Here is a 144,179-nt window from a genome sequence, read left to right on the forward strand (position 1 = left end):
CAGGAGAAAGGAGGGGATTGAACGTTCAAACCTCCTACACTGTGTGTCGCCATTTTTTGAGCTAACACACAGTGTAGGACAGGGGTCTCAAGCACGCGGCCCGTGGGCCGCATGCAGCCCCTGGGGCTGTCATCTGCGGCCCGCGGGACACAGAGCCGCTAGTATCGGCTCTGCTCCGAGACTCTGGAATTCCCTGACATCGCTGTCCACATATGAACAGCGATGTCTGGTGCTTCCCCAGAGCCGGAGTCCCGGGCAGAGCGCTAGTACAGGCTCTGCTCCGGGACTCTGTGGAATTCCCTGACATCGCTGCCCATATATGGACAGTGTGTCAGGGTCTTGCCCAGAGAGGAGCAGAGCGCTGGTGTCGGCTCTGCTCCTGGTCTCTGTGGAATTCTCTGACATCACTGTCCACATATGAACAGCGATGTCTGGGGCTCCCCAGAGCCGGAGTCCCGAGCAGAGCGCTGGTGTCGGCTCTGCTCCGGGACTCTGTGGAATTCCCTGACATCGCTGTCCACATATGAACAGCGATGTCTGGGGCTTCCCCAGAGCCGGAGTCCCGGGCAGAGCGCTAATACAGGCTCTGCTCCGGGACTCTGTGGAATTCCCTGACATTGCTGTCCACATATGAACAGCGATGTCTGGGGCTTCCCCAGAGCCGGAGTCCCGAGCAGAGCGCTGGTGTCGGCTCTGCTCCGGGACTCTGTGGAATTCCCTGACATCGCTGCCCATATATGGACAGTGTGTCAGGGTCTTGCCCAGAGCGGAGCAGAGCGCTGGTGTCGGCTCTGCTCCGGGACTCTGTGGAATTCCCTGACATCGCTGCCCATATGTGGACAGTGTGTCAGGGTCTTCCCCTTAGCGGAGTCCCGGGCAGAGCGCTAGTATAGGCTCTGCTCCGGGACGCTGCGGAATTACCTGACATATCTGCCCATACATGGACAGTGTGTCAGGGTCTTCCCCAGAGCGGAGTCACGGGCAGAGCGCTAGTATCGGCTCTGCTCCGGGACTCTGTGGAATTCCCTGACATCGCTGCCCATATATGGACAGTGTGTCAGGGTATTCCCCAGAGCGGAGTCCCGGGCAGAGCGCTATTATCGGCTCTGCTCCGGGACTCTGTGGAATTTCCTGACATCGCTGCCCATATATAGACAGTGTGTCAGGGGCTTCCCCAGAGCAGGAGTCCCAGTGATGTCAGGAGCACAGCTGGAGTCCCAGGAAGAGCCTACTAGTGCTCTGCCTGGGACTCCAGCTCTGGGGTTGCCCCTGACATCTCTGTCCATATATGGACAGTGATGTCAGGAGCAGAGCTGGAATCCCAGGCAGAGTGCCAGAAGCGGCTCTGCTCCGGGACTCCAGCTCTGGGCAAGCCCCTGACATCACTGTGGCAGCATCTGCAGAGGGCACTGTGGCAGCCTCTACAGAGGGCACTGGGGCAGCCTCTACAGAGGGCACTGTGGCAGCCTCTACAGAGAGCACTGTGGCAGCCTCTACAGAGGGCACTGTGGCAACCTCTACAGAGGGCACTGTGGCATTATCTACAAGTGGGTGTGTGGCAGTATCTAAAGAGGACACTGGCATTATCTAGGGATGTGTTGCATTATCTACAGAGGGCACTGTGGCCTTATCTACAGAGGGCACTGTGGCCTTATCTACAGAGGGCACTGTGGCCTTATCTACAGAGGGCACTGTGGCCTTATCTACAGAGGGCACTGTGGCCTTATCTAGGGGTGTGTTGCATTATCTACAGAGGGCAGTGTGGCAGCATCCACAGAGGGCACTGCGGCACTATCTAAAAAGGGGCTGCCCAATCTTGACATGTGTGCTAACTGAGCCGCCGGACTGCATTTAGCGACACTTAAACTGGAAAGCTGGATTGTTGAAATAAGCACGTGGAGAAATATCTCAAATTTTAAACCTAGTGGTATTATTATAGTAATGTAGTATTATTATTATAGTAATATAGTGTTATAGTAGTTCAAATAACTAATTGATTAACAATAGTTTCGGATTGTATCAAATTTGAAAGTAATGCGGCCCGTCAACTTCCCATTTTTTCTATATGCGGCCCACTTACCCGGCCGAGTTTGAGACCCCTGGTGTAGGAGGTTTACATACAGTGGTAATCACACACTAAAACACGTACATACACAGAAATAACTTACCTGCTCCTGCCGCCGCCGCTCCCTCCGGTCCGTCCGCTCCGTCTGCTCCCTCCGCTCCTCGTGTTTGCTTCAGAACACAGTCCGGAAGCCGCGACCGGAAGTAGTAATCTTACTGTCCGGCCGCGGCTTCCGGTCCACAAGAAAACGGCCGAAGACCTTCAATTTGGACTGTGTGGGAGCGGCGCATGCGCCGTTCCCACATAGACGGCGTACAGCGTAGTGGATGGAACGGGTCCCGTTTGCATTCACTATGGGGCTGTATGTGCCGTATTCCATGTCTGTATGTGTCGTTAATCGACACATACAGAGATGGAAAAAAAATGGCAGCCCCCATAGACAAGAAAAAGTAAAAAAATAAAAAAAAGTAAAACACAAACACACAAATAAATAAAACATTTTTTAATAAAATACTAAAAGCAAATTGATATAAAAACATTTTTTTTCGCGACACTCTTCCTTTAAGCTGGTTCACAAAAAAAAATAATTACAAATTCTACTGGACCAACTGCCTATTTAGAGACGGGCAGCAGCTCCAGGAGCGACATCATAAGGGTAGGAACACACTAGGCGGATATGCTGAGTAAAACTACACATCCGCTCCGGTAGCCGCAGGGAATTCCGGCAGCAAAACCGCACCAAATAGGGGCGCAGGTTTCGTGAGGCATGTCCGCTGCGGGAATCCTGCAGGGAAAAAAAAGTTTAGACTTGCCCCGGCCATAGTTTAGGTGACGCGTCTCTCTCTTCTGAATGTAGGTCCGCCTCCTGGGATGACGCTGTAGACCAGATGACCACTGCAGCAGTCACATAGGATGAAACGTCATGACAGGATGCCGGGGTGCGCTAAGAATAGAGGGTCGCGTCACCAGGACTACGGCCGGGGTATGTCTAAACTTTTTATACATTTTAAAGAATACCTTTTTTTTTTCTCATTTGTGATTTTTGCAGCAGAACCGCAGCATTTCCGCAACAGAGGAGCAGTGATTCTGCAGCATAAATTGACATGCTGCGGCTTAAATAACCACACTGCAAGTCAATTTTTTTTGCAGCGTTTGGATGAGATTTGTTCAAATCTCATCCACTCGGCTGTGACTGTAATACGCTGCGGATTTTCCGCAATGAAATGTATTGCATAAAATCTGCCTTGTTCATGCCTAGTGTGTTCCTACCCTAACAATAAGGCCCAGTTCACAGAGTTTTTGGGCCTTGATATTGACTCAGACACTGCGTCAGAATCAGCACCAAAAAACTTCCAAAACCGCCTCCCATTGATTTAATCTGAAATCAATGGGAGCCAGTCGCGGAAAAAATAAAAAGCAGCACGTCCATTCTTGCCGCGGTTCCGCCTCTGACCTCCCATCGAAATCAATGGGAGTCAGAAAATGCATTTTTCGCTGCGTTTTTTGTCTGCTGTCCTCAATCGCCGCGGGCAAAAAACGCAGCAAAAAACGCGGCAAGATAGTGTGGGCAGGTCAAAATCTGCCTCAAAATTCTTTAAGGAATTTTGAGGCAGATTTTTTCGGCCTGCAAAATACTCTGTGTGAACAGGGCCATCCTTAAACAGCACTTTGAGACACTTTACTCACTGTCAGAAGAGCTGCTGGCTCCCACTCCAGTCCTCGTCAGGCGATGTCTTCGGTCCAGACGTCCAGTCCTTCACCTCCAGGCTCGAGCGCGCGCAAGCGGGCGGTGTTTCACGGCGGTGTTTGACGAGAGGGGGGCCCACAGCTCACGACATTGTTTTGGTGAAAAGAACATTGCAGGGGCCTGTTTTTTTCTACCAAAGGCAAGTCGCGGCAGTTGCCGGGCCCCCCTTTCAATTAAGTTTGGCCGGGCCCCCTACAGTAGTACCCCTAATACCCCCCTGATGGCGGCCCTGTACACAAGCCAGTATAAAGAGAGATAGGACACATCCCTTTTATACTTACATGAATGGTTTGTGTTGAGCAAAGTATAATGTAGTGCTTTGGTTTGTAGAGAAATAAACCAGTCCAACAGATAGATGAAAACCGTTTGAACACTTTATTCAATTAACAAATGTTGTTGCAGACAGTAATTAGGCTAATATATAAAAAAAAAAAGGGCCATTAGCGATAGGAGGACAATAGAGAAGGAGGAGGGAGCATGGAGGACAAGATAAAAGGAGGAGGGGGCGTGTTAGGGAAGAGACAAGACGGCCAGGCAGTGCGGCGGGAACTACGGGTGTGAAGAGGGCTGAGGAGGCGTGGACGACAAGATAGAAGGAGGAGGCGTGTACTGAGATTGATGACGCTCCGTGTCTTTGCTCAGCCAGCACTTCCTGCTGTGTAGAGACACGTCGCGTCATCAATTACATCTACAGGCGGCGGGACCAGAGGAGGCGGAGCTCTGAAGAGCTCATGAAACATCCGCCCGGCCTACTGCCTGTAAATGTAGTTGATGACGCGCCGTGCCTTTCTCAGCCAGAAGTGCTGGCTGAGCAAAGACACGGTACCTCACAGGAAATAAAAAATTTACCCTGGGTGCGGTCACGTGACGGCAGGTCGGAACACAGTAACGCTGGCACAGGTAAGCAGACACTATATTAGAAATGTTATTAAATATGACTAATTAAGTTAAAACTGAAATAAAATTTATTCCCGGACAACCCCTTTAAGGGAATTTTTTTTCTAGAATTCTTTTACTTATTCAAAATTATATATTGAAACATAGGACCACATTTCTTAGAGTATTTGCTCCTTTTTGACGCATTTTACTCCAAAATACTGTCTAATCGTCTACGCAAGATATTTGTTCAACTTTTGCACCAAAATTTAAAGCCATTTGTGTCTGTTTGCAAAATAGTAGTGAAAAGTGGGCATGGCTTACTACTTAGCCAGGATTTAGATACATTTATGAATTGCAATTTTTTTAAAAAGTCATTACAGAAAGTCGCAAATGAGGAAAAAATGTTCATCTCTGCTTACGGCTGGGCGATTATGACAAAACAAACTTACGATTAATTGAACATGTAACCTTGATTATGATTACTGAAGGATTGTGTAGGCCACACCCCTTTCTGCATGCCATGCATCATTCCATTAAATTAATATTTATCCTCTGAGCCTGCTGTATACTGCTGTATATAATATACCTCCTGACACAGTATAATGCCCCCATAGTGCTCCCCACACAGTATAATGCCCCATAGCTGCCCACACATATCATACTGCCCCCACACATCATAATGCCCCTATAACTGCCCTCCACACAGTATAAAGCCCCTATAGCTGCCCTCCATTTGTGGGCTGTACTCATACAAAATTATCTTATCATTTATAGAATTATTAATTATTATAACTTATATGGTAGAAAGTTGTGGGCATGCTCGGTGACATGTTCAGATATCAATATGTAGGGAGGAGGAGGTGAGTTGTCCCTACCACCTATATTTAACTCCTTAAGGACATGGACAATTTTGGCCTTGAGGACAGAACATTTTTTTTATTTTATCGACGTTGCATCCTGGTGCTCATAACTTTTTTTTTGTTCGACGTAGCTGTATGAGACTTGCGGGTTGTACTCTTTGTAGGTGACATTTTTTGGTATATTTCCATTATCGTTTAATTTATATAAACTTTTATTTTGGCAAGCATACAGTCCGCTGCAGTTTTCATTTATTTATGATTTCACAGAATACACCAATCATCATAAATGACACGATAAATTTATTGTGCAGGTTGTTATGATCGTGAAAATACTAAACATGTATTTATTATTTTATGTTTTAACCCTTTCACGACTAAGGACGAAAATACACGTCCTGTCGGCCGCACCATGACGTTCATTTTCGTCCGCATTTCAAACTGTCACTCTGTGTAAACACACAGTGACAGACCCGCGCTGACAGCTGTCCTAGACAGCTGAGACATCAGTCTCGCCGGACAGCGGACCATCGCCGCTGCTTTCGGCAGTCGCCGCATTTAAATGGTTTGAAGCACATCGGCAGCCCCCACGAAGTGATCGTGGGGGCTACCGATGCTTGTCACAGCAATCGGAGGTCAGATAATGACCTCCGGGTTGCCATGTACGGAAGCCTCGGAGGAATAGCCTCCGGCCGTTCCTCCTCTGCTAGCTGTCAGTGTGACAGTCACGTCACAATGACAGTTAGAGTACATTACACTACGTGTGTAGTGTAATGTGCTCTAGCAGCGATCAAAGCTTCAAGACTAAGTGTCCCCTAGTGGGACAAGTAAAAAAAGTAAAAAAAAGTAATAAAAATGTTTCAAAAAAAGTGTAAAAATAAGTTCTAAGTTCTATAAACACTAAATGCTTTTTTTCCCTATAATAAGACTTTCATTATAGAAAAAAATTAACCCGTTAAAAAAGTACACATATTTAGTATCACCGCGTTCGTAACGACCCCAACTATAAAACTATAATGTTATTTTTCCCGCACGATGAACACCCCAAAAAAAATCAATAAAAAACTACGACAGAATCACAATTTTTTTGGTCACCACCGCTCCCTAAATAAAGAATAAAAAGGGATCAAAAAGTCGCATGTACCCGAAAATAGTACCAATAAAAACTTCTATCCGTCCCGCAAAAAACAAGCCCTTACACAGCTTTTTTGACTAAAAAATTAAAAAATTATGGCTCTCAGAATATGGTGACACAGATTTTTTTTTTTTATAAATAAGTCATTTTATTGTGCAAACGCAAAAAAAAAGGACCAAACCTATATACATTTGGTATCGCCGTAATCGTACCGACCCGCAGAATAAAGTAAAAATGTCATTTATAGCGTATGGTGAGCGCCGCAAAAAGAAAACCTAAAAAACTGTGTCAGCATTCCTGTTTTTTGCTCAGGATTGCAAAAAGTGATCAAAAAAAAATCGCATGTACCCCAAAATGGTACCAATGAAAACTAAAGATTGTCCCGCAACAAATAAGCCCTCACAGGGCTCCGGTGGTGAAAAAATAAAAAAGTTCTGGCTTTCAGAATATAGCGATGCAAAATGTGCAGAGTGTCCAAAAGTGGATAAGATTGGGCGCCATTTATCAGTGCGACACCGGCCACATATCTATGAAATATTATTTATTTACCCCATTATCATACCCTCTTATTATGCCCTGATGTTCTCCGCACAGATTACAGATGCCCCCACATTATAAACTGAAATACCAGCGAAACCCAAAACAGAAACCTACCAAGCAAAATCTGCGCTCCAAAAGCAAAATGGCGCTCCCTCCCTTCTGAGGTCTGCAGCGTGCCCAAGCAGCAGTTTGCGCCCACACATATGGCGTCGCCATACCCGAGAGAACCCGCTTAACGTTTTATGAGGTATTTGTCTTCTGTGGCACAAACTGGGCACAACATATTATGCACTAAAATGGCGTATCAGTGGAAAATTGCAATTTTCACTTTGAACCATCCGCTGCGCATTAACCCGTTTGCGCACTATGACTTAATTGCCCGTCATGATGCGGCGGTTGATGTATGGAGCCGGCTCAGGTGCTGAGCCCGCTCCATACGCTGCGGGTGTCGGCTGTGTATTACAGCAGGCCCCCTCGGTACTAACGGACAGGTACAGCGATTGCTCTGTTACAGAAGCCTGTAAGAATAACAATATACTGCAATACATTAGTATTGCAGTATATTGTACCAGTGATCCAATGATCGCTGGATCAAGTCCCCTAAGGGGATTGATTAATAAAATGTGTAGAATAATTATAGTTATTAGTAGTGAGAATTATTTTTTTTAAAGTTAAAAAAACAAAACACCTTTTCGCATTAAAGTAATGAAAAAAAATGAACAAAATTGGTATCGCTACGTCCGTAAAAGTCCGAACTATTACAATATACCATTATTTAATTTGCACAGTGCACACCTTAAAAAAAAATAATAATTGAAACCGCCAAAATCGCTGTTTTTTTTTTCACCTTCGCTCTAAAAAATAAAATGTAATACAACTTTTGAATCACTTTTTATGTACCAAAAAATGGTACCAATAAAACCTGCAGCTCCTCCCGCAAGAAATAAGCCCTCCCACCGCTCTATTGATGGAAAAATAAAAAAGTTATGGCTCTTGGAAAGCGGGGAGTGAAAATCTAAAATATGAAAGCAAAAAATGGATCAGTCCTGAAAGGGTTAATTCATTTCTAATGAAAAAAACTTTTGACCACATGTGGGGTATTTCCGTACTCGGGAGAAATTGCTTTATAAAAAATGGTTGTTTTTTTCCTCCTTTATCCCTTGTGAAAATGAGAAAATGCAACATTTTAGTGGAAAAAATTTTGATAGTAATTTTCGCGCCCCAATTCTAATAAACTCTGCAAAAGACCCGTGGGGTGTAAATGCTCACTATACCCCTAGAAAAACTCCTTGAAGGTTTTTCCAAAATGGGGTCACTTTTGGGGTGTTTCCACTGTTTTGGTCCCTCCAGTGCATTGCAAATGCAACATGGCACCGAAAACCATTCCAGCAAAATCATAAATCCAAATGGCGCTCCTTCCCTTCTGAGCCCTGCTGTGGGTCCAAACAGCAGTTTATTACCACATATGGGGTATTGTCGTAATCGGGAGACATTGCTTTACAAATGTTGGGGTGCATTTTCTTAGTTATTCCTTGTAAATAATACAAATTTCTATGTTGTTTCAGAAAAAAAGTACATTTTAATTTTTACAGCCTAATTCCAATATATTTAGCGAAAAACCTGTGTGGTCAAAATGCTAACTATACCCCTAGATAAATACCTTAAGGGGTCTAGTTTTCGAAATGGGGTCGTTTATGGGGAGTTTCTATCGTTCTGGCAGCTCAAAGCCTCTCCAAATGTATAGTGGGGCCTAAACATTTTCAAGCAAAATATGAGTCCTGAAAGCCTCTGGGTGTTCCCTTTCTTTTGGGTCCTGCCGTGTGTCCAGGCAGCGCATTAGGGCCACAATGTGGGTATTTTTGAAAACAGGAGAAAGAGGGTGATAGATTTTGTGGTGTGTTTCTTCATTCTCATGGTCGCTTTACAAAGAAATTGGTCTTCAAACAAATACTTTTATGAAAAAAGTGAAATTATTATTTTTTTCACCTGATATGCATTAAATTTAGCAAAGAACTGTGGGGTCAAAATAATTACTATACAATTAAATAATTACGTTATGGGGTCTAGTTTTCGAAATGGGGTCGTTTATGGGGAGTTTCTATCGTTCTGGCAGCTCAAAGCCTCTCCAAATGTACAGTGGGGCCTAAAACATTTTCAAACAAAATATGAGTCCTGAAAGTCTCCGGGTGCTCCCTTCCTTTCGGGCCCTGCCGTGTGTCCAGGCAACGCATTAGGGCCACAATGTGGGTATTTTTGAAAACAGGAGAAACAGGGTGATAGATTTTGTGGTGTGTTTCTTCATTCTCATGGTCGCTTTACAAAGAAATTGGTCTTCAAACTGATACTTTTATGAAAAAAAGTGATTTTTTTTTTTTTCACCTGCTATGTATTAAATTTAGCAAAAAACTGTGGGGTCAAAATACTTACTATACCCCTAGGTAAATACCTTAAGGGGTCTAGTTTTCTAAATGGGGTCATTTGTGGGGGTTTCCATCACTCTGAGACCTATGAGCCTCTGAAAACCTGGCTTGGTGCAGGAAAACAAAATGTACTTCAAAATTTATAAAATTATTATTCAATTTGTAAGTCCTCTAAATTGCTGAAAATTTATTTTATTTTTTCAAAAGTGCTGCCAAAATAGAGTAAAGAGATAGAAATATATATTTAATTAAAAAAATTGTACAGTATGTGTGTACATATGTGACATATTGCAGTTAAAAATAGGGGAAAATGGTAATTTTTACAACATTTCTTCCATTTTTCTATTTTTTAATTAATTTCCGCAAATCGTATCAGTCTACTTTTACCACTAAAATAAAGTACAACATGTGACGAAAAAACAATGTCAGAATTACTTGGATATTCAAAACTTTCACATAGTTATTCTCTGATAAAGTCAGACATACCAGATTTGACAAATCTGGCTTGGTCATTAAGGTACAAACATGCCCGGTCATTAAGGGGTTAAGACTTATATTTAATAGTTTATTTATTGTAAAAATGTGTATTTGGGTGTATTTTTTGTGTGTGTTTTTTTTTTATTTTTAATTTAACATTCCTTTTATTTTTTACATAAAAAAAAACTTTATTTTACAAACTCGAGCGCGATCCTGCTCCTTACTGTAACATACAGCCGACACCGGCATCGTATGGAGCGGGTTCACTCCGTGAGCCCGTTTCATACTTTCCCTACCCGACTTTGGCGTATGGATATGTCAAATGGCGGGAAGGGGTTAAGCAATATGTAATTTTATGATGATAGAGTCCCTTTAATAAATGCCCTGAATTTCCTAGATTAGAAAAAAAGGTTACTGTTTTTTCCCTCAGTGACAGCACCATATCTGTAATTGGTTTGTGTCTAGAATTGCAACTAGGGTTGCACAATGCATCGAAATATTGATACGGTTTTGATGCCATGCACCCTCAAACGGTTCATTAAGCAGAGCTTAGTATTGTAACACATAAATTAGTATTGTAATACATGAATTTAGTCACTGACATGATGTGATACAGTCGGAGCTGCACTAAAGAGCGGCGGCGCCGGCCCTGAATACAGAGAACATGGCGGGCGCACTGCAAAGTGACCCCATGTTCTCTGTCTTCAGTGCCTGGCGCTCATTAGTGCAGTGCCGACCGCATAACATCATGCTGATCGCGGGGCCACAGCAAGTGATCATGAGCAGGGCAATGGCTGCAATATACAGTCACAGCCCCACTGTAATGGCGGAGATCATACAAACCTCTTATCTCCACCGCTATCCCCTTGAATGCAGCGATCAAACTGACCACAGTATTCAAGGGTAAAATAAGAAAGGGCAACCCTCCCTTGATCATATCACAGGGAATACATATATGGACAGACAGCCCAGGGTCCATTGAAGGACCCCAGGGCTGTCTGACCAGAGGTCCCATTAGCAACTGCCTGTGTACTCTGTTTTGGCTTTCTAAACAAGCGGTTTGTATATCAAGTGGAGTTACAAAACGGGATTGACTTGCTGTGTTCTTGTGTGGCATACAGTGTGGGATATTGTGTGTGGTATATGAATTGCGTGCTTGCTAAAATAAGTTTGCAAAACTCACACAATTTAAAACCCTTTTTTCCTTCTTAGATTCTGTCCTGCTGTGCAGTTGACTAGGGGGAGGGGTTAATTGCTCCCAGGTGGTATAAATTAGCCCTCAGGCCTCTGTAGAGCCTGATCTGTTTTGGTTTGCTAAACAAGTGGTTTGTATATCAAGTGGAGTTATAAAACCGGAGTTAAAAAGAGGAGTTAAAGCCCCTGTAAGTACTCTTCTTTTCTTTTACTTTAACAATTGTTCACTGTTTTTTTGTAACTGGGATAATGGATAGCAAGATTGGAGGTTTTCTTCAGTGCACAATCTGCCATATGTATGCACGACTGGAGCCGGAGTTCCAGGGTGAATACCTCTGTGGCAGATGTGAGCATGTTGTTCGCCTTGAAGCTTGCATTAGAGATCTGGAGGAGCAAAATGCAACACTGAGGGCGATAGACAATCTTGAGCGAAGCATGCTGCTGACTGCGCAAGCAGTTAGTGGGGTAGAACTGGAGGGTGAAGACATGGGTCAGCAGGATCAGGCAAGTAGCTGGGCTAATGTAGAAAGGGGTCAAAGAAAAGGAAGGACAATCCTGTTTCTGATATTCTAACTAAAATTGACAAGTTGGGTGATGATGTAAGGGTGTCAGTCTCAGAAATGGCAGCCCTAGTGGATACTGATCTCCCTAACAGCACAGCTAGTAGTCAGCGGAATGGAAATGCAGGTAAGGCAAGACAATTGGTAGTTGTAGGGAATTCTATAATCAGGAAGACGGATAAAATTATTTGTCGCCAAGACCACCTCAACCGAATGGTTTGCTGTCTCCCTGTTGCCAGGGTTCGGCATGTGGTGGAATGGGTGGATAAATTACTGGGAGGGGCTGGTGATGATCCAGCTGTGGTGGTCCATGTGGGTACCAACGACAGAATAAATGGTAGGTGGAGGAGCCTTAAGAATAATTTTAAAGAACTAGGCTACAAGCTGAAGGGAGTTAAATGCATGGTTTAAGTCTTGGTGTAGAGGAGAAGGATTTGGGATCCTAGAGCACTGGGCTGACTCTTCATTGGGGTACAAACTGTATTCTGCAGATGATTTACACCTAAATGGAAGGGGGCCCGCTGTGCTAGGGGAGATAATTCTATCTGGGGTGGTGGAGTATTTAAACTAGGGCTGAGGAGGGAAGTCAATGTAGAAAATAAAGGGGTAGTCAGGTTAGAGAGGGGTCAGGCTATATTGGTGGGGGAGAAACAGACTGTGGGGAGAGGACTAGACCACAGGAAAGGGAGATCCTTTTGTTACAAAACAACACTGAAAATGAAAATAAAAATGCCCAAATAATGTCAAATAATCACATTTCTGATACTGAAAGTGAAAACTGAAAGGCAAGTCAAAGTGTATGTTCACAAATGCCAGTCTAGCAAGAAAAATGGAGGAGCTGGAGGCCTTGAATTTGGAAGAAAATAATCTATAGAACATATAGATATATACAATAGACTTGGCTGTAAATCTACAGGGTTTTACACTTTTTTGGAAAGACAGGACAAATAGGAAAGGCGGTGGTGTATGTCTGTATGTGAGAAGTGATACGAAGGCAGTGTTGTATGTCTGTATGTGAGAAATGATATGTAGGCAAGTGTGAAAGAGACATTAGAGGGTGAATATTGTGAGGAGGTTGAAACCTTGTGGGTGGAACTAGAAAGGGAGGTAAACACTACTTTTGGCATAATCTATAGACCTCCCAATATAGCTGAGGAGATGGAAGGTCAGCTATATAAACAGATGAAGCGGGCAGCACAGGGGGGTACTGTAGTGATAATGGGAGATTTTAATTATCGGGGTATTAATTGGTGTCATGGTTCGGCTTCAACTGCAAAGGGGAGACATTTCCTCAAACTGTTGCAGGAAAATTTTATGGGCCAGTTTGTGGAAGAGCCGACTAGACGTGAAGCTCTGTTGGATCTGGTCATTTCTAATAATGCTCATCTTGTTGGGAATGTCAATGTTCGTGAAAACCTCGGTAACAGTGATCATAATATAGTTACATTTTACCTATACTGTAAAAAACAGACACAGCCGGCCGGCCCGCAGATGTCGGGACTTCATCCTCCTGCAGCGCTGTCTCCATGGCCTGCAGGCCCTCTGCCTCCTGGTCAGGACTGTGGGCGGCTACTGAATGCACTGAAGCCCCCTGGAATGGGAGACACCGCGGACAACCCTACTGCGGCTAACCAGATGGAGGACCCCCTGGGAGGCACAGTGAGTACCAGGGCCCTGAGCCACATACCGCCCGATCCACTGCTCAGCCCGCGGGGCTGATACACCCAGATCTCCCCCTCCCTCCCAGGGGCCCTGAGCTTGTAGGGGCCTCCCCCTCTTGGTTCTCTGGCTCCTCATGGAGCAGTCCCCCAACATATCATTGCCTACCACCCAGTCCCTGCATATGGGGGTCTATCCCGCATCCCGGGATTTTGCCTGCGCTGCAGACGCACGGCCAGGGTCCTCCATTCCACCCACTCCCTTCTCCTTGCCTGAAAAATGCCCATACACCGGCAGGCTTGGGATTACATCTTCCAGACCCGTCGTCTGGGTTTGTGTGTGAAAATAGGCCGGCAACCCTCTCAGACATCCGCCAGCTTGTTCAATTGATGCCCACTAGGGCAGATATGACTTCCTTTGCTAGACAGATTGTGGAAGAATGTAAGCTGGAGTTTACCCAGTTCCGTGCTGAACTTTCCTCACTTACTGCGAGAGTGGACACCCTCACTCAGGACCGGGTGGCTGATAATGCTACTATTGCAAATATCCAAACAACTAATCCAGCAGCACTCAGCCCAACTGTTCACTTTACAGCAACATCTGGATGACATTGAAAACCGTAACCGGAGGAACAACCTACGTGTTCGGGGGTTGCCAGAATCCATTCCTGCGTCTGATCTGTTTTCAACCCTGTCTACCATCTTCAACAATTTATCAATTTATTGGGCCGTCCGCCAAACACTTATATAGAGATCGACCGGGTACATAGAGCTCTCCGCCCGGTGAGTGTTGATGATCCGCGTCCGAGGGATGTCATTTGCCGAATCCACTTTTACGGCATCAAGGACTCTATCCTACAAAAAATTCGACGTCAGCCTATCATTCTTCACCAAGGCACGCAATTATGTATTTTGCCGGACCTGTCACGGCATACGCTGGCGCAAAGAGCTGCTCTCAAACCCCTCTTGGAGGTACTCCGGAGCCGTGACATCCTCTACAGGTGGGGCTTTCCCTTTGCCCTGATGGTTCGACAAGATGGTCGTACCCACACTGTACGATCCCCGGCTGACTTGCCTGGATTCTTACGAGACTTGAACCTCCCTCGGGTTTCGCTACCGGAGTGGCCCTCGTTGTTATCCTCTGCTGGCGGGGGATCGCGGTCGGGACGCCCGCTCTCTGGGCCTCTACATGCGGCGGTGGGTCGCCCCCCTCGCGGACCCCGCAGAAGGTCTGGTTGCCGGCAAGAACGTGACCCTACTCCGCCTATGGAGACTGCCCGTTCGGCGTGATGATCTAGATTGCCTTCTCCTGTCATGAGGACTTATCCTTATCTGCTGTGTGATATCGAGACTGCCTGTTGCATTGAGTATTTCCCTCAGATGCCTTACTACCTTTTTATTTACATTGAGTCTTAGATGTTAAGCTGTTCATACTTCTATTATGGTGCGCTGGGGAGTGCGGATAACTCTCATGCGTAGTTGTCACCTTCCCCCTGTAGGTATTGGACCAAATTTTTGGTCTTTCGCATTTGTGCGTTTAGCTTGTGCGGCAGTTGTTTTCTTACTGCCTTTTTTGTTGAATATTTGTATGTGTTTTTTTTTCTAATGCTCTGTTTTTTACTTCTAGCTTGTCTCCTTCCCCTTCCTTCCTCCTGGCGATCCTGGACTCCTACCCTTCGTGGGTTTTCCGGCACACATCATCAAGCCGTTTAGTCTACATCCATGGCTGACCTTAATATTGCCTCATTCAATGTGAAGGGGCTGAATGTTCCTGAAAAGCGGGCGCAAATCCTACACCATCTACACAAGCGTAAGGTACACATGCATGCATGCTTCCAGGAAACACACTTGAAGGAAGGACATACCCCTACCATTAAGCATACATTTTACACTACATGGCACTTCAATAATAATCCCCTTTCCAGATCATGTGGAGTGGCCATAGCTCTCCACAAGTCCCTCCCTCATCAGGTTGTCAATTCGGTCGTGGACCCCAACCCTAGATATATCATCTTAGTGCTCAATATCAATGGGAGGGAGTTCACGGTGATTAATGCTTATGCTCCCAACCAGGGTCAGGTGCCTTTCATTCTCAAACTTATAGATACCGCCCTTCCGGTGGTCCGGGGGACTGTGATGCTGTGCGGAGACTTCAACCTTACTTTGGATCCGACAGTGGATAACTCCACTGGTCGCTCGAGTGTTGCATATGGTGCTATTAGGCGGGTGAGACGTGCTCTCTTGCAGCTTCAACTCTGTGATGCGTGGCGCCTTCAACATCCCGCTGATAAGGATTATAGTTTTTACTCCCATCTGCATGGCACGTACAGTCGCCTGGACTAAATTTTTCTTCAGCAACATGCTCTCCCCTGGGTCACCGCCACGTCCATTGGCAGTATCCTATGGTCTGACCATGCCCCGGTGTATTGCACCTTGCATCTCCCCTTCCTCACTAAGGGCCCTTGGACTTGGAAACTTAACGAGTCCCTCCTCCTGGATGGGGTGTGCCATGCTGATTTGCTTCAAACGGTGGAGCATTTCACACTTGATCATGCCCAGGATGACACGTCCCCCTTGGTACGTTGGGAAGCCCTTAAATATGTCCTCAGGGGGGTCCTTATAAAACATGGGGCGCACCTTAAAAGAGAAAGGGCTTACTCCCTTAAAACTGCGCTCCAAAAAATTAGCTCCCTTGAACTGGCTCACAAGCATGCGCTTTCTCTTCCGATTTTACGGGAATTACACGTTGCCCGACAGGATGCCAGACGGCTGCTGGACTCGGCCCAGCAGCGTGCTCTTCAAGTCTGTCATAGTAAGTTCTATGAGTTTGGCAATAAGAGCGGACGCATGTTGGCCAGAGCTTTAAAGACTAGGATTGCTCAGTCACACATACCAAACACTAAATCTCCTTCTGGCCAGGTTGTTCACACGACCCCAGAGATAGCGGATTGCTTCCATAGCTTTTTCTCTGACCTCTACAACCTTGACCCTCCCACCCCCGCCCCCTCCCATCCGCCGGACCGGGATTCTTTCCCCTCTCCCTTCACACCATTGTCTAGGGAGATGGCCGAGGAACTTGATATGGACTTCACCTCCCCGGAGCTCCTTGCGGTTATAACCGATCTTCCTGGAGGGAAGAGTCCTGGCCCGGACGGCTATACTGCCAAGTTTTACAAATCGTTGGCTGATCATTTGATACCGCTTCTACTTCCAGCTTTCAATTCTATCTCCCCGGAGGTCATGTTTCCTCCTAGCTCCACTTTGGCCCATGTCACAGTTATCACTAAACCGGGTAAAGATCCTCAACTCTGCTCAAGTTATCGTCCCATCTCCTTACTCAATGTAGACTTAAAAATATACGCCAAATTGCTCGCCAATAGATTGAATAAATACCTGCCTAGTCTAGTTCATCCGGACCAGGTGGGGTTTGTGCATGGTCGGGAGGCCCGGGACAATACCCTTAAAACTTTTGATATCATCCATCACGCCCAGACTAACCACATCCCGCTCATGAGCCTATCCCTAGATGCCGAAAAGGCGTTTGATAGAATATCATGGCCTGCCCTTCGCCAAACCCTTCAACATGTAGGCATAGGACCCTCTCTCCTGGCAAAAATTATGGCACTATATCGCACGCCTTCGGCCCAAATAAAAATAAATGGATCCCTCTCGGCACCTTTCCCGATTCATAATGGCACAAGACAGGGCTGCCCCCTGTCCCCCCTGTTGTATGTCCTAGTCATGGAGCATCTCATGGCCTCCATTCGGAACAATACGGATGTTAAAGGTATTACCATTGGAGGGATGGAATATAAGTGCTCTGCATTTGCTGATGACCTATTGGTCTATCTCACAAACCCTCATGTCTCTCTCCCTTCATTGATGTCCGAGTTGTCCCGTTTTGGAACATAGTCTAATTTCAAGATCAACCTCTCTAAATCTGAAGCGTTGAATGTTTCTCTCCCGGTCCCGTTAATGTCGCTTCTCCAAAGTAACTTCCCTTTCTCGTGGCCCTCCAGAGGCATTACATATTTGGGTGCCCGTATAAGTAGAGACCTCACACAACTGTTTACAAATAATTTCATCCTCCTGCTGGCCAAGTTTCGTACTGATCTTAATTCCTGGCATAAGACTGAATTTTCCTGTTTTGGCCGTATTAATATTATTAAAATGTCTCTCCTTCCCCGATTACTTTATCTCCTGCAGACGATCCCCATCTCTATCCCATCTTCTTATTGGTTGCGGCATCAGCAGTGCTTTGGCTCCTTCATTTGGCCGACTGGTCGTCCGCGTTTGAGCCGAGCTCTTCTGACTCGTTCCAGGGAGGCGGGTGGGGTTGGTCTGCCGGATTGTCGGCTCTATTATCTAGCATCAACTCATGCGCGTGTTTTAGATTTTTTTCATAATCACGAATCAAAACTGTGGGTCCGTTTGGCTCAACAACTATGTCCCAGTACTCTATCTACCCTGCCGTGGACCCTGCCTGGGAATAGACCGACCCAAGCCTCCCTTGTTGCTCACCATACCCTCTTGGCGTTGCGGTCCTCGGGGCCTGGAAGTACGCTGGTAGACCCCCTGGGTCCTTTAACTCCTATTACGGATAATCCAGCCTTTCCGGCTGGTAAGGCTGGTCGCTCCTTCCTAGGTAGGTCATCCACCGACCCCATGTATTTTGCCCAGGTCCTCTCTGCTTTCTCTCTTCTCACGTTAACCTCCATCTGCCCCGATGATGTGCCCTCTACCCGCCGTATGTATGAATACGCCCAGTTAAAGCATTTTTATGGAGCCGTTAATCGACGCGCACATCTCCCCCGGTTGTTAACTGACTTTGAACGCCTATGTGTCTCCACCCAGCCCCCTACCCATGCCATCTCCACATTATATAAACTACTCCTTAGACAGCGATCCCACCGACTCCCCTCCTTCTGCGGGGCCTGGGAGAGAGAATTACATACTACATTTACGGATGCACAATGGAAGCAGTGTCTCTTCATTTCTCAAAAAGCCTCTATAGCCAGCAGGACCCAGGAAACTAGTTACAAAATTATCTCTAGATGGTACCGGGTCCCAGCTGCTCTTCATAAATGGTATCCGTCTGTGCCTGACAATTGTTGGCGTTATGGTGCTGTGGGAGGTTCCATGTCTCATGTTTGGTGGAGTTGCCTCTCGTTGAGGAGTTTCTGGGATAAAGTACTTAAATTAATATTGGAGGTTACTGGAGTCTCTGTTCCCAATTCTCCGGAAGCAGCTCTTTTATTTATGTTCCTGATGCCAATACACGTTTATAAAAGTACCCTAACTAGACATCTCCTTCAGGCGGCAAAATCAGTGATCCCGCGTAGGTGGAAAACGGCAATACCCCCAACATTAGATGAGTGGTTTCGGGAGGTTGCCGTGCTACAGCGAATGGAACACCTGGTGGCTCATTCCCCGGCAGCTGTGGTAAAATACACGTCTACATGGTCTCCATGGATAGTGTTCCTTTCTTCCTCTTCTTACCTCACGGCGGTAACCTGAGTCGGCCTATGCCCCTGTGAAGTGTACTGTGGTGCTTGCTCACTGCTGTTTTCACTCATAATACCCCGGAACAGGAGTCCAGGATCCCCATGTCCTCTCCCCTCCATCCTACTCCTCCCTCTTTTGGGGCCATTTTCTATTCTTTCTCTTCCCCTGTCTAGGGTAATGTGCCTCTCCTTCTCCGCTTGAATTCAGTGGCCTCAATGTATGTTCTGATGTTTTGCTTCTTGGCTCATTCATGCTGCTGACATATACTGAACAATGTCCTTCATATGGAGTTGTGATGCACATTTTTGATTTTTGTTTTTGTTGTTTTTGCTTTGGTCCTTGACCTTGTTTGTTATTCGTCCGTTTATTGTGTGGAGGCCTTCCCTCCACTATGTGTTGTAACTTTGTGTATTGAAACTCAATAAAAACTTTGAATAAGGAAAAAAAACAGACACAGGCTGGGAGGGCTAAAACACTTCATTTTAAGAAGGCCAATTTGGGTAATTATAGTGCAAAATTTATTCCTATAGGTAACAAGTATAAACGACTAAAATTAAACACCACATGGCTTACACCTTCTGTAAAAAGGGCAATACACGACAAATAAAGGGCATTTGAAAAATACAAATCTGAGGGTAAATCTGTAGCCTTTGTAAATTATAAAGAGCGTAATAAAATCTGTAAAAATGTAATAAAATTAGCAAAAATATAAAATGTAAGGCAGGTGGCCAAGGATAGTAAAACAAATCCCCAAAAATTCTTCAAGTATATAAATGCAAAAAAGCCAAGGTCTGAACATGTAGGACCCTTAGGTAGTGGTAATGGGGAGTTGGTCACAGGGGATCAAATGAGAGTTACTAAATGGGTTCTTTAGCTCTGTATATACAACAGAAGAAAGAGCAGCTGATATAGCCGATGCCAGTGCTGTTAATATATCAGTTGATATACTGAATTGGATGAATGTAGATATGGTCCAAGCTTAATTCAATAAAATAAATGTACACAAGGCCCGGGATCAGATGGGTTACATCCGAGAGTTCTTAAAGAGCTTAGTTCAGTTATTTCAGTCCCCCTCATCATAATATTTAGAGATTCTCTAGTGACTGTTAGGCTATGTTCACACGGAGTATTTTGGGGGAGGAATATCTGCCTCAAAATTCCATTTGGAACTTTGAGGCAGATATTCCTCTCCCTGCACGCCGATTTTCGCTGCAATTATGACCATTGAGCGCCGCGGGCATAAAACAGCGAGAAATACGCTTTCTCCTGCCTCCCATTGAAGTCAATGGGAGGTCGGAGGCGGAAGCGCCCGAAGATAGGGCATGTCGCTTCTTTTTCCCGCGAGACAATTTTACTGCTCGCGGGAAAAAGACGCCGACGCCTCCCATTGAAATCAATGGGAGGCGTTCTCGGGCCGTTTCTGCCGAGTTTTGTGACGCGGTTTCCGCGTCAAAAAACTCGGCAAAATACCCCGTGTGAACATAGCCTTATAGTGCCAAGGGACAAATGTGGTGCCTATTTTATAAAAGGTCTCTAGGTCTTCCCTGGGTAATTATAGACCAGTAAGCTTAACATCCATCGTGGGGAAAATGTTTGAGGGGCTATTTAGGGACTATATACAGAATTACGTGACAAAAATAGTATTATAAGTGACAGCCAGCACGGTTTTACTAAGGATAGAAGTTGTCAAACCAACCTGATATGTTTTTATGAAGAGGTGAACAGAAGCCTAGACAGAGGGGCCGCTGTGGATATAGTGTTTTTGGACTTTGCAAAGGGATTTGACATTGTCCCTCATAGACGTCTAATGGGTAAATTAAGGACTATAGGTTTAGATATAGTATAGTTTGTAATTGGATTGAGAATTGTCTCAAGGACCGTATCCAGAGAGTTGTGGTCAATGATTCCTACTCTGAATGGTCCCCCGTTATAAGTGGTGTACCCCAGGGTTCAGTGCTGGGACTACTATTATTCAACTAATTTATTAATGATATAGAGGATGGGATTAATAGCACTATTTCTATTTTTACAGATGACACCAAGCTATGTAATATAGTTCAGTATATGGAAGATGTTCATGAATTGCAAGCGGATTTAAACAATCTAAGTGTTTGGGCATCCAGTTGGCAAATGAAGTTTAATATAGATAAATGTAAAGTTATGCATCTGGGTACCAACAACCTGCAGGCATCATATGTCCTAGGGGGAGCTACACTGGGGGAGTCACTTGTTGAGAAGGATCTGGGTGTACTTGTAAATCATAAACAAAATAACAGCATGCAGTGTCAATCAGCTGCTTCAAAGGCCAGCAAGATATTGTCGTGTATTAAAAGATGCATGGACTCGCGGAACAGGGATATAATATTAGTCAGGACCCACTATGCTTGCTGTCAGTGAGTAGCTGACAGTTCTAATACACTGCACTACGCATGTAGTGCAGTGTATTAGAATAGCGATCAGGGCCTCCTGCCCTCAAGTCCCCTAGTGGGACAAAGTAATAAAGTAAAAAAAAAGTAAAAAAAAGATGTGTACAAATAAGAAAATAAAAGTTTTAAAAGTATTAAAAGTAAAAATCCCCCTTTTTACCTTATCAGTCCTTTATTATTAATAAAAATAGATAAATAAACTATACATAATTGGTATCGCCGTGTCCGTAACGGCCTGAACTACAAAATTATTTAATTATTTATCCCGCACAGTGAACGCCGTAAAAGAAAATAATAATAAACCGTACCACAATCACAATTTTTTGGTCACTTCACCTCCCAAAAAATGGAATAAAAAGAGATCAAAAAGTCGCATGTACCTAAAAATGGTACTGATCGAAACTACAGTTTGTTACGCAAAAAATAAGTCCTCGCACGGCTTTATTGATGGAAAAATAAAAAAGTTCTGGCTCTTAGAATAAGGTAACACAAAAAGTGAATGATTTTTTACAAAACGTATTTTATTGTGCAAACGCCATAAGACATAAAAAAACTATAAACATCTGGTATCGCCGTAATCGTATCGCCCCGCAGAATAAAGTGAAAATCTCATTTATAGCGCACCGTGAACGCTGTAAAAAAATAGAATAAAAAAACAATAGTAGAATTGCTGTTTTTTAGTCACCACGCCACCTAAAAATAGAATAAAAACTGATCAAAAAGCCGCATGCACCCCAAGAAAATTACAGTGAATTCCTCAAGGGGTCTAGTTTCCAAAATGGGGTCACTTTTGGGGGGTTTCTACTGTTTTGGCACCACAAGACCTCTTCAAACCGGACATAGTGCCTAATAAAAAAGAGGCCTCAAAATCCACTAGGTCCTCCTTTGCTTCTGAGGCCGGTGCTTCAGTCCATTACCGCACTAGGGCCACATGTGGGATATTTCTCAAAACTGCAGAATCTGGGCAATAAGTATTCAGTTGTGTTTCTCTGGTAAAACCTTTTGTGTTATAGAAAAAAATGGTATAAAAAGGATTTTCTGACAAAAATAAATATGTAAATTTCACCTCTACTTTGCTCTAAATTCCCATGAAACACCTAAAGGGTTCATAAACTTTCTAAATGCTGTTGTGAATACTTTGAGGGGTCTAGTTTCTAAAATGGGGTGTTTCATAGGGGGTTTCTAATATATGGGCCCCTCAAAGCAACTTCAGAACTGAACTGGAGCCTACGCCAAGATGACCCCAGTTTTGACCATTTGTATAAACGGAGACCCCTATTAGACCGTTTCAGTGCCCGGTTTTCCCAAGCATACACCCCCGAGAAGTGTATTTCTATTGATGAGTCCTTGGTACATTTTAAAGGGAAGCTTCAATTCCGCCAGTACCTGCCGGGTAGGAGGGCAAGGTATGGTGTGAAGATGTATAAGCTGTGCGAGAGTGCATCAGGATATACCTACAAATTTAGGATATATGAAGGGAAGGACACCAGTGCTCAGCCCCCAGAATGCCACCCCTTACTGGGAGTTAATGCAAAAATTGTGTGGGATTTGGTGCACCCACTGCTGGACCAGGGTTACCACCTCTACCTGGATCATTTTTATACCAGCGTCCCACTCTTCAAGTGCCTCGCTTCCAGAAGTCCTGCGGCATGCTGCACTGCTAGAAGGAATCTGAGAGGCCTCCCTAAGACTCTGCTTGGGCAAACACTCAGAAGGGGTGAGCAGGGCACATTCTAGCAGCAACATATTGTGTGTCAAGTACAAGACAAGAGAGATGCCACACCAGTACCCATGTACCTGTACGAGGTGCCAGTACAGAGACCCCCAAAACAGACTGCATCCTGGACTACAATAGGTACATGGTAGGGGTGGACTTGTCAGATCAAGCCCTGAAGCCCTACAGCGCCATGCGGTGTGGTATAAGAAGCTGGCCGTGCACATCATACAGATGGCATTGTACAATGTGTACGTGCTAAGTCGATGTACAGGCCAGACGGGAACTTTCCTGGAATTTCAAGACGTGGTTATCCAGAAACAAATTTTTAGGGACCAAGAAGGGGGGCACCCAGTACTTCTGGAAGCAAGGCTACACGCATCGTACCATGGCAACACTTTCCAGGAGAAGTTCCCCAAACTGGCAAGAAAGGAAAAAGTCAAAAGAGGTACAAAGTCTGCTATAAGAGGGGGATAAGGGAGGACACAATATATCAATGTGACACGTGTCCCGAAAAACGAAGGCTCCGTATGAAAGTGTGCTTCAAAATGTATCATACATCCCTTGATTTTTAATCTACCCCAGTTTTACTTACCCTGATGGACAATGGCGGATTATAATATGGGCGGTTCGGGCGGCCGCCCGGGGCCCGAGGCTCCCAGGGGGCCCGAACCGCACACAATCTTAAAAAACTATGCAGCGCTGCTAGCTGCCGTGCTGTCCCGCTTCCAACTGAATCTGCGTCCAGCATTCACTCTGCTGTGAGCGGCTCGGTGCAGGCAGGCGCGATGTAGTGACGTTATCGCGCCTGACAGTGCAGAGGAGGAGAAGCATCCCCCACAGTCGTGGGAACCGTGATAGGTAAGTAGTTATGTTTTTTTATTTATTAGGTACGTACATATGGAGGCATTATACTGTGTCACTACTATGGGGCATTATACTGTGTAGCAGCTATGGAGGCATTATACTGTGTCGCAGCTAGGGGGGCATTATACTGTGTCACAGCTATGGAGGCATTATACTGTGTCACAGCTATGGAGGCATTATACTGTGTCACAGCTATGGAGGCATTATACTGTGTCACAGCTATGGGGGCATTATACTGTGTTGTAGCTATGGAGGCATTATACTGTGTCGCAGCTATGGAGGCATTATACTGTGTCGCAGCTATGGGGACATTATACTGTGTCACAGCTATGGGGCATTATACTGTGTTGCAGTTATGGAGGCATTATACTGTGTTGCAGCTATGGAGGCATTATACTGTGTTGCAGCTATGGGGGCATTATACTGTGTCGCAGTTATGGGGGCATTATACTGTGTCACAGCTATGGGGACATTATACTGTGTTGCAGCTATGGGGACATTATACTGTGTCACAGCTATGGGGGCATTATACTGTGTAGCAGCTATGGAGGCATTATACTGTGTCGCAGCTATGGGGGCATTATACTGTGTCACAGCTATGGGGGCATTATACTGTGTTGCAGCTATGGGGGCATTATACTGTGTCGCAGCTATGGGGGCATTATACTGTGTCACAGCTATGGGGACATTATACTGTGTCGCAGCTATGGGGACATTATACTGTGTCGCAGCCATGGGGGCATTATACTGTGTAGCAGCTATGGGGACATTATACTGTGTCGTAGCTATGGGGGCATTATACTGTGTCACAGCTATGGGGGAATTATACTGTGTCGCAGCTATGGGGGCATTATACTGTGTCACAGCTATGGAGGCATTATACTGTGTCACAGCTATGGAGGCATTATATTGTGTCACAGCTATGGGGGCATTATTCCTTGTCGCAGCTATGGGGGCATTATACTGTGTAGGGTCAGCTAAGGGGAAAATTATACTGTGTAGAGGCAGCTATGAAGGGCATTATACTGTGGGGGCAGCTATGGGGGAGTGCTATGTGATGCTATTTACAGAGGGGGAGGACTGTGTAGCGCTATTTACAGGGGGCTGTGTGTGGTGCTATCTACATTGTTTGAAACAATTATATTCAGGGGCGCAGTCTATGGTGCTATAATATTTAGGGGCACAGTGTTTGTACTATTTTATTCAGGGGTGCAGTGTTTGGTGCCCTTATAATATTATCTTTGTTTATAGGTGTGGAAATGTTGGAAAAGTGAGGCGCCAAAGACATCTGAGTGTCAAATTCTGCAGAAATGGGTCATGAAGGGAAAAGTCGTCATGAAGTCTGGACTGGATGGAGAAGAAAAGAGGAAAAAAAACTATGTCGTCACCTGTGAGTCACTAGATTTATAGACAATCTGTCATCTCTACTGACATGTTTATTATAGGAAATCCTTGTATTTCACAAAGTCTTTGTGCAGTCCAGGACTGATAGACAAATAAGTGTTACTATTCCCCTTGTCAGGAGAATGTGTCCCTACACGGTGCGACACTGTCAGTGATGGTTGGAGACTGTCAGTATGTGGGGACACCGCCTTTTGACAAGGGGAGTAGTATTAACCATTTGTTAATGTCTGGACAAAAAGGAAGTGTTAACAATAGTTACAGTGCGGCGGTGGAGAAGGGGGGCCCAAGTTTGGATAACAGCCCAGGGCCTATGGTCTACTTAATCTGCCACTGCTGATGGACTCTGCACTTCTTATCCCCCTCATCTTTCCCTTCTGAGCCCTGCCGTGTGCCCAGGCAGCTGATAACAGCCACATTGAGGGTATTCCCGTACCCGTGAGAACCCACATTACAGTTTATGGGGTGTATGTCTCTGGTAAAAATGCTCACTACACCTCTAGATAAATGCCTTAAGGGGTGTAGTTTTTAAAATGGGGTCACTTCTTGGGGGTTTCAACTGTACTGGTACCTCAGGGTCTTCTGCATACATGACTTCGCACCAGAAAATCCCCAGTAGGCCAAATGGTGGACCTTTCCTTCTGAGCCCTCCCATGGGCCCAAACGTCAGTTTATCACCACAAATTGGGCATTGCCGCACTCAGTACAAATTGGGCAACAAAATAGGGTATTTTATTTCTTGTGAAAATAAGACATTTTCAGCCAAAACTACATATTATTGGAAAAAAATAATTTTGTTTGAATTCCCAGCCCAATTCAAATAAGTTATGTGAAAAGACTATGGGGTTAAAATGGTCACAACACCAATAAATGCAATAAATTAATTCCTTGAGGGGGTGTAGTTTCCAAAATGGGGTCTTTTCTGGTGGGTTTCAATTGCTTTGATACCTCTGGGGATCTGCAAATGCGACCTGGCACCCGAAAACCAATCCAGCAAAATCTGGACTCCAAAGAACAAATAGCGCTCCTTTCTTTCTGAGCCCTCCCATGGGCCCAAACTGCAGTTTATCACCACAAATGGGGTATTGCTGCACTCAGGACAAATTGGGCAACAAAATTGAGTATTTTATTTCTTATGAAAATAAGAAATTTTGAGCTAAAACGACATATTATTGGAAAAGTTTTTTTTTTTTTAAATTCCCAGCCCAATTCAAATAAGTCCTGTGAAGAAACTATGGGATCTAAATGGTCACATTACCCATCAATTATTTCCTTGAGGGGCGTAGTTTCCAAAATGGGGTCACTTCAGGTGGATTTTCATTGCTTTGATACCTCTGGGGCTCTGCAAATGTGACATGGCACCCAAAAAACAATCCAGCAAAATCTGCACTCCAAAGAACACACAGCGCTCCTTCCCTTCTGAGGCCACCCATGGGCCAAAACAGCAGTTTATCGCCACAAATAGGGTATTGCTGCACTCAGGAGAAATTGGGCAACAAAATGGGGTATTTTGTTCCCTGTGTTTACTGTGAGAACTGTGAATCTATGTAATAGTCACCGCAGGAGCCGTCACAGCAGGGACAGTAGATGGCTTTAAAAAAGGCTTAGATAATTTCCTAGAACAAAAAAATATTAGCTCCTATGTGTATATATTTTTCCCTTCCCTTGGTAGAACTTGATGGACATGTGTCTTTTTTCAACTGTACTAACTATGTAACTCTGTAACTATCAATATATGCCATTAAATTATAGTTACAAAATAAAAAAGTAAAATTAATAAAAACGAAAGTTGTATTAAATAAAAAAATTCTGTAAAAAAAAATACACACATTCATATTTTTTACAATAAATAAACATTATTAAAATAAAAGTTTCAATACATAAAATAATACATACATATTCAATATCGTTGCGACCGTAATAACCTACATAACAAATCTATAGCGTACTTTAAGATGTGAACTCTTTAAAAAAAAAAAGAAAAACTTCTTTCTTTCACTTATTAATGTGAGGCACGGGGGGTTATGAATTTTGAACCTCCATGTGCCTCACTTTAATAGTAATTAACCCCTTCATGTACCTCACACATTATCCCAATGTTGCCCATTATGACTGAGGTACATGATGGGGTTAATTACTATTAATGTGAGGCCCATGGAGGTTCAAAACGTGCCTCACATGAGAGAATGGGAGGACTTATTTTTATTTATTTTTTATTGTTGGCAGACTATCGTTTTGGTATCGAGAATCGCAATACTACTCAAAGTTTCGGTATTGAAGTCCAAATTCTGGTATCGTGACAATCATAATTGCAACTCATTCAAGTGAATGGTGCTGAACAACAATACCAGATGCAGACTATGGACAGATGAGTCACTGTTCCTGCAAAAATAAGGGGTTTACCTGATGGCATCTGATACAAGTCACACTGCTGCTCATTTTTGGCAGTATTCAATACAATATATTTCAGTAGTGCAGGCTTCCTGAGCAATTTGCTATTATTTGTGATATAAATAGAATAAAAAGGAAATATTTCAAGTTACTTCTTCACATTTAGAGTTAAAATCAAGGTAATCATTTAGTATGCATGCTGAGCCTCTAGCATTGTGTAAAACATTTATGCAGCTGATCCTTGTTATGGCAGAATATATTTCAACCCAATTCTCTCATAACTGTATTTACAGAGACAATTTTCGGAGAAAATGAGTTCTATAAAATTAGGGGTAATCATGGACAGGTGTACACAGTAAAACGTCCTTTTCTCAAACTGGTTGTTTGTCATGTGCAATAAAAGAAACTTTATTAAAGACAGCTTGAGAACTGTTATTTTACGTTGGCTTTGCTTTTTACGTTGCGTTGGCTTTGCACAATGCAGCTAAATGGGATCATGTGATTTGGAAAGCATTGTCTAAAGCCTCATGCACATATGCAGAGCCGTGTACATGTAGCTCCATATTGTGGATCCATGGCACATTTTATGGTGCCGTATTACTGAGATTTTTTCCCCTAGAGGAAAAGTTTCTAGTGGAGAATAAATCCATTATACAGTACATGGTGGAACATGGCATTATTTTTTTTACTCTCTGATCCCATATGAAATTGGAGGCATACAGATGTACAGTATGGCCCTCTACACTCTACTGAGCCTTAAAGGGGTATTCCACAAGATATGCCATAAATATCTGATTGGTACGGATCCCAGGCAGTCTCCGGCCACCGCACCTAGGGAATGCAGTAGTGGCCACACATAGGCACAGATCTCTCCATTTCATAGCCCGCTCGGCTGTCTCCGTACCTCCCATAAAAGTGAATGGACAGAGCCGGTAAAATGCGCAGCCGGCTCTCTGTGTACGCTCTTAGTCTGAATGCTGCGGCTGGTGGCTTCCTCAACAGGCTGTACAGAGGTCAGGAAACCCCTATACTCCAGATAGGTGCAGGTCCCAGAGCTGGGACCTACACCAATTAGACAATTTTAGCATATCCTGTGGATATGCCATAAGTGTCTAAAACTGGAATACCCTTTTAATACTATAGTGTGTACAGGGACTATAGAGGGGCAGAAAGAGCCGTCACACCCAGGCCCTGGTGTCTGAGAGGTCCCAGAGGTTCCTCTGCCACATGTGAAGACACCAGTATTATAAATGGTCCATAGTAGGTTGGGGCCCTGTTATAAATTTAGCATTAGGGCCCAGGATCTTTAACATACACCCCTAAGTGTCCATGAGTCTTAAATGCTACGTTGGGCCGTTGAAAAGAATAAAAAACTGATATGATCTAATATTTGATGAAAAGAGATTAATGATGCATCTAATATTCCTTACAGGCAGACATTCCTATCATGTCATATCAAAGTCTCGCAAAACGTTAAAAGTTGGAAATGTTATCAAGCATTAACAGGCATTTATAGAGCGTCTCGTGAATATTTCCAGCATAAAACCCTATTTCATGTGATGTAAATGAATGGTAATTTTCTGACTTTAAAAGAGAGAGCGATGCCAATGTATTACAGTGCCCTGGACCCGACACTTTCAATGTGCTCAGGCTGCCTCCTTCCTTTAGATGGCTGCGATTGCTGCCGAGAAATTAATCCATTTACAAATCTACAGCTTAAACTTAAGAAATTCCAGTCTCCCCTACATACTCTCTCTCTCCTCTCTTTTTCAGTTTTGTTTTTTTTTTAGAATATCAATAAGTTCCAATTGAAGAGTGGATTCTTTTGCAATTCAGGCATGTGCCGGCGATAACGGGCGAGTTGGCATGAAGAGAGGCAGAGATGGATTAATTATGCAGAGAACATGGAAATTCTGCTTATCATCGGCTAGCAAAGGAGCCCAGCTCACATAATCAGCAAACGAAGGGAGAGAAAAAATAACAATGCAATGGCACCTTCCAGCCCATCATCACATTTTTTTTACCCCCTTGTAATTAAAAAATAACATACAATTATAGGCCTATCTGCTGTGCAGGCAAGGAGTGGGTGTCCACAATATAATTGCGATGGGATAATAAAGCAAGGATTGTCCGTTTCTGCATTGCTTCATGTCGTCGTCTATGTTTTTCTCTTATTTTGCCTTCCTTGGCCTCCACGCTTTGTTATTTTGGCTGCAGTCAGTACCAGATTAATATCTCAGGTGACATTCTATATTAGTGTCTATAAACACAACATCTTGGCCTTATCGCTTAGGAAACAAACATATGACAACGATGAGCTTTTCTCATACATAGCTCACCACCTGTGGTCAAATAGAATCACTACCTTCACGTGTAGCAATCTAGGACTAACTTACGATATTTTGTGATTATGGACTCATCTTAACCCCTTAGTGACCAGGGTGCCCCCTAATGGCTAGACATAGTTCAGTATTTTTTAGTTGTTTTTTTTTTATGTGGAATTGGCTGATATACTATTTTTAATACAAAGCTGAAATTATAGAAATGACAATTTATCACATTCACAGTTCCTAAAATAAAATAATAAAATGTGCCTGATCATTTAGACTTATTTTATTGGAAAAAAAATATTTTTAAAGATATTGGAGTTTTATTATAATAATAAAAAAAATGTTTTTTAATTTTAAATATCTATTCATTGTTTTGCTCAATTTTATGGGTTGTTGTTTTTTTTAACCAAATTTTTCCTTTGTTTTTCTTTATCTTGAAGTGCAAGTCTTGTAAATATATGTCTTAAATCCTTCAATGTAGTTTAATGGGCAGGATATTGTGTCTATTGACCAGACAGTCTATTTCTTTCTGTTGACCAAGTAATTTTGTATCCTTTTTTATGACAATGATAATTATGTTTTGTATTATTATTATTATTATTATTATTATTAGAATTTTTTTGCTGTACATAAGTCAGTGTTTATTCATTGCATTTTTAGTCCAGTTTTCGCATGCATTTATTTATTTATTTTAAACCTCCTTCACACACTTGTTTCAGCGTTTTGAAATGCATGTAAAAAATTCCATGTGTTTTAACCTTTTTTTAATGGTAATTTATAATGCTTTTTTGTTGCTGTTTTTTTGTGATATTTTATACATGTTATTTTCCTGACTTATTTTAAGTACTATTAAGAAGCCTATGGGAAAAAAAGCCAGAAAATAACACCAAACCTAAAATGTGCTGCATTTTGAAAAAAAACCAAACGCTACTGACACACAAAACACTCCAAAAAATGCCACAAAACAAAACATTATATAAGTAGGCTTTCTTATATTTTACATTAGATTTTAAAGTAATATCTGGCCACAGCATTTTTGTGGGGGGAAAAACTAGCAAAAAAAAAACTCATCAAAAAATACCACCCAAGTAAACGCTGTGAGTATCAAGCCTTTAGACAAAATGGGGACCGGATTATAAAAGACTTTGTTAAAAGTGTTGTTCTCACAGGATAGATTTGCATTCATTTTATTTTAGTAAAAACCCAGGAGTGAATCCTAAACAGTATAAGCAGAAAAAAAAGTATACTTCTCTTTATTGTATAAATTCCAACTTTTGGTAAAAAATAAATGCATGGATAAACTGCACTTTGTGTTACTAGACCCTGAGCTTTGCCATCATAATTCTCTTTTGCTCCGGATACATTCACACAAGAGAATGTTATTGTAGGGTTCTGCACCATTACCGCACCATGTCAAAACCATATGGAAAATACATACTTTTTTGTTGCAGTTTTAGGGCATGCCCCCACGTGGCGGATTTCCTCCGCAACTGTCCGCATCAATGCCGCACAGAATCTGCGTTGCAGATTCTGCTGCGGATCTGCCCAAAATGTGCAGTAAATTGATGCGGACTAGCTGCTGCGGACTGCGGTAAAAGTACTTCCCTTCTCCCTATCAGTGCAGGATAGAGAGAAGGGACAGCACTTTCCCTTGTGAAAGTCAAAGAAATTCATACTTACCGGCCGTTGTCTTGGTGACGCGTCCCTCCTTCGGCATCCAGCCCGACCTCCCTGGATGACGCGGCAGTCCATGTGACCGCTGCAGCCTGTTATTGGCCTGTGATTGGCTGCAGCCGTCACTTAGACTGAAACGTCATCCTGGGAGGCCGGACTGGAGACAGAAGCAGGGAGTTCTCGGTAAGTATGAACTTCAATTTTTTATACAGGTAGCTGTATATTGGGATCGGTAGTCACTGTCCCGGGTGCAGAAACAGTTACTGCCGATCGCTTAACTCTTTCAGCACCCTGGACAGTGACTATTTACTGACATCTCCTAGCAACGCTCCCGTCATTACGGGAGCCCCATTGACTTCCTCAGTCTGGCTGTAGACCTAGAAATACATAGGTCCAGCCAGAATGAAGAAATGTCAAGTTAAAAAAGCAAAACGCATCCGCAGCACACATAACATGTGCATGACAGCTGCGGACTTCATTGCGGAAATTAGAATCTCCATTGAAGTCAATGGAGAAATTCCGCCATGAGTCCGCAACCAGTCCGCCACTGCTCCGCAACAGACAGAGCATGCTGTTACAGTAACTGTGGTAATGGTTTAAAAAATAGCAATCACTGTAAGCCCAGGATCACACACGCGGTCTTGATGCAGTTTTTCACTGTTTTTTTTTAGCCAAACACAGGAGTGTACACAAGAGACAGGAAATACATCCCGTGCTGTAAAAAAGCATATTCCCCTTACCCGAATTCTTCTATTTTTGCTAATTTCTCACATTTAATTGTTTCAGATCATCCAACTAATTATCAGATCATTCCATTTATTGAAGATAAAGATTTATTCAAAACCTATATCACTCATGTGAAAAGTAATTGTCCCCTAAACCTAATAACTGATTGTGCCACCTTTAACAACAACAACTGCAATTTAAACGTTTGCGTTAACATATGATGAGTTTTTATTCTGCTACATTGGAGGGTTTTCGAGCATGAACTGCCCGTTTAAAGGCTATGTACAGATTTGAAATAGTTTTTTTTTTTTGTTTTTTTTTTAAATGTCTATCAGGGTGTTTTGTGCAACTTTCTAAATACTTTTTATTAAAAATTATTTTTACTTTTTGAGATACAGCTGCTTTGTATCCTGTATACAGAACAGTTGTATCTTGCGCTGAGACCTGAATCCGTAAGATCAGCGGGACTGATGGGTTCAGTGACAGCGGGTCCTGCATGTTATCAATCACATCTGAGTTATGAACTTAGATGTGATCAGTAACAGCTCGATCCGGTGTGTCAGAGACACGCAGGACCCGTTTTATTGAAATAGTCAGTGCCGCTGACCTGACGGATACAGGATACAAAGCAGCAGTATCTTAAAAAGTTAAAATAATTTTTAATAGAAAGTTGCCACAAAACAAAATGATACACATTTTTATAAAAAAAAAAAAATGATTTCAAAAGGTTTAAATAGCCTCTAGGCCCAGTTCATACAGAGTTTTTTTAGCACTGATTTTGACGCAGAAACCGCTTCGGAATCAGCACCAAAAAACGGCTTAATCCGATTTCAATGGAAGGGAGGGTTGTTTTCTTCCCCCCGAGCGGCTTTTAGCTGCTCACAGGAAAAAAAAAGCGGCACGTTCTTTCTTTCCGCCATTCTGCCTTTGACATCCCATTGACATCAATGGGAGGCAGAAAAAGCTTTTTTTGCTGCGCTTTTTGCCTGCGGTCCTCAATGGCCGCAGCAAAAGAACGCAGCGAAAACCGCAGAAAGAAAGTGCTTTTTTCTGCCTACAAAATACTCCGTATGGACAGGGACTTAAGGTCTTGCCACAGCATCACAATGGGATTCAAGTCAGGAATTTGACCCAGCTACTCAAAAACCTAAATTTTGATTATTTTGAGCCATTCAGAGGTGGACTACCTTGTGTGCTTCGGAACATTGTCCTGCTGCATAACCCAACAGTGCTTGGGCTTAAGGTCATAAATAGGGATGAGCGAATTGATTCTACATGAATCGAATTCATTTCCCAAAAGTTTTGGATTATACCAGGATCATTTTCCATTTCCCTCCCCTTCCCAGTAGTACCATCATTTTTTATTTCCCTACCCTTCCCACTTATACCAACCTGTATAGCAAATGAAAAATTATCACTTGGGAAAGCTGGAAGAGCGAAACCGGTCAGCACATACTGGGCCATGCTGTGGGATGATGTTTTTACCTGTTGGTTTTAAAATGAAATGATTTTTGCCCTATCTCTTGGGCTATGCTGTCCTTTGAGTATTTCAGCAAAGGTGCGGGGAGTGAATTTTTCCTGGAGGTTCTGTGCAGTGTTTTTCTCACTGACACCGGTATACTGGCTAGTTACACTGGGTGGTCCATAGGACGTTTGTTTTGGAGGCGTGTATGGAGGAGGAGAGGTGGGGAGCCTGTTTGCATCCTCATCACATCATTTACAAATCTTCTTCTACAATATTAATCCTGGGGCTGGTAGCGTGCCACAGCCTTCTGAAAAAGATGTCACGGACGCGACATCACTCAATGTTTTGCATACATCTGATAGGGCCACCAAAAATTCTCGTATTCTTCTGCGTCAAGCATTTATACAGTTCCGTTATACTTTAGTCTTTATTTAAGTGACAATTATTTTTAAAATAAATAGATTTTCATTTGAATTTAAACCCTGATACTGATAGCATTCTCTGCTGATACAGATGTCACAGACGTGATGTCACTCATTGTTTTGCACATATCTAATTGTTAATAATAGTGCCACCAAAAATTGGTGTATTATTCTGCGTCAAGCAGTTATACAGCGCCGTTATACATCAGTCTGTGTCCCACCATTTTTTTTTAAATAGAGTCAGCCATTGTTTTAACTCTTTTTCAGGATGATCAGGCACAACTGCCACTGGCACTGGACAATATATATATTTTCTTTAAAATAACTCCAAACCTGTCGCTACTACCCAAAAAGAGATCACTTTTGGACAGCTTGTTAAAAAGCCATTGATTCTTCCAATACTACCATGTGTATAAACACCGGCAGGCATCTGACCCCAAAATGGAATAATTTTTGGACTGTCTGTTAAAAAGCTATTGAGTCTTCCAATACCACCGTGTGTATAAACACTGGCAGGCATATGCCCCCAAAAAAAGAGATCATTTTTGGACTATTTTAAAAAGCATAAAAAATTTGACAGTGCAGTGTGTTTTTAAACAGACTGTTTACTACCACCAGCGACCATCTGTTTATCCATAGCCATACATATCGCCGTCACATTGACATGACTAATACTGTCTTGGCGTTAAATAGCTTAAAAGGGGTTGGTTACAGCCCTAGAAGAACTCAGAGAGTCATACACAACTTTTCAGGGCAATTGAGGCACTTTCATTTTGCGGAGAATTTATTCGAATCACAACGAATCTGAAGGCGATTCGACCGAATCAAACCCGAAATTCGTTTTAGAAATTCGCTCATCTCCAGTCACAAACTGCAGGCCGGATATTCACTTTCAGAGCAAATTCGTGGTTCCAGCAATTAAGACATGTCACCCAGACCACCATGTTTGAATGTTGGTACATGCTGTTCCGTGGTGGAATGCGGTACTAGCTTTTTGCAAATGTAACGAGAACCATGTCCTCCAAAATGTTCCACCTTTAACTCATCAGTCCACAGAATATTATCCCAAAAGACTTGGGGGTCATCTAGAAGATACTTGGCAAATGTGAAACGAGCAAATGCGAGACAAGACAAATATGCAAAAATAGAAGAAAATGGGAAACGAGCAAATACTTTTTCACATTACTGTGAGTCTTTTCTTTATATCTTTCCTTCTTTTTGCACCTACTTCTAGCTTTGGCTCAAAAAACTGAACCAAAAACTGTACCACAAATTCCATCAAAACTTTGTGTGTAATCCTGGCCATACAGTGCAGTTTGCTGAGATTATTCATGCCTCTTCTAAAACCAGAAGGATAGTATAAAGAAATATAAAGGAAAGCTTATAAAGTTTATAACTCCTAAAATTAGTTCATCAGCATTTTGTATTATTAATTGTAGATTTTTAATTTTACGTTTTTATTTAGTTATATACCGTACATTTTAAATTTTTGTTTTACAGTGTCCTGTATATAGATAGAAAATGATCTATACTATAGATCTTCTGGTGGCCAATCTTTTAAGGTATGTGGCTGACATTTGTTTCATATATTTAAATGAAGTTATTTCTGCAGTTTGGTATTTTTAAAATCTCCATGTAGATGTATGGGACGGATTTGTGGCACAGAAATTTTCTACAATTGAAATCTTCCACAAATGAACATTTTAAGGGCTCATGCACACGGGTACGCAGACCTCTGTGCACTGCCATACTGGCGCTGTCGAATGTACATAGATATCTCCCCAAGAAGCAATATTTTTAGAAGAGAATACATTTTTTTTGTCGGATTTCTTATGTTAAAACCTCTCTATGCCTCCATATGAAATCGGATTCATACAGAGGCACACTACAGGCCCCATGTGCCTCTATGGAAGCCCTATTACGGCAGAGGTTTGGGGAGGTTGTATAGAGGCACACTGATTTCCCGTGGTACTGTACTCCTGAGCTGTAGAGTCTCAGTGTGTCACAATATGATGCTCCATATGGCACCATATTTACAATGCTTCTAGCGAAGAATAACTTCGCAATACAAGGTAATACACGTAAGACACTATTTTTGTTCTCAAATTCCTATGGAATCAGATAGAAGTCTCCGTATAAAATCGAGGGCCAATAGAGCTACAGTAGGACCGCATGGAAATCGTTGATCGCCATATTATGGTTGTACGTAGCTGTAATATGCTCAGGTGCATGAGGCCTTATGCTCTATAGCTTGAGCTGACACAACAGGGGACAACTACTGCTGTACTTTTCTGTCTTAAGTCCTAGACTGGATTCATACGTTACAGTACTGTTCCGCTTGGCTGATAACCATGCAGCAAAACTGCATTTTACTGCGAATTGCAGTGGTTTTGTAATGTGTTTTTATTGGTCATCTGGTTTTTACAGATGGAACACAACAAATCTACGTTTAGGGCCTGTTCACATCAGCATTAGTTTCCGCTGAGGGGTCTCATCGGAGGTCTGCGTCGGGTTAACCCCTCAGCGGAAAGTCAAATGGAAACCTCAGCTTCCGTTTCCCTCACCATTGAACTCATTGGTGATGGAAACCTAGCTAATGGTTTCCGTCTGTCAACGTTGTGACAGGGTTCCGTAGTTTTGGATGGAATCAATAATGCTATTGATTCCGTCAAAACAGCCTTACTTGTAAAAACCATGCGCCCAATAATTGATCAGGGATGAATGGGCTTGTTAGATGTAGCAGTGGTCATGGGTTCACTAGGATATAACAAGTATTTCGACATTTTTACAATAAGTACTCCCTCCATTGACATATGGACCAAGCCCTTCAGCTGCTGTGAAACCACCATCATATGTGTTGTACAAAGATTGTACATGGGATTTAAAGGATTCTACAATCACCATACATTTATCCCATACTACTATAAATATGTTACATTTATAGATGTATGTGTTGCTTTAAAGAAACATAGCAAGCAATTACGGCAGGATTAGAAAGAGACATTATTTCATTGATGTCTTTGTTGTTTAATATTAGTTTAATACATCCAGCTTGGTTACTTCTTAAGAAAAAATGTCATAATGAATGCTTTTTAAATTACAGATGATCAAACATTGCCTTTGACCTAATTTACAAATGTGCTTTAAAAAAATTTGTTAACGAGAGAAAACGAAAGTTACAATGTACAAATCACTTTCTGCTCCAGTTATTTAGACAAAAGTTGTGTGCGCTTATCATTTTTCCCCAAAATTAGTAATTGCTACATTTTCAAATGTGACAATTTATATGTAAAATGTGATGGAATATTTTAAACTGATGCTTTTTCATCTCTATGAATTCTAATCAATTGTGAAGAAGCTTCTCGTTGCATAAAACTTATATATATGTATAATATTTTATATATATATATATATATATATATATATATATATATATATATATATATATATATGTGTATATATATATATATATATATATATACACACACACACACACACACACATATACAGATGTAGGCAAGTTTATCTTGACTCTCCTAACTTGCTGCAGCGTGATATAACACAACAAAAGCCATTGAAGTGTCATTGAAAAAGTTAAGTTAAAGTTTCTTGCCACTGTGTTTAATGCTTTAAGAGTCAAGATGAAGATGGCTACATCTGTAGCCACACACACAGAGCAGTGAGCCATAACATTAAAACCACTGACAGGTGAAGTGAATAACATTGATTATCTTATTAAAATAGCAGCTGTCAGGGGTTTGGATATAGTAGGCAGCAAGTGAACAGTCAATTCTTAAAGTTGATTTGTTGGAATCAGGAAAAATAGGCAAGTGTAAGAAACTGAGCGACTTTGACAAGGACTAAATTGTGATGGCTAGATGACAGGTTCAGAGCATCTCCAAAACAACAGGTCTTGTGGAGTGTTCCCAGTATGCAGTGGTTAGTATCTACCAAAAGTGGTCCATTGAAGGACAATTGGTGAATCAGCAACAGGATTATATGCTTAAAGGCAACGTATATCATTGAATTAATTTTTTTTAAATTATTGTTAATTTGCTTTCTAAATGCAAATTCAAGCGACTTTCAAAATAGTCTTCATTAAAAAATGTCTAGCATTAAACTGATGGATTTGAGCTAGAATTTGAAGGAGAACAGCTATTTACAGGAGTTACATAGAAGCTACAGCAGCCAAATGGTAGGAAATTTGTAATGAAGACTATTTAGAAAGTTGCTTAATTTTACATTAAGGAAGCAAATGAACAATAAAAAAAATTCACTTCAAAGATGTACATAGACTTTAAAGCTTATTGATGTGCGTGAGGAGTGAATACCAGCCCATCTGGTAGAAAAGCTACTGTACTACAAATTGCTCAAAAGTTAATGCTGGCTATAATAGAAAGGGGGCAGAATACACGGTGCATCATGTTTAGGGCTGTGTAGCCACAGAGTGCCAATGCTGACCCCTGATATATATATGTTTATTTTAAATTGCATTATTGTTATATTTACTATACTTATAAATGTGTGGTTGCTCATTTTGATCAACTTTTGAGAGCCTATCTGCCACAACAAGGCAACCTTATACAGATGCAATTTAAAATAATCCATCTATTCAAAGTGTGCATCTTTGCTCTTGCTTGCTATTGCATTGCAGTTACAGCAGATTAGCTCCTGCCCATTTCTTTCACTTTATTAGGAGGTGCTGACCAACTCTGTCTTTTGCATTGTACTTTTGGGGGTGGTGTAAAGGGGTCTAAAAAACTATGGTGAACCAGAGAATACGCACCGTGATATGCACGCATCATTACATTAGGCATGGAATCCACAAGACCTCTGAAGTTGTCCTGTTGTATTTGGCACCAAGATTTTAGCAGCAGATCCTTTAAGTCCTAATAGGTGCGAGGTGGGGCTACCATGGATCAGTCTTGTTTTTACAGAACTTCCCATGCTCGATTGGATTGGATTTTACGTCAACACCTAGAACTTCTTTTTATATTTCTCAAACCATTCCTGAAAAGTTTTCCAGTGTGGTAGGCAGTAACGGATTATAATATGGGTGGTTTGGGCGGTCACTCTGGAGGCTCCCGGATGACCAACGTCCAAACGGCACATCATCTTAAGAAAAGATGATTATTGATAGCAGTGGCTGCCATGGGAGTGTGGCTGCGGCAGGCCACTGCTGCAGCATTTACAGTTGGGATGCCGGGGTTGGACAGTCGTCCAATTCGAGCAGTCTTGGACAGGCAGACTCCCAGCAGGGTACCGTGCAACGTGCTGCATTTGCATATCACTGACTTTTCTTTGCTGGCTGACTTCCCACATCCGGCTGACTGCAGTTAAAGCAGAGCGGCAGGGAGCAGAAAGAGAAGAGGTACAGCTGACAGATACTGTACCCCAACAAACATTGGCTGGGGCGTGGCTTGGTTGTGGTTCAGAGCAGCTGCAAACAGCTAAAGAACCATTACATTGCGGTCCCACGACGCCTCATTGGAGGGTATACAGATGGAAATCTTGGCCATAACCGAGCCCTAGCAGCTTACTTTCACCCATGATGATGAGGCGCAAGAAAAAAGGGGAGCTTCCTACAAAACTAACCTCCTTTTTCAGCATAGCTCCCTACCAAGATGGCATTGGCAAGCGTAGCGGGACAAGCTTCCTTCAATGTGCAGAGCCTACCACAAGTGCATCTGCACAATTTATGCAAGGCACTACTCATAGGGAGAAAGACACTTTCAACACCTCTTCAGACAAGCATCCAGAGACAGTAAGCCAATAATCTACTAACATCCCCAAAAAGTAACCTTTCTAATAAAACCTCATACATCCCAGCAACTACTGTTATAATGTCTGCTATGATAGCCCTAATCAAAGACCTAAAAAACTCTATACATCAAAAGTTTCAATCTGCAGTGTCTTCCCTCCATTTTGAGATAGTAGCACTTGGGGAGCGCATGTCCAATTTGAAGGACAAAATGGAAGAATTTACTGTTACCCTTAATAGTTTGGTAGCTGTCCACAATGAGGTAGAAGAGGATATTATCTCCATTAAACTCAAGTTGGCAGACCTTGAAGATCGCTCCATGCGTAATAACATAATAATTTCTCACATTCCAAAATTCATCTCTTATGCATAGTTGCAAGATTTTCTCATTGATTTATTAACTGCATTAATGCCACAAGAATATGAAAAATACTTATTGATTAATAGAGCCCACAGGGTTCCCAAACCCATATCTCTCGCTCCAACAACTTCTAGAAATATTCTGGTTCAACTACACTTCTCCCATTTTAAGGATGTCTTAATAAAAGCTGCAAATCCTAACAAAGATCTCCCTGACTGCATTTGGCAGGTCTCCTCATATGCTTATTTATGTCCAAGCAACATTAGCTTGCTGAATAGAATTTGACAAATACAAGAACACAAGTTCTTAGAGCGCAAGGAATTGCCTATAAATGGGGCTTACCAGATAAACTTCTTATATTTAAAAATGGTACAAATTACTTTGTCTCTTCTCCCAGAGGAGCAGCTTCGCTCCTCTCAAAATGGTCTTTGAATCCACCGCTAGATGGTACCAACTCACCGCCCAAGTAGAAATCAGCAACACTCAACCAGGCATGGACCAAAGTGGGATCGCCAAAACCTTCTCCAAAAAATCCAACCTAAGTTTGAGATAAAGGTACTGTACACTACATGACAAGGGCTGCAGCCTACACTCCAATATTATCTAATACCAATAGGACCACATTGTCAGGTTACGCCTTCCTCAAACTCACAATAATTGCATGTTAAAGATCTGGAACGGATCTTTGGCCTTTGTTATACCCTTACCAAAAGACTTTACGACCGCTATACACGGATGATATTTCCTGTTATCAAACCAATGTCACTAGGCATTTTTGAAAAAGCCTGACGGGCTCACTTAGAACCAAGACTGTGGTATATTTGAATTTTCTCAGTTATGCTTGCTTTATTATTTCTAAGTGCTTTCACTATTATTCTTGTACTTTAATGTAACAGTGTCAGATATGTGAAGTTATTCGACTTATGGATATGTCCCGCAGGAAATACCTTACTTATGCTTCTGTTATTTATATCTTTTAATAGGATCACTGTAATCAGTGTATATATACTTTATTGTAATGGTATTTATATTGGCCACTCTAAACGTTAAAGGGCTCAACAGCCCTGTTAAAAAGATCTTTATTTTGAAAATAGCGATATTATCTGCTCTCAGGAAACACATCTCAATGAATCAGATAGCTGTAGAATCAGTAAAAAGAAATTCCCTCATATCTTTTTTGTACAAGCAACTAATTAGAAAAGGGAGGTGTTTATTGCCTTTAAAGATACTATTGACTTTCAGCTTGTTTCTATACTCCGATGATGAAGGAAGATACATAATACTTGTTTGTACTATTAACAATGCCCCCTTTACCATTGTCGCTTTATACTCTGCTAACTTCCACTGCATAAAATTTTTTAAAGGTCTTAGAAAAAACTCTTACCCTTAAAAAAGGATCCCTAATTCTTTGTGGAGACTTAAACTAAGTGATTGACTTCAAGCCGGATAAAAGCCCACGCAATTATAAAGATAATAATCACGATTTCAATGATCTCCTCCATAAAGGAGAACTATATGATGCAGGGTGAGTTATACATGCCTCTAAATACAACTACTCCTTTTTTTCTACTCCCCATAATACTTCTTCACAAATCGACATTATACTAGTTGATAAATAGCTCCGTCAAGAAAATTAACAAAACCTTTATAGATATTATTACCTGGTCAGATCATGGGCCAGTATGTACGAGAAACTTTTAATCCCCACACCCCCTACATCTCTATGTTGGCTACCTATTAACCCCTTTATGCTGTCAATCTATAGATTCACGTCCTAGCCGCATATGCCCTGTGTAGCCAGGACGTGAATCTACAGTCCTCTGCTTCTGCCGGCATAGCGCTGAGAAAATCTCTCTGACGCCGGCGATGTTAGTATCCCTGGCTCCCCAGCAACCTGCTCTCTGACAGTCGAACCAATTGGCTACTGAGCTTGTGATCACCATGATTAACCCCTTCACGACATACGGCTATATACATTCTAATAGCCGATGCCCCGTGTAGTTAACACGTGTATAGATGTTGACAGCCTGGAACTGGTTTAATGAGTGCAGTGCTGCTTCAATGAGAGCAGTGCTGCAATCTCATGTCGGCCGGGGCTTTGGGAGCCCCGGAATACTACTCCCACTGTAGATAGTGCCATCCACAACCCCCTGTAGGTAGGGCAAAACCCTCTGTACATAGAGCCACCTAAGCTACCTCCAGCATCGGAATCCCCAGCCAGCGCTCTGGCCGAGGATTCCCCTCCTAGAGGGAGCCCCCGCCGTCTCTCCATCCTTGTTATAGATAGTGCCAGCCCCCCTGCAGATAGCAACCCCCCCGCTCTAGATAGCATCGCACCTTCCACCTGAACTGACTCTAGGGGCGGAATCCCCGGTGTCAGATTACACTAGCCGGGGATTCCGCTTCCAGAGAGAGCCCATGAAATCACTGTCCATTTGGACAATGACGTCAGCGGCTCCCTCTAGGAGTGGAATCCCCAGTGTCAAATCACTCTGTGCCGGGGATTCCGCTACTGGATGAGCCCCTGTTGTCACTATTCATATATGTACAATGACATCAGCGGCTCTCTCTAGGAGCGGAATCCCCAGTGTCAGATCGCTCTGTGACGGGGATTCCGGTACTCAAGAAGCCCCTGGTGTCACTATCCCTACATTACGGGCCATATATCAAACATCAGGGGCTTCCTGTAGGTGCGGAATCTTCGGCCAGAGGGATTCCACTCCTACAGGGAGCTACAGTGGTGCTACTTACAGGAAGGGTGTGCCATTTACGGGGGGCTGTGTGGCACTATCTGCAGGGGGGATGTTGCTAAATGCAAGGGGGTGGCGATATGTATAGGGGGTGGGGATATTAGCAGGGGGTGGCACTATATACAGGGTGTTCGGTGCTATCTACAGGGGTTGCTACATACAGGGGGTGTGGCACTATCTACATGGGCACTGTGGCATTATATTGGCACTACCTACAGGGGACACTGTGGCGCTATCTGCACTGTGTGTGGCACAATCTGGGCATTATCTACAGGGAGAACTGTGGCACTATGCGGGCACTGTAGCACTATTTACAGTGGGCACTATCTATGTGGGCACTGGCACTATCTATGTGGGCAATGTGGCACTATATACAGTGGTATTGCATTACTATCTACATGAGCCCTATGGTGTTTTCAGGGGGTTGCGACAAAAAAAACCCTAATGATTAAAATTCATCTATTTCTGTAACATGAAAAACGGGTGGCAAATGGCGGTTAAAAACAGTCAGACAGCCGGGAAATAGATTCAATTTATGAGACACATTGATGCAAAACAGCCATGAAAAACTGACAGTTGATCTTTTTTTCACGGTCGTGTGTATATAGCCCTCTTCACTCTCCCCTCACAGCGATCTAGGGTGACGGAGAGAGAAGAGGACTAATTGTTACAGAGCTCTGCAGTGTATACATACATACATATATATATAGTGATAGATAGACAGATAGATAGATAGATAGATAGATAGATAGATAGATAGATAGATAGATAGATAGATAGATAGATAGATAGATAGCTAGATAGATAGATAGATAGATAGATAGATAGATAGATAGATAGATAGATAGATAGATAGATAGATAGATAGATAGACAGATAAAAAAAAATACAAAAAAGTGTTTTTTTCATATTTTTGGTGATTTGTCTGCTCATAATAAAAATTTAAAACACTGAATTAACCCCTTAATGACCAGGCCATTTTGCACGTTAATAACCAAGGATTATTTTTTGTTTTTTCACGGTCGCATTCCAAGAGTCGTAACTTTTTTTTTATTACGTCGACATAGCCGTATAAGGGCTTGTTTTTTGCGGGACGAGTTGTATTTTGTAATTGCACCATTTTTAGATGCTTATAATATATTGATTAACTTTTATTAACTTTATTTTAGGAGAGAATTGAAAATAAGCAGCTATTCCAGCATTAATTTTCACGTTATAAATTTACGCCGTTTACTATGCAGCGTAAATAACATGTTAACTTTATTCTATGGGTCGGCACGATTACGGGGATAGCAAATATGTACAGGTATTATATGTTTTCCTACGTTTGCACAATAAAAACCCTTTTAGAAAAAAATTACTTGTTTTTGCATCGCCGCGTTCCAAGAGCCGTAATTTTTTTATTTTTCCGTCGATGTGGCCGTATGTGGGCTTGATTTTTGCGGGCCAATGTGTAGTTTTCATTAGTACTATTTTGGGGTACATAGGACTTATAGATTAACTTTTATTTTATTTTTTAGGGGGGGGAATGGGAGAAAAGAGAGAATTTTGCCGTTGTTTTTTCCGTTTTTTTGGACGCCGTTTATCCGGCGGTTTAATTAATGTGTTCATTTTATTGGTCAAGTTGTTACGATCGCGGGGATACCATATATGTGTATGTGTTATTTGTTTTGACACTTTTACTGAATAAAACCACTTTTTGGGCAAAAAAAGTTGTTTTATTTGATTTTGACTGTAATTATTTTTTTTTTTTTCAACAAACTTTATTTAACTGATTGCCATTTTTTTTTTAAGTCCCACCAGGGGACTTCACTATGCGATGTGCCGATCGCATATATAATGCTTTGGTATACCTCGTATACCAAAGCATTATTGCCTGTCAGTGTAAAACTGACAGGCAACCTGTTAGGTCATGCCTCCGGCAGTTGCGGAAGACAGACCTGGGGGTCTTTGTTAGACCCCCGGCTGTCATGGAAACCCGACGGCGACCCGCGATTTGTTTGCGGGGGCGCCGATCGGGTGACAGAGGGAGCTCCCTCCCTCTGTCAAACACATTAGATGCCGCTGTCACTATTGACAGCGGCATTTAATGGGTTAAACTGCCGGAATCGGAGCGCGCTTTGATTCCGGCAGTTGCAGCAGGAGCCAGGCTGTGTATAACAGCCGTGCTCCTGCCGCTGATCGCGTGGGTACACTGGCAGTACCCGCGCCATCACAGGACGGATATATCCGTCCTCCTGCGCGAACTAGCAGCTGCTGAGGACGGATATATCCGTCCTTCGGAGTTAAGGAGTTAAACTAATCTAGAAAATGAAAGCCTCATAAGTCTTGTAAAAAAAAAACAAAGTAAGATTAATTGGGATATTCAAAGCGGTTCCAAAGATATTATCGTTTAAAGAAGTGCATATCAAAATGGAAAATTTGAGCTAGACACAGGGGCATCAATGACACTTGGTCATGAAAGAGTTAACCAATCATGGTGATCTCTAAAAAGTTTGTTTGTAAACAACATTTTCCCGCTTGTCCTCTCCTCTCAGCCTCCTTCACTCTGTCACAGTGTTTCAGAGAGGAGACCGATCGAGAGAAGACAGAAGAAAAGTGAAGAAAAGCATACAAATTACATACAATTGTATATATATATATATAGATATATATATATCTATATATATATATATATATATATATATATATATATAGATCTATCTATCTATCTATCTATCTATCTATCTATCTATCTATCTATCTATCTATCTATCTATCTATCTATCTATCTATCTATCTATCTATCTATCTATCTATCCATATATATATATATATATATAAATAGATAGATAGATATATATGCATATATATATACATATATATTTAGACATTTAAAAAGTATATAGAAAGTATATACTTTGTATTCCGTGTGCCCCTTAGTGTTACAATAGGCAGGCAGGAATAGTAGGTTAGTTGGCTTAATAATAAATAGTTAGTTAGTTAGTTAGTTAGTTAGTTAGTTAGTTAGTTAGTTAGTTAGTTAGTTAGTTAGTTAGTTAGTTAGTTAGTCAGTCAGTCAGTCAGTCAGTCAGTCAGTTAATACATTAACAATTTAGTGTAATTGAATAATTTTTTTCACAATAAATGTATTTTTTATTTGTTCTAAGGAGTGATCTGTAGTGCGGTTTTGTGAGTAAATTGAAATTGATTATACGTGAATAGTTAAAAAAAAGAGGTGTTGTATGTTTTTGCAATTAGTAGCATAAACTTAAAAAGTACAAAAAAGTTGCACAAATAAAAAGAATATTTTTTTTCCACTTTTTTGATCAATTGTTTGTTTGTAATATAAATGTGTTGCATATGTAGTAAAAATATATTTTTTTTTTAAAGTGTGATTTGTTCTAAAAATAACCCTAAAAAATGGTTAAGTTATCTGAAGTAGTTCAAAAATTATAACAGTTTAAAATAATGTATGGCAAACATTTTAATTTAGGCCTGGTCATTGAGGCATCAATGACCCTTGGTCCTGAAAGCGTTAACAACATCAACCATAGCTCTCTTATTCATGAGTCCTTACAATAATATTTCAAATTTAACTCAAACTAGGACACATCTAAGGCATCACACACACGGCCGTTTCTGTGTGTGCCGTCCATCATTACGGGCACTGACGGCCACTGACGGCCGCGGAATGTCACCCGCATTTGTGGGCCGTGCTCCCATTATAAAGTATAGGAGCACGGTCCGCAAATTCAAAAAATAGGACATGTCCTATTTTTTTCGCGTCCTTTCTACAGCCTGGACACTTACCCGTAAATATATGGGAAGGTGTCTGTGGGCCATAGAAATGAATGTATCCGTATTTTTATCCGCAATTACAGATCTGTAACTGCGGATAAAAATTATGGTCGTGTGCAAGGAGCCTGACACTACTGTTTGGGGTGCCTACAAGGCTGTAATAAGAGGCCAATTTCTTAAACTTTTAGCCTTGGAAAAAAAGAGTTGGAAAGACTAACCAAATTAGATTAATTTTTTCATAAAATTAAAACTATAGAGATCAGAATAAAACCCTTCCAGTCATCTCTCATATCAACACCCTTAAACACTTAAAATTAAAGCGGACAAATCTAGAATCCTCTTTAGATACAACGCAAAAAAGCAAAAAAAAAAATTGATTCCTTAATGATTGATAATGAATTTGACAACTACTATACTTTATTTTATAACTTAAAGGAATAGTGTCGCCAAAAAATTTATTTTTATATCAGTTTGATGTTAGTGTTTTATAAAAAACTTTTGTATTTATTTGTGTGTTTGTGTGTTCCTTTTTTTTATTTTTTCACTTTTTCTTCCCTATGGGGGCTGTCATTTCTTACTCCATTTCTGTATGTGTCGATTAACGACACATACAGACATGGAATACGGCAGCTACAGTCCCATAGTGAATGCGAGCGGGGCCCGTTCCATCCACTATGGTGTACGCCGTCTGTGTGGGAACGGCGCATGCGCCGCTCCCACACAGTCCAAGTTGAACTGAGCACCATCCGGCGCCATTTTCCTGTAGACCGGAAGTCGCGGCCGGACAGTAAGATTACTACTTACGGTCGCGGCTTCCGGACTTGTGCACTTGGAGCAGCGGCAGCAGACGGAGCGGACGGAACGGAGGGAGCGGCGGCAACAGGAGCAGGTAAGTGATTTCTATGTATGTTCGTGTTTCAGTGTGTTTACTACTGTATGTTAACCTTCTACACTGTGTGTTAGCTCAAAAAATGGCGACACACAGTGTAGGAGGTTAGACCGTTCAATCCCCTCGTTTCTCCCGGCACTAGCCAGGATAAAGGAGGGGGGGATTCTGAGAGCTCACTAGAGCGAGGGATTTTTTCCCAATTTTGCAGCATAAAGCAATGTGGTTGCTTTACCACATGCAATGCTGCAATTTTGGGAATTGCTCCATCTAGTGACCAGTGCTGGGAAATATTATAAATTAGAATCTAATTTATAATATTTCCTGACTCGTGAAAAAAAATAAAAAAAATTAGAACAATGTTTAATCACCTACACACTAATTGTTTAACTAAAAAAAAAAATACATTTTTTGCTAACAACACATTCCCTTTAAAAAATGACCCTTCCACCTGTTAGCTCACTCAGGATAAAATTAAGGATTTCTTGAATGGGATATATTTACCCTTGTTATCTTATACCCATTTGAATTCCCTCAGCAAAGAAATTTTGTCACTAGAAATATTGAACATAATTTAATCATTGAAGATAAACAAATCATCAGGAACCAATAACCTCACCCAATGAATATTATAAAAAATGTTCTCTCATCCTAGATCATCAGTTCTAACATTTTTTTAAAGAGGCTCTGTCACCAGATTATAAGAGCCCTATCTCCTACATAATCTGATCGGCACTGTAATGTAGATAACAACAGTGGTTTTTATTTTGAAAAACGATCATTTTTGAGCAAGTTATGAGCAACTTTCGATTTAGGCTAATTAGTTTCTTAATAGACAACTGGGCGTGTTTTTACTTTTTACCAACTGGGCGTTGTACAGAGGAGTGTATGACACTGACCAATCAGTGACCAATCAGCGTCATACACTTCTCATTGTTCCAGCCCAGCTTCTTTCACTGCACAATCACACTGTAACAATGGGCTGGAACAATGAGAAGTGTATGACGCTGATTGTTCACTGATTGGTCAGCGTCATACACTTCTCTTTACAACGCCCAGTTGGTAAAATGTAAAAACACGCCCAGTTGTCTATTAAGAAACGAATTAGCATAAATCTAAAATTGCTCATAACTTGTTAAAAAATGATCGTTTTTCAAAATAAAAACCACTGTTGTTATCTACATTACAGCGCCGATCAGATTATGTAGGAGATAGGGCACTTGTAATCTGGTGACAGAGCCTTTTTAACCAAATTGTGCATTTCAGTTGTATTCCAAGAGATCTTACAGGCAATAGTGGTTACACTGCCGAAACTGGGGTTCTTGACTTAAAACATGTTTCCAGTATTTTGGGCCTAACTAGCAGGCCATTAGCCCATCTAATTCTCTCAGCCCATTCATCCTAATTATCACCCGAACTTCAGCGTTCATTGTACTTTCTACCACCACAACTTCCTTCTTGCTTAGCTCCCGGCCCCAAATGTAGATGTCCGCTTGTATTATTCCCACAACTGGCATAGATGAGCTGTTTGCTGCTTTAAGACGCACACATGTTGCACTTCTTTCACACAAAAAGGAAGGTGAAATCGGTGTCAAACACTGATTTGTTCATGGCGGTCACTTGGGATCTAGTACATACAAGAAAGTTGGATTACATTGAACTGGGCAACCACCACCGTGCATTCTGCAACCACATCTTGGGCTTCTGACAGGGAGCATAGTCCAGCCTCTCCACCTGTGGTTTGCCCCTCAACCGCAAGTCAATGTAGTTTATATTGCTGTTGTTGAATCTTTCGTAGTGAAGTGGGCAATTCCGGCAATATGACCTTCCTGGCCACATTCTCAGCAGATCCTAGTAGGTAGAAAGTAGGACAGCACACAATTCATTGAATGCCAATATTTGTGTAGATTTATTTAGCTCCAGAATACTGATGGTCCTTTATAAAGCAGTGATATGTAGTTACAAGACACGCAGTCGTCAAGGGAGCCTGGATATCTGGGGGATCTCTTCCTCCCATCCCCACTTCACTTCTTTTGTTAGTCAGCACTTTTTCAGTTCTTTCACTACCCCCCCTAGAGACTTCATCTGGGTCTTTATCTTTTTTCTATATACACAAAAGGAGCTGCCTGCAACAGCCAAACCCAATTTCCCAGCCACCACTAATAATGAGAATAATAAACTTTAATAGCTACGTATAGCTGGACAAACCACAGTTATGATTTAAAAATATCACCAGCCTAGATCGGACGTGCAAGTATGTAACCTGATTAAACAGGCATGTATGTGTGTAACGTAGGAGTGTGTCGTCCCTAACCAGTTAAATTGTTTAGCAACTAGTAGGTAGCAGTAGGTCCGATCAACGGCAGTGTCTAAAACATTAGCAGCCCCCCCGACATGTTTCGCTACCAAGTAGCGTCTTCAGGGGTACACAGTGCCGTCACAGTGCCGTATGCACGTATACAGCGACTCAACGTCTGCCGTGACCAGGAGCATATCAGGTTCAAGTTGTATCCCGTCCAACCGCCCCAGGACTTCCGTCGTGTCCCTAACATATGAGGGCAGTACGGTAACCAATGGTTTGAGGTAGTGATCTACAAATTTACAGATCGGGTCACACAGACCACCCATACCTGACACGATGGGACGTCCTGGGGGGTCCGTTAGACACTTGTGCACCTTGGGTAAAAGATAGAACGTAGGAATCCTAGGTTCAACAGTCAAGAGTCCTTCGTACACCTTTTTAGGGATCAGTCCTTTCTCTAAAGCCTTATCAAGGATTTTAGCTAGTTCTGTGGAGAAAGTAAATAGTGGACTATGTGTTAATTTCACATATGTCAATTTGTCACGCAGCTGTTTCAGGGCCTCCTTTTCATATTTAACGGTGGGCCAGATCACGATATTCCCCCCCTTGTCTGCTGGCTTAATCACAATATCATCTAATAGTTGTAATTCACTTAGAGCTTTCCTCTGAATCAAGGTCAGATTATCCTTACTCTTCAAGGTGGATAATTTCTTAAACTCATCTATGACCAATCTAGTGAATATTTCCACCTGTGGGCACAGAGACAAAGGGGGGAACCTCGTAGATCTGGGTAGCACAGAAGTGGGGAAAGAGCCAATTACCTCCGCTGTTTGTTCACGTAAAAGATCCTCGAGAGACTGCAGTGCCTGTCTCTCCATTTCACTGGTGATCACAAAATTATCAGAGCTCCTGTTATGGAGTTTTTTCAAAACCAGTTTACGCGAAAATAAATGCAAATCCTTTAACGCTGTAAAAAAATCAAACGGATTGGTGGGTGAAAAGGTCAAACCTCTGCCAAGAACCTCACATTGGGCATCAGAGAGGGCGTGAGAAGAGAGATTAATTACCTCCAGTGTGTCAGTTGCTTTCTTGTCCTGTGGATAATTGCGCCGATTCTTATGCTTTGCATATCTGTCGTAGTATCGTCTGGGGATCGAGGGTCCCTGATTATTTCCGCTAGCACCAATACTCGGTGTATCTCTCATTCTATTGCTATCCTCACCGGACATATGCGAAGACAGTGACGAGGATCTAGAGTGGGAGATCGATCTCGATCTCGATCTCGAACGACCACGCCTCATACGCCACTTGTATACTTGATTTGATTGATAATCAGAAAGGTCCCTCTGAAACTTACTGGACTTAGTGGTACAGATATTCTTCTCCCACTTAGAATATTCTTTGTCTACCTCTTCTTGTATCAGGCTAAGGTTCTCATTAGAGTAGTCCTTCTTCAGGGTGCCCTGAATAACATCTATCTCCTTGTCTAGCTCTATCAAGGTATTGATATTAGATTGGACCAAAAGATCCATAAAACCCTTAGAGCATGTATCCGCCAGAGACTCCCATTTATGTTTAAAATCCTCATTGGCGATCTCAAAGGATGGGAACACTAGATGATATTGTGATTAAGCCAGCAGACAAGGGGGGGAATATCGTGATCTGGCCCACCGTTAAATATGAAAAGGAGGCCCTGAAACAGCTGCGTGACAAATTGACATATGTGAAATTAACACATAGTCCACTATTTACTTTCTCCACAGAACTAGCTAAAATCCTTGATAAGGCTTTAGAGAAAGGACTGATCCCTAAAAAGGTGTACGAAGGACTCTTGACTGTTGAACCTAGGATTCCTACGTTCTATCTTTTACCCAAGGTGCACAAGTGTCTAACGGACCCCCCAGGACGTCCCATCGTGTCAGGTATGGGTGGTCTGTGTGACCCGATCTGTAAATTTGTAGATCACTACCTCAAACCATTGGTTACCGTACTGCCCTCATATGTTAGGGACACGACGGAAGTCCTGGGGCGGTTGGACGGGATACAACTTGAACCTGATATGCTCCTGGTCACGGCAGACGTTGAGTCGCTGTATACGTGCATACGGCACTGTGATGGTCTGGAGGCGGTCCGCTTCTTCTTGGGGACTGGCAACCTGGATGGTGATATGTGTGATTTTATCCTGGAACTGCTACAATATATCTTGACACACAACTTTTTTGTGTTTAAGGACAACTTTTATTTACAGATCAGGGGCACTGCCATGGGGGCGGCCTGCGCGCCATCCTATGCAAACCTGTTCCTCGGACTCTGGGAGAGGCAGGTTTTCCTTGGGGATGGCGCTCGGGCCGCTGAACATGTGCAGTGCTGGCTTCGATATATTGATGATATTTTGTTCATTTGGCAGGGGACTGAGTGTGAGTTGGAGGTATTCATGCGGCAGTTGAACTCTAATCCTTTTAATATCAAACTGACCCATAAGGTACATAAGTCATCGATAGAGTTTTTGGATATACTAATTTTTGCTGACCCAGATGGATTTCTCCAGACAGATCTTTTCCGTAAATCCACGTCAGTCAACTCACTGCTACACGCAGAGTCCTTCCACACTCGGCCCACTGTCAAAGCCATCCCGGTTGGACAGTTCCTACGAATGAAGCGGATCTGCTCCACTGATAGGCTGTTCGAAAGGCAGTCTGATCAACTTAAATCCAGATTCTCCGATAGGGGGTATAGCGCACGGCTGATTAAGTCAGGATACAATAGGGCCAGAAGAACCCCACGTGGCGACCTCCTACGGACCAAAACCCATCCAAAGGTGGATAATAATATTCGCTTTATTACCACCTATAACAACCAGTGGGATAAAATTAGACAAATTCTTGGATCACATTGGTCTATTCTTCGATCCGAACCGTCGTTAGCACAATGTCTACCTATGAGACCTATGATGACAGCTAAAAGGAGTAGGAACCTAAAAGACATACTTACCAAAAGCCACTACGTACCCAAATACGTTAACCCCTTCAGTACAAGAGAGCCAAGAGTTGGCTGCTATCCATGCGGTGACTGCAGTGCCTGCCCGAATATCAGCAGAGCTGGTGATTTTTCAACAGTTGATGGAACGCGGACCTTTAAAATCAGAGATTACATTTCCTGCAGTACCACGCATGTAATCTACTATGCACTCTGTGGCTGCCCTAAAGTGTATGTGGGATTGACCTCTAGGCAATTGAGAATACGCACTAGAGAGCATGCCCGTGACATCACGAGAGCTAATATAATTAGTGATCTCACATTACTGAAAACTCTGCCAAGACACTTTAAACAGTATCATGGATGCAATCCAAATTCCCTGAAAATTCGTGGAATAGAGCGCATCCATTGTGGCATCAGAGGGGGCGATTTGAAGAAGATCCTGGCGCAGAGGGAGTGTATGTGGATAGTTAAATTGGGATCCATGACCCCCAATGGCCTAAATGAGCAATTAAATTTTGCTCCCTTCCTCTAAGATCCTCATTATGTACTCCCTACTTTTTCTACCTCACATGTTTTTATCTTTCTTTTAATGTTGTGTCTTTTATTTATGATACATAGGTGTTTGATTCATCATTCCCTTCATTGGAACAGATATATGAAAAGTTAAAATGGAACAACGTCGGAAAAATGAAAGAAGATGCTTAAATAGATACACACGATAGCCTCATATATATATATACCTTTTGAGCTGTAATTGTCCTCTTTATAAATTTCTATAAATTATGTTTTTACCATTGTCCTGTTTTGAGTATGTCCTCTGTATAACCTCTGTTTTAGAATTACACGTATAATTTATGATCACGTACCTCACTCAGCGGGATACCTTTAGTGGTAACTGCCCCCTCTATTTAATAAAGGAAAAGAAGAGTTTATTGGGAGTTTATATTTCTCTCCCCTTATCTAATTTTGTGTCTGAACACCGTCACCACATATACCTCAAGGTGCTTTGTTGACTAGTTTTCATTCATGTTTTTATTTATTTTTCTCTTTTACTAATGATTATATTTATATATTTATTTATTATTTTTATCCTTTTGTATTCACTCACACATACAATACTCACACTTTTTCTGGTCATCTTTACACATTACTACATTAGTTTTTCACTTATATTGACCCTTATTACCAGTTCACTTTTGCACAGATGACACCAATAATTGGCAGTATCATTATTGATATTATCTAACTATTTGACTGTCGGTTTTTAATGTATGGACATACAGTGTATATTAGAGTTGGGTGCTGCATTTTTTGTAAACATGTGTTTAAATACCGATCTTCTTGTTTACGTTTGTTCCTTGTCCAATGGGTGCGCGCCTCCTCTGTGTGTCACCGATCTGTGTCTAGCCCGGTCCGCGCCCCCTTTGCGCACTGCGCATGCCCGGGATCTCTGTACGCGTCGGAGATCCTGGGTATGCGCTATGGCGCTGGGGGCAGGAAGTGGGGCATGCCGCACTTCCGGTGTAGACGGAGGATGCGCGCCAACGTACGCTGGACACTCAGCAAACATCTACATCAGCTGCTGTCACATGTATTTAAGACAGCAACTTACTGGACACACTAAACCCCTTGAGGAAGCAAAGTGCGAAACGCGCGTTGGGGTCCAGTGCACACTGTCAGACTGCATCTACAGCCGTTTATGGGTAAGAGATTTGTCTTTAGCTATATTTCTTATACAGCCTTTTAGAGTTTACTCTCTGAGCATAGTCCTGTAAGCCACTCTATGGCTATTATGTCTTACTACTAGCTAATCTGTGCACACTGTTTTGCCCTTGATTCTCATTGCTAGAGTTGAATACTAGTGCCATGCATATTATCATATGGCTGTAATTCCATTTTTCAGCATGGACTTTCCTTGCTCTTCGGCATGAGCGTTACACAGTCTGTACTAATGTGTCTTTTTGTTACTGTTATTGGAACAGTGTCCTTTAGTCCATTGTGTGTATCTGTTTTATACAATTTTAATATATCATATGTTTATGTTAATAAAGTTACGTTTTACATATAGGCGCGCATTCTCCTTTTCTTTTCTGTGTGCATAAATGTTTATATAGGAGTGCCTATCTTGTTACCTGGGGAGCATGCTCTACCGTATAGCAGCTAGCCCCTTCTACTTTCATTGCTGTTGGACTTTTTCTGTTTCTATACTATTCTTGTAATTTACCTAAACAGTGGAAACTACCTATACTCCTGTTTGGGAACCAAGCAGGGCTCAGAAGAGAAGGAGCGCCATTTGGCTTTTGGAGCACAAATTTTTCTGGATTGGTTTCTTGGCACCATGTCGCATTTGAAAAGCCCCTGTGGGACCAAAACAATGAAAACTACCTAAAAGTGACTCCATTTGGGATACTACACCCCTTGAGGAATTAATCTAGGGGTGTAGTGAGCATTTTGACCTCACAGGTGTTTCATAGATTTTATTAGAATTGGACAGTGAAAATAAATATGAATTTTTTTTTCAATAAATGGCAGCTTTAGCACAAAATTTTTCATTTTCTCAACAAATAAAAGGAGAAAAAGCATCCAAACATTTGTAAAGCTATTTCTCCCAAGCACGGTAATACTCCATATGTGATCATAAACTGCTGTTTGGGCACACGACAGGGCTCAGAAGAGAAGGAGCGCCATTTGGCTTTTGGAGCACAGATTTTGCTGGATTGGTTTCTTGGCACTGTAACGTCTATGGCCACGGCCCGTCGATCGGTCGTTAACCCCGACGGCCGTGGCCATGGACAGCTTACCTGCCTGCAGCGTCGTCCCCCAGTCAGGCGCCGGCACTCTCTTCCGGATTCCGAGTGTCTCCGGCGGGTGCACGCGCCCGCGCGTGCACGGCCTTAAAGGGCCAGTGCGCGCGTTTTTGCAAAAACTGCAATCTGGCCCAGGATGCCCTGGGCTATAAAAAGGGCTCTGCCCTCTTGCCCTTTGCCAAAGCGTTGTTAGTTTTCCCGTTGTCCGTCTTGCTTATGGTCTCCCAGTGTCTTCCAGCCTCCCAGTGTACCCTGCTCCTGTATTCCGTATCCCGTATCCTGTTTCCGTGCTACCTAGTGCTATTGCCGTGCTGTGCTACCTACCGTGCTGTCCTACAGTCTACGCTGCCCTGCTACGCCTCACCGAACAACTTCCCACCGCCTGGTTCTGGACGTGTCCGCCTCGCTACTGCCTACGATTGCCTCAGGTACTCTCGCTGAACCATTGAACAGTGTACTTTCCGGTTTGGCCAGCTGCCATCCCCGCTACGCGGTACGGCCCAGTGGGTCCACACCCCGCATCGTGACAGGCACCATGTCACTTTTGCAAAGCCCCTGTGGGACCAAAACAGTGGAAACCCCCCAGAAGTGATCCCATTTGGGATACTACACCCCTTGAGGAATTAATCTAGAGGTAGCATTAGCTCAAAAGTTTTCATTTTCTCAACAAGTAAAAGGAGAAAAAGCACCCTGATATTTGTAAAGCAATTTCTCCCGAGTAGGGCAATACCACATATGTGGTCATAAACTGCTGTTTGGGCACACGGTAGGGCTCAGAAGGGAAGGAGCGGCATTTGGCTTTTCGAGCGCAGATTTTGCTGCTCGAAAGACCCATAACCACCCTGGGAACTCCAAGTCGACTGGGAACCTCCTCTGAGATGCCAACAATGACGTCTCCGAGAGAAAATTCCACAACTGGAGAATCTAGTACAGAAACCATTGAACGAAGAAAAAACAGTCGACTCCGATGAGGACAGGACATAATGGAAATGCAGCCTCTTGAGAAGGCCCCTGTGCCTAATGCAACTAGCCTTATGTTTGTGGCTCCGCCCATTACCATGGCTTCCGCGGGAGGAGGTTGGGTTAGAGGGGGAGATACAAGCACCCAAGGGGCAGTGGGCTGCAAAAACCACCCAGTAGCTGCTAAGGCAGGGTCTATGTGGGGTTTCTGCACCACCTTGTGAGATTGGGGGAAGGGAAAATGCGGTATGCAGAGGGAGACAAGATGGTGCATGAGTGGCAGCAGGGCTGGCTGGGACTTGTGGTCCTGCAGATATCACGATCAGAGTCACGGGTGGCGTGGCTAACCCCTGTGTCTCTACCTCTGAACCCAAACAGCTTTTGTCAAGGTGCAAGTCTGCAGTAAAGAGACACCAGCGTGTCTGTCTCACCTAATGGCTGAGCTAGCACAGCTCTCCCTCAAAACTGGTTTCTCCTGGTTCTGCCCTCTGGGGAGAGAGGGTGGAATTTCTAACTCCTCCCACAGAGCTAGCTGATTGGCTTCAAGTAGAAGCCTGAGGAGTAGCATGTGACCATGTATTTTACTCCTTTACAAAGTGAGAATATTTTAACCCTTGCACAACATCACATTTAGAGTATACATGAGATTTGCAGCAGATAAAAGGAAATGCATATTATTACACACTTGGAACTCACGGTACCCAGCAAATACACAGGGATTACATAGAGAGAACTCCTCAGCCACCGACTAGTTACATACAACAGCTGGGATACGGTACCGGGACACTGCAAAAACATGACAGAGGCCTTTAGAAACATCAAAAAAGGGGAGCTCCTGATCACTATTCCCCCTCATATCTCCAAGTGCTCCCAGCAGCAGGGGAGGCTGTGGCCACCTCCTGCTGCAGATAAAGGACCAGGTAGGTCTCAGACGCCGGCACTACGTGACGCACCTGGAGCCTGATGGACCAGTCATCTTGTCCGTAACAAAGGAGGAATAGGAAGGAATGGGGAGATAGCAGGAGCGGCACTGCTCGGCAGCCGCTCGGGGACCAGTTCAACCTTCCCCTCTGATAGGAAGAGTGACGCGGAGAAGAAGATGGGTATAAGTGGGCAGGCATGCGGTCCCTGCGACCAGACAGCAGGGGAACCAGGAGGCATGATCCTCCTGCACTACATGAGTAGGGATACCGGCAATAAGGTCAGAAAGCCTGTCAGTTCTTTCAGCCAGGCCTTGATGGACTTAGCCATGGTAGCAGGGTCTGTCATACTTGCAGGTAAGCCCCCTGACAAAGAGGATGGGCCCTCTGCAGCCTGGCTTCTATTAGGTCCATACCCCTCTCCTACCTGGGAAAAATAAGTGTCCATTCTTTTTTTTTTTAAGTGACCCTCTTTAATAGTGCCCATGCTTTATTTTTGTCATCTAATTTGAGCCATCAGCAGTCCCTGGCCATTTGGCTATTTGGCCTACAAGCACTGGTGTGGTCGCTGTCTGAATAAATGTCTACCTCTTATGCAGTTTCAATATCACTTCCAAGACTGTCAGAGCATAACATGACGTAGATTTACTTTGAACAGAACGTTCTATAAGTCATTTTATTATTACAATTTGTTTTTTTCTAACAATAGCATAAAAGACCCAACTACAGCTATCTGTACAAATCAGCAACCATAGGATTGCCCTAACATTACTAAATTCTTATTTTAGTTTTTATAAGAAACGATAATAAAGAAAAATACGGCAAACCATAGGTAATAAACTGGAGTAACTCTCGTGGGGTATGTGGACCCACTGGGTCGCTCCGCCGTAGCGAAGTAACAGCTGGCCAAACTATAGTCAAAGAAAGTCTTTAGGATGAGAGTACCTGGATAAGAGGCGTGGCAGATAATTGGCGTGGCAGACCCTTGGCACAGATGACACCTGGCACAGACGACCATTGGCACAGATGACGTGTAGAGGTCCGGGGCCCACCGGCCAAAACGTGCACAGATTGTGAATTCCACTCAGCAACTAGACTTTACTCTGGAACAAACACAATTACTGATTTGAGAGTGTTCGGACCGCACTAGTTTTTCGTGTGGGTGCATGCGTAGGGGCCCAACCCGATATGATGAAAGAAGGTACTATGCACACCAGTAGGAGTGATTATCAAAGGTAATTTTAATTGTTTAGCCAGTACCAGTGCAACGTTTCGGTCATATCTTTGACCATCCTCAGGCACTGTAGTATGCTGGATCCTGCGAAATGGCGCTTTTAGAATTGCGGCTGGCAGCTTGTGGAGGCACAGTTACTGGATACAGGATACAGGAAACAGGATATGGAGACAGGGTACAGGATACAACTAAGAAACCATTTGCTAAATGAACATGGGTAGATACAACATTGCTCAGGCACATGAAGGTGGACAGGACGGGTGTAGGCAGGGGTGCACAGAGACAGGCTAGGGAAGGTTTTAGTGGTGCGCACTGGCCCTTTAAGAGGTTACCAGGGCAAGTGCGCACCCTACTGGAGCGAACAGCAGGAGGGAGCCGTACATGCCGGCTTTCCTGGGGAGGAAGAGGGAGACGCCGGCACGGAAGAAGCAGACGCTGGCAGCCACCATGGGAAGCAGGGGAAGGGTTATCAGTGGCCGCTAGCATAACAACAAGCACTTCATGCTGACGTAAAATGTGAAGAGGGGTGTGTTTCACTCTGGGATGGGGGTGATCTGGAGTTCACGGGGTGATCAGAAAATCACAGGGCACTGACTGTAATGTGATGCTGTTTCACTCTTTGATCTGCTCTTTGAAAGAGATGCTTCTATTAGGACGGGACGGACTGACCAAGTGCAGATAACAGATCAAGCTAAGCCTACCCCTGAACTAGGCATCTGGTGATATCTGGTTAGACCAATGTAATGATCTTCAGAGTAGATGAGGCAAAGGCAAACCCTAATGGGGACTCTTCAGAGACTTTAGGAGATACTGAATGGTAAAGGAGGTATCAGTACAATTATGCCTGATCAGTATCAATCAAAAGAGTAGTGATGTTAAACGTCACATGCAGCCCTGTCCTCACTAACTTAATAAAATGACTGGTCAAGTCGCTGCCTCACAAAAGATCAGCACACTCCTCTCCTGCTACTGCCATGTTATTGGCACCAAGCAGGTTCTCTATAGATATTATGCAGATTTGACTCAAAATAGCCAAAAAGAAACAAAAACAACAAAAAAATATAGAATATTGCAGATAATTTATGTAAATGGCAATAGTTGTGTTACTTTATATAAAGGCTGCCATGATTATCAGCAACGACGGTGAATTTGTGCATCAGGTAAGACAGTATCGTTGGATGGTGTGTTTTCTTGGTCTGGTTCATCAGCGGCAAGTTATTTTAAACTCTTTGATGAAACAAGTCTACAGAATAACACACAGCGGTAAGTGATTATATCTCACGTGAGATAATATCGTCTGTTTGATGAATATACCTTATGGTTCTTTTCAAAGATTCTGCTTGTTTATATCTTATTGCTAAGCGAGGAAATATGATGCATAATTTATTATGTGCATATTCTTACATTTTCTTTTAAAGACTTTCCCTATAAGAATGCGATGTTGAAATTCTTATCTTTTTTTTAAACAAATTGTGTTCTCTCGCTCAGTTCATAAATAAAACAAAAGAATGAAAAAGACCATTGTAAACTCGTATAACCATCATCATCAAGAGCTAAACATTCGCTATACTCACTGACACTGCAATTCAGGAAACACCAGTCTCTAAATTTGTTGCGAAGACTGAATTAATATAGTATAAGGCCTTATGCCTATGAATGTATTACGGATTCATACAACCTACCATAATACAGCACCAATAACACTACTATTGAGCATTACTGTACCCCCGTATTTCTCTGACTTCATACAGAGGCAAATAGATGCCATGCTCAATCGGATGTCGTAATACGGTACTGTATGGTGCACCATACAGCAACACAAGCCTGTGGCTCTGTATTACGTAGTTGTTCAGTACAGGCTCCGTGCACTTGGCTCTACTATGTACATGAAACCTTATATTGGCACAAAATTGTTTTTTAGCCCCCTGCAATCAATTAGATATTTGTGTTTTCTTTTTAAAGGGTATGTTTACACTCTGCAAATTTGATTCAGATACGTCTGCTACTTCATCAGAATGTGGCTTTCAGAAATCCATGCACCTGCTGCAGAAACAAACCCATTCATGGGATGGATGGAACTGATTTCCAGTCGCAGAAATTTCTGCAACAAGTTTGCCGTGTGAAATTGCAACCAGATCAGTGCTCTTAAAGGAAACCTCCTGAAACCAAGTTGACTGGGATTCACTTGCTTTAAACAAATAAGCCCAGACAACCCTTTTAAGAAAAATAAGCCTCTTTGTGAAGTGATCTGGGGGCCTGGGGATTAAAAAGATCGCTCAATCATGTGCAGCCAGTTTACCAGGGACCTGGGCAACCCTAAGACTACACAATTTTATTTTAATCTGACATAGTATGTTTTGCATGTGTCACAGATGAAAAACTGGACTGCTCTATGTAAAGAGGTATGAAAAGTTTATAAACTTTTACATCTTTGTCCCATAATAATATTAATTGCCAGCAATGACTTACTAACAGCAATACTGAAGGTTTTTTTTTTAGACTTCAATGAGCAAACAATTTGTAGTGAATTTTTTTTATACCTGCTGGTTAAATGGCTTTACATTAATATGCTATGCTGGCCATACGCGTTAGATGTATGTTGGTCAAACTTGCAGATATCAGCGGGTCCGGCCGACCATCTAATGTGTATGGTGGTGTTCTGACTATCCCCCACCGGCAGATGTCAGGGGAGTGAAGGGTTGGAAATGTTGAATTTCAACATGCCCGATCCTTTTTTTTGTTAGCAGATAAGCCGTTGCTAGAGCAGTCTGGCAGCAGTTTTCTCCCTTCTTCCTAGTAAAAAAAAAAACAAGTGTATGGGCGAGTCAGGAGGAATAGCTGTCTAAAGTTTATGGCCAGCCTCAGTCATTTTGTTTCTGATTTTGTTAAAGAGAACCTGTTACCCGCCCAAAAAACTGCAGCTGACACACATTTGGACATAACTGTACATCCATTTTAGCGGTGCTTTCCCGCAAATGGGCGTACAATTAAGACGTTCCAGCCGTTTAAACCCTTAGATGCTTCTGTCAATAGTGGACTTGGCATCTAGGTGGTTAGACAGAGGCATAAGTTATATGTACCCTAAATGATTCCATTGAAAAATACCACTTATTTAATAAAAAATAAAGAAAAATCACTCAGACAGCTACGTGACTGAAAATCAAATAGGTTGATGCACTCAGACTGCAGCAACACAAAAACGAAAAAAATAAATAAAAAAAATACAGTCCTGAAGGCTAAAGTAGACTTGGCCCTAAAGGAGTTAAGGAGGCATTCCCAACTTTAACACCCTTTTGCAACATGTCGTAAAATGAGCAGTTATACTAATGCTCATTTTCGATCATTGGCCCAGGAAATATGGCAACGTTCAGACAGGGAATGAGTAAATGCTTGTTCAACGTCTGATGCATCTTTTTGGTGGCCATAAAAATGGTTGTTTGTCGGCAGCACATCTCTTTGTGTTAACAGGGCATGTTCTGAAAACTAGATGCAAGCTGTATAGGGACGAACAATCGTATTAACTCATTTGTCCTTACACTCCGGATCATTGCTCCATGTAAAAGGAGGTAATGATGAAACTGATCAATATACTTCTATTGTCGATTTATTTTACATTACTGAGCAGAAAATCTGCCTGTGTAAAACTACTCTTAGACATTTATGGCATATCCACAGAACATGCAATAAATGACTGATAGATAAGGGTTGCAGCTCTGGTACCCACACCTATCTCCAGTACGTGGGTCATCTGGCTCCCAACCTGCCAAATCCAAGTGGAGAATGAATGGAGAGGTAGTCACACATGTCTGCGGTTCTCTCCATTCTGTTATATTGGACTTACGGAAAGAGCTGTACAAGCGACCAGCTCTCCTTTCATTATCCACCTGGATGAGTGAGGTACCAGGCATGTTGTGTGTTGGGTAATCCCAATTCTGGGGTTAGGTGCAGGTCCCAGAGCTGGGACAAACATCTATTAGAGATTTCTGCCATATAACGTGGATGTGCTATAAATGTCTGAGCTTGGAATAATCCTTTGATTTTTGTTATACAAACATAAATTAAGGGATTATAGGGGTTACCCGGTCTTAATAAAAATCCAGGCAACTGTTTCTGGCATAAGGTAACAATAAGTTACCTACTTCCCCTGCCAACGCTGATGGTCCCCTTGTCCACTGCTGGCTCAATTTACATTGCTGCACCGATGAGATGCAATACCAACATGTGACTACTGCTGCCAATCCCTGCCTGCATTAGCTAAGTGACTTAAATATGGACATCACCTAATAATATTACAAGTTACAGTTACTAGATTAATGGAGACATTGATCCAGGCATTTAATGTGGCTGCCAGGTTTGGAGTCGGGATGTCATTTTTTCCCTAAATAAAAGTGGTGTATGGGTTTGAACTCAGAACCAACTGTGTCCCAAACAGCAACTTTTCTCCCGGAACTAACTGAGTGCCATCAGTGCTGAATCTATTGTCTAGTTTTTCTTGATTTTTCCCTCCCTAGCTTCCTTGCCTTGATTGCCTGACCCTTTTGGCTTACTATAAAAATATGGTCATTGCAGTTTGCGATTTCCAGACTATTGAGCTTCTAGCCGGTAGTCTACTTCCTTTCTGCCTCTCTACAAACTTTTGCTGGTCATCTGTGTACCGAACTTGGATTGTTTCCTGACCACTTTTTGCCTCACGCTACAACCTGTTGCCACTTATCTGTGTACTGAACCTAGACTATTACTTGACTACTCTTGCTATTATCACCATCCTGCCAGATTGTTTCCGTCACTGGAATCCGAATCTGCTTCCAGACCTTGACAATCACATTGGGGAGGTTTGAACTCCAGAACAGTAAAGATGGGACATTGTGGCATGGGGCACTGGTTGACAAGAAGTGGGGGGGGGGGGGGGGAACGGCAGATTAATAGTTTTTTGTGGGATGAATTGTAGTGTATGAGAACAGCTTATCTGTGAACCAAACCTGAACTGTTACTTGACTAAAATTACCCCCCTGCCAGATCATTTTAGCCACTGGACCCCAATCTGCTACAGACCTTGTCAATTGTCATGGTTTGTTTTGTTTTTTGCCTTCCTGTGGATCAATATTGCAGGAGAATAGGCTGGACTGGATGGACTTTTTTTCAGCCTTACATACTGTGTTACTATGATTGGCTGCTGGATCGGCGGAGGATTTTAAAAGGCGAGTAGGTGATTTTTGTTTTTGTTATGCCATAAGCAGCAGATAGATTTTTCTTTCTAAGCCTAGAAAACCCCTTATAACTTAAGTCTCATTTCTACTTTTACTATAAAAGCATATACTGTCATGGGGAAGGGATATTTTTATGGATTTTGCATCTTCCATGCAGTTAATGTAAAAGGTACGGGAAACACTAATGCAGTATTATCAGCGATGCATGTCTGTATGTATGCTATACTACTGTCAATGTGACTGAGGTCTTATGATGGGATTTCCTCACTCAGATGATCCTATACACTGTAAACAACGCACCGTTAGAAGAGTCAGGTTGCCAGGCGGACCCTCAGGTAAATGAAACTGAACATAAAGAGTATTTTCATTTCTAAGGCAGCAGACATTGTCTTTTAGGGTCTGACTATAGTGACAGATATCAGCAGAGCATCTCTAACAAGGCACTTAAGTTCCTTTCCACAAAGCAAAGTGTGCTAACACCAGACCTTTTGTAAGACAAATTAAAGGTCATGAAATGCCAGTATGTAAATTGTTCAGTGGGCTTCCAGAATGCTGACTGTATTTGACGTCATTGTCAGTTCCCATCAAGAGTGCCGAGCTCCGCTATGTAAATCAGCGATACATTCTGTACATCTTAATGTGAGCAGACAAGAATGTCAGGTGCAGTCAATACTGTATGAAGATTGGGAAGTTAAAAGGAAGAATAGTACATTTTTCTTGTTCTGCTGATACAAAGTGACAGTGACGTCAGGTTTAGTCAGAGCTCCTTCCTTCACACGGTCCAATTTTTTTTTTCTAAGTATTATTTCTGCACTGATAGATCTAGACCTGAATACATGGACTACAGAAAAGCGCAGCTTCCTATTCATTGCGATACGATTTTATGAAAGTGGACTTTTTATAAGACACAGAATAATCAGGAAAGGTGATGGCCATATACTGAATACTTCTATATTACCTTCTACTACCAGGGACTGTATAAAATATCTTATAAATTGAGACAAAGACACAAGAGTTTGGGCACATTCTGTTATACGGACAGGTATAACGAATTCTGAGATTAGTATATTCATCTGTAACCACATACACTAAAGTGCTGTATTACTGGAAATGCCAGATTACCAAAAGACACTTTCCCCCTACCCCAACAATCATCCTCATGCGTCGTAGGCCTGTAAAATTAGGAAGATTGTCACCTGCTTGCCACAACTGATGTCCGGCCCTGCCCGCCACCATACTCTTCTATACACACGAAGAAGGCCGTCCCCGTGAAGGTCCAGCATGCGCCAAATTGAAATAATGCCCAGCCTGTGGCTAAGCACATCAGGATATTTAAAGGGATTGTCGGGTCTCAGGAAATTAATGAAATTATTTGTTTTATAATTAAATCTTATACAATTTTCCTGTATACTTTCTGGATTAATTTTTTTATAGTTTTCAAGATCTGTGTTTGTTGTTATTTAGTAGGAACCTTCATTGTTTATTTCCAGTGAACAAAAATCTGTCCATTGTCATGTGATGAACACACACGTACTGGGATTATTAGAAGACACAGCTCTGATACACATACTGTAATTGTAACGAGCCGTGCACCTGTGTGATCATCACATGACCATGGACAGAATTCTATTCACTGGCAGTAAACAATGAATATTATTGCTAAATAACAACAAGCAGAGATCTTGAAAACTATCAGAAATGAGTATAGAACGTATATTTTAATTATAAAAAAAAATAAACAAACATTAATTTGCTGATACACCTCTTTTTACTTGACGCCTGATTAAGCTACCTGCCTGCCCTGACCCTGTGCCTGGTTACATGTGTTGCAAGAATTTCCATTTGTCTTGACCTCGGCTTTATCATAACTACACGCGTGTCTGTTGTTCTGATACTGCCCTTCCAAACTCCTGCCTGCCTGCTCAGTCACCTGTAACTAATGGAGATTTATCTTAGATAGTAACCCGGGGATTTCCTTCTGGAATGTCCTTACCCGTGAAGGGGTTCATAGTGAAAAATGTATAATCCCTTAGCATCTGATTCCTGGTCTAGCCCTACCCCAAATGTGTAAACACCCCAGTAGGTCCGCTATCTGTCTGTTGGCCACTATGATAAATGTGATAATTGAGTATCTCCTGCCACACTGTAAGTGCCCACCAGACACTGCCCACACACTCCTCTAGACACACCTATGTGACTCTGTGCCAATGCGGTCTTACCAAGGACACTCTAAGACCTATATCAAAGAAGAGGATATTAGGCAAAATCCTACTAATGTGGCATTGGGATTTTAACCCATTTGGACCTTCTGGTGCCTTATTAATAACATTTTACTATAAATGTTGAGATATTTTGATAGAATGAAAACTTCATGAGGACCATCCTGATGTAACATAGGCATTGCCCTCAATTGAAGATAGTAAATACCAAACATAGAGCGACAAATAATTATTTTTAAGCAGTACATGCACAGTTTATTAAAGAGCTTGTCTGTTTTGTACAATCCAGAAGGTATCCCAGCGATCAGATGTAATTTTAAGGGGGAACCCTGTCACAGGTGTTCATTTTCTCTACAGCGCCACCACAGGAGAAATGAAGCATGACGTAGATGTCTGAAATCAATGGGCTGTCTGTGTAATGCAAGGGCATGCTGGTTATTTGTAGGCACCCTCTGCTCTAGCTAATAAATGAGGGTCCTGAATGTGGGTCTCTACACTATCAACTCAGAGTTCCGTAAAAGCCAGGCTGGCCTTGGGTTGGATGGCTCCCTGTGCGGTACTCGCTATTGCTGCCCACCACAAACCAAAAATGTATTTATATTTTGTACAATTCAAAAGTTATAGATAAACTTGCACGGCGGGCAGTCAGCCAGCATGTCATCACTGCAGGACAGCTAACAATTATCGGTAGGAGGACTACCATAGCGGCAACGCTGGAGCAGCGAGGGATATACAACGTGACTAATGTTTGTTTTGTTTTTTTATGACATTCCTTATCTATAGCCAATTTTTCTTGGGACTCGGAAAAACGCTTTAATTCCGTTTGAATCGTATGATACATTTAGATTGTAAGCCCATGTGGACAGGGTTATTTATCTTTTTGCCATGCTTGTATGTATGTCGCTATGTCAGGCACTTCTGTGATGGGGGAGCAGTGCCCCAGTGAGTGTCAATGCCCCTTTATTTGCTGATCAGTGGGGGTCCCAGGGGATGAATTTTTATGACGTCGAATCATTCGAGAACGTGTATTACTTATAATGCAGCATGAACAATATACAGTAGTTCATGAAAGAAAGTAGATAGTATAATTCTCCTAGACTATAACTACTGTATAAAAGGCTTTGTAATCTACTTATGATGATTGAAAAATATTTATCCACCCAATAAAATTCTCATTATTTCTTCCATCTTTGCCTTTATCAACTCAACGGTGAGCCTATGATAGATATTAAAGACACAAAAACTTCATCTTATAGTAATTACATTTAGGCTGGATAAGCGATCCTTACATGTCTCAGAACAGGACCTGATTATTTGGAAACAATTACCTTCTGATGTCAATAAAGACGCACAACGCTCTCCGCTTCCCGGTGAAATTAGCAGGGGTCAACAAGTTGGACTTGCAGATGAAATACATAATTATTTTTATGTTTTTAATGTATCTAACGCAGGGCGGCAGCAGCATGACTTACGTCTTTTCAATTAAACGTGATTTTAGACACCTGTGTAATATATAATGTGTTATAAAGACATCTAAAGAACATGGTTATGTAAGTTACCAATACTAAACACATCACCAGTTGTATTATACAGATGGCTTTACATGTACAGTTTAAGGTTGAAATGCAGATATTTGGCCTCCATAATCTCCTTTGTGAATAACTAATGTTCCATATTATTATTATTATTTATTTAATTTTTTTCATAAATCTTTATTAGTTTTCACAAATTTTTTTTACAATATTAAAACAATCATTATTATATTATTATTATTATTATTATTATTATTATTATCATTGTAATTATTATATTAATTCATATATATAATTATATCTATTATTATTATTATTAATCTACAATTTTGTTTTTAGCATCCACGCAAGTTTCCATCAGTTATACATTTTTTCTTTTATTCTTAAGGCTTTGTAGCTATTTGAAGCCTTGTTGTAGATTTGTATGCTTCATTTTCGATACATTTATGGTATCATTTAATTTATATATTTTTTTATAGTAGAATGCATAAAAATAGCAATTCCACCATTGTTTTTGTTTTGTTTTACGGCATTCTTTGTTCACTTAACCCCTTAATACCGAAGGTATTTTAAACTTTAATGACCAAGCTATTTTTTACGTTTTTCAATCGTCGCATTCAAATAACTTTTTTCATTTTCCGTCGACATAGCTGTATAAGAACTTTTTTTTGTGGGAAAAGTTGTATTTTTTAATAGCACCATTTTGGGGTACATAGAATTTATTGATTACCTTTTTATTTATTAACTTTTTTTGGTGGTGTAGTGAAAAAAACCCTGAAATTTCACCATTCTTCATTGCATCTTAAATTTACACCGTTTATCGTGTGGTATAAATAACATAATCACTTTATTCAGTGGGTTGTTACGATTGCGGCTATACCATATTAATATAGGTTTTTTATGTTTTACTACTTTTAGGGCATGACCAGACGTGGCGTATTTCTTCCGCCACTGTCCGCATCAATGCCGCACATAATCTGCGTTGCAGATTCTGTTGCGGCTCTGCCTAAAATGGGCATTAAATTGATGCGGACTAGCTGTTGCGTATTGAGGTGAAAGTACTTCCCTTCTCTCTATCAGTGCAGGATAGAGAGAAGGGACAGCCCTTTCCCTAGTAAAAGAAATTCATACTTACCCGGCCGTTGTCTTCGTGACGCTTCCCTCTCTTGACATCCAGCCAGACCTCCCTGGATGACGCGGCAGTCCATGTGACCGCTGCAGCCTGTGATTGGCCTGTGATTGGCTGCAGCCGTCACTTGGACTGAAACGTCATCCCGGAGGCCGGACTGGAGGAAGAAGCAGGGAGTTCTCGGTAAGTATGAACTTCTATTTTTTTCACAGGTTGATGTATATTGTGATCAGAAGTCACTGTCCAGGGTGCTGAAACAGTTAATGCCGATCGCTTAACTCTTTCAGCACCCTGGACAGTGACTATTTACTGACGTCGCCTAGCAACGCTCCCATAATTACTGGTGCACACACGTAGTCACCCGTAATCACGGGAGCCCCATTGACTTCTATGGGCCTGCCCGTGCCGTAATAACGGCCCGTGATTACGGGCATTTTTACGTTAGTGTGCATGGAGCTTCAGTCTGGCTGTAGACCTAGAAATACATAGGTCCAGCCAGAATGAAGAAATGTCATGTTCGTAAAACAAATACGCTACGCAGCACACATAACATTGCGGAATTGTGACTCTCCATTGAAGTCAATGGAGAAATTCGGCAATGAGTCCGCAACAAGTCCGCTACACGTCCGCAACAACCAGTGTATGCTGCGGACACCAAATTCCGCACCGCAGCCTATGGCCCGCAGCAGAGTTTTCCGCAACGTGTAAACGAACCTCACTAAAAAGTTCTGGAAAGCAATGGGGAAACATGTACGCTGCGGATTTTCAAATTGTTTATTTTTGTGTCGCTATATTTTAGGAGTCATAACTTTTTTATTTTTCCGCCATTGCAGCTGTATGAGGGCTTTTTTTTTGCGGGAAAACTTGTAGTTTTTATTTGTACCATTTTGGAGCACATACAACTTTTTCATCGCTTTTTATCAAATTTTTTTTGAAGGCAGGATGAACAGAAAATAGCAATTCTGAAATTGTTTTTTATTTAATTTTTTTACGACGTTCACCGTGCGGGTTAAATAATGTAATTATTTTATAGTTGGGGTCACTATGGATGCAGTGATATCAAATACTTTTTACTTATTTTCATAATAAAGTTTTTTGTAAGGGGAAAAAGTGGGTTTTTATTTTTTTTTTACATAGGACTTTTATTTATTTATTTAAAACTTTATTAAACTTTTTAAACTTTTTTTTTAGTCCCACTAGGGGACTTTACTGTGCGATCTTTTGAACACTTTTATAATACACTGCAATACTCCTGTATTGCATTGTATTATTGCCTGTCATTGTAAAACTGACAGGCATCTGTTAGTCCATGCCTCTGGCATGGCCTAACAGGCAATCACTAGAGGCAGACCTGGGGGCTTTTGTTAGGCCGCCGGCTGCCATAGAAACCATTGATACCCTGCAATTGCATTGCGGGATGTGAGTGAGGTGGGAGAGGGTGCCCCCTCCTTTTAAAACCACTCAGATGTGGCGCTCATTATTAAGCGCGCATCTGAGCACACTCTTTCACCTCACTGACATCTCGCAATGTAGACATCCCGCAGGGTAGAAGAACTACCCTGAACAGCCGCCGTAAAAAGGCTGTACACCGGTCGTTAATGGGGTTAATAGATGCTACATTTTATTGTATGAGTTGTTATGAGTGTATTGGAAGAAAATATATTAATTAATAACAATTCTGTTTTTAACTTGTTTTTCTTTTTTTATGCTCCACTCGTGGATTTTTAAAAACGATGATGTACTGTCATATTTGTATGGGGCATTACATTACTACCTTTGCATGTATAATGCACATTCATCTGTTAGGGTATATCTTGGGTTAACAACCCCAGGCTGCCAATGTAAAACACTTGTAAAAGGGAGACTCTACCCTTCCACAGCACTTTAATCAGTACTGATCACAGTGATCAAGAGTGATCAGAGGTTTTTTTACTATCTCATTAGTGCAACCCTCAAAGGCTGGATTCACACGAGCACATTACGTCCGTAATGGATGGAACGTATTTCAGCCGCAAGTCCCGGACCGAACACACTGCAGGGAGCCGGGCTCCTAGCATCATAGTTATGTACGATGCTAGGAGTCCCTGCCTCGCTGCTGGACAACTGTTCCGTACTGTAATCATGTTTTCAGTACGGGACAGTAGTTCCATGGAGAGGCAGGGACTCCTAGCATCATACATAACTATGATGCTAGGAGCCCGGCTCCCTGCAGTGTGTTCGGTCCGGGACTTGCGGCCGAAATACGTTCCGTCCTTTACGGACGTAACATGGTCGTATGAATGCAGCCTAACTGTGCCCAGACAGAATTATGTAAAGCTGATCTCAGAAAAAAAAATGTTAGACTTCCTTCACATCTGCATCAGGGTCCCGTTCTGACGTTCTGTTGGATCTTCCCAACAGAACGGGAATCTGACTGAAACAAACTGAAACCATAGGTTTCCATTTGCATCACCATTGATTTCAATGGTGACAGATCCGGTGCCAATGGTTTCCGTTTGTCTCAGCTGTGCAAGGGTTCCTTCATTTTGATGGAATGAATGGCGTAGTCGACTACGGTATTGATTAAGTCAAAACTATGTAACCCCTGCACAACTGAGACAAACGGAAACCATTGGCACCGGATCTGTCACCATTGAAATCAATGGTGATGCCAACCTTTGTTTCAGTCAGGTTCCAGTTCTGATAGGATGCTCCGACAGAACACCAGAACGGGACCCTTATGCAGATGTGAACAAAGCCTTAGCCACAAACTGCGCAGACTAGTGTCTTTTCTTTTCTATCCCAGGAAGAGAAAGTTACACGCAAGTTTTCTCTTATAGGCTTCTCATATGTAATTTCCTGACACTCATTGGAGAAGGAGAGCAGTATAGGAGCATGGAACAGGTGGTATAATGTAACTGGTACTATTATATTGACTGGTGCTATTTGCAGGGCACTATGGTTGGGGTTATTACTGTATTTAAATTATTTGTCTTGCGTCTTTGGCAATATTATATAAGAACTGTTGCTGGTTGTACATTAGCATAGACATTATAATATGAGTCCTCTGACCAGGCACTATTATCTGTACACTATGGATAATATTACTGCAGTATATGGGTATTATCAGTACTTATTATAGAAGTTTATGGCTGGTACTATATAACTATGGCTTGTAACATCATATGATCACATTGGTTAACCTTACAATATTGAAACTGTGGCTTGCACTTTTATATGACCTATTATTTGGGCACTGTTTCTCACAGTGGATAAAGCTACCGTATGAGCACTACCAGGACTTGTACTATGGGCACTACATGGGAAAGTGGCATGGCATTATTTTGCTGTACTGTATGTGTGCTTGATGTCATTTTTAATAGACAATTTCCTCCTGCTTTGTAACTAAAATCTTATCTTACCCTTGCTAAAACATAAGGGGTTTTCTCAGCAGACAGCCTTTTTCCATGTGTCCTGTTGGGGCATATAGACCCCATAGATGGGTTCCACCACACAGAACTCATCTCTGCGGGCTACATCAAAGAACCACTAACAAATAATGGCACTTGCTCTAATGGAGATGTCCCGTTCATTTATTACATGGTTAGCCATCTCTTCCCCCAGTGATAACAGTTGATTTCAGGTTTCAGTGTAAAAAGAGATTGTCATGAGAGGTTGTGTAAGATTAGAAAAAAAGGTCTTCTTTTACAGCGCCACACTTGCTTATAGGTTGTGTCTAGTATTGCAGCTCAACCTCACTAAATTTCACTAGATTGTTAAAGATCCATATTTGCTTTGAGATTAAAAGATGTTTTAAATACTTCTTTGCTGATCTAACATGGATTAAATAGCTCTTTACATTTCCTAGGAATCGCTCAATATATTCTGCATAAATGTAAGGCAAAGGCAGCATCCTTGCCTGAGTGTCTTGCATAATACTTAGGATGTTTATCATTGAGTCTTAGGAACTGATCCATTTAAAGAACGAATCAGGTGAGCAGAAATTAGACATTATCTAGAAGAACCACACTATTTGCGCGTATAAATAAAAGCAATGTCTTTATCTTACACTTTCATTCTTTCATATTTTAGAAAGTTGTTTAAAGGAAAATCACATTGTATGGGAATGTAATTCAAATACATTCTGATGTATTCAAATATATGAGCAACTTATTTGCATATGTAAATACATTTGAATACATTTGGCCTCTTATTTTTTTTATCAATCATAACAAAATATGAAAATAAACTACTCTCAGAGCTGATGTTTGTGCACAAGTTGGTTATTATCACAGTGCATAATATCAACAGTAAATTGTAATTCTATAAATGTTAAGAAAGAAACAAAATAAATATATATATATATATATATATATATATATACATATATATATATATATGTATATATATATATATATATATATATATATATATATATATATAGCACACAAGAACATGGAGACAGCACACTGAGAACACCAATGTCACCTAAGCCACTAAATATAAATATGCATATTTATTTATATCTAGTGGCTTAGGTGACATTGGTGTTCGCAGTGTGCTGTCGCCATTTTCTTGTGTGCTGTATAAATTTGCAGTCACAGGCGTTCTTGCACCTGTATACACGTTTTGTTTCATTTTGTTGGAATGTGCTGTTCAAACTTTTGTGTTGTTTATGTGATATATATATATATATATATATATATATATATATATATGCGTGCTGGGCTTGTGCTTATATAGAGCAGCCCATCTGAACACACTGAGCTTCAGTGTAAAGCATAAGTGAGGGACTGAGGAGCAGTCTGAGTCTCTGATTAGACAGGTGGTATATTTCAGACTACCTCACAAACCTTTGCAGCTTAAGCTGGCCATAAAATTGCAATAAAAATAGCACAAAATAGCTGATTTTGGCCAATTCGACTGGCCATCATATACAAAATTAACACGAATAATGTCTCGTGATTGCCAATGACAGACTTCTGTCTGCTGTAAATGCTATCAACCAGGTTGGAAAATTCCAGTTGTGGTCGGCTGAAACGACATGTGTATGGCATGATTGAGCGATCATTTGCCACTTTACACCTGCCCCAGGGAGTTAGTGTTTTTTTAAAAACTGACTCCCTAATTGGCCAGTTTACGCTTTATTGTTGCCTGTGGGATCGTTCACATTGTGGTCGATCATTGTCTTATGTATATGACCGACTTTAGACTACCATGCAGTTACATGCCAAAACTGATTATAGCTGTGCCCTAATGGAGCAAAGATGCCAACACTGAATAAATTAATTATAAAGTAAGCAACAATCATGAGGAAGTGGCTTCAAGGGCTTTTCCTAGAGTATATAGTGATGGCCTATCAGAATCGATCGGTAGTATGAAGGGCCCACAGAGCTCCCTTGAAGTAGCTTGATTGGTACTGCAGTGCTATACCGGACATATCCACACGTACAGACAAGCTGCTATGCCTGGAAAAACAATGAAGCTGTGGATCCCCATAATCACACAATGATGGCCTACGCTAAGTAAAGTATATATAGAAACAGCAGCACATTTACAGCGTAAGTTATGGAATATATGAGTCGGTGCACAGTAGCCAATAGGTCCAGGTCCACAAACCTCCATAGACCTAAACAAGAGAAGACCGGAGCATTCCAAAAGTAAAGTTAAATCTGATTTTTTTTTTACCCCACAGCATGTATAGAACGTTTCAACCCCAAAGGGTATTTGTCAAGCCCCTTTGGGGTTTCAAATATTGCATACATGCTGGAGGGTGAAAAAAAACTCACATTCAACTAAACTTTTGGAGTGCTGCAGTCTTCTCTTGTTTATTTATCTATCCTAAGGAGAGGCCATTGTTGTAGGCATAGCTAGGGGTTTAGCACAGGGGGGTGGGGGGCAAAACATATCTGAGTGGGCCAAACCCAGGGGGCCCCCCTAACGCATGTTTACAACTGAAGAGGCAAATTCTAATTATATAAAAGCCATCATCCCTGTATATAACCCCCATCATCCCTGTATATTGCCCCATCATGACCCCCATCACCCCTGTGTATACCAGCCATCATGCCTGTATATAACCCCAATCATTTCTGTATATACCAGCCATCATCCCATTTATAACCCCCATCATCTCTGTATATAACCCTCATCATCCCTGTATATACCAGCCATCATACCTGTATATAACCCATATGATCTCTGTATATAGCAGCCTGACTAGTTTACAGGTAAGATGGGGGTTATAAACAGGGATGATGGCTGGTAAATACAGGGATGATGGGGGTTATATACAGGGATGATGGCTGGTATACACAGGGATGATGGGGGTAAATGCAGAGATGATGGCTGGACTACCCATCATCCCTGTATATAACCATCTTCCCTGTATATAACAGCAATAATCACTGTATATACCAACTATCATTCCTGTATATAAACACCATCATCCCTGTATATACCAGCCAGGCTGGTATTTACAGCGATGATGGAGGTTATAAACAAGGATGATGGCTGGTACATACAGGGCTGATGGGGGTTATATATGGGGATGATGACTGGTATAAGCACGGATGATGATGGTTATATACAGTGATCATGTCTGGATCCATGTGTATAACCTCCATCATCCCTGTACATAACCCAAACATCTCTATATATACCAGCCATCATCCCTGTATATACCAGCCTTCATTCCTGTATATACCAGCCATCATTCCTGTATAGAACCCCCATTACCCCTATAAATACCAGACAGGCTGGTATATACAGGGATGTCGGGGTTTATATACAGGAATGATGGCTGGTATGTACAGTGATGATGGCAGTTATATACGGGGATGATGGGGGTTATATGCAGGGATGATGGGTGGTACAGTCATCATCCCTGCATTAACCCCTATCATCCCTGTATATATCAGCCATTATCCCTGTTAGGGATGTCACGATACCAGAATTTGGACTTCGATACCGATACTTTGTTTAGTATTGCGATTTCGATACCAATTCGATACTTTGCCAACAATAATAATAATACAAAAAATTCTTCCGTTTTCTGATGTGAGGCACGAGGTGTGATGAATTTTGAATGTTTCTCATAACGGGTTAATGTGTGAGGTACATGATGGGGTTAATTACTATTAATGTGAGGCACATGGAGGTTAAATTCATCACACCTTGTGCGCAAAAATAAGTGATAGAAAGCCGTTTTTATTTTATTTTTTTACAGCGCACACATCATAAGTGATTCAAAAAAATTGTTGTGAAGGTTATTACGGCCGTGCCAATACCCAATATGTGTGGATGTTTTATGTATTGAGACTTATTTTAATGTTTATTGTAAAAAAGGTGTATGTGTATTTTTTTTAATTTTATATTATTTTATGTTTTACTTTATTTTTAAACTTTAATGTACTGGCATATATCTATATGCCAGTACATTAGCCTGTGTACTGATAGTACACAGGCATTTGTTAGGCCATATCTAAGTATGCCCTAACAACAGGAAATATGGTAAGACAGCCCTGGGGTCCTTCAATGTTTTGTCTTCAGTGCTGCCACTCAATAGTGCAGCGCCAGCCGCATCGCATCATCCTGACAGCGCGCACTTGTCAGGACACTGGAGCAGGACAATGACTGTATTACACAGCCGCAGCCCCGCTCTCATACATTCATGTGTTACTATACTTAGCAGTGCGGCCGCACAGCAAAGTATCGAAATACATGAAATAACGGTATCGAACCGTTTGGGGATGCAGAGTATCGAAACAGTATGGAAGTTTCGATGCATCGTGCATCCTTAATCCCTGTATACAAACCCCATCATCCCTGTATCCATTCATTATTGGGAGCGGTGCTCACCATCTCTTCTACCAGAAGCGAAAATTGAAATGGCACATCACAGATTTTGATTCACATCCCCATGGCGTGCCCAGGGTGCGTGCCCAAGTAGTACAAGGCAACGGCTCATCTGAGAAAGTTGGAGGAGACTGGTAGTGATGTATAACAGCCAGGGAATGTCAATCAAGCATGGATAGGTGGGTTTGGAGGCAGGACTATGTGACTCTTCAGGATAGCGGCACTGCCCCATGATCCTTTATAGAGTAATTAGCATATAGTGTGCGCTGTTTTAAAAGTTGGTTTTATAGATTTTACTTCATCTAAAAAAAATATACAGGGGAATGTTTGGAAATATTGTCAGGTCATGTATTACTGCATGGTGGTGGTTCAAGGGGTTAAAACTACCTGACAGGTTCCCATTAAATATAAAATGAATTGAAAAAAATTCCATCTGCCCTGCAATTTTGTTATTATAAATATATCCTACATAATTACAGCATCAGAACCAAGCTCTGACATATATACAATACTAGAAACAAGCTCATACATATATACATCTCCAGAACCAATATTAATACATATAAACAGCACCAGAACTAAGCTCAACACATATATACAGAACCAGAACCAAGCTCGGTACATAAATACAACACCAGAACCAAGCCCAGTACATAAATACAGCTACAGAACCAAGCTCAATACATATATACAACACCAGAACGAAGCTTAATACATATATACAACACCAGAACAAAGCTCAGTATATAAATACAGCACCAGAACCAAGCTCAGTACATTTATACAGCACCAGAACAAACTCAATACATAAATACAGCACCAAAACCAAGCTCATACATATATACAACACAAGAACCAAGCTCAGTACATATATGCAACCCCAGAACCAAGCTCAGCACATAAATACAGCACCAGCACAAATACAGCTCAATTTAGTGCAACCCCTGCCGTATAGGTTTGTACGGCGTAAAACTACAGCTCTCAGCATAACCCAAACAATGGTAAGTATATGCTGGGAGTTGCCACCCATGATCTTGCTGCAGGTCATACAGTGACTACATTACTGATTAAAGGCAGAATAAACATTAACATTAAGTGACTCACCGGTAACATCTCAGATTCTAGTTCTTTTACTCTTTTCTTCTCCATCCGGTCCAGACCTCTTTGATGAATTCACCCGGCCACAGCCCATTTCTGCAGTTTGCCGCTCAGATGTCTTGAGCTTCTCACTTTTCAAGCATTTCTGCACCTATAAACGAAGATAAAATTCTCATGGTGCCACACACTATGCCCTTAAATATAATAGCACCATACACTATCCCTGATTATAATAGCACCATGCACTGTGTCCCGTCCCGTCCCCCCCCCACACACACACACACACAGTGCTCCCTGTAGATAGTGCCCACATAGAGCCCCCTGTAGATAATGTGCCCCCCATAGAGCCCCCTGTAGATGGTGCCCCCATAGAGCCCCCTGTAAATAGTGCCCCACATAGATCCCACATACAGCCCCCTGTATATAGTGTCCCACATATAGCCCCCTGTAGATTGTGCCCCACATATAGCTCCCCCCGTAGATAATGCCACTCACACTTTTAAGTGACAAAACAACAACTTTATATACTCACCTTGATCCCGTCCCCGCTCCGTCCTGTGTCAATGCAGGCCTGCTCTCTTCTGAGCAGGTCTGCTGGGGCTGAACGAAGCAAGCAGAGCGATCACATCATCGCGCCGCTTGCGTCATTGAAAGGCGCTGATTGGCAGGGCAGAATGACTTGCCCCGCCAATCAGCGCCTTTCAACAACGGAAGCGCTAGCTCGTTGAGAGGCGCTGATTGGCGGGGGTAATCATTCTGACCCGCCAATAAGCACTTTTCAACAACGGAAGTGCTAGCTTCGTTGAAAGGCGCTGATTGGTGGGGCAAGTCATTCTGCCCTGCCAATCAGCGTTATTGTAAGGCGCTGAATGGTCGGGCATGGAACGTGATCGTACAAGGCACAATTCAATAGACTAATATTAACCTAAAAATAAGACAGGGAAAACAGATATGTGGATAAAAAAGGCCACAATGTTTTCATTAAGTGTTACCAAAGATAATCAATAATAATAATAAAAACGTTAAAACCAAAATATTAAAACCATTATAATAAAAACCACATATAATAAATAAACCAGTCCACTGATTTTTCTTGGGAGACATAAAACCCCTCTAATAAAAATTGCGACATATAGGTGTCCTGATGCGGGGTGTGGACCCACTGGAGCGTACCGCGTAGTGGGATGGCAGCTGGCCAAACAGGTATGATACAGAGTCAATAGTCCAGAAAGGTTACCTGAGGCAATGTTGACAATGGCAAGGCAGGTGCAGCTGGGACCAGGCGGCAGGCAGACGTCAGGCGTGGAGTAGCAGAGCAGGCGAGGAAATGCAGCACAGCACGGCAACAGTTCAGCACGGCAGTAGATCAGGATAGCACTGGATAGTACGGGAAACAGGATACAGGTACGGGGAACATTGGGAAGCTGGAAGACACTCAGGAGACCATTTTCAAAACAGACTTTGGGAAACAACAACAATGTTCAGGCGAGGATCGGAAGGGCGGGGGACTTCTTATAGTCCAGGAAGTCATGTGAGTTGATGAGAGCGGGCACGAGCGCGCGCACACCCTCTGGGAGACAGACTCGATACTTTGAAGTGAGTGCCAGTGCCTCACAGGGGGACGACGCAGCACAGCAGCAGGATGTCCATGGCCGCGGTTGTCGAGGGGTAAGTTAGAACGACGGACTGCGGCCAAAGACGTTACAATAGGGAGAAATAACATTTTTTGGGAGGGCGGGTGGGCGTTGGTCACTGGAACGCTAGAACTGGCACCGGACCTCCGGAAGCCAGGGGTTTATAAAGGATTATCTTCCCGCCGAATAATCTGAACTGCCAAACAAATTCAAATCCTGGTGTCAGGCAGATCATCAAACTTCATCATCTTCCCGCCGTTTTCTACAGCTACCAAACAGGTACCGACTCCTGGTGATTGGCAGATTATCAGAAACTTCCAGAAGCCAAAAGTTAAGTACCAACTGAAATAAAAAAGGGGGGGGGGGCCAGAACAAACGACCTAAAAAAGAATTAAATTAAATTAAAACTACATAGGAAATATGACAATAAAATAAATTAAATATGCCTGTACCATCATGTGTGCTCTGGGGGGTCCAATACTGCTCTGGGGGGTCCTGCCATTCTTGCAGTATAGACAAGTTCTGATTCTTTTACAGTAGCCTAAACCATGCTCATGGTTGTCGTTAGTCTCTCGTCATGGTTGTTGTGGGTTATAATTATGATTAGTCGTGTCCATCATTGTATTACACTTGTTTACAGGCACATACAACTCAGTGTTTTGTCTATGCTGTATATGACAGACTAATATGGCCATATGCATGAGCCCTAATTTTATCTACCACACCATCTAAATCAGCCTTTTACTATATGTTTTACCTACTTAAAGCAGAGGGGGAGGAGTATTAGTTATATCAACTCTGAGTCCCGAGTGAAGCGTGCCGCTGACATCCATGCGTGCACGCTTCCGTGTTGTACAGCAGAATATCTGCTAATGAATCAATATCGCTGGCATCCTAGCCAGAATGACCAAGTTATAGACCCCTGATGAAATGTATAGAAACGCGTAGGGTCAGGTTAGTGAGGGATCATAGCGTAGGGGACAGTGGCACTGTTGTGTACCTTAGCACCAGGAGATTTAGGAGCGGTAACTGCAGGCTCCGGTGTGTTTTAGGGTACACCAATGTTGAAACGTTGATCCCATATTTGCATCTTTCAAGTATACCCAGTCAGAGAGGGTTCACAAACGAGCCAGGACTTGGAGTATGTGTTTAATACGTTTTTAATGCACACGGTGGGGCTTTTCACAGTGGTGACTATACCCCTGTTTTTAGAGAGTTATGAAATAAAATGTATACGTTTTACTCATATATCACTTCAGTGAATTACTACTTAAAGCAGACCTATCACTTGTCAATTGTATAACTGGAAATATTAGTGTTGGCGATTCACATAGACCTTATACAGGACAACATTTTAGTCTATAAGCCATATCAGCAGGGCTGCACCGTCCATGAGGCGAGGGGTGGCTCTCGCCTTAGGCGGTGGCCTGCTGCATCTCTAAGGGGGCAGCGGTGCCACTGAAACCAACTGCAGCCACCCCCTCCTGCACTAAAATTCTACTTGCATCTACAGGACGCAGATACAATTAAACGGATCACTAGCGCTGGCAGGGCATTACCCTGCCATTCAGCACCTTTCAATGATGCAAGCGGCACGACGATGTCATCGCGTCACTTTCATCATTCAACACCAGCAGACCTGCTCAGAAGAGAGCAGGCCTTTGTTGCTAGAGGAAGGCACAAGAATGGGATCAGGTGAGTATGTAAACTTTTGAGTTAACAGTGTGAGTGGCATTATCTACAGGGGACTCTATCTGGGGCACTATCTACAGTGGACTGTTTGTGGGGCTCTATCTGCAGGGGGCCCTATATACAGGGGACTCTGGGGGGCAGTATCTACAGGAGGCTCTATGGGGGGCAATTTCTACAGGGACTGTTTGTGGGGCACTATCTACAGGGGGCTTTATGTGCAGCACTATCTACAGGGGATCTAGGAAGGCCACTATCTACAGGGGGATCTATGTAGTGCACAATCTCCAGGGGGACCCTTTAGGGGACACTAATTACAGGGGGCTCTATGGGAGGCACTATCTACATGGAGCTCTATGGGAGCAGTATCTACAGGAGGCTCTGTGGGTGCAATGTCTACATGGGGCAGTATTTATGGGGGCACTATCCACAGGGGGCTCTATGGGGGGCACTATGTACAGGGGGCTCTATGGCGGCACAATCAACATGGGTCACGGTGTGTGTGTGTGTGTGTGTGTGTGTGTGTGTGTGTGTGTGTGTGTGTGTGTGCGTGTGTGCGTGTGTGTGTGTGTGATAGTATATGGTACTATTATAATCATGGACACTGTGTATGGTGCTAGTATATTCAGAGGCGCAGTGTATGGTGCTATTATATTTAGGGATGTGGTGTGTGTGGCGCCATGAGAATTTTATCTTCATTTATAGGTGTGGAAAGTGAGAAGCTGAAGACTGCAAAAATGGGGCCATGGCCGGGAGAAGTCGTCATAGCGGTCTGGACCGGATGGAGGAGAAAACGTGCAGCTAGAATCTGAGAAGATGTCACCTGTGAGCCACTAAATGTAAATGTTTATTCTGCCTTTAATCAGTACTGTAGTCACTGTATGATCTGCATCAAGATGATGGGGGTTATGATTTTTTTTGTGAAACAGCAACTCCCAGCATATCCTTATCATTGTTTGGGCCATGCTGGGAGGTGCAGTTTTACGCATTACACACCTATACGGCAGGGTTTACACTGAATTTGCAAATGATCTCTGCACTGACTTGTATCTGTGCTGGTACTGCATTTATGTGCTGAGCTTTGTTCTGGTGCTTTATTTATTTACTGAGCTTTGTTCTGGTGCTGTATTTATGTACCAAGCTCTGTTCTGGGGCTGTATTTATGTAGTGGGCTTGGTTCTGCTGCTGTATTTATGTACTGGGCTTGGTTCTGCTGCTATATTTATGTACTGAGCTCGGTTCTGGTGCTGTAATTATGTACTGAGCTTGGTTTTGGTATTGTATTTATGTACTGAGTTTTGTCTGGTACTATATATATATATATATATATATATATATATGTACTGAGCTGGGTTCTTGTGCTGTATATACGTACAGAGTTGTGTTCTGGTGCCGTATTTATGTACTGGGCTTTGTTCTAGTGTTGTAATTATGTACTGAGCTTGGCTCTGGTGCTGTATATATGTGCTGAGCTCGGTTCTGGTGCTGTAATTATGTACTGAGCTTGGTTTTGGTATTGTATTTATGTACTGAGTTTTGTCTGGTACTATATATATATATATATATATATATATATATATATATGTACTGAGCTGGGTTCTTGTGCTGTATATATGTACAGAGTTGTGTTCTGGTGCCGTATTTATGTACTGGGCTTTGTTCTAGTGTTGTAATTATGTACTGAGCTTGGCTCTGGTGCTGTATATATGTACTGAGCTTGGTTCTGGAGCCGTATATGTCAGAGCTTTGTTCTGATGCTGTAATTATATAGGATATATTTATAATAACAAAATTGCAGGGCAGATGGAATTGTTACGATTCATTGTATATTTAATGGGAACCTGTCTGGTAGTTTTAACCCCATGAACCGCCACCCGTGAACCGCCACCATGCGGTAATACTTGACCTGACAATATTTCCAAACATTCCCCTGTATGTTTTTTTCAGATGCAGCAAAATCTATAAAATCAACTTTTAAAACACGCTGTTTGCTAATTACTCTATAAAGGGTCATGGGGCGGTGCCACTATTCTGAAAAGTCCCACAGTCCTGACTCCAAGGCCACCTTTCCATGCTTGATTGACATACCCTGGCTGTTCTATATCCCTACCAGTCTCCTCCAACTTTATCGGATGCGCCATTGCCTTGTACTGACTGGGCACGCACCGTGCAGTGAGGTGTACTCTGCCCAGCTTTATTGCTGCACCGCACACGCCAGGGGAGTACAAGGCAACGTCGCACCCGCAAGAGTTGGAGCAGCCTGGTAGTAATGTAGAACAGCCAGTAGGATGTCAATCAAGATCTGGGGGGCGCCATTTAAATTTTTGCCTCAGGCAGCAGAAAAGCTAGAATTGGCCCTGATGACTTGCATTTCTAAACAAATTAGGCTACTGATGTGTCCAGTCTTAGGCCTCATTTTACGGCCCGTAATATGGCAGTAATGCCCAGACACCCACTGTTCTACTGAACCAAAGTTACATTAGTAGGGCTTCTATAAAGATCTCAGCACAGTTCAACAAAACCGCGATGGGGTCCAGGTATTGCTCCCATAATATGGATCCATTCCTTCCTCAACTTGACTATCTTTTACCCATCACTACAAATAAAGGAAACCTTTATTCCTCTCTCTTTTCTGGGATATTTTCCTGCTTTCAAAAAACAATAAATTGCTACGACAAGCATAAGAAGTACAAGAGGATAACGGATAAGGAGAGCTCTCCTATAATATGTGCATAGAGATCCCATCCTTACCTACTATTGCCTTTTGTAAATATTTTGGACCCGCCGCTGTCATACTGGAATTAATTTCCCTTTTTTATGTCCATGTCGAAATCTTCTAAATAAACAGAAATATTTGTAGCATCTCACCTACGGCTTTCCAAGGCAATAATGCCAACGACAATACAATGTAACAAATCCCTTAATGTGCATCTGAAGGGACACTGCTATACCAGATATTCAGTTTCTTAAAATTTTTGCACATCAAAACATTCTTTTAAATTTCGCTTCATTTGCAGATTTCAGCAGGCTTGTAAAAGCACACCTGTTGTGCTGTCTGCCTTCCCTTTTCTGATCATAGGCTTCTAATAAAGAGGGAGGGAAGACAGATTTTATCAAGCACTCTTCACCGGACAATGCATTTTCTTCACCATTTGAATGTATCTGTGGAATGCCTGAGTGATTCATTACAGCAGATTCTCAAGTATGACAATGGGCCACAGAAATGACTGATGCTATCTTTTTCCTGATTTCATTTCCCTGATCCTCTTCATCCCTTGCCCTGTGTACCTCGATTAATTAGAAACCAGGGATTTTCACTCATCAGCTGATGGGTTTCATGCTCAACTGTGTCACAAATCTTCTGCCTGTACTATCTCTTTTACAGCTGGTGTCTGCTTTAAAAAAAAAAAACGAAAAAAAACTTGTGCTTTTTTGTAGACTCCGCTTTGTGACTTCAGGTTTAGGCTTTTTTAAGATTCAGGCATTTTGATTTTTTTTGAAGAGATTAAAAATTAAAGTAAAGAAGATTCAAAATCTCTGATTAAGTTAATCCCTATCCAAAAGATACTTGTCCAAAAATGAACTTTTGAAGAGATAATGATGTAAATGTTTCATAGCTCTCAGCTTTCTGCTTTCCCTTCTTTTCTGTGAAATATAATAACTGAAGTACTGCGCACGTGGATGAAAGTGAAGCTAATTCCGTGTTATTTTTTTCATTTTTCTCTCCTAAAAAAATAAAGGTCATTTACACAGAACGTAATATTCAGGGTTGTAATATATTTTCTATCTGCATAAACGTGACCACAAGTCAGGGCGGTTACAAACAATAGGGGGCATCTGTGCAAAAAAAGTATAAGAACCCCTTGTTTTCCAACTGTTAATCATTGTATTCCTTCTTAATAGCTTCTACCAGTGTGCCAGTCCACCAGTGATTGAGAGCCAGGAAATCAATGTCTCAAGCCCTTGTGTGCAATCTAATAGATAGTACGGAGTGGGACCCCTTGCCCCCTGTCATTACTGAGGGGGGCAAAAAATGGGTAGAAACAAGGCAAAATACCATGCGTGCATATTTCGGCCAATTTCACATGAGCCTGTGTATCGGTGTCACATCCTTATTTGAATCCGTTTTGCTATAGATAGTGGTGAAAATACAGATGTATCCGTTTGTCACACATCAATAAACATCTGTTCTTAGCATTAGAAAGTATTAAAGAAGAATGGAAATGCACACAAAATTCGAATGTGAATAAAGATAAAATACATGAGCAAAAAACAATTGTGACATGTTCTATTGCATGCCGAATTATGCAATCCAGATGAAGACATAGAAGAGGGACTATGTGCACGAATGATATTGTGGGCCCCTTACTGCACAGCTAATGCAAGATGGTTGTCTTTTATCTCCTGTCTCATAACAATATTAGAAACTCCTGGCACCAGTGTGGCATTTTTTCAGACAGGAGATTCATTAAGGCAGTATCTTACATGTAATCTAGTAGACCGTATGTAGAGCGGTTGTCCTTTTTTTTTACCATGCTTTATACTGCAGCTCTGCCTATATATAAGAATAGTGCAGTGTGTGTGATTTAGCAAAAGGAGTCGTGACTTGCCACGGCCCGACAAATTAACTATCATTTACGCCACAAACTACTGTAAATTACTGCAGAAAGCCCATAGCTGACGAAGGTTTCCCCTTCAGGTTCACAGACAGCCAGAGATGTGCCTAATTTTAGAAGGGGTGTGCGCCGCTTCATAAATTAGGCGCATCTTAATACATCTACATTTATAATAAGAGTGGCGTATGAAATTCCTGTCTTAATAAATCTCCAATATTTTATAGGTCGGGATCTAAACAAATCTCTGTAAAATAATATCAAATCCTTACTCTACTGATAATCCCAAGAAAAAGCCAGGAGATCATGTGAGATCACACAAATCCCACAACAGTATGTCCACCTTTGGGGTGGCCTGTGAGACAACCCTAGCTTCAGACACATGTCTTTTACTTATTGGATTCATTGGGAGAGATTTATTATTCCATTTGCTCGAGTATGTTGGAGAAAAAAGGTTGCAACTGTTTGCGCACATCTGTTTTGCACTTAAATCTGCGACTTTTAAGCCACTCTCATCAATAATTTTTTCAAATTGGGCAGGCTCAGTGGTAGAGGCATCCCCACACATTTGCTATAAGTTACGTCAAAACTTAAGCGGAAATTATAGCGGAAATCTAAGCCAGCTTGTAGCTTTCCTGGATTTCAGTGTGTGGTGCCCGGACAGCACAAGAAGCAACAATTTTTTTGTTATAGGCATGCAACAAACTTATTAGGGTATGTGCACACGATAGCAGGCATTTACGTGTGAAAAGACAGACTGTTTTCAAGAGAAAACAGCTGCCTTGTTTCACACGTAAATGCTCCTCCTCATAATATACGAGGCGTCTGTGACGCTCGTAAATCTTGAGCTGCTCTTCATTGAGTTCAATGAAGAATGGCTCAAATTACGTTGCAAAGAAGTGCCCTGCACTTCTTTGCCGAGGCAGTCAATTTACGCGTCGTCGTTTGACAGCTGTCAAACGACGACGCGTAAATTACAGGTCGTCTGCACAGTACGTCGGCAAACCCATTCAAATGAATGGGCAGATGTTTGCCGACGTATTGTAGCCCTATTTTCAGACGTAAAACGAGGCATAATACGCCTCGTTTACGTCTGAAAATAGGTCGTGTGAACCCAGCCTTAAGAGGTGTGCGCCTCTTAATAAATCTGTTGCATCTTATTTCAGTCGGCTACTGTCTAAGAATGGTGGATGAAACGCCAGTCTTAGTAAATCTGGGCCGTTGTCTTCAGCAATAAATACAGAGATTTGTGACAAGTTCTTACATCATCTAATACATTATAGTGGAACATAGCGTTTTGTAAGGAAGCCATTTCTAATGTAACATATACATTTTATACAACGTAACCAATAATACTTGTAAGGTTCACCATGGTAACACAAGAGCCACCCAACATTCAACCACACAAATCCTAACTTAAATAAATAAAAACCAAGAGACTAGTTATTCGGTGAAAATATATTGGCCGCTGTATTCATTAAGGGGTTACACAATAAAAAGAAAAAGAAATATATAAATATTAAACTTGAATAAATACCAAATAATTTAGATATTAAAACCAATAAATAATATACCAAGAATTCATCGTTGCCTGACCTTGTCCACACATAAACTGGTCGACTAAAACCCCACTAACTAATACCGCAAAACGATAAGGGAGGGTGTGGCAATGTTGATGCTCTTTTTTTCCGCTCCAGGCAGGCACCAGCCTGCAGAACACCAGGTAATATATAGACTGGATTCCCGCAGTTTTACCTCTATTAACCAATGGGAATACAGAATTTTCCTGCCACAAGATACATTTTCTAGAACCAAAAGAGGGGGATGAGAAGCACCGCTGACCTGACTATGACATTAAACAGGTAAGTACCATAAAAAGAGGAAAAGGGGGAGTTAAACCTTTGTTGAAAACAATAGAACCTATAGGAGAAAAAAACGGGGCACTGTGTTACAATGGGGGCCATACTGTATTCATGCTAGTGGCCCGAATTCATTTTATCCCGCACCCAACGATCATCCCACCTAGAAGATGCCCTCACTTGGTTGTTTAATTAGCGCATGCATGCTTGACTGGTGCTCCATACAAACTCCTCCTTACCGAGAACATGCTGGTAAGGACAATTGAGAGACTCAGTAGTCTTTAACTGGGCTGCCTGTCTGCCCCCCTCCTCCCATCCTTGAACTCGTCTTCACAGCACAGCACAGTTGCTTTTTTAGCTGTCTTTCAGAATTTTTGCCCAGACATCCTCTTCTCCCCATTGATCAAGGGCAGGATAAAGTCTGTGTTGACGGAGCAACTCCACACTCTCAATGAGCACTGGCCGCAGGTGTTACAATTAACAGTGGCACTAGTGCTAATCAATTATTTATGTTATCTCTGTGTTTGGGCATTGCTAGACAATGCCTTTGGTCTGAGTCTGGATTTGGTCATCATTTAGCTAAACCTTATAATTGGGGTGGAGTACTTTTCTTGGGCTTATATATACTTCAGGCCTGGATTACTCAGTTTCTGGTTATACTGTTTCTGGCATGTGCTAAACCCTTTCCAGATTCTACTTGGTTCTTGTCTAGGTGTTTGTTTGTACTGTGGGAACTGTTGGTCCTCTGAGAGATCTAGTTTTTGTGTAGTGGTTTATGTGTTTTCTGGGATGAGTAGTTCCACTGGGTTGTTTGTCTTTCCTGTGCGTTTGGTCTGCTGCCAAGTTGTTGTCCTGCTCTGCTGAGGGATGGTATTCAGATAGGGTCAGTGGGTGCTGTTGATTCTTGTCCACTGTTTATTCATCTGTTAACTACTTGCTTGCTTGCTGTTCGTCTTCCATCCACTCCATTTGTGCATCATCTCCATCTTTTCCTGAATTCAGTGTTAGGTTCTGCTAATCCACTGGTGAGTAGCTTGTGCCTTTTTGATTTCTGTCAGTATTGATGCATGCTTTACACATGTGATTGTGGTTGCCTGGTGTTGCAGTCTTGAGCACCACCGGTGGGGTAACAGCAGGATAGCGGCTATTAATAGCTTCTTTTCCTACAACTTTACACAGACCTCTCCCTCTCGCCCGCACTTGGAGTCTGTGTACAAGTGGCTGTGCTATAACCAGTGATCAGACAAAAAGTAGTAAGTGGTCAGTTGTAATCCCAGAACCACCCCCTTGCGCACACCCCTGCATGTCAGTATGTGAAAAATAATGTCCTGAAATTGCACTGTGTACAATGGGGGCAGAATAAGCAGTCCTCTCATTATTATCACAGGCAGAATTACAATGAAAAGAAAAATCTCTATTATACAGCTGAAGGCATAATAAAAACTCAATCACACCATTGATAATATGTGATGAGGACAGCTCATCCCCTCTTCCTCCATCCTCCCCTTCAAAGCACAGGGACTTCTCATAACAGAGCATGCCCACAACACTCTTCCATAGAAGTCAATAATTCATTTTCTTGACTAAAACTGGCTTAAGACATTATCAGTCAATTGCAATGAATCAATGGGATATTCACCAACTACCAAGTTACTATGAAGATGTCCTCACTTGGCTTTCTGTAATTCCCATAGAGTTGTATGAAGCGTCTGCATGCTTGCCCTCTTGCCAGTTCATACAAACTTTATTTAACAATGATTGGAATGGGAGACTCGGGAGCCCCTTACTAGTGATCGTAGGGCCCCTAGGGATTTAAAATGTATTGCCTATCCTATTGCATAGTAATAAGTAACTACAAAGGGACATTGCACTTGAAAACATATACAAGAGCTATTATTACTGAACTGAACTCCTAAGTCTGTGTGCAGGTCTTAGTTTTGCACAATAAAGTGTTAATTTAATCAAAGATCCAGTCATTGCACATGCAACCTATAAACCATGCTGCTGTAAATCATTTAAATATTATTGTTTCTTGGGGGAAATTTGTAATAATTGAAATATGTTCTCCTTGAGGCATATACTAAATTAATACATATGGCAACAGAAACCCTGGGGAAACAGAGTATAATTAAATTGTATTTAAAAAGCAGCACATTTGAGATGCTGTTCTGCATTGTCAAAATATACAATGTGGTATCAAAGAAACCAGAGTGTAACTAAAAATCTAATTTCATTCTTTCTGGTTTACAAAACATATACAATGTTATTTGCATCTCTGATACACTCAATAGACATGGAGGTTTAAATTGGTAGAGGAAATTGTTTTTTAAGCCTCTATGGAACATTATTTTAAATTTACCCAACACCTGTCCTTTTTATAGTTTGCATTTATCGTTCCAACAAGCAGTGTTAATAAGTACAGTGAGTTGCTGAGTTAGTTATTTGTTTTCCTGTTTAATAGCAATTTCTTGACATTTTTTTGAAGTGGAACAAAGCCTTATTAATATTTAATGCTGGGAGAGTACATCTTGTAATAACAGTTCAAAACTGTATAATAGTTATTAAAGTTTGTGTGTGGGTGTGGGGCTTGTGCAGATGACTACATGCAATCAATGTTCGATGGGGCCATGATTAGCACATAGGCATTGAGGTCATTGACCCAGCGCCGACTCACAGAACTTCGTGTCTGGTACTCTGCACCACATTAACAATTCATCTGGTCCCAAACGCAAAGCCAAAGCAAGTGTTGGACTGGGGTTCAGAGGAAATGATTCTGAGGGCCCATCCTCCATATTTAAAGAACATATGCACATGCACTTTAATTTGCAAATAAATAGGTTGTTTGTGAATCATCCCATAAGAAATAAATTGCAGTGGCAAGTGTAATGACGGGGTAGGGAGGCAGACAGGTGAGCCCTAATCTACCCGCCACTCAGTCCCTGCCTACTTGCACGGCCCGTCCTAGGCGACGGCGTACGACTGGGCGACGGTCCCTACGCTCAATAAACCCCAGGAAGCAATGTAAAGCCTTCAGGGAGGCATGTTGGACCCATTCAGCCACAGCTTGAAACTTGGCAGGGTCCATGCGGAATTCGTTAGGAGTGATGATTTGAGCCAAAAATGGTATCTCCTGCACCCCAAACACACATTTTTCAGTTTTAGCAAAGAGTTTGTTTTCCCGAAGGGCCTGGAGCACCTTCCTGACATGCTCAATGTGGGAGGACCAGTCCTTGGAAAACACAAGTATATCATCAAGGTACACTACAAGAAATACCCCGAGGTAGTCTCTTAAAATCTCATTTATGAAATTCTGGAAGACCGTGGGAGCATTACACAACACAACAAAGGGCATGACGAGGTATACTAAATGACCTTCGGGCGTGTTAAACGCAGTATTCCACTCATCCCCTTCTCTGATTCAGATAAGGTTATAAGCCCCCCGAAGATCAAACTTAGAGAACCATTGAGCCCCCTGAACCTGATTGAAGAGATCAGGAATCAGAGGAAGGGGATATTGGTTCCTTACAGTGACCTTATTCAAGTTTCGGTAATCGATGCACGGCCTAAGACCACCATCCTTCTTCCCTACAAAGAAGAAGCCAGCACCTACCGGAGAAGTAGACGGGCGAATGTAAACCTTGGCCAGGCTTTGCTGGATATATTCTCTCATGGCTTTACGTTCGGGACAAGAGAGATTAAATATCCTACCTTTAGGGTGCTTAGCTCCTGGTACAAAATCGATTGCGCAATCGTACTCTCTATGAGGAGGTAACTCTTCAGAGGCTTTTTTAGAAAAAACATCAGCGAAGTCCTGAATAAACTCAGGTAGAGTGTTCACCTCCTCAGCGAGAGAAACCAAATTAATGGGAAAACAGGACATCATGCATTCATTACCCCATTTAGTAAGATCCCCAGTATTCCAGTTAAACGTGGGATTATGCATCTGCAACCAAGAAGGCCTAAAACCAAATCAGACGATAATCCCTGCATCACCAACACAGAAGACTGCTCCAAATGAATGGAGCCAACAATGAGTTCAAAAACAGGGGTATGCTGCGTAAAATAACCATTAGCAAGTGGAGTGGAGTCGATACCCACTACCGGGACAGGTTTAGGCAAATCAATCAATGGCATAGCTAGAGACATAGCAAACTCCACAGACATAATATTAGCAGAAGACCCTGAATCCACAAAGGCACTGCCAGTGGCAGACCTACCATCAAACGAGACCTGAAAGGGAAGCAAGACCTTATTATGTTTCATATTTACGGGAAATACCTGTGCGCCCAAGCGACCTCCCCGATGGTCACTTAGGCGCGGATGTTTTCCGGCTGGAGTATTCTTACGCCTAGGACAGTCGTTCACTTGATGCTTGTCATCCCCACAGTAGAAGCAGAGACCATTCTTCCTGCGGAGCTCTCTACATTGTTGGGGAGACACGGAGGACCCGAGTTGCATTGGTTCATCCGAGTTTTCCGTGAAAGAACGACGCAACGGAACCTCGGGAGCCATAATAGGGGAGCCAGAGGAGAAGGCACAAAAACGTTCAAGTCGTCGGTCCCTGAGACGTCGGTCAAGACGTACCGCTAAAGCCATAACCTGATCTAGAGAGTCAGAAGAGGGATAACTAACTAACAGGTCTTTCAGGGCGTTCGACAGGCTCAATCTAAACTGGCACCTCAAGGCAGGGTCATTCCACCGAGACGCTACACACCACTTCCTAAAGTCAGAACAGTACTCCTCAACGGGTCTATTACCCTGACGTAAGGTCACAAGCTGACTCTCGGCAAAAGCAGTCTTGTCAGTCTCGTCAAAGATGAGCCCGAGAGCAGAAAAAAAAAATTCAACAGAAGAAAGTTCAGTGGCGTCAGGAGCCAAGGAGGAGGCCCATTCCTGGGGGCCGTCCTGGAGCCGGGACATAATTATACCCACTCGCTGGCTCTCAGAACCGGAGGAGTGGTTCCTTAAACGGAAATAGAGCCTACAACTCTCCCGAAAGGAGAAAAAAGTCTTCCGGTCCCCTGAGAACCGGTCAGGCAACTTGAGGTGGGGTTCAAGAGGTGAGGTGGAGGGCACGACCTGGGTCACATCATACTGGTTGCACTTCTGAGCCAGGTCTTGGACCTGTAGGGAGAGACCCTGCATTTGCTGAGCCAGGGCCTCAAGGGGGTCCATAGTTGTGTCAGGGACCAGGGTAGAAAAGGTATTTGGGCCTGTGATTATGTAATGATGGGGTAGGGAGACAGACAGGTGAGCCCTAATCTACCCGCCACTCAGTCCCTGCCTACTTGCACGGCCCATCCTAGGCGACGGCGTACAACTGGGCGACGATCCCTACACTCAATAAATGCATGACAGACAAACAGACAAGGGTACACAGATGCTAAGGGAAATGGGGCAGTTGCCCACGGCAACACCATGAGCAAAAAGAGTAGTGAACGAGCCGAGTCAAACCAGGAGTGTACGTGGTGCCAAATGCAGAGCAGGAGAGTAGTCAGTAAAGCCAGGGTCAATATGAAGCAGAGGTCAATAGGAAAAGCAGGAACAGCAGAGCCAGGAAGCAAGAGAATCACAGGTAAAGGACAAGCAGCAAATGAAGGTATAAGTAGACCAAGCTAGGACCGTCTGGCCAGGCTGAGATAGGTTCTCCCACTCCTCAGCCTACCAGCCTGAGTGGTAGCAGAACGAGTCACTCTAGCAGACCTAGGCACAAATGCAGGCTGATTAACCACGGGCGTTGACACAGAAGCTGTGTCTGGCAGATCCTTTACAGCAAGTTTGTGTAACCAAAATCAGCTCCAAATGCAATTGTATTTGTAACGGCCACCGCCACTGCCCACCGCCGTGTACTTACAATTTCCCAATGTCTACTGGCTGATGCCGCCCCTCTTCTTGGGTTTCTGCTACATACAACCTCCCATGCCACCACTGCTCACCTTCTGCCGTGTCCACTGCTCCCGCTAGGGCGCGCGCAGACCCTTCTCCTATTAATGGGCAATCGCGCACCAATATTCCACCGAGCTTCCCTCGGCTATTAAAGGGTTCTGCCTATTTTGCCCCAATGCCTGACCAATTAAGTTACTTTCTAGCTTTCTAGGTGTACCCTGTATTTACTTAGTATGGATTTCCTAAATTGACCTCTTCCATTACTATTGACTGTCCTTGCCTGCCCCTGTCTTGACCTCTTGCTTGTGACCAGTGATGAGCCATTCTGCCTGCCCTGACCTTTCGCTCAATTAACCATGAGTGCCCGTCTGCCTCCTGCCCTGAATTATGCTATACTAGACCTCGCATTCTGGCTGCTGATTTTGCACTATGCCTTTTTACATAGGCCATTGTTAAGGGAGACTTCTCTGGGGGTAACAACCTGGGGTTTCCCGGCAGCAAAGTCCAGATCCCGGTTTAGCAATTAAAAGGTGCATACCTGGGGTCCCCTTATACTTCGTGCCCCAATTTAGATCTATGTCAAATCACTTGGTAACATAGTGCGTTCACACCATCCATTGTAGGCTCTATAACAGTGTCACTATTCACGGGTCCTGTCAGTTTTCTGCTGGACCATTGGGGCTCATAATTGTCTCAGAGCCTTGCCCCACCAGAGGATCATCTCGTTCTCTAGTGGGCCAGACTGCTCCTGGCAAACCATACAATTTCTACTTAAAACCCTATATAAAACCTGCATTTGTTATTTTGTTGGTAAATCTTTATTGGTTTAAGCGGCTTTCTGAAGGTAGCATGACATATATTTACTAATAGTTACATCACTAATTGGGTGCTTGACATAATGCTTTACTAGAGAACCAGAGCTCCTATTTAACTTTGTGCATAGACATAAAGTGAAATGATAAAATTCTGCCTGGCTGCAGCCACCACAGTTGTTTTTTCCTATTTCTTCCAGGTTGGCAGGTTTTTACAAAATCAGGTAAGTGTCAGAAATAAAATGAAGGAACAATATATCACTCATGAGCCTAAAGTATTGTTACTAGGGATACAATGCTATAACATTAGGATTGGCCAAAAAAGCTATTTGGTTATAAAAATCTTAGACATTTTACATAATATTTGCTTCGGAAAAAAATAAATCATTTGTTAATATAAGGGCAGCACAATGGTTCAGTGGTAAGTTCTGTCTTGCAACATTGGGTACCTGGTTTCTGATTCCAACCAAAGACAACATCTGCATGAATCTTATATGTTCTCCTCGTGTTTGTGTTGGTTTCCTCTAGGTACTGAGGTTTATTGGTATCCTATACAATTGGCCTGTGTGTGTACGGTATTTGAGGAATTTAAATTGTATGCCCGAATGGGGACAAGTACTGATGTGACTGGCAACAATTTCTGTACAGCGCTTGGGAATTTGTTGTCACTAAGTAAGCAACAGAAATACATAAAACAAGTCTCTGGGTTGTCCTTTTTTGTCAAGGTGTAAAAATTCTATTCAGATGTTAGGTATGTCTGGTTCTAGGAAAGTTAAATAGGATTTTTTTTATTTTAAGTGGAAATGTTCCTAACGCCTCATGAACTTGTGCGTATTATGGCTCCATTTTGTATAAATCTGTAATAGGTCTCCCATAGAGTTGCATAGGGCTTCTACTGTAGCATCTAGATGTGGAGTTTTTTTCCTTTTGGACTCTATAAAGAAAGTAGCATTCTCCATTGGGTGCCGTATGTACCTCTATACATGTTTCTAGTTAAGAGTAGCGGTGTACATATGGAACCTGATCATCGTACAGCAACTCACTGGGTCCCTGCACTCCCACAGTATGTACCTTCTCTGCCGTGTGCATGAGGCCCATGTTACATACTTATTTTGCAGCAGATTTTAAATTTGATTTGCCGTGGATTTCACACTTTGAATTGCAAAGGCTGAAATGCACAGCAAACATACACAGCATGCCCAGAAATATGCACACATTTTTCTACTACAAATGAATGTGTTTTTTTTTTTTTTTTTAAAACCTAATTTATAGATATAGTACTATACTTTGTACAAAAATCCAAAACAAATATGCCATGTTTGAATGTGGCCCTATAGTCAATAGAGACACATTTTTAGGGACCCCATTGCAGAATATATAAAAAAAATATATAATCAAAACAGGATTTATAAAAGGAATAAAAAGGTGTAGGGAAAGTAGAAAGAAGGTTGGCAGGGGGGCGTGGCCTAGCGGTGAATGTGAGTGGACGTGTGTGACCGGAGCTCCTGCTGTATCCATCCTGTAAGGCATATATATCCCGCGGAATTTGGGGGAAAACGGCTTCCCCGGTGACTTACCGGAGTCTAGAGGTGGAGGTGCACGAGTGCCCGTCCATAATGACGCGCTCGAAGAAGCAGAAGTCGCCGCCAGCGAGTCCCGGGTCCCGCTCTCAAGATGGCGCCGGCGAGACGGAGGGCCGCACTAGAGGCCTAAGGCAGGAAGCAGCAGAGAAGCTGGAGAGGTTCGCCCGCACGCCGAGAGCAGGAGGTGCGGCAGCACAGCAGAGAAAGTCGGCTGGAGATCAGGCTGCAGGAGTCTCGTCTTATGGATCCAGGTACTCTCCTTTGGCAGGGGACAGGAGAAGTGAGGATGAGGAGGAGGAGATGTGCGGCGCCATGCAGGATCAGCCAGGTGCTGGAGGGAAAAGTGGAGCAAGAAAGGGGGAACCCTCATTAAAGGACATTTTGGCTGCGGTGAAGCAAAATTCTATGGTCCTTACTGCCTTATCATGCCAGATGGGTGGATTAAAGGAGGACATTTTGTTGCTCAGGAATGATTTGCAGATAGTAGCGGAACGCACCACTGCTGTGGAGGGGAGAGTGTCAGACATGGAGGATGCGATTCCTAACATAAGGCAGGATGTACAAGCACACTCTCAGGCAGTGGCCGCATTGCAGGCAAAGACAGATGACATGGAGAATCGGCTGAGACAGAACAACGTTCGACTTGTGGGGGTTCCGGAAAGAGTGGAGGGAACGAATCTGGATGATTTTTTTGAAAAATGGCTGATCGACACATTTGGTAGAGAGGAATTGACCCCTCTGTTTGCTGTGGAGAGAGCGCACAGAGTGCCGACAAGACCCGGCCCTCCGGGGAGGCCGCCGAGACCCGTCCTGATAAAGATACTACACTATAAAGATAGAGATAAAATCCTGAGGAAAGCTAGAGAACGTCAAGACATCTCCTTTAATGGGGTGAAAGTGTCCTTCTTCCCAGATTTCTCTTTGGAAGTACAACGGAAAAGATCGCAGTTTATGGATATAAAGAGACGCCTAAGGGCGCTACAAGTGCAATATTCTATGATGTATCCTGCCCGCCTGAGAATAGTGGCTCTGGGCACGATTTCCTTTTTTGAGACACCGAGAGAAGCGGTTAGATGGTTGGACAGTCATGAAAGTCAATTGAGACCGGCGGAGGCAGAGAGAAGGCGTTGATCTGGAGGGAACCGGCTGAGAAGAAGAGGCCGGAGATGCGGGATTGAACCAGGTGTCGTAGACCATTGCAGGAACTGGCATTAAGGGTTCCTGGCTATGCTTGGACTCCTGATTGAACCCCTGGGGGCCTTTGAGAGCCTGGCTGCGGTACACACTGAAGACTGGGAGTGGAGGAATTTGTCTATGGACATTGAGGGGTACTGATATGTTGAAGGGATGGTTGTTTATTTGCAAAAAAGCAGCGGGAGTAATGGTCAGTTAAGCGGGAAGGGTGAATTGCAAGTTATGGTATTGCTGAATGTACGGTGGGCGGAGTTGACCTGCCGATGCTTGTTGTTATGGGTTATGGCAGATGATATCTGTCGCCCCAACCCTTGGAAAGGGGTAGGTTTACGGGGGATGTTACAGGGAGGGGGAAGGGAGGGGAGGGAGGGAAGGATGACCCAGCCGGTCGGATATTTAAAAGTACGAATACAGGGTAGGATGTATTGGGATATGTTGAGGGATGACGGGATCACTTAATTGTTTGTCCTGGAATGTCCGGGGCTTGCGGGACTCCAGAAAACGGCAGGCGGTATTTGAATTTATCAAGAAGCAGGAGTCACGGGTGATAGGACTACAGGAGACGCATATGACTAGGGATTCGGTCTCCATGATGCATAGGGCCTGGGTAGGCCATAGTTTTCATTCCTATCACACTACATATTCAAGGGGGGTGAGTCTTCTCATACATAGGGCGGTGCCATTTATATGCCATGACTCCTTCCAGGATGGGGAGGGGCGGTATGTCGGGGTACACTGTACGATGTATCACTGGAATTGTGTGTTGGTGGTGTTGTATGTTCCTCCTCCCTTTTCAAGTGAGTGTCTCAAGAAAGTGGTAGAAGAATTGGCTAGATTCCCGGAGGTGCCGGTACTGGTGATGGGAGATTTTAACGCGGTACCGAATACCAATATGGATAAATTTGGCACGACAGGGGGGGGGGAATAACAGCGTTTGGTCATCTTGTAGCTGAAATGGGCTGGTGGGACATATGGAGGGATAAGCATCCAAATAGGTGTCAGTACTTTTGTGCGTCTTCCACGTATCAGTCTCTATCCAGGATAGACTTAATTTTGTGCTGGAATGCAGCGGTACCCTTCGTGGATCAGATAGAATACCTACAAAGAGCCCTATCGGATCATTCTCCCTTGTTAATGAAGGTGGTGACGGAGGGGAGGGCAGGGCGGGGGCAAGGGGGATGGAAGCTCAATGCATTCTGGCTGAAGTTGATAGATAATAAACAAATTCTAGACCTCATAAAGGAGTATTTTCAGTTTCATTCGGGTACTGTACCGCAAGAGATACTGTGGGATGCGATGAAGGCGTGGCTGAGAGGGGTGTTCATCAAGCACATTTCGGCAGTAAAAACCAGATGTAGACAATTAGGGGAAGCGCTGTTGGAAAGGGTAACAGAGACAGAAAGGTTACACATTGCGGATAACACACCTGACACTTTGAGGCATTGGGTGGAGGCACAGAGGTTATTAAAACAGCATCAGTTGGAGAGGGCGGATAACAAACGGATGTTTTTGAAACGTCAATTTTATGAGGAGGGGGAGACCACAGGACGGTTGCTGGCAAGGATGGCGCAGGCTCAGAGGGAGAATACTTATATACATACTATTAGGGGGGGCAGCCAGAAACTGATACGGGGCAGATATTGAAAGTATTTCAGCAATTTTACTCCGATTTGTATGCCTCTAGAGCAGAACACACACCCCAACAGTTGGAAGAGTATATAGGGGAGATTGACCTTCCCAGGTTGGGAGGGGAGGAGAGGAGGACATTGGAGGAACCTATATCTCTGGAGGAGCTCCAGGCAGCCATAGGGATAAAAATAACAGAGGAAAAAGGAAAAGGGAGGAAACCTCCAGCTCACCAATCTAACACTCCAGTGTTTGTAGTCGCCCGGATCGACTGCGACGGCACACGGCAGCAATTGAAGAAAAAACCAGAGGAGATCCAGCGATAAAGATGTTAATAGGAAAAACTAGGTTTCCACTTTATTGGAGTACAAGATAAATGCTTGAAAAACACCAGGAGGAAAAGACAAGGTGGTGATATGCGGCAATAGATAGCCTACGCGTTTCAGGCACTGGCTGTGCCCTTAATCATGGCTAAGTCGACTTAGCCATAATTAAGGGCACAGCCAGTGCCTGAAACGCGTAGGCTATCTATTGCCGCATATCACCACCTTGTCTTTTCCTCCTGGTGTTTTTCAGCCATAGGGATACTCGCCAGTGAAAAGGCTCCGGGACCGGATGGTCTTCCGGTGGAGGTTTTTAAAGAATATGGGGAGGAACTCACACCTCATTTACTGGCCACTCTTCTGGATAGTTTTGATAGGGGGCGGCTCCCGGAATCAATGTATGAAGCAACTATAGTGGTTCTGCCTAAAGAGGGTAAAGATCCCCAGCTCCCGGGCTCCTACAGACCAGTCTCACTATTGACGGCTGATATTAAAATAAAGGTCTTGGCGCTTCGACTGGCTAGGGTAGTGGCTGGGGTGGTACATGGAGACCAGGCCGGATTTATGCCATCCAAATCGACGGCGGTGAACCTGAGACGGCTGTTCTTGAATTTGCAAGTTCTTCCAGATAATCATGGGGGGAGAGCCATTCTTTCCTTAGATGCGGCTAAAGCGTTTGATTGCGTGGAATGGGGATATTTGTGGTCAGTTCTGGGAAAAATGGGATTTGGTCCTAATTTCATAAAATGGGTAAGGTTGTTATACGTAGCCCCGACTGCCAAAATAAGGGTGAATGGGGCCCTCTCTTATAGGTTTGCGCTGGCGCGGGGAACACGTCAGGGATGTCCCTTGTCTCCGTTGTTGTTGGTGGTGGAACCATTGGCGTGTGCAGTAAGACAACACGAGCATATACAAGGGTTGAGATATGGGGGGGTGGAGGAACGAATCGCATTATACGCGGATGATATGCTGTTGTTCATGGAGGATACCGAGCGCACACTACCGTTAGTTATGGCCCTGATTAAGCGTTTTGGGAAATATTCGGGATTGCTCATTAATTGGTCGAAGTCGGCTCTTATGTTCATGGATCCGGGGGCTATCCAGACTGGGGAGGAGGAGGTGGAGATACCGGTGGTCACGGAGTTTAAATATCTGGGGGTCAGGGTGACGGCAAAAGCACAGGATTATATGTCCCTTAATGTAATGCCACTGTTAACAACGATAAAGGCCAAAGTAGAGGCTTGGAATAAGCTACCGTTATCGGCTCTGGATAGGACGAATTTGATTAAAATGATCCTTATGCCTCAAGTGCTGTACGTCTTACATAATTCCCCGGTATGGATCCCCAAATATTGGTTTAGGAGGTTGCATAACCTTTTCAGGGACTTAGTATGGAAGAAGGGGGTGCCCAGGATTAAACTGGAGAAACTTCAATTGCCTAAGGAGGAGGGGGGCCTAGCTTTGCCTAATGCTTGGGTGTATTATTTAGCTGCCCAATGTCAGCATTTCTGGGGGTGGGAGCAGGAGGAGACCTGGGGGTCCAGTGCGCGCATCCTATCGCAACTGGGGGGGGGGGAGAATCCGCTGGCAGGACTGGAGGCACACAGCTATAGAAAACTGGCGAGTACTCGACCCACTCTGCTTCTCATACATAAGGTGTGGTGGCAGTGTAAGAAATTGTTGGAGATAGGAGAGTGTACTAAATATACCCCACTCTGGAGGAATACATATCTGGGGGAAATGGGCAAATTGGAAGGGATGCAGGGATGGGAGCAGCGAGGTATAATACGATTGAGTCAGTTGTACGAGGGCGGCATACTCAAATCCTTTCAGCAGTTAAGGGAGGAGTTCCAGTTGGATTCCCGCATGTTCTATCAGTACCTGCAGATTCGGCATGCTGTGCAGACACAAGCGGCCAGTGTAGACATGGCGATCCATGCCACCGGAGTGTTGGAACATATTGCTAAAGCAGTAACGTCAAAGGGATTAATTTCATTGGCTTATCGCAGGTTGCTGTCGGAACATCTGGGAGATCCTATGGCACCAGTCAAAGCTGCATGGGAAAGAGATGTGGGTCCTATTTCTACAGACCACTGGGAGGCGGTATTGGCGGCATCATGTACTTTATCCATAAATGTAGCACAACGGAGATCACGGTTATTTCTGATACATAGGGTGTATAGGACCCCATGGGTTCTGAAACAAATGGGATTAAGGGCAGACGCCAGGTGTCCTAGGTGTCCGGAAGAAAAGGCAGACATCCTTCATATGTTCTGGTCCTGCGGGAGGTTGGGGGCCTTATGGACGGAAATGACAGAGTTAATGGGCCGAGTGTTTGAGGTACAGATTCCATTGGATCCAGTGGTAATGCTGCTGGGGTATGTCGGGGATTTGGAGGGGGATAGGATGACAGGGCTGGCAATTGCAAAAATACTATACCAAGTTAGGAAGGGAATAGCAAAGCACTGGCTGGATGGGGAGCCACCCTCGAAGCAAGAAATTATAGGGGCACTTAATTCTCTGGTTCTGATGGAATATAGGATATATTCCAAGAGGGGGTCCAAGACTAAATTTGAAAAACAATGGGCTAGGTGGATTGATCACTCTGGGTGTGCTTCCTCGGAACTTATGACGCTACGTGCGCTGGTCGCACTCTAAATGGTTCTGGGGTTCAAGGGAACACTAAGGGCACGGGGGGCACGGGAGCAGGGAGGGCCAGGTCACACATTCAGGAACAGAGCCACTGACGGTTGCATACATGCGGGGAGTTGGAGGAGGATGGAGGATGGAAATGGGAAGGAGAAAGAGATAGGATAAAGAAGATTGTAACGGGAATGCCGGCTGGGGGATACAGGGGGGAGTTGGGGGGAAGGGATTGTTTTGTTGGAAATAAATGTTTGTGTCTTTGGAGAGATGCTTTCACAATGTATGAAAATGTATAATGACCTGTATTGATGTGAAGTTGGTTGAATAAACTTGAACTGATTAAAAAAAAAGAAAGAAGGTTGGCAAACTATGTATGAACAGTACATGTGTCGAGATCTGGAAGTAGGTTTGAAGTTCAGTGGCTGAAACAATCTGGAAGGAGAGTGCAAATAGCCAGAGTAGACAAGTAGCCGTCAAGGTGTGGTACACAGATAAGCTGCAACAGTGTAGCGTAAGGGAGAAACGTGATCAGGAAACAATCCAAGTTTGGTACACAAATTAATGGCAACGGTGTGCAGTGTAAGGCAGAGATGTGGTCCGTAAACAATCTAAGTTCAGTGCAGAAATAAGCAGCAACAGCTTGTAGTGTGAGGCAGCAATGAACTAGAATAAAGGCAGAAAGGAGGAAGTACAAGGGCCAGACTTATAGAGGAAGCCAAAAGATCAAGACTAAACAGGTAATCAAGACTAGGAATTTCAATAATATCAGGAGAACCTAGACAATAGATTCAGCATTGGAGCTTTCCAGCAACACCAGTAGCTCAATGAGAAGAACTACTGCCTAGGACTCAGGAGTTTCTGTTTTTGAATCTGAACAACATGCACAGTATCATACCAGGATGCTTCATAGTATTTTACACTTTCATTCACAAACTCTTATTATTCAACCTGGAATTAAAAAACAAATCACTAGAAAATAAGTGACGGTAAAGATTTGCCAATTACAGCTTCTATAGAAGTTGTCACATTTTTCCTGATTTCTGGAAGGTGAGAACCTCAACAGAAGCTGTAATGCTGTCGTATATTATTATTATTATTATAATAATAATAGAAAATTATATAGGGTCGTTCAGCAGCTCTTTACAGCCAGGGGAAGCAGTATATCTACATAAAGACAAGGTATGAACATCTACTTACAATTAAAAAAATATATAAGGGAGGACCCTGTCTGCAACACCTTAAAATCTACAGAAGATGATAGGAGTGACAAAAAAGAGCGCAAAGTGGAGATGGTTAAGCTGTTATCCTATCTACAAGACAATTATAAGCTACTTTGAAAAGATCTGTATACAGAACATGGGGGAAACTCTGAATGTTATGAGTTTGTCTTATGGTCCAAGGCAAAGCATTCTTCCAGATTATAGGTGCAGCACAGGAGAAGTCTTGAAGGCGAGACTTAAAAGTTGTGATGAAAACTATACATCATTCTCTATCAGTGAGTGCGCATAGGATGATAGGATATAAAAAAAGGTGCAGGACTGTGGAGAGCTAGTCTAGCAAGAGTTATGCATTTTATTCTCATAGGAACAGGTAACAACAATAATATCTTAGAAAGAACATAATTTAAGTAAAGAATTTGTTTTGCAACTTCTTAAAAGTTGTATACATGTCCTTTGGTTGCTAGAGCTAAAAGTACTTTGATGTGTTAATACGTCAACCAAAATTTTAACGAATTACTAAACTCAGAACTTCAATGTTTTTGCTTACCACATCCTGTAAATGCACAATTTTGAGAAGTGAAAGGAATGGTCTTATTTGGACAATCCCCTTTTGTTAAAAGGTTCCGCTGACAATAAGCCGATCGCAAGGTGTCCTGTTTCTGTGACCCATTAAAAATCAATTGAAGTTAGTGGGAGGAACCAAGCAGAAAGTGTTTTATTTCTCTACAATGCCACTACAGGGGAAATGAAGCATTGCACAGGCCTCATTGGAATTGATGGATTGTCTATCTAGTGCACAGATGTGCTGGGTCCTCCAAAAGTGACGCTCTTTGTAGTTTCTCTCCAGTCTGGATAATAGATGATTATCCTGAATGGAGGACCTAATAAGATATTCTGGAAATTTTTTCCCAATCTTATTAACTGTAGGTTATAAGTAAGAAAGAACATGGCCTTCCTGAAAATAAATTCTCCTAACATTCCAATTTTCCAACACATATCTTAATTTTAAGAAATTGCATTTAAATTTAATTTGTATCTATTATTTAAATAAATTGGTAAATGAATACAATTTCCAAAGCTCCTGTTTACAAGCTGCATGTGTATGTTTTATTTAAGCAGAGACTTATGCGTGTCGAATGTATGCACTCTTGCGAATAGGTCATGAATGTGCTATTGTTACCGCTCCTCATTTGCATATGCTATTTGCATATCACATGCATGTGCATACTGTGAAACCAATCACAGAAAAAAAGCAGCCTTGGCAAAGACAGCTGCATGGTCTGGACAGGCGATGAGGATTAAATGATGAATAACATGAGCAGAGGGAACAGTCAATTGTGAAGGAAAATATAATTATTGAAACTGTTTCCTAGATCTAGGAAGAATCGACATTAGAATATTTATCTGTGCCGGGTCTAAACATCATGCATAAAAATTACATCTAACTGTTCCTACCAGTGCCACTTATTCAAGGAGAATTTATGAATAAAATGCTTTTAATAATATATGTACAAGATAAATATCCATTGAGTAAAAAATATGAATGATTGCAGTAAAAAGTGCTGCAGAATTTGTTGGCACTATATAAATAATGGTATATATGCTTTTTATTTTTATATATATATATATATATATATATATATTTATTTAGTAATCTATGACGAGGGCCGGCTCCAGGTTTATGTGGGCCCTTGGGCGACACAGACGTAGTAGGCCCCTTTGCGGGGGAACTAACAGCGGCAGTAAAATGGCAGAAAACGTCACTTTGTGCCCCCATATAGATGTTAGGTGCCACACAGCCCCCTCCCTGGTAGTGTCACACAGCCCCCCTCCATTGTAGTGCCACACAGCCACCCTCTCTCGTAGTACCACACAGCCTCCCTCCCTGTAGGTAGCACCATTGGTGTTCCCTCTAGGAGTGAAATCCCCAGCCAGAGCATTGCCGATGCTCTGGCAGGGGATTCCACTTCAGGAAAAACCCATGATGTCACTCTCCATATATGGACAGTGTTAACAGTGGCAACCCCAGAGCCATAGTCCTGGGCAGAGCACTACTAGCATTCTGCCTGGGACTCCTGCTCTGCTCCTGACATCACTGTCCATATATGGATAGTGATGTCTGGAGCAGAGCTGACGTCCCAGGCAGAGCACTAGTAAAGGCTCTGCTCTGGTACTCCAGCTCCGGGGAAGCCCCTGACATCACTGTCCATATACGGCTAGTGATGTCAAAGGCAACCCCAGAGCCAAAGTCCCGGGCAGAGCGATACTAGCACTCTGCCTGGGACACTGCTCTTCTCCTGACAACACTGTCCATATATGGACAGTGATGTCAGGGGCTTCCCCAGAGACGGAGTCCAGTAGCAGAGCCGCTTATAGCGCTCTGCCTGGGACCCCTTATCTCCCTCTAACATCACTGTTCATATATGGACAGTGATGTTAAGGGCTTCCCCAGAGTCGGAGTCCCGGAGCAGAGCCGCTAGCGCCCTGCCTGGGATTCCTTCTCTCTTCATGACATCACTGTCCATACATGGATAGTGATGTCAGGGGCTTCCCCAGAGACGGAGTCCTGGAGCAGAGCCGCTTGTAGCACTCTGCCTGGGACTCCTTCTCTGCCTCTGAAATCACTGTTCATACATGGACAGTGATGTTAGGGGCTTCCCCAGAAACTGAGTTTCGAAGCACAGCCGCTAGCGCTCTGCATGGGACTCCTTCTCTCCTCCCAATATCACTGTCCATATATGGACAGTGATGCTGTGACAACAGCAGCGACAGCACCCAGCGGCCGAGTGGGCCCCCTCCCAAGGGTAGTGGGCCCCGGCACTTGCCCGGGTTCGCCGGATGCTGACACTGGCCCTGTCTATGACTGCATGACATGATAATGATGTCAAAGAACTATTAGGATCTAATCCTTATAGTTTTGATGTTTAAGGCTGTGTTCACATCAGCGTTGTCTTCCTGTTTAGGGGTTCAGTCGGAGGTTTCCATCGGGGGGAACCCCTCAACGGAAAGGCAAATGGAAACCTTAGCTTCCGTTTGCATCACCATTGATCTCAATGGTGCCGAAACATTGCTAATGGTTTCCGTTTGTCACCGTTGACAGGGTTCCGATGTTTTTGATGGCATCAATATCGCAGTTGACTGTGCTATTGATTCCGTCAAAACAACAGAGTAGTATTACATGCATTAGCTCTGCATAATTGCTGAATGGCAGGGCAAGGCACCCGCCAATCAGCGCCCTTTAACAATGCAAGCTTGCGTTGTTGAAAAGCGCTGATTGGAAGGGTAGAATGCCTTGCCCCACCATTTAGCGCCTTTAAATGACGCAAGCCGTGCAATTACATCATCCGCCTCTTGTGGCATTCAGCCCCAGCAGACCTGCTCAGAAGAGAGAAGCCTGTGTTGCTAGGGGACGGCATGGGAACTGGATCAGGTGAGTATATAATGTTTTTTTTTCTGTTAAAAGTGTGAGGGGCTATATGTGGTGCACTATCTACAGGGGAAGCTATATATGGAGCACTATCTACAGGGGGGCTATATGTGGACCACTATCTACAGGGGAGGGCTATATGTGGGGCCCTATCTACAGGGGAGCTATATGTGGGGCCCTATCTCAGGGGGCTCTTTGTGGGTCACTGTCTACAGTTGGCTCTATGTGGTGTACTGTTTACAGGGGGCTCTATGTGGGGCACTGTCTACAAGGGGATCTTTGTGGGGCACTGTCTTTAGGGGGCTCCATGTAGGGCACTGTCTACAGGGGGGCTATATGTGGACCACTATCTACAGGGGAGGGCTATATGTGGGGCCCTATCTACAGGGAAGCTATATGTGGGGCCCTATCTGAGGGAGCTATATGTGGAGCACTATCTACAGGGGGCTATATGTGGGGCACTATCTACAGGGGGCTATATGTGGGGCACTATCTACATGGGGCTATATGTGGGGCACTATCTACAGGGGGCTATATGTGGGGCACTATCTACTGGGGACTATATGTGGGGCACTATCTACAAGGGGGGCTATATGTGGGGCACTATATACAGGGGGCTATATGTGGGCATTATCTACAGGGGGGCTATATGTGGGGCACTATCTACTGGGAGGACTATGTGTTGGGTGCTATCTACAGGTGGGGCTGTATGTGGGACACTATCTACAGGGGGGTATATGTGTGCCACTATCTACAGAGGGGGCTATTTGTGGGGAACTATCTACAAGGGGGACTATATGTGGTGCATCTACAGGGGGCTGTATGTAGGGCACTATCAACAGGAGGTACTATCTACAGGGGAATCTGTGGGGGCCACTATCTACAGGGGGATCTATGGGGAAACTAACTACAGGGGGCTATATATGGGGCATTATCTACAGGGGCTGTATGTAGAGCACTATCGACAGATGCTACTATCTACAGGGTGATCTATCGGGCCACTATCTACAGGGGATCTATGGGGCACTATCTACAGGGGCTCTATAGGGGGCACTATGTATGTGGGGCACTGTCTACAGGGGGCTCTTTGTGGGTCACTGTCTACAGTTGGCTCTACGTGGTGCACTGTCTACAGGGAGCTCTATGTGGGGCACTGTCTACAAGGGGATCTTTGTGGGGCACTGACTGTAGGGGGCTCTATGTGGGGCACTGTCTACAGGGGGATCTATTTGGGGCACTGTCTACAGGGGGCTCTATGTGTGGCATTTTCTACAGGGGGCTCTATGGGGGCAATGTCTACAGGGGGCTCTATGGGGGCACTAAGTACAGGGCCCTATATGGGGGCACTATCTACAGAGGTCTGTGTGTGTGTGTGTTTGTGTGCGTGCGTGCATGTGTGTGTGTCTGTGTGTTTGTGTGTGTGACACAGTGTATGATGCTATTATAATTGGGGACACAGTGTTTGGTGCTATTATAATTAGAGGTGCAGTGTATGACACTATTATATTTAGGGGCGTATTGTGTGGCACCATTAGAAATTTATCTTCGTTTACAGGTGCAGAAATGTTTGAAAAGTGAGAAGCTGAAGACATCTGAGCGGCAAACTGCAGAAAAGGGCTGTGGCCGGGAGAAGTCATCATAGAGGTCTGGACCAAAAGGAGAAGAAAAGAGATAAAGAACAACTAGAATCTGAGAATGTCACCTGCGAGTCACTTAATGTAAATGTGATACGAGATGTGCAGCAACTGAAACTACGGATACTGGAAGCCTGTGCTAGCATTTCTTCTGCGGTGTTGCTACCAGTGTGTGAAGAGTGGGAGAAGAGGGTTGCATTGACAATCCAACACAATGGGCAGCACTTTGAACACATTTTATAAGTGGTCAGAAACTTGTAAATAACTCATGAAAGAATAAAGAAACATTAAAACCAAGCCCACCATTGTTTTTCTTGTTAAATTCTCGATAAGTTTGATGTGTCACATGACCCTCTTCCCATTGAAAAAACTACAGTTGGATACAAAATGGCCGACTTCAAAATGGTCGCCATGGTCAACACCCAGCTTGAAAAGTTTCCCCCCTCCCATATACTAATGTGCCACAAACAGGAAGTTAATATCACCAACCATTCCCATATTATTTAGGTGTATCCATATAAATGGCCCACCCTGTAGATCTTTGTTCTGGTGCTGTATATATGTACTGAGCTTGGTTCTGGTTATAATGAATCGGGGTAGGGAGACGGACAGGTGAGCCCTAATCTAGCCGCAACTCAGTCCCTGCCTACTTGCACGGCCCTTCCTAAGTGACGGCGTACAACTGGGCGACGGTCCCTACGCTCAGTAAGTGCAAGACAGACAACACAAGACAAGGGCACACAGAAGCAAGGGGGGGTTTAGGGGCAGTTGCCCACGGAGACACCGTGAGAAACAGGCAGTGGTGAACGAGCCGAATCAAACCAGGGGAGTACGTAGTAGCAAAACAGAGCAAGAGAATAGTCAGGCAAGTCAGGGTGAATAAGTAACAGCGGTCAATTGGGTAAATAGCAGGAATAGCAGAGCCAGGAAACAAGACAATCACAGGCAAGGAACATGCTGCAAGTGAGGGTATAAATAGACCAAGAGCGGGAGCTAGAACCGTCAGGCCGGGCTGTGATAGGTTTTCCCTCTTCTCAGCCTGCAAGCCTGAGTGGTAACAGATCGCGTCACCCTAGCAGACCTTGGAGCTGATGAGGGCTGATTAACCCCGGGCGTCGACACAGAACCTGTGTCTGGCAAACCCTTTACAGTACCCCCCTTTTATGAGTTGCCACTGGACCCTTCCTATGTGGGCCTGGCTTGTTGGGGAACCGAAGATGAAACTTCCTGAGCAACATACCGGCGTGAACATCCCTGGCGGGTACCCAAGTCCTCTCCTCAGGCTCGTATCCTCTCCAATGGACCAGGTACTGAAGAGAGATTTGGACCATCCTGCTGTCCACAATCTTGGCTACCTCGAATTCTACCCTATCCGGAGTGAGAACAGGGACCGGAGGTTTCTTCGAAGAAGCCAAGGATGGGGAGCAGCTTTTCAAGAGGGAGACATGGAACACGTTGTGTATCTGAAAAGACGGGGGTAACTCCAGCCGGAAGGAGACAGGGTTGAGGACCTCAATGACTTTGTACGGCCCTATATACCAGGGAGCAAATTTCTTGGACGGAACTTTAAGGCGCAAATTTTTAGAAGACAGCCACACCAGATCCCCTACCACAAAAAGGGGGTTAGTTGAACGTCTTTTATCTGCACTGTTCCCGATAAACGACATCTACCTCGGGATTGTTGGAACCACCAGGTGAAACGGAGGAGAACCGTGGATTAAACCCAAAATTACAGAAGAAGGGGGAGACCCCCCGACGAGTTACTGACCCGGTTATTAAGGGAAAATTTGGCGAGGACCTGGGAGTCTTATACCTAGCACAAATTTCACAAGCGGCGACGTAGGCTTTAACGTCTTTAAGCAACCAAGGCCACCAATAGGTTCTAGAAATGAGGTGCTTGGTCCCCACAATGCCTGGATTGCCAGATAGTGCGGAGTCATGATTCTCCCTGAGCAACCTTAGCCGGAATTGCAGGGGAACAAACAGCTTTTTCTCAGCAAGGTTCTCGGGAGCAGAACCTTGATCAGCCGCAATTTCGGAGACTAAGTCTGAATCCACAGAGGATATGATTATACCTGGGGGAAAAATACAAGCGGGGTCCTCCTCAGGAGGAGGGCTAGCCATGAAGCTATGCGACAGAGGATCAGCTTTAATATTTTTTGACCCAGCCCTATAGGTAACCACAAAGTTGAATCTCGTAAAAAACAACGCCCATCGAGCTTGCCTTGGGTTTAGTCTCCGGCCAGATTCTAGGAAAACCAGATTTTTGTGGTCAGTAAGGACCGTTACCTGGTGCCTAGCCCCCTCCAGGAAGTGGAGTCACTCTTCAAATGATCATTTAATGGCTAAGAGTTCGCGGTTGCCAACGTCATAATTTCTCTCGGTGGAGAACTTCCTGGAGAAGTAGGCACAGGGACGGAGATGGGTGAGAGACCTAGTACCCTGGGACAAAACAGCACCCGCTCCCACCTCGGAGGCATCAACCTCCACGATGAATGGCTCCATTTGGTTAGGCTGAATCAGCACTGGGGCAGAGACAAAGTACCTCTTAAGGATCTCAAAAGCCTGGACCGCCTCCGGAGGCCAGTGGAGGAGATCAGCACCTTTACGTGTGAGGTCCGTAAGAGGCTTAGTGATGACCGAGAAGTTAGCAATATATCTCCTGTAATAATTAGCAAACCCCAGGAAACACTGTAAGTCCTTCAGGGAGGCAGGGCGGACCCATTCTGCCACAGCCTGAACCTTGGCAGGGTCCACGCGGAATTTGTTAGGAGTGAGGATTTGACCCAAGAATTGTATCTCCTGCACCCCAAACCCACATTTTTCGGTTTTTGCAGAGAGTTTGTTTTTCCGAAGGGCCTGGAGCACCTTCCCGACATGCTCAATGTGGGAGGACCAGTCCTTGTATAACACAAGTATATCATCAAGGTACACTACAAGAAATACCCCCAGATAGTCTATTAAAATCTCATTTATGAAATTCTGGAAGACCGCGGGAGCATTACACAACCCAAAGGGCATGATGAGATATTCAAAATGACCTTTCACTCTTGAGTCTTCCACTCATCCCCTTCTCAGACTCGGGTAAGGTTATAAGCCCCCCGAAGATCGAACTTAGAGAACCATTGGGCCCCCTGAACCTGATTGAAGAGATCAGGAATCAAAGGAAGGGGATATTGGTTCCTTACAGTGATCTTATTTAAATTTCGGTAATCGATGCACGGCCTAAGACCACCATCCTTCTTCCCCACGAAGAAGAAGCCAGCACCTTCCGGAGAAGTAGAGGGGCGAATGTAACCCTTGGCCAGGCTTTCCTGGATATAACCTCTCATGGCTTCACATTCAGGACAAGAGAGATTAAATATCCTTCCTTTAGGGAGCTTAGCTCCTGTTACCAAATCGATTGCGCAATCATACTCTCTATGAGGAGGTAACTCTTCTTAGGCCTTTTTAGAAAAGACATCAGCAAAGTCCTGAATAAACTCAGGTAGGGTGATCAACTCCTCAACGAGAGAAACCAAATTAAGAGAAAAACATGACGTCATGCATTCATTACCCCATTTAGTAAGATCACCAGTATTCCAGTTAAAAGTGTGATTATGCGTCTGCAACCAAGGGAGGCCTAAAATCAAATCGGACGATAACCCCTGCATCACTAACACAGAACACTGCTCCAAATGAATGGAGCCAACAATGAGTTCAAAAACAGGGGTATGCTGCATAAAATAACCATTGGCAAGCGGTGTGGAGTCGATACCCACTACCGGGACAGGTTTAGGCAAATCAATTAGTGGCATAGCTAGAGACATGGTAAATTCCACAGACATAATATTAGCAGCAGAGCCTGAATCCACGAAGGTACTGCCGGTGGCAGACCTACCGTCAAAAGAAACCTGAAAGGGAAGCAAGATTTTATTAGGCTTCATGTTTACGGGAAATACCTGTGCGCCCAAGTGACCTCCCCGATGGTCACTTAGGTGCGGAAATTTTCTGGCTGGTTATTCTTGCGTCGGGGACCGGAGTTAAATCGATGCTTGTCATCCCCACAGTAGAAGCAGAGACCATTCCTCCTGCGGAAATCTCTACGTTGTTGGGGAGACACGGAGGCCCTGAGTTGCATCTGTTCATCCAAGTTCTCCGTGGAAGAACGAAGCAATGGAACCTCTGGAGCCATCATAGGGGAGCCAAAGGGGAAGGCACCAGAATGTTCAAGTCGTCGTTCCCTGAGACGTCGGTCAAGACGTACCGCTAAAGCCATAGCCTGATCTAGAGAGTCTGAGGTGGGATAGCTAACTAACAGGTCTTTCAGGGCGTTCAACACACCCAATCTAAACTGGCACCTCAAGGCAGGGTCATTTCACCGAGAGGCTACACACCACTTCCTAAAGTCAGAACAGTACTCCTCAACGGGTCTCTTACCCTGGCGTAAGGTCACCAGCTGACTCTCGGCCAAGGCAGTCTTGTCAGTCTCGTCATAGATGAGCCCGAGAGCAGAAAAAAAAGGTCAGCAGAAGAAAGTTCAGGGGTGTCAGGAGCCAAGGAGAAGGCCCATTCCTGGGGGCCGTCCTGGAGCCGGGACCTAATTATACCCACTCGCTGGCTCTCAGAACCTGAGGAGTGGGGTCTTAATCGGAAGTAGAGTCTACAACTCTCCCGAAAATAGAAAAAGCTCCTCCGGTCCCCTGAGAACCGGTCACGCAATTTGAGGTGGGGTTCAAGAGGTGAGGTGAAGGGCACTACATGGGTAGCATCACGCTGGTTGAACCTCTGAGCGAGGTCTTAGACCTGTAGGGAGAGACCCTGCATTTGCTGAGCCAGGGCCTCAAGGGGGTCCATAGTAGAGTCAGGGACCAGTTTAAGAAAAGCTCCGGGGCCTGTGATTATGTAATGAATCGGGGTAGGGAGACGGACAGGTGAGCCCTAATCTACCCGCAACTCAGTCCCTGTCTACTTGCACGGCCCGTCCGAAGTTACGGCGTACAACTGGGCGACAGTCCCTACGCTCAGTAAGTGCAAGACAGACAACACAAGACAAGGGCACACAGAAGCATGGGGGGGGTTTAGGCACAGTTGCCCACGGAGACACCGTGAGCAACAGGCAGTGGTGAATGAGCCGAATCAAACCAGGGGAGTACGTAGTAGCAAAACAGAGCAAGAGAATAGTCAGGCACGTCAGGGTCAATAAGTAACAGCGGTCAATCGGGTAAATAGCAGGAATAGCAGAGCCAGGAAACAAGACAATCACAGGCAAGGAACATGCTGCAAGTGAGGGTATAAATAGACCAAGGGCGGGAGCTAGAACCATCAGGCCAGGCTGTGATAGGTTTTCCCTCTCCTCAGCCTGCAAGCCTGAGTGGTAACAGATCGCGTCACTCTAGCAGACCTTGGAGCTGATGAGGGCTGATTAACCCCGGGCGTCGACACAGAACCTGTGTCTGGCAAACCCTTTACACTGGTGTTGTATTTATGTACTGAGATTGCCTCTGGTACTGTATTTTTGTACTGAGCTTTGTTCTTATGCTGTATGTATGTACTGAGCTTGGATCTGGTGCTGTTTTTATGTACTGAGCTTTGTTCTGGTGCTGTATTTATGTACTGAGCTTTGTTCTGATGCTGTATTTATGTACTGAAATAGGTTCCGGTGCCCTATTTATGTATTGAGCTTGGTTCTGGTTCTGTATTTAGGTACTGAGCTTTTTTTGTGGTGGTGTATTTATGTAAATATTTGCACACACTGTTTATCATCTGTAGAGGTTTTAATTTTAAGCAAAAGTTTATAATTTTGCCACTTTGTGAATGTTGATTGGCTGCAATTAGATATAGATCTCAATAATTTTTTTTAGATCTGTCCGCATTAACGCGTGGTTTTCTCAAATAGAGTCAACCTATTTGTCTATTAAAATTAATGATGCTGAAAAAGGTCAGGATTTATGTTTAAAAAAAATGGGGTTTGTGGGGGGCGGAGCCTGATCGCGCGGCAGATTGACGCTTGTTGAAAGAGCTCCTGTAACTCACCTCTGTAAACAGCATTTTCACCGATGGTGACTGCCTAATTATGGTCAAGACACATAAGGATAAGATCAAGGAGACCCCTGGCACACCCAAAGCTCAAAGATCCCAAGGAGACCTGGATAAACTTTGGAAAACCAGGTCAGTGGCTTCTTCCTCAGCATCAACTAAGATGGCGCCGGCTCCCCACGCTGCATCTGAGGATGACTCAGACCGGAGTGAAGATGAGGAGGATAGGAGAGAACTGGGAGTTGCAAGTGGCGTTCCTATAACTAGATCCTTCCTTAAGAAAGCACTGGCTCAAGCAATGACTCCTCTTATTAAAGAGTTAACAGATATGCGAGCTGATATTAAACATATTGGCAACAGAGTTGAAAACTTGGAAGCAGCACAGAATATGGTGCTGCACTACTCCAAAGCTCTGGGGGACAAGACGGCTCATCATCAACAGCATTTGAATAATGCTTTTCTTCTTTTGGAAGACCAGGAGAATAGGAGTCGCCGCAAGAACATACGATTTAAAGGCGTACCTGAATCCTGTGCCCCAGACTCCCTGAAACTAATGGCGCAATCTGTTTTCACAGGTGTTTTGGGGGAAGACCGAGCCTCTTCGGTGATCATTGAACGTGTCCATAGTGCTTTGCGCCCGAAACCTAAACCGGATGAACCTCCGAGGGATATGATCTGTGGGCTGCTCAGCTATGTAGACACGGCTGCTATCCTAGCATCAGCTCCACTATCAAGCTTTTTCAAGATCTAGCAGCCTCTACTCTCATGAAAAGGAGAAAGATGAAACCCCTCTTGGATCTTTTGAAATCTAATGGCATGTCTTACCGCTGGTTGTTCCCGTTTGGCCTGGTTGTCTTAAAGGATGGGAGACAAATTACTATACGAGCACCTTCAGATCTATCATGAGCCTGGGAACGGCTACAGTTGGATCCGATTGAAGTCCTGTCTTGGATGCCCTTAGAGGACTTTTAAACTCTGCCGCCATTGCCGGACCCGGAGAACTGGCATCCGTCGCTGGCAAGAGCAAATCGCCTAAAGCCAAAAGAGGATCGAGCTTATTGAATCCACCATGACCGCTCATTTCTGCTGAGGCGCCTTATTTGCCTTCAAGAGGCAGTTTTTTTGTACTCTTTTGTGCTTTTTTTGACCTTTTTTTGTGCTAGTTTGTCTAGCTCTTTTACATCTGTCTTGACCTTAAGTCCCCTACGGTACTTGTTTGATTTACCCAAGAAGTTGGAGTAAAAGCATCTAGTCCTGTAACGTCCATATAGGTTATGTTATGTTATATGCTCTTGCTAGTAAATTTTCAGTTATTGTATGATTATTCTCTTACATGGTCTGAGGGGGCCTTTGTGTTACCCTTCGTGGCAGGGAGGGTGGACAAGGGTCATCGCTTAGTTTTCTACAATAACAATTTATTTTATTTTCATTAATTTGAATCAACGTTTACTCAGTCACTAAATATACCTTTTTATAAGTTTCAATCTGGTGAAAATGTCGGGTCGTGTTTACATTGTGATTCATGTTCTGATCAGGATCTTTTCTTTCTCCCTCCCCTCTCATTCTTTTCTTCCTAATCTTACCATCTCAGGTTAGTTGCTGGATTGAATGTATTCTGGAGATGTTCCCCTTCGTGTCTTCCAAGGGGAATATCCTATGTAGATATTTTATTTACTTAGTCAATATTGTTATTTTTGTTTCTGTTCTAATTTGTTCACATGATACGTCAGGCATATTTGTCTTTCTCAAGGTATATATTATACATGGCATCTAACCAACCCTTGGCATCATTGAGGATTTCCTCTTTTAATGTGAAGGGTTGGAACAACCCCTCCAAGCGTGTCAGATCATCACATTTCTGTGTAGGTCATGCTCCTCATCTCTCTCGTTCTCAATATCCGACGTGGTTTCATAGTTGTACTCCGGGATCGGCATCACGGGGGGTTAGTATTGCCATTCACAAAGATCTTCCCCTCCAGCATTTGGATACTCTCACAGACGCGGATGGCAGATATGTTTTCGTTAAGGCAAAGATTGTGAACACTTTAGTCACATTAGGCAATTTGTATGCACCTAATAAAGGTCAAGCAGGATGGCTGCGTTCCACCTTACAGGCTTTGTCATTTTTCCAAGTATTGATAGTAGGGGGAGATCTCAATGTAAGGCTGGGTTCACACGACCTATTTTCAGGCGTAAACGAGGCGTATTATGCCTCGTTTTACGTCTGAAAATAAGGCTACAATACGTCGGCAAACATCTGCCCATTCATTTCAATGGGTTTGCCGACGTACTGTGCCGACGACCTGTAATTTACACTTCGTCGTTTGACAGCTGTCAAAAGATGACGCGTAAAATTACAGCCTCGTCAAAAGAAGTGCAGGACACTTCTTGGGACGTTTTTGGAGCTGTTTTCTCATAGACTCTATTGAAAACAGCTCCAAAAACGGCAGAAAAAACGGCGCGAAAATGGCGCGAAAAACGCAGCGAAAAACGTGAGTTGCTTAAAAACGTCTGAAAATCAGGTGCTGTTTTCCCTTGAAAACAGCTCCGTATATTCAGACGTTTTTGGCTCAGCGTGTGAACATACCCTAACTTTAGATCCACTCCTGGATTCTTCTTCTAAGAAGTCAGCATTATCTTATAGCGCTCTTTCCCATATTAAAAAGTCCCTCTCTGACCTTCATTTGGTTGACTATTGGAGGCTACAAAATCCTGACGTACGAGACTTCTCATTTTATTCCTCTGTACACTCCTCCTGGCAGAGATTAGATTATATTTTTGTACAAGAAAATTTATTCCCACTTGCTACTCATGCTTCTATTGGTCAAGTTACATTATCTGATCATGCCCCTGTTGCCCTTAAATTTCAACTTACCTCTATGCCGTGTCGCGAATATACCTGGAGATTAAATGAAACTTTAATTGATGATGACAAGAGATTATCGGATATTTCCTCTAGATTGCAAGTGTTCTTTGCAGAAAATATCACGCCGGATGTGCCAAAACCTACATGCGCTGCCGTTAGCGTTTTTATGTGTATGGGAATAAAGGCGGTAAATTAATGACATCCCTACAGAAAAAACAGGCTGCTCAATCCTTTATATCCCAGATTAAAAATACCTCTGGTACAAATGTTACATCCACATCTGATATTGCTGAAGCTTTTAGAACATATTACTCCTCTCTGTATAACCTAGCCAGTGATGCCCCATCTCACCCTTCTTCTGGCACCTCTGAAGTAGTAAACAAATTTCTTTCCATGTTGACTTTACCACAGCTTAATCCCGAGCAAAAAGAGTCCCTTATTCAGCCCGTTACTACATCAGAAATTTTGGCTACCCTCAAATCCATTCCTAATGGTAAAAGTCCTGGCCCTGACGGGTTTCCTATAATTTATTTTATAATCTTGGACCCCCTCCTTCCTCACCTGGTCACACTCTTTAATGGATTGCTGAAGGGAGATTCTCTCCCTCCACAGGCCTTATCAGCCCATATCACAAATCTCCCCAAAGAAGGAAATGATTTGACCTTATGTAGTAGTTATAGGCCGATTTCATTATTAAATACAGATGTTAAGCTCTGGGCCAAGGTATTGGCGAGACGGATGGGTACTATTCTCCCACATATTATTAATCGGAAACAAACAGGATTTGTAAGGGGTCGCGAGGGTAGAGACAACTCTGTTAAAATCTTACACTTGATCAGACATGCTCGCTTGAAAAATGTACCGCTGGTACTCCTTAGCACAGACACTGAAAAAGCGTTTGACAGGGTTAGCTGGTTATATATGGCAAAAGCCTTAGAGTATTTTGGGTTTCCTGCTCAGTTTGTGGAAGCAGTGTTGTCGCTCTACTCGGACCCTACGGCAAAGGTACGGGTAAATGGTTCTCTATCATCTACGTTTAAGATCTCTAATGGGACAAGACAAGGGTGTCCTCCATCACCCTCCCTTTTCATAATAGTTATGGAAACGTTAATTCAAAGTATTAGGGAGACACCGCAAATTTGTGGCATTACTATAGGGGGGAAAACCCATAAGACCGCTGCGTTTGCAGTCGACTTGTTAGTACTGATTTCAAATCCCCTCCAAGCTTTTCCAATTCTTATTTCTATATTTGAAAAATTTGGTCGGCTGTCAAATTTTAAAATAAACTATTCAAAGTCTGAAGTTTTAAATATTTCCCTGAATAATACCTCGGCCGATATTCTAAAACACACTTCTCCGTTTAAATGGGCTGAACATAAAATTAAATATTTGGGGGTTTGGCTGGCCAAGGACACTAAAGATTTATTTGCTTATAATTATACACCTTTTTTGAACTCCTTGAAATCACAACTTAAGACCTATGATATACCTATGCTTTCGTGGATGGGACGTAAAAATGTTTTGAAAACTTACATCATGCCCACTGTGCTATATTTGATGAATATGGTACCTATTAGATTGCCCCTCTCCTACTTTTCCGCTATTCGACGTATGTTCTCTCAATATCTATGGGCCCATAAGAAATCTAGGATTGCACATCATACACTTATTAGACCTAAAGGTTCTGGTGGGGTAGGTTTGCCAGATGTTCATACTTACTATACCGCTCTCCAACTTGTTAGGTGGCTGGACCTGGTTGGCTCTCCTCCTAGAACATTAGGAATTGAACTTGAACTTACTTTGCTGGGTGCTGACCGATGGCATATGTTGTGGAAGAATTTCTGACATTACCTGGAATACTATTTCTGTGTGGCGTAAAATCAATGCCCAACTCCATTTGTCGCCTTTTCCATCCCCCATAGCATCCTCTACGATAATCTCATATCTACTGGAGGCTTCCTTTAAGGACCCCTTCAATATCTGGAAGGATCTATGGTCCACTCCATGGTCACAATTATTGGTGGATCGGAAATTGCCAACTGAACATGAATGGACTGAGTTCCTGGGGGGGGGGGGGGGAGACAGCTAGGTCCAGCTCACTTGTCTCACCTCTCTACGGCTTGTACTGCATTCCTTTCCATAGTGCCACCTTCACGGGATATCTCTTGGTTTGAAACATATGCTATGGTACCCAAACCCATTCCGAAATTGTTATCCACCTTGTACAATAAGTTAATATCTCTACAACATCCGGGAGAGCCCTTATATCTTAGGTATTGGGAGGCGGAGTTGGGCACCACCTTCTCAGATGCGGATCTCCAAGCTTTGAAGAGAAATGCACATGGTTTCTCTCGCTGCATTAAAATGCAAGAGAGCTCCTTTAAATTACTCGCTAGATGGTACAGGACCCCAGATACATTATATCGTTTAAATCTGGCAGATACCGATCTTTGCTGGAGATGCCACACAACCCCCGGCTCCTTATCCCATATTTGGTGGTCGTGCACCAAAATCCGTAAATTCTGGTCTGATGTGGAATGTTGTTTGAAGGACATAGGATTAACTGGTTGCCGACACAGGACGAGTATGCTCGTCCTGAGCAGCGAGCACTTCGCGCATTAGGACGAGCATACTCGTCCTGTGTGACAGCCGTCTGTGCCGTCTCTGTGTGTGCGATCGAGAGCGGGGCAACGGCTGTAATACACAGCCACGGCCCCGCTCTGACAGCGGAGAGGAGAGAAACATCTTCTCTCCGCTGTTAACCCTTTGAACGCCGCGATGACAGCTGATCGCGGCGTTCAAGGAGGGGGGACTGCACATTGATCGCGTCACAGAAAATAACTGTGACGCGATCAAAGCCCACAACTCGTATGGCCAGACAGCCCAGGGTCCAGTGAAGGACCCCAGGGCTGTCTGAACATATTTCCTGTTGTTAGGGCATACTGAGGTATGCCCTAACAACTGCCTGTGTACGATCAGTAACAGGCTAATGTACTGGCATATAGATCTATGCCAGTACATTACAGTTACAAAATAAAAGTCAAAATGATAAATCCCTTTATGGGATTAAAAAAAAAAGTTAAATGAATGTAAAAAAAAAATAATGGTAAATAAATAAATAAAAAGTAAATAAAATACACAGAAATACACATTTTTTATAATAAATCAACTTTTTAAAATATAAGTCCCAAAACATGAAATAATATAGACATATTTGGTATCGCCACGACCGTAACAACCTGTACAACAAATGTATACCATTATTTATGATGATCGGTGTATTGTGTAAAAAAATAAATATTAAAACTGCTGCACAACTGCTTTTTTTCTGCATTTTAATCTATTTAAAAATTTATAGAAATTAAACGATAATGTATTTGTACCAAAAAATGGTACGTACATAAAGTACAACTCGTCCCGCAAAAAACAAAGTCTCATACAACTACGTCGTACAAAAAATAAAAGCGTTATGAGCGTCGGGATGCAAAGAGGGAAATATAAAAAAAATTGCTCTGTCCTCAAGGCTAAAATTGGCCGTGTCCTTAAGGGGTTAATATCTTCCTCATTGTCGATTGAGATGGTGCTGCTATCTCTGCCTTCCCAGACCTATCGCCCATCCAAAACTAATTTGATAACGCATCTACTGGGTGTTGCAAGAGCTTTAATTCCTCTTCATTGGCTAGATGGTAAGCCCCCAGCAATACAAGAATGGCTTGATAAGGTACAAGATGTATATAGACTGGAAGAAATTTCTGGTTGGCATACGCATACACATTCTTTATATCTCAAAGTTTGGGCCCCCTGGCGCACTTGGAAGCAATCTCAAGATGTCCGTAATACTCAGGATGTCCATACTACTTAGTAATTAACACTTAATGCCTGTTACTTCATTGTTTTCCATTTATTTCTAATTTGCTCAATCTTTGCATATATGCTATAGGTGGAGATGGAACTCTATGCCAGTATATATTTCTCTGAAGTTGCTCAAACTTATTTAGATAGGGTTTGTACATATGAGTACATATGGCTTTCCCCTGTTGCTGTCTAGACTACAAACGATTGGCTTTACTGTATGTTATGTATCATGAAAAGTTTTATTTTTGTTTTATGTTGTTGTTACAATTTATCTGTACTTGATGGATCTTCCTGAATGGAGGACTTGTACATGCAATGTTATGTGCTGTGAAATAAATAATTTTGTAAAAATAAATAAATAAATGGGGTTTGTTTAACAAGAGCGACTTCAAACCACTAACAAGCATGCAGGTGATTGAGACCTTTATTTCATCTGTGTTGAAAGATGTAGCCAAATACAAAGATGAACGTAAGTCAGGCTTTACTTTAAAGGGACAACAAAACCTCACTTTTGATGAAAAACGGGCTCTAGATGGTCTGATCCATAATGACGACCTTGTTATCAAACCCGCTGATAAAGGGGGTGTGGCCGTCGTTAGGGATCACCTCATGTATATACAGGAAGTCTATAGACAGTTAAACGACACATGTGTCTATAAGAGAGTGACTCTTGATCCAAAGAATTATATTGAAAAACGTATGAGGGTTTTAATTGATAATGCCTATGTTAACCCCTTCGCGCTCAGGTCAGTACTATTACGTCGCGCTAAGTACATCGTTCGCGCTCAGGTCAGTAATAGTACTGACCTGAGTAAACACGGCGCCATTTAATCCCGGCGCGTGTTTGAGCTGTGATACCTGCTGTTTCCGACAGCAGGCTATCACAGCTTAGTGTGCAGGGACCGATCGCGGTGGTCCCCGCCGATTAACCCCTTAGAAGCCGCGTTCAATAGCGATCGCGGCTTCTTAGGGGTTAAGCTGCCATCGCCGGCCTGCTACACGATAGCGGGCCGTGATGGCTACTATGGCAACCAGAATCCTAACAATGGACTCTGGCTACACCATCGACGGAAGCCTAGTGGGTCCCGACAAAATCAGGACCCACTATGCTTGCTGTCAGCGAACAGCTGACAGCTCTAATACACTGCACTACGTATGTAGTGCAGTGTATTAGAATAGCGATCAGAGCCTCCTGCCCTCATGTCCCCTAGTGGGACAAAGTAAAAAAAGTGTGAAAAAAAAAAAAAAGTTGTGTAAAAATAAGAAAATAAAAGATTTAAAAGTAATAAAAGTAAAAGTCCCCCTTTTTCCCTTATCAGTTCTTTATTATTAATAAAAATATATAAATAAACAAATAAACTATACATAATTGGTATCGCCGCGTCCGTAACGTCCTGAACTACAAAACGATGTTGTTATTTATCCCGCGCGGTGAACGCCGTAAGAGAAAATAATAATAAACCGTACCACAATCACAATTGTTTGGTCACTTCACCTCCCAAAAAATGGAATAAAAAGAGATCAAAAAGTCGCATGTACCGAAAAATGGTCCTGATCGAAACTACAGTTCGTTACGCAAAAAATAAGTCCTCGCACGACTTTCCTGATGGAAAAATAAAACAGTTATGGCTCTTAGAATAAGGTAACACAAAAAATAAATTATATTTTACAAAATGTATTTTATTGTGCAAACGCCATAAGACATAAAATAAAACTATAAACATCTGGTATCGCCGTAATCGTATCGCCCCGCAGAATAAAGTGAATATGTCATTTATAGCGCACGGTGAACGCTGTAAAAAAAATTGAATAAAAAACAATAGTAAAATTGCTGTTTTTTTAGTCACCACGCCACCTAAAATTAGAATAAAAACTGATCAAAAAGCCGCATGAACCCCAAGAAAACTACAATGGATTCCTCAAGGTCTCTAGTTTCCAAAAAGGGGTCACTTTTGGGGGGTTTCCACTGTTTTAGCACCACAAGACCTCTTCAAACCGGACATGGTGCCTAATAAATTAAATTAAATTAATTAAATGTCACCTCTACTTTGCTCTAAATTCCTGTGAAACACCTAAAGGGTTAATAAACTTTTTAAATGCTGTTGTGAATACTTTGAGGGGTCTAGTTTCTGAAATGGGGTGTTTGAGAAGGGTGTCTAATATATGGGCCCCCTCAAAGCAACTTCAGAACTGAGCTGGAAACTAAAAAATAAAATAAAAATGAGGCAATACTTCGCTTCTTACATTATACTGATAATGAGCCGTGCCCACCCCGAGATGACCCCAGTTTTGACCGTTTGTATAAACGGAGACCCCTATTAGACCATTTCAGTGCCCGCTTTTCCCAGCATTCACCCCCGAGAAGTGTATTTCTATAGATGAATCCCTCGTACATTTGAAAGGGAGGCTTCAATTCCGCGAGTACCTGCCGGGTAAGAGGGCAAGGTATGGCGTGAAGGTGTATAAGCTGTGCGAGAGTGCATCAGGGTATACCTACAAATTTAGGATATATAAAGGGAAGGACACCAGTACTCAGCCCCCAGAATGCCCCCCCTTACTGGGAGTTAATACAAAAATTGTGTGGGATTTGGTGCACCCACTGCTGGACCAGGGTTACCACCTCTACCTGGATAATTTTTATACCAGCGTCCCACTCTTCAACTGCCTCGCTTCCAGAAGTCCTGCGGCATGCGGCACTGCTAGAAGAAACCTGAGAGGCCTCCCTAAGACTCTGCTTGGGCAAACACTCAGAAGGGGTGAGAGCAGGGCACAATCTAGCAGCAACATATTGTGTGTCAAGTACAAGACCAGGGAGATGCCACACCAGTACCCATGTACCTGTACGAGGTACCAGTACAGGGACCCCCAAACTAGACTGCATCCTGGACTACAATAGGTACATGGGAGGGGTGGACTTGTCAGATCAAGTCCTGAAGCCTTACAGTACTTCTGGAAGCGGGGCCACAGGCATCGTACCAGGGCAACACTTTTTAAGTTCCCCAAACTGGCAAGAAGGGAAAAAGTCAAAAGAGGTGCAGAGTCTGCTATAAGAGGGGGATAAGGAAGGACACAATATATCAATGTGACGCGTGTCCCGAAAAACCAGAGCTCTGTATGAAAGAGTGTTTTAAAATTTATCATCCATCCCTTTATTTTTAATTTACCCCAGTTTTACTCGCTCTGATCCACTTCGCACAGCTTACCCCTCCTCATCTTTCCCCTCTGAGCTCTGCTGTGTGCCCAGGCAGCTGATAACAGCCACATGTAGGGTATTGCCTTACCCGGGAGAGCCAACATTACAGTTTATGAGGTGTATATCTCCGGTGGCGCATGCTGGGCACAATATATCGGACACTGACATGGCATATATATAGAAAATTGCAAATCTCACTCTGCACCATCTGCTGCGCATTATCTTTTACACAATACCTGTGGGGTCAAAATGCTCACTACATCTCTAGATGAATTCCTTAAGGGGTGTCGTTTTTAAAACGGGGTCACTTCTCGGGGGTTTCAACTGTACTGATACCTCAGAGGCTTCTGCACACACGACTTAGCACCTGAAAATTCCCAGTAGGCCACATGGTGGTCCTTTCCTTCTGAGCCCTCCCATGGGCCCAAACGGCAGTTTATCACCACAAATAGGGTATTGCCACACTCAGGACAAATTGGGCAACAAAATGCGGTATTTTATTCGTTGTGAAAATAAGAAATTTTGAGCCAAAACTACCTCTTATTGGAAAAAATAAAAAATTTTTTAATTCACAGCCCAATTCAAATAAATTCTGTGAAAAAACTGTGGGGTCTAAATGGTCACAACACCCATAAATAAATTATTTGAGGGGTGTAGTTTCCAAAATGGGGTGACTTCTGGTGGGTTTCCATTGCTTTGATACCTTTGGGGCTCTGCAAATGCGACATGGCACCTGAAAACCAATCCAGCAAAATCTGGGCTCCAAAGAACACATAGCGCTCCTTTCCTTCTGAGGCCTCCCATGGGCCCAAACGGCAGTTTATCACCACAAATGGGGTATTGCCGCACTCAGGACAAATTGGGCAACAAATTGGGGTATTTTATTCCTTGTGAAAATAAGAAATTTTGAGCCAAAACTACCTCTTATTGGAAAAAATTACATTTTTTTGAATTCACAGGCCAATTCAAATAAATTCTGTGAAAAAACTGTGGAGTCTACATGGTCACAACACCCATAAATGAATTCCTTGAGGGGTGTAGTTTCCAAAATGGGGTCACTTCTGGTGGGTTTCCATTGCTTTGATACCTTTGGGGCTCTGCAAATGCGACATGGCACCCGAAAACCAATCCAGCAAAATCTGGGCTCCAAAGAACACATAGCGCTCCTTTCCTTCTAATACCTCCCATGGGCCCAAACGGCAGTTTATGGCCACAAATAGGGTATTGTAGCACTCAGGACAAATTTGGCAACAAAATGGGGTATTTTATTCGTTGTGAAAATAAGACATTTTGAGCCAAAACTACATCTTATTGGAAAAAAGTTTTTTTTTTTAAATTCACAGCCCAATTCAAATAAGTTCTGTGAAAAAACTGTGGGGTCTAAATGGTCACAACACCCATAAATAAATTCCTTGAGGGGTTTTGTTTCCAAAATGGGGTCACTTTTGGTGGGTTTCCATTGCTTTGATACCTCTGAGGCTCTGCAAATGCGACATGGCACCCGAAAACCAATCCAGCAAAATCTGGACTCCTAAGAACACATAGCGCTCCTTTCCTTCTGAGGCCTCCCATGGGCCCAAACAGCAGTTTATCACCACAAATGGGGTATTGACGCACTCAGGACAAATTGGGCAACAAAATGGGGCATTTTGTTCCCTGTGAAAATAAGAAATTCTGATCAAAAATGACATCTTATTGGAAAAATTGTCATTCTTTTAATTTCACAGCCTAATTCAAATACGCGCTGTGAAAAAACTACGGGGTCAAAATGGTAACAATAACCATAAATTAATTCCTTGAGGGGTGCAGTTTCCAAAATGGGGTCAGTTTTGGGGGATTCCTACTGTTTTGGCACCTCAACACCTCTCCAAACCTGGCATGCTGCCTAAAATATATGCTAATAAAAAAGCACCACCAAAATGCACTAGGTGCTTCTTTGCTTCTGGGGCTTGTGTTTTAGTCCACGAGCGCACTAGAACCACATGTGGGACATTTCTAAAAACTGAAGAATCTGGACAATACATATTTAGTAGTGTTTCTCTGGTAAAACCTTCTTTGTTACAGAAAAAAAATTGAATAAAATTGAAATTCAGAAAGAAAAACGAAATTTGCAAATTTCACCTCCACTTTGCTTTAATTCCTGTGAAATGCCTGAAGGGTTAAAAAACTTTCTAAATGCTGTTTTGAATACTTTGAGGGGTCTAGTTTTTAAAATGGGGTGCTTTATGGGGGTTTCTAATACATAGGCCCCTCAAAGCCTCTTCAGAACTGAACAGGTACCTTAAAAAAAAGGCTTTTGAAATTTTCTTAAAAATATGAGAAATTGCTGTTCATGTTCTAAGCCTTGTAACGTCCAAGAAAAATAAAATAATGTTCAAAAAACGATGCCAATCTAAAGTAGACATATGGGAAATGTGAACTAGTAACTATTTTGGGTGGTATAACCGTCTGTTTTTCAAGCAGATGCATTTAAATTCTGAAAAATGCTATTTTTTCAAAATTTTCTCTAAATTTTGCAATTTTTCTCAAATAAAGACTGAATATACCGACCAAATTTTACCACGAACATGAAGCCCAAAGTGTCACGAGAAAACAATCTCGGAATCACTTGGATGGGTTTAAGCATCCCGACGTTATTACCACATAAAGTGAAATATGTCAGATTTGAAAAATGGGCTCTGAGCCTTAAGGCCCAAACTAGGCTGCGTCCTTAAGGGGTTAATGAAGTGATTGATGAGGAGTTACGCTCATTTTTGATACCTAAATTTCCAATAACACCAATGCTATATTGTCTTCCTAAAGTACATAAAAGCTTGACTGCACAGCCGGGTAGACCTATTGTGTCAGGTAAAGACTCGCTTTTGAGCCCTATGGCAATCTTCTTGGACCAGGTCCTTAGAGAATTTTCAGTGTCTGCAAGGTCCTATATTAGTGATACCCCAGATTTTTTGTCCAAAACTAGAGATATCTCTATACCTTTGGTAGCAAAACTTGTTTGATGTAACCAATTTATATACGTCAATTAAACATGAAAGGGGTTTGAATAGTGTAAACAAGGTACTAGTACAAACTAATTTTTCACATGAATGTAAGGGTTTTCTCCTAGGGCTACTAAAGATCGTATTGACCTGTAACTACTTTATGTTTTATGACAATTTTTGTGTGCAGCTGAAAGGGAAAACTATTCCCAAGTCATCCCAAGGGGAGGATCAGATCTTTGCCATATAGTGAGTTACTTAGGGTGAAGAGGATAGTGGATGATCCAAGGGATTTGGAGATTAGTTTGAACCAGATGACTAGAAAATGTCTAAATAGGGGTTATCCTAACCGGATTATAAAAGAACACTTGGATAGAGTATGTCTGATTAAGAGAGAAGAATTGGATCAAGGTAAATCAAGAGTTAAGAAATTGAACAGACGTCTCATGGTTACTTACATTGTACATACTTTTTTTCAGGACGCGCCCGGGTCTTATGATGTTGGGATAGCCTGGTGTGCGGATGTTTGGCACTGCATGCAGGGCAGCCCGCTCTCTTACAATATGGGCGTTATAAATAGGCTGCTATTCGGCGATATATGCTGTGCCTCACTATCCAAACACTATGCCTCCATGTTTTACACACTACACTCACGTTTTTGTTTCACTCACAGCCCTGATTTCTACACACTACACTTAGTCATGTCCCCTATACCTCACATGTGCACTATACACAGTACTTTATTATTTATTTATTATTATTACACATTTTCTTCCATGCCCAACACACCACTCCCCTCAAGGTTAGTGGGAGTGGCTATCATTATTTAAACACACCTGGGCACTTCCCATCAACAGCATTCTCTGACCTGGTTGCGTCCTGTTTGGAATGGGTATTCTACCCACCACCTAATCTGTGAGTATGGCCTTTTCTGTGGTTTTAATTCTCCGCTCGGGACACAGCTCCAGACTGGCAGGTCATGCGGGTACCCAGAAGACCTGAGACCTGATTGCCCATCATTTCTGGTGGCCCACGATGCCCAAAGACATTATGGACTTTGTTTCATCCTGCTCGGTGTGCGCAGCTAACAAGATTGCTCACTCCAAACTTGCTGGACGGCTCCAGCCGCTGCCTGTGCCCGATGCTCCCTGGCAGCATATAGCAATGGACTTTGTTATGGACCTGCCTCCCTCTGCAGGATGCAGTATGGTCTAAGTGGTGGTGAACCAATTTTCGAAGATGGCTCACTTCATTCCGCTGACCGGTCTACCTTTTGCTTCTCGATTGGCCGACCTCTTCGTCCAACACATCTTCCACCTGCACGGCTTGCCTCGGCATATCGTGTCTGATCAGGGGGTTCAGTTCACCTCAGGTTCTGGAGAGCCCTCTGTAAACTCCTCAATGTAAAGTTGGACTTTTCCTCAGCCTACCATCCTCAGTCTAATGGTCAAGTTGCGAGGATCAATCAAATCATGGAGAACTACCTACGACACTTCATCTCCAAGCAGAATGATGACAGGGTGCAGCTTCTTCCTTGGGCCGAGTTCTCGTACAATAACCATATAAGCGAGTCCATAAGAACTACACCATTCTTCATTGTCTACAGCCAACACCCACGAATTCCGCTCCCGGTATCCGTTATGTCCGAAGTGCCCGCAGCTGATTCTGCTTTTATGGACTTCTTGCAGATCTGGCAGCAGACCCGATCCTCCATTCTGCTGGCAGTGGACTGCATGAAACGTAAGGCAGACACAAGGAGAAGAGAACCTCCCCAGTTTCTTCCAGGTACCAAGGTCTGGCTGTCCTCCAGAAATATCTGGCTGAGGGTGCCATCATACAAGTTTTCTCCCAGGTTCCTCGGACCCTTTGAGATCTTGCAACAGATCAATCCTGTCTCCTACAAGCGTCGGCTGCCCCCTACTCTCAAGATCCCCAACTCCTTTCATGTCTCCCTTCTGAAGCCTGTGGTCCTGAACCGCAATACCAATATTCCTAGTCCTGCAGTCGCTCCCAGCGGTTGATCGGATACATTTGAGGTTAAGGAGATCCTGGACACCATGAGAGTAGGAGGAAGCACTTTTTATTTGGTGGATTGGAGGGGGTTTGGTCCTGAAGAGAGGTCCTGGGAGCCAGAGGAGAACTTCAATGCCCCTACACTCCGGAAGAAGTTTCTCTCTCGCTATGGTCCCAAGAGGAGGGGGTGTAAAAGGGAGATACCTTAACACCCATGGCCGCATGCCGTCAGGTTTACTCACCTCCTGACGGCCACAGCCATGGATCAGTGCGTGCTGGCCCACATCTCCTCCTTAACAGACACCAGCGCTCACTTCCGCTTCACTCTGCTGTGTCCCATAGGGTGCGCGTCCAGTCTTAAAGGGCCAGCGTGCGCTCCTGAATTAGATAAACAAATTAGCCCATGAGCACCCTGGACTATGAGAAGGGCTCTGCCCCTTCCTGCATTGGCTGAGCTTTGTTGTCGTTTACCTATGTTCATCTCTGCAAATGGTCCCTTAAGTGTTTTCCAGTTCCCAGTGTTCCTGTTCCTGCTACCTGTATCTGGTATCCCATGCTATCCTGGTCCATGTGCCATTTAGAGTTGGAGTCGTGTTGTGCTGAGTACTACACCTGTCTTGTTACATCACGCCTGGTGTCTGACTGCTGCCAAGGTCCCATCCGAGCCTATCTTGCTACTGTCTGAAGCTACCACAGGTACACCTATTCGAACTATAGACTTTGACTGTATCATGTTGGCTAGCTGCCATACCATCAAGGCGGTACGGCCCAGTGGGTCCACGCACCCTACGTGATACTGAGCTGTGTTCTTGTGCTGTATTTATGTACTGAGCTTGGTTCTGGTGCTGTATTTATGTACTGAGCTTTGTTCTGGTGTTGTATTTATGCAGTTAGCTTTATTCTGGTACTGTATTTATGTATTGAGCTTTGTTCTGGTGCTGTATTTATGTACTAAGCTTGGTTCTGGTGTTGTATTTATGTACTGAGCTTTGTTCTGGTGTTGTATTTATGTACTGAGCTTTGTTCTGGGTCTGTATTAATATACTGAGCTTTGTTCTGGTGCTGTATGTATGTACTGAGCTTTGTTCTGGGGCTGTATTCATGTACTAAGCTTTGTTCTGAAGCTGTATATATGTACTGGGCTTTGTTCTGGTGCTGTATATATGTACTGAGCTTTGTTCTGGTGCTGTATATGTGTACTTAGCTGTGTTTTGGTGCTGTATATATGTTATGGGCTTTGTTCAGGTGCTTTATTTATGTACTGAGCTTTTGTTTTGGTACTGTATTTATGTTATGAGCTTTGTTCTGGTGCTGTATTTATGTACTGAGCTTGGTTCTGGCGTTGTATTTATGTACTGAGCTTGGTTCTGGTGCTGTATATATGTATGAGCTTGGTTTTGGTGTTGTATTTATGTACTGAGCTTTGTTCTGGTGATGTATATATGTACTGAGGTTGTATACATGTATTTAGCTTGGTTCTGGAGTTGTATGTATGTATTGAGCTTTGTTCTGGTGCTGTATATATATCAGAGCTTGGTTCTGGAGCTGAATTATATAGGATATAATTATAATAACCAAATTGCAGGGCAGATGGAATTTTTTCACTTCATTGTATATTTAATGGGTACCTGTCAGGTAGTTTTAACCCCTTGAACCACCACCATGTGGTAATACATGACATGACAATATTTCCAAACATTCCCTTGTATATTTTTTCAGATGCAGCAAAATCTATAAAATCTATTTTTAAAACGGCGCACACTATATTCAATTATTCTATAAAGGGTCATAGGCATTGTACTACTTGGGCACGCACCATGCAGCAAGGTGTACTCTGCCCAGCTTTATTGCTCCACTTGCCAGGGGAGTACAAGGCAACAGCGCATCCACAGCGCATCCACAAGAGTTGGCGGAAACTCCTAGTGATGTAGAACAGCCAGGGGGATGTCAATCAAAATCTGGGGGGCACCATTTCAATTTTCGCCGCAGGCAGCAGTGAAGTTAAAATCGGCCCTATGTAAGCATTGTGAAAAGATTGGACTTATCCACTGTACTGTTTAAGGGTAACATTTGCATGTGTTCTTACACCCAGATATATTTTAAAAAAAAGCATAAATGATAGAACTAATAGGAATCAGGAAGGATCAACCTGGTAGTAGATTCCCGCCCATAGGGCTGATCAGACTACCATCCTCTTCCTAAACGCTAAACTAGCAAAGTTTGGTAAAATATCTAATTGACATGCTATAACTTGTTTAGTATAGAGAATTAAGACACAAAAAAAAAAAACACAAACAAAAGCGGTACAAATGTCTTTCACATATCCACTAGAACATAATTTCTGTCAGTTTGTTCCAAAATATCAATACATGGTTGCCATTTGGATTTAAATTATCTACTTCTTGATTCCTCAGCATAATATAGTTTTTCGTACAGTATGGTCTTATAAATGTGATTCTTCCATGTAAAAAAAAGTGGGGGGGTTACCATTTCTTAAGAATTTCTAAGCGTGCTAAAAACAATAATTGAAGAGTTAATAGCACCTGTATTTTATTATATGGAGTGTCAATCCCAGTGAAATCACCCAGCAAAATCAAACTTTAATCATAAGCTGTCTCAAAGGGTGTGATCCCTTTAATACATTGTAATACCTGACTCAAATATCAGTGTAACTTTGGACATCTCCAAAGTAAATAGATCAGATCAGCATCCGGAGAGCCACACTTCGGACAACTATCAACAGATCTATATCCCATTTTAACAAATTTTTTAGACGTATAATGTGATCTTTTAATTCTTATATAGTGAGAAAATGTATGTGCCATATTAAGTGAAACATATTCCAAATTACTATGTATCATATCCCGTTGGAGCTCATTAATTTGACCCAATGTAATGTCCGTGGCTGCGAGCCGTCAGCTCCAACCTCTTCCTGACAGCCGCAGCCACGAGATCCTGCAGCAGATCAACCCTGTCGCCTACAAGCTTCGGCTGCCTCCTACCCTCAGGATCCCCAACTCCTTCCATGTCTCCCTCCTGAATCCGTTCTGAACCGCTATTCTAAAACTCCCAGCCCTGCGTTAGCCTCCAGCGGCCCTTTGGACACCTTTGAGGTTAAGGAGATCTTGGACACCAAGAAAGTCAAAGGAAAAACTTTTTATTTGGTGGATTGGAGGGGGTTTGGTCCTAAAGAGAGGTCCTGGGAGCCAGAAGAGAATCTCAATGCCCCTACTCTTCTGAAAAAGTTTCTCTCTCACTCTGGTCCCAAGAAGAGGGGGCGTAAGGGGGAGGGATACTGTAATGTCCATGGCTGTGGGCCATGAGCTCCAACCTCCTCCTGACAGCCGCAGCCATGAGTCCGCAAGCGCTGGCCCCAGCCTCCTTCTCAGGAGACACCAGCGCTCGCGTCCACTCACCTCAGCCGGATCCCGTAGGGTACGCATGCACACTCGTGCCCGCTCTTAAAGGGACAGCGAGTGCACCGGACCTTTGATGAACTTTGAACCCGTGAATACCCTGGAATATGAGGAGTCCAGCCCTCTGCTTCTATGCCTGAGCGTTGTTGATGTTTCCTAAGTTTGTCTATGTGATGGCCTCCTAGTGTGTTCATGTTTCCTGTTCCTTGTTCCTGTTCCTTGACAAAAAAAACAAATTGAGACCCTGGGTAGTCGGCAGGTACAATGCACATAGTCAATAGAAAGGAATGCCTGCAGGCAAACGGAACCCTTTTTCCCGACCACCCCAATTGTTAATAAAATATATATTTTATTAGGCTACGTGTAGCAAATTAGACAGACCACATAAATGTGTTTAAAATTGTCACTGCCAAAAGCCGAAATTGAAAGTGAACCACTGGACCAGACGCAGCAACGTAATTCAACGGTCAGGAGTAAGTGCTGAGTAGCACACAGCAAGTCAATTAGCAAATTGCATTGGCTAAATAGAAGCAGTGTACCCCTGAGGACGCTACTAGTTAGCGAAACATGTCGGGGAGGCTCTCTTTGTTTTTAATTCCTGTCTAAGCCGAACTCACTGCTTCTATTTAGCCAATGCAATTTGCTAATTGACTTGCTGTGTGCTACTCAGCACTTACTCCTGACCGTTGAATTACGTTGCTGCGTCTGGTCCAGTGGTTCACTTTCAATTTCGGCTTTTGGCAGTGACAATTTTAAACACATTTATATGGTCTGTCTAATTTGCTACACGTAGCCTAATAAAATATATATTTTATTAACAATTGGGGTGGTCGGGAAAAAGGGTTCCGTTTGCCTGCAGGCATTCCTTTCTATTGAATTTGTTCCTGTTCCTGGTTCCCGTTCCTTGCTTTCCTTACTATCCTGGTTGAGCACTGTGCTGTGCCAAAGTCGTGCCGTGCTGTATCCCACGTCAGATCTGCTTAAGCTCGCCTGACGTTTACCTGCTGCCTGGTCCCAGCCGAGCCTGCCTTACTGCTGTCCGAGCTGCAACAGGTACCTATACGAACTATAGACATTGTTCTGTGCCCTTTTGATCAGCTGCCATACTGCCAAGGCGGTACGGCCCAGTGGGTCCACAGACACTTCGTGACACCCAAGTCCCTTATCCACTTATCTATATAAGTAAATTCTATATTATTTTTAAGGCCTAAACTCAATTGTTTGTAGCAAAGTGAAATTACACCTTTACAGTGAAGTTAATTTAATAACATATCACCAATGGGAAATGGTTTGAATCTATATTTGTGTTTATCTTTAGTTAAATTCCATGCGTGACATAGTTAAAAATATAATAACCAACCATTTTTTTATAACTCAAAGTCCATCTGGAGATCCCGGAAGGACCTTAAATTACCATTCTCAAATAAATGTGATAGTTGCATTATCCTGTGTTTTACCCAAAACTGTAAATCCTGCATTTTAGAAAATTTGTATAAAGATTATTCCAAAAAGGAGTAAATTCCATAAGAAAAGATAGTCGGTGGGGGATATGTTCCACGCGCAGGATAAGAGGTGGTTAACCTTGCAGGAGCTCCAGAATAAATATGTTTTTGTTCGGCATCAGCACTTACAGTACTTACAAATAGTTAATCACTGTAAAACTAAACTAGCGGATGTAGCGGATGAGGTCCCCCCCAACCTGTTTGATTCATGGTTCACGGACAATCACAGACACTCCATTTCCCAATTATATAGTACACTCAGACCAACACTAGTGAAGATGTCCCCGGGGCAGGCCTTTGGGAGATGGGAAAAACTGTTTAATTTACCAGGCATTGAAAAGCATATTGAAAAAGGGCTGGTGGATTTCAGGGCACACGTGCACAACGAAAACTGGAGGGAAACTCATCTGAAGATCATTCACCAAGCAATATATGCATTTACCCTGGCCCCCTCCGCCTCACAACCAGATAGGAAAACGTCATGCCCTAGATGTAATATCTCAAAGACAGACATGTATCATGGCCTTTGGGCGTGTGCACATATTCAGCCATTCTGGGGGGAGATAACATCCTTATTGCAGCAGGTGGGCAGGTTCCATGGGAATTTAGGGCCAATGGAGGTCTTATTCCATATACAACATGATGGAGAATTAGAAGAGACAGAAACGACACATTTAGCTCCCATAGCCCAAGCCACACTGATAGTGGCAAAGAGGTGCATACTCCAAAACTGGCTGGTAGCTGAAGTACCGACTCAGAGCATGGTGGTCCAGGGGTTGAGGAAACTGTTTTATCTAGACCGCATTGGTATATTACAGAATAAAGACACGCAGAGCAAAAAATTCTTTGAGAAATGGAAGCTTTTCCTCACAAAATATTTCACCAGTGAAGAACGAAGGGACATCATAGATCCGTTTACGGGAACGTCATGGTACTTGATTGAAGATCTTAAGGGCACTTTAGGGGCACTGAAAATATCACGGGAGTAAAGCATATATATCCACTGGGATTTCTTTATTCTTGCGGACTAGCTGCCTGAGTTGGTGAACTGCTTCACGAAGCTCCAATTGTTATGTATGCTCCAATTTCTTATTTGTTCTGTGTATTGTTTAGTTATGTAAGTTAGGCAGATATGCAAAGTTATGTAACAATGTTTACAGGAATACCCGACAGGTGGGGTTAAAGGAAGGGAAGGATAGAGGAGATAGAGGAGATGAAGGAGGGCTGATAGCCCATGGGGAATAACTTCCAAGATCAAACCTAGTTTGCTGGGAAGCATTCACTATCACATGTTCATTTATACATTTTTTGTAATGTTTATTATTATGGCAATGCATTACTGTATGATTTGTGTTTTTTTTGTGTGGTGAAAAATTCAATAAAAATATGTTTAAAAAAAAGAAAAGATAGTCGGATAAAAGGATTCTTGATGGGTGATGCTGAGGAAAACATTTCCTTATACGCCGATGTCATGTTACTATTTCAGAGATATATCTGATATTGTTCATGTCATTGAAGTATATGAGACTTTTGGTGAGTTTGAAGGAGTAAAGATTAATTGGGAAAAGTCGACATTGATGGCTTTTGATTCCAATTCTGTATTAAGAGGACAAAAACTTCAGATGATGAAGCATGGCATAGGGGCAGACAACTTGATAACTTGACCTGTATGAATACGGGAAAGAAAGAAAGGCATTTTTCCCCTTTTTTCCCCTTTCCCTTTAAAAAAAAAAAAAAAAGACAACCAACTTCATTAACCTGATACCGATCACAATCATGAGCGCATCGTGGAGCGCGGCCAAGATGTCAGGTGCAGCGTCGGCAGCAGAGACGACAGCAAGGGGAGGAGCCACGGCACGCTTCCGCTCACATGCTCCTTCCTCCTCTGACCACAAAATCTTTAATCAGAGGAATTTCCTGCCTTATGCTTCCGGCACCAACCACTGCGGAGCTCCCAGAGCACAGGGGCAGCCGGAACAAATGATAGGTGCGGGGTACGGATGTCGGATCCCCACCGATCTTATACTAAAGGCCTATCCTGTGGATAGTTCATCAGTTTAAAAAACAGCCCCGAACCTGGGCAACCGCTTTAAGTTCTGATCAAACAATGCATTCTTTCTTAGTTAAGTCAATTGCCATGGCAGTCTCTATATAGTTTGCAAGGTTCATTGCCATAAATGTAGTACTTGAAACGATGAACAAATGTGGAGAAGAAAAATAAGAAGAACATTGCCTAACAGTTGACAGATGAACTTTATCTCCCACCCTGATGCTTATAATCACAGGTGATGCTTGATATTTGATAAGCGGCACCCATCAAGTCACCACACATTGGCCTTTATTTCCGTGATGTCATAAGGACCCAGGTGGCTTTCCTCTGAATCCAATGAAGAGTTTATAACATAGTAGCCATTGTCTGGGTCTTACAGAAGTTACTCTTATCTTACTCATCTGTCTCATCTTCTCTATGATGATTTTGGATTGAAGCCACTTCTATCTTTCTTCTTGTTCCTTTGAGGAATTCATATTGCCTGCCGAGGCTTCTGATGGGCTACATTGCACCATGTTGTTGTTTTTACATTTCAATATTCCATGCGTAGCTCTGGTTCGGATGTACACGAGTACATATACTAGAAAAATGTATTGTATGTTATTTCCCAGTTAACTGTCTTATTGAAGGGTATTTACGGGAAAAACAAAATCTGTGTGGTTACTCCTAGAGCCTTGCGAATTTCCCTCGCTTCCCCCAGCCATTTTCAAATACTTTAATAGGGAATTCTAAGCAATTGCAAATCATTTTATCTGCAGGACCCATTCTGTATGTGCATTAGTTTAATTTCAATGGACACTGTGTAATGCTTCATTTGAACTGTGGTAGCGCTGCAGGGCAATTGAGCACTCACTTTCAGATTCCTTTGCAGATTATGATATTTCTTAAGTAACAGCAGTGTCTTACATAAACTGGAATGAACATTAGTCTTGGAAATTTGTGTGCAGCATCAAGTTGCAAAAGGTTAATATTCTCACGGATGTCAAGTCTATCCAAGTGACGTGTCTGGAGTAACATTGCACAAAAGGCATACATACTGCATGTTGAAGAGATAAGCAAATCTGTGAAAATTATCTCTGTTGGCATTTTACTGATCGGCCAATTTTCTACTGCAGAGCCATGTAATGGAGGCTAAAATGCCAAAACATAGATCCATATTCCTAAGTCTTATGGGTGGCAAATACGGCTCTGTAATAGTACATATTTCCATCGGCAAAACGCTAGAAAACCGATATGTCTCTAACATCTTTGCAATAAGTTCCCATACAAATATTATTGAATATCAATATAATCAATAAGTATTATGTTGGAAAGCAAGTTAAAATTAACTATAATGTCCACACAGATTAAAAGGATTCTTCGAGACTTTAACATTGTTTGCTTATCCTTATAAGAGCCATCAACGTTTGATCCGTGGAGTTCTGACCTAAAGGGCACCTACTTATCAGGGCAATGAAGGAAACCGATGTTCAGACCCCAATGATTAAACATTAATCGCTTATCCTAAGGATAGGCCATCATTGTTTATGTCCCAGAGAACTTTTTTAACTTCAGATATTGAAGAAATTAATGATGAAGATGATGATGGTGAAGAGGAGAGAGAAAGAAAAGAAAACTTATACATACCAATACTGATTTGCCTTCAAAATTTAATCTTAAACCCAGAATAATAGCAATTCGGGCTGACAGGAGAAATATCTAGGAATAAAGCTCTATATTAACCAGCTCTGCATTATCCGAGGAGCTAGTACATATTTACTTTGACTAATTAAAACGCATGACTCCTCATCAGAAAAAGAAATTAATTGATTAAAAATAGAACAGCACAGAAAAATACTTTTTTAGTGAATATTTTCATAAATGTGAAAGTAGTATTTATAATACCGATTCCATCACTTCTACCGTATCTGCTCTTCCTTCTGATGGCTGCCATGATAATGTCTATCAAAGCGGCCAGTAATGTGTCAAGCGTTTGCTTAAAGGAAAGACAGTTGATGAGCAATGGAAATGACCTATTCTGGCTGCCTAGTGAATAATATGCAGTAAAATATACAGTGTTCTACTATATATCATTGCTATCTAGGCAGCTCCCTCCTGATGTCAGGGTTCTGCTCTTCCTAAACAAACAAATTTTGTAGTTTTCATTCATACCATTTTGGCGTACATAGGTACATTTTTTTCTTTACAGTGTTCTTAGAAGAATAAAAAAAAGTTGTTATTTTCTCTTTGGATTTTTTTTTCATTTTTAGATATTTTATTTGACTTTGTTTAACAATTTGTTGTTTTTTAGACTTACAACTCTAACCAAGCTTCATCCCTGCGCTTACTTTTCCTAAAATGTATTTGAAGGGTACTGAGAATCAGCTTTTGGTCATCACTAATCACACAAATCTATTATAATGTACCTTGAGTTTGGCAAAAGACCTAGGGTCTTTTTACACTTGCCAATTTGGGCCGTTAAAACAAGCGCGCGATCAACAAGATCAGCGCTTATTTGCTCCTTTCACTAGGAGCTATGATCAGTAATGTATGGGGACGAGCGATCGTTACTACAATTGCTCGCCGCCATGCATTTCCATCATGTCGGCAGCACATCTGCCTGGGAGATGTGCTGCCGACAACTATAATATTTTGTGCTGCATAAACAAAAAGATCAGCCAATGATCGAGAGTTTGCTAGGTAATCGTCTGATCGTTGCTCTGTTTACACAGGGCAATGATTGGGAGTGAGCATTCATATAATTTGCTCGTTTGCCCGATCATTGGCCAGTGTAAAAGGGCCTTTAATCCCAGACAGGCTGAAGAGCATTGTTCATTGCCAGATTTACTTTTATTTTCACATTTAGACCAGGCTCTAAAAATGTAAAGACTGATGCTTGGTCACATATCTTTGTTCCAGTTCAGTGTGATAGTATTAAGAAGGTAGCTACTCTGTCTGAGGGTGTTTTTGTTTCGAATGTCTTCACTGAACTCCACTGGATTGAAGCCCCCCAACTAGGGGTGTAACACCATGGGGGTGAGCTGTGCACACCCACCCCCAGATTGGACGATAAACATAATAATTCAAATAATAATAATTTACTCATCACTCTTGTCCTCGTTGTGTGCTGCATCACATAGAAGGTCCTCATCATATAGAAGGCCTGGCGCCAGTTACTTTGTATGGTGATTCATAACTATGCTGGGGCCTGATGTTGCAGCCTGACGAGATTGGAGGCGGGCCCCCTCCAAGCCCCCTTCCCTTCTGGGCACAGTCGCACCACCTGCGACCACTAACATAACCCTACTGCTCCTAAGAATGTGCTTCTGTGTCCACTCCTGCAGGTGGACTGTTTGTACCTCCCTAACTGCATGAGCCAGTTATCCAGGAATATTAGGCACTTGCAGGCATGTGCCACATTCTTTTTGGTGGCCCAAGTATCAACACCAAGGCCTATGTGTCAGACAGTATTTACTCCATACAACCATCCATGCTGTTCAAAGGTCTTCTTCAAACCCTGCCAGTTCCCATTAGACCATACATACACCCACCTAGCCAGGGACGTTATCACCGATCTCCCCTTGTCCTATGGCAAGACTATGATCTCAGGAGTAATTGACCAGTTTAGTGAACATTGCCATTTCACACCTCTGTCACAGTTACACAAGTTTCTAAGAGTTTTGCTAAACTTTTCATTCAACATATTGTTCCGGATACATGGGGTAATTGAGATTTTTGTCTTGGATTGCGGAAAACCATGTATTTCTAAGTTCTGGAGGGCTTTCTGTTCTGTAATTGGCCTTGACCTTTTGTTTTCCTCTGCATTTCACTCTGAAAGCAACGGGAAAACCGAGCGCCAAAATCATACTCCGGACTCGGAGCCATTTGTATGGTGCTATTTAGCAGAGCGCCAAGCTGACTGAGTTTTGTATCCTCCACTCACTGACAAAAAAAAAACATTACCAGAAGTCATTTAAGACGATTTTGCTTTTTTTCAAGGGAAATTAGGGAAAAAGTGGTTGAAAATGTTTTATTGGATTTGTTTTAAAATTAAATACGGTAGTATTTCATTTTAATTCCTAAGTCCCACATCTGTAACTCCCATACTAGACAGATGTGTGGTACAGTATCAATGTTTTTGCAAAACTTATATATATATATATATATATATATATATATATATATAAGTCAATTACATTGCCAATGTCCAACGCATGTTATTTAGTGATGACCTGTTATTCATAATTCCATGACTATTATTAGATATGCAAAATTATATAACAAAGAACAATATAATATCATTCCTTAAAATATCAGGCTTACTGGTCAATAGTTGCCTCGTTTTACCTTCTTACCCTTCAAGGCTAATCTCCTATTCTCACGTGTACAGTAATTATCTATATAGTCGCCATGGAGGGGTCTACATTTACCAGGTTCACTGAAGTGACAACTGAGTAAAATATACCTTTTAATAGTAACTCGTTTTAAAAACAGGGGTAACACACCACTGTGAAGTAAGCCCCACCGTGAAAATTTAAAAACGTATTAAACAAGAAACACTGAGTCATTATGATAAATATATCTCAGTGTTTGCAACAATGTTTCACTGGAACCAGCATTTATCCTGGGCACAACAGTAGTACAATCCCCAAAATGCACCAGTGTCCGTAAACAAACACCGGATCTCCTAGCGCTGGGTGTAACACAATGCTACTGTCCCCTATGCAGACATTCCATGTACAATGAAAGACCCTACGCGTTTCAGATACTCATCCTCAGGGGTCCGTATCTTGGTCACTCTGGCCTCATCACCAGCGATAATAGTATTCAACAGCAGGTATTCTGCTGTGCGTCACGGGAAGATGCTCGTATCGATGTCAACGGCATACTTCATTGCAGGCGCTGGGTTACTATAAGCACCATAACTCCACCCCTCGTATTTGGCGGCGCTACATGAACTGACCAATCACAGCACCCTCTCGATTCGTGACACCTGCCCATGTGACCCCCCGCCGTCAGCTGACAGCCAGGGGTCATCATCGACCGCATCAAGCCGAACGCGCAGGCGCAGTGGAAGTCAAGGACGTATCGCCCGGACTGCCAAGTAAGAGGAAGGTAAGAGCAAAACGATAATTTGTTTGTAAGTATATCTTGCGGGACAGTTACCCACCGCAAGTGGACTACCTCAAAAAACAACTCTCTAGTTTATAAACACATATTAGGTGGACAAGATTAAGGAGTACCTCCCATTTAGAATTTCTGACAAAAGATCTCTTTATATGTTGGCTGGCCAATATGGCCATATCAAACATAGTACACTATGCAGGATAAAACCACCCACCCAAAAGGCAACCCATGGTGAATATTGGCCGCCTAAAGAGGAATGGTATTACATATTAGATAAAACACGTATAATTAGTCTGCTCGTTTAAACCCGCTGGTTGTATGCATGCCAGTCTATGGATCCATTGGGCTTCTTTGCGTAGAATTAAATTGTCCCAGTCACCTCCTCTTTTTGGGGGTCTAATGAGTTCAATTGCTTGAAACTTTAAACATGCTGCATGGCCTTGGTGTTTAGCATGCACATGCTTAGATATTGGGGTGTCCCTAGCATGGATAATGTCTCCAACATGCTCCCTTATCCGGCGCCGAAATTGTCGTGACGTTTTACCCACATAATTTAGGGGGCATGGGCATGTAATAAGGTAAACTACCCCCGCTGTTTTGCAATTGACAAAATCCCGAATGTTGTACTTTTCCTGTGTTGCAACACTGGTAAAGCTATTCCCTTTGAGAATGAAGTCACAAGCTTTACAGCTACCACATCTAAAAGTGCCTGGTATTTGTCTATCCAGCCACGTACCCCTAGGTAAAATGGGGTCAAAACAGCTGTGCATGACTCTGTCCCTAATGTTTTTCCCTCTCCGATACGTGACAGAGGGCCACTGTGTGATCTGATCAACCAAATCTGTATCAGAACTAAGAATACGCCAGTACCTTTTCAGGATTTGCATAATATCATTTTGTTTAGAATCATAGGTGCCTATGAGTCTCGTAACTTGTTCTTCTTTACGTTTTTTAGGAACCAGAAGACATTGCCTGTCTGCGTTCCTTGCTCCCTCATAGGCCTTTCTGATTACACCCTTGGGGAAACCTCTATCCTTCAATCTTGTCTTGAGTTCCTGAGCCTGACACTCAAAATCACCCATGGAGCTACAATTCCTGCGTACTCTCATAAATTGACCTTTTGGAATGCCACGTTTGAGGGGATAAGGATGACAACTGTTCCATTGCAAGAAACTATTGGTTGCTGTTTCTTTCCGGTGTACCTTGGTACGAATTGTGCCTTCTCCTGTTTTTATAATTTTCAAATCCAGAAAAGACAATTCTTTTTCACTGATCTCACATGTGAACCTTAGCCCTATGTCATTTGTATTGAGGGCTGCTACAAAACTATGGAACTCCTCTGCTGTAGAGTTCCAAAGAAGCAGCACGTCATCAATATATCTAATCCATAGTCCAACGGACGAAGTCCATTTAGCAAAATTGTCCCCAAAGACAATTGTCTCCTCCCACCAGCCAAGAAATAAATTTGCATAGGTGGGAGCAGCAGGACTCCCCATTGCAGTGCCACATTGCTGATGAAAGATCTTGTCTTCAAAGATAAATATATTTTTTTCAAGAACAAATTGTAATAACTGCAAAACAAATTGGTTATGGGCTGCAAACTGAGTGCCCCTTGATCCAAGGAAGTACTCGATTGCCTTACAACCCAATTTGTGAGGTATGGATGAATACAACGCCTCAACATCCAGGCTAGCCAACAGTGTGTCTTTCTCCAAAGTGATACCGTCAATCTGTTTCAGAACATCCATAGTGTCACGTACATATGATGTGAGACTCAAGACAAAAGGGCGCAACACCTGATCAACATATGTACTCACATTTTGAGTTAGATTATTGATGCCTGAAACAATAGGTCTGCCACGTAAGGGGGGATACCCTTTGTGGATTTTGGGCAGGCTATAAAAACACGCCATGATGGGAAATTTTGGGAACAGGAACCCAAACTCGCTTGCACTGATCAAAGATCTGCTCTTTGCATCACTCAGAATGCCCAGCAACTCCTTCTTGAACAGTGCTGTGGGGTTGTCCTTTAAAATGGTGTAACAGTCAGGATTGAGTAAAATATCCTCACACATTTTTTTATAGTCATCTCTGCTCATGACCACGATGTTCCCACCTTTATCAGATGCCTTTAGAACAATATTTTGTTTTTTCTCTAAAGTGGTCAGAGCTACTCGTTCAGACCAGGACAGGTTGTTGTCTATGCCCCTATTGTCCTGACTAAGATTTTTGATCTCATCTCCCACCATCTCCACAAATAAATCCACATTGGTAAAATCTCCTATTGGTGGCAGCTTCCTACTCTTCAATTTAAGATTGGTGAAAGGACCTAGACCTGGGGTTCTACCAGATTCCTCTAGTAACCCCTCTAAGGCCACCAGGCCTTCCATATCAGATTCTTCTAACCCCAATTCAATGCATTTTTTTCTATTATGGTGTTTGAAGAATTTGATCCATTTGAGTTTGCGAGCAAACAAATTAAGATCCTTTATCCAAGAAAATGAGTCAAACTTTACTGTGGGGACAAAGGAAAGTCCCTTTTCTAATAACGTACTCTCTGATGCACTCAAAATGTATTCAGATAGGTTTATGATTCGTAGCCTATCCATATTATTTCCCTTCACTAATCCTTTTGTCCCCTCAGCATGTAGCGGGAAATGGGGGGATTGTTGGCTAAAAAATTATTATTGCCACTATTAGAAGAGGCTCTAGCACGGCCTCTATTTCTACCTCTAGCTCCTCCCCTGTATTGTGGGCAGGTGTCACGAATCGAGAGGGTGCTGTGATTGGTCAGTTCATGTAGCGCCGCCAAATACGAGGGG

The sequence above is a fragment of the Rhinoderma darwinii genome, chromosome 5 (genome assembly GCF_050947455.1).
Source record: "Rhinoderma darwinii isolate aRhiDar2 chromosome 5, aRhiDar2.hap1, whole genome shotgun sequence".
NCBI classification, from domain to species: domain Eukaryota; kingdom Metazoa; phylum Chordata; class Amphibia; order Anura; family Rhinodermatidae; genus Rhinoderma; species Rhinoderma darwinii.